We start from the raw sequence: 144,179 nt of genomic DNA, 5'->3' as shown, positions 1-144,179 counted from the left end.
TGGTGTTAAGTAGAAACCACCAAGCAGCAGCCAAAAAAAGTTCAAAACCAAGTTATGAAGTAAATGTAATTCATTACTGTCCACCACTGATTAATTTACACTTAGGGGAAAACTAAATCAGGTTTTTACATGAAAGAATATGAAATAAAAAAGTAAACAACTTATAAATATAAAAATATATACTACCGATTGAATACTTTTACAAACATGAGACAACTTTAACATCTTATATTTAAGTTACTTCAAGTCACACCTGGCATATTTGTCCTAGGTGATCTGAGTTGATAGCGCTTAAGTAGACAGAGTACTGTTTCAATGTGTCTCGGAGAAGCATTGCAATCCAATCACCCAAATCACCTTTGAAGGTGGTTAGGGATGCATAAGACCACAAATCATTTATAGTGTGAAAGCTTAAGTGCCCTGATGCATCACAGACAGTGACGAAGGACTGCCTAATTGACTGCATCATTGCCTAATCAGACTGATTAGAAATTATGCTGAACACTGGAGTTCTCTAGAGCTAGGCTTTTGCATGGCAAGGCAATGATACAACAGCAGACTCAAAAGAGGTGCTTTCCATACATTCTTTATTCATCTCACCCTATATACATTTATTTGATTCTTTAGCACATCATGTGATCAAAATGTTCGAAGGCCTGTATAGGTGTATGAGATTCAGAAATGTTTTGTTTCTGCCTGAACCAAATGCAAAAGTAAACACAGACAAAAAATATGTGACACTTTCACCAGTGGAAATTATATTTGAAATTGTGACCACAACTGGCCACTACATGATGGTCAAAATGTGAATGTTTACTCAATATAAATACTAATACCAGGTATGAACAGAGTCTCATAAAGGCCAAGATAATTTTTGTAATTATTTGAAATGTAAATAATTAGTAACTTTAAAATTCTATAATTTTTCTAATAATAAACCATAATAAAATAAAGTTTGACCTATTTGTTCAGAAGACAAAATAGGGCCATTTATAGTTCTTTTTAAATGAATTCAGTTTAAATCTTAATGCACTGAATTTTAGCATTACACACTAATAGCTACTTAGTTTTATAAAAGGACAGACACGTATGCCTTGTGTCAAGAGAGGAATTGCTTTACATAGCACAACCAACAAACATAACCAACCAAATACAACCCTGAAATTGTCTCTAGGTTATGTATGTAACCCCGGTTCCCCAAGGAAATGAGACGCTGCATCAACAATGCTTTGGGAACGCCTTTGTGTAACCATGCTCTGAACCATGTGTTCAAAGCATGTGACATCACCGGCGGGGTGACAGTGACCAGAAAGCTACAAAAGCCCATGCAGTGGAGACCAGGCTAGCTTCAGAGAGGGAAGCACTCGCAGGGATGCAGGAAGTGTGGCACCTAGATGCAGTGTCTTGTTTCCTTGTGTAACCAGGGTTACATACATAACCTATAGATGTTCCCTTTAAGGAACTCAAGCTGCATCAACAACACTTTGGGAACAAGAGTACAACACTGCCAGACTGACAAATCTCTGCTTAGTTTGGATGGGCACAGCTAGGTTGAAGGACTGAGGGGCCAGAAGTGGCACTAAGGCAAAGGCTGTAAGACCTGATGAATGTCAGAGGGGTGGACCAGCCCCGGTGCTGCAAATGTCCTGAAGAGAAACCCCAGAGGAAAAGGCCTTAAAGGCCACCACACTTCAGGTTGGAAAGTGCCTGTAGGTCCCTAACTATCTTTATAGAATAGAAGGCCAGAAAAACAGCAGTCTTGACTGTAAGAAACCTCAAGGGCACCTCATGCTCAAAAGGAGGCTTAGACAGGGCCTCCAGAACCACGGCCCACAAAAGCACTCTAGGTCGTACCAGAGGCCTCAGGCTCTGGGTATCGCAGCGGAAACATGGGTTATTCTCCCAGTAATCGCTCAGCAAGCGGAGCATGATAAACCTGTAGGGTGGAGAAAGACAACCCTTTGGCAAACTGTTCTTGAAGTAATTTTAGCACTTGACCAACCAGGCAGTTAACTGGATCTAACTGATGGTTCTGACACCATATAGTGAACAGGTGCCATTTTGCGGTATACGACCTACTCGTGGCAGGAGCTCTGGACTGGAGAATGGTCTCTACAACCTTTGCTGAGAGACCAGAGGCTAAAAGCTGTGCCCCCTCAGCAGCCACAGCCACAGCCTCCACAAATATGGGTGAAATAAAGTTCCCCCTGCCTGAGAAAGATGATCCCGCCTGAAAGGAATCCTCCAGAGAGGGTGTTAAAGAAGGCCCTTGCCTCAGTAGGAACAGCTTGCCTTGGATCCACAGGAGGATCTGTTGTGCCAGCTTGTAACGGAGGCGAGAGCGCAGACACCCCTGATGGTTGATGTAAGAGACCATGTTGTCTGAACGGATCAACACATGATGGCCCCTCAGGTCTGGGAGGAAATGCTTCAGCGCTAGAAGCACAGCCAGCATCTACAGGCAGGCCACTGATGACTGCCCCTGGCCCGGGCTGATGTTACGCAACGACAAGGTGCTCACAACACTGGGCCCTTTGACAGGACCCACTACTCACTACTTATGTGCAGGAGGCCAAGTGGTCTCACATTGGACACAGCTGCCATCAGACCCTGTAGTCTTTAAAACTGCCTCACAGTGAGTGACTGGCCTTCTCTCACTTTCTTGATGGCCGTGAGAATCCATCTCGAGGAGACAAATGCGCCTGCATTGTGGACGAATCCCACACTACGCCTAGATAGGTGGTCCTTTGTACTGAAAAAAAGTACACTTTTCTTGCTGTTTAGTCTTAAGCATAATTATTTTATGTGGGCGAGAACGACATTTTGATGCCGAATCACCAACTGCTCTGATTAATCTAAATAATTTCATATGTGGATGCCCTGGAGCCTCAGAGGAGCCAGAGCAGCATCCACACAATTCGTGAAAGTTCGAAGTGAGAGTGCACAGGCAAATGGAAGAACAAAACAATGATAAGCTTCGCCTCAACAGCAAACCGCAGATAGTCTACTAAGTAATCAATCTTTTGAGACCGACTTCTGGCGAGCCTAGAGCAGCTAGAACAGTGCTCTGAAGCTGTTCTAGAGGCCTCCTGGAAGGCAGTGGGCCCTCCAAAGCCACTACATTCTCCCTTGGTGGCCCGAAGAGACAGGTCTATGGCACGAAGGAACTCTAAGATGTTGTCGTTCCTAATCTCCTCTCCCTTGCCCAGCTCCTTAAGCAGGTCAGCCTGGTATGCCTGCAAGACACGGTGTGCAGAGATAGCTCGCAAGCATCTCTTAACCCGGGGAATCGTCTCATAACCGCACTTCTTCAGTCCCACTACATTAGAGTAGAAGGTGACATTGGAACTAAAGAAGCAGGCCAAATAAGGATTATTCCAAGAGCTGGACACCTCGGTGTGCAGATCGGGAAAGAAAGGCAGGCCTCAGCTTGGAGTCAGTGACTTAGGCCACAAGAATTTATAGTTTGTTTACCTAGTTTGTTTTATAGATGCAATTCCTGCTTTTTAGCCTCCAAGCATCCTCTCTGCAGGGGAAAGTAACCTCCAAAGAGCGGGCTTCCAAACCCTGAGAGAAGGTGCTGGATCTGTAGGTAAGGAAGGAGACAGAACACGCCTGTCTCAATTCCCTCTGCCAGATCCATTTGCAAACCCCACAACCTTAACCGCCACTTCGCCTTGGAATAAGCAGGGCCAGACCCGCGAGAAATGCTGGCGAGAACCAAACTACACAAACTGTGTGTATCCCCAGTTGATAAAACAGAGGCAAGGGGTAACACACAACCTGAAGGATTATTTACCTTTTCCCATTACCTTACACAACTGAACAACAGAAGCTAGTGGGGTCTTTACCACATATGCTTTTGTAGCTTCCTGACCACTACATCATGCGCTTCCATTGGACAGATTACACACGTGGATCAGAGCATGCGTTGTTGATGCAGCTTGAGTTCTTGAAGGCGAACAAAGCGATCTAGAAACATGGCTGCTAAAAACAACAAACAACCAAGCATTTTGTTTTACGTCTATGCCTTTTACCACAACCAGTGACCAAACCGCACATTTTAGAGTGGTTAAGACAGCAGAAAAGACCATCAGGATGTCTTTTTCCTGTCTTTTTATAAAATGTATAAATAAAAACCAAACATTTGATGCAGGACCAGGTTCCAGGACAATCATCAAATACCAATGGCACAGACTCTTTTCAGTGCCTCCATTAGGTAAGCACTACTGTATCCTGAGGACTAAGAAAAAGAGACTCAGGAGAAGTATCTACCTTCAGGCTACTGAACATAGGAATTTGAGAGAGCATATATATTCCTACCTTACACACAAAACACACAGACACATTTGCACTATTACGCCCTATTACAAATGTATCTTCTTCTTCTTCTTCTTCCGGCTTCTTCCATTAGGGGTCGCCACAGCGGATCATCCGTCTCCATACCCCCCTGTCCTCTACATCTGCCTCTGTCACACCAGCTACCTGCATGTCTTTCTTCACCACATCCATAAACCTACTTCTTGGTCTTCCTCTTTTCCTTGTTCCTGGTAGCTCCATCCTCAGCATTCTCCTACCGATATACCCCATGTTCCTCCTCTGCACATGTCCAAACCATCTCAATCTCGCCTCCCTCACCATGTCTTCAAAACGTCCTACATGCGCTGTCCCTCTAATAAACTCAATTCTAATTCTGTCCATCCTCGTCACCAGCGTTGGGCAGTAACGCGTTACTTTTGACAGTAACTAATACTGTAACGCGTTACTTTTAACTCGTTACTTTCAGTCTAACTTGCTTACAGCAGCGATGCATTGTAGGATTGGTGGATGAACCACTGTAAACACGAAGAAGACGCACTGTAGGATTGGTGGATGAACCACTGTAAACACAAAGAAGACGCACTGTGGGCGTGTCTCCGTTTATTCAGGTCTGTGCGGCAGTAATGGCGAGTCGAGGTGAGAGCAAGACGAGATTCTCAAAGTGGAAATAGGCTCAATATTTTACTTTAGTTGAGTATAAAGACAAAAACTTTTAATTAAAATGTAAGCTGTGTCTTTCTGGTTTAAAGCTCGTATCTACTGCGATAAACAGCAACTCCAATCTGTTGAAGCCTTCAGATACTCCATGCTAGAAGCTAGAAGCTAACCCAGTGTTCTGTTCTACATTGTTGATAGTTTTCATACTTCAGCTGTGAAAGGAACATTTTTAAGAGCTCAACACAACAGCAGAAGCCACTTTAGTTTTTGATTGTGAATATATTATTCAGCTTGTTTTGTTATTTATTTCAGAAATCCTTGTGATATATTCAGTTTGTGCTGGTCTGACTTAAATAAAATAGTGTTTAAAAATTACTTTGTGTTTAAGTCAGTTTTGTGTTTGTATAGACCATAACGTATAAAAGGGCATTAATGGGAACATTAAAGAAGGTTCTTTAAAAATGTAACTAAAAAGTTACTTTTAACAGTAACGCATTACTTTTTGGTGTAAGTAATCAACAAAGTAACTAAGTTACTTTTTGAATGAAGTAACGAGTAACTGTAACTAGTTACTATTTTTTAGTAACTAGCACAACACTGTTCGTCACTAACAACATAAACCTTAACATCTTCAACTCTGCTAACTCCAGCTCCACCTCCTGTCTTTTACTCAATACCACTGTCTCTAAACAATACAACATTGCAGGTTTCACCACAGTCCTATAAACTTTCCCTTTCACTCTCGCAGATACCCTTCTATCACAAATCACTCCTGCCACGCTTCTGCACCCACTCCACCCTGCATGCACACTTTTCTTCACTTCTCTAACACACTCTCCATTACTTTGCACTGTTGACCCTACGTACCTGAACTCCTCCACCTTCTCCACCTCTTCTCCCTGCAGCTGCACCACTCCACTGCCCTCCCTCTCATTCACACACATGTACTCTGTCTCTTCTCAACCTGCTCCATACTCTCACCACAAATCACAATATCATCCACAAACATCATAGTCAATGGAGACTCCTGTTGACCTCGTCTGTCACCCTGTCCATCACCACTGCAAACAGGAAAGGGCTAAGCGCCGATCCTTGATGCAGTCCAACCTTTACCTTGAACCAGTCTGTTGTTCGTATTGCACACTTTACTGCTGTCACACTGTCCTCATATATGCCCTGCACCACACTAACATACTTCTCTGACACACCTGACTTCCTCCGACTTTCCCTGTCGTACGCTTTCTCTAAATCCACAAACACACAATGCAACTCCTTCTGACCTTCTCTATACTTCTCCATCAACATTCTCAAAGCAAATAAGGTGTCTGTGGTGCTCTTTCTTGGCATAAAACCATACTGTTGCTCACAAATGGTCACCTTATCTCTCAGCCTTGCTTCCACTACTCTTTTCCATAACTTCATGGGGTGACTGATCAACTTATTTCCCCTGTAGTTACTGCAGGTCTGCACACCTCCCTTATTCTTAAAAACCGGTACCAGCACACTACTTCTCCATTCCTCAGGCATCCTCTCACCTTTGGGAATCTTGTTAAACAATCTGGTTAAAAACTCCACTGCCATCTCTCCTAAACATCTCCATGCTTCTACCGGTATGTCATCTGGTCCTACCGACATTCCACTCTTCATCCTCTTAATAGCTGCTCTCTCTTCCTCCTTACTGATCCTATTCACTTCCTGCTTCACCATCTCCACACCATCCAACCTTCTCTCTCTCTCATTTTCCTCATTCATCAGCTGCTCAAAATACTCTCTCCATCTTAACACACTCTCCTCACTAGTCAACACATTTCCATCTCCATCATTTATTGCTCTATCTTGCAGCACATCCCTCCCAGCTCGGTCTCTCTGCCTGGCCAATCTGTATAAATCCTTTTCTCCTTCCTTAGTGTCCAACTTCTCATACAGCTTCTCATATGCCTTTTCCTTGGCTTTCGCCACATCCCTTTTTACCTGCTGCTGCATCTCCTTGTACTCCTGCCTACTTTTCTCATCACTCTGTCAATCCCAATTCTGTTTTGCAAACCTCTTTTTCCTTATTCTGTCCTGCACTTCCTCATTCCACCAGCACATCTCTTTGTCTTCCTTTCTATTATATCCAGATGTCACACCAAGTACCTTTCTAGCTGTTTCCCTTATTGCCCAATCATCCAGCACCTCTTCACCACCACTGAGCCCCTGTCTGACCTCTTCCCTGAATCTCACACTACAGTCTTCCTCCTTTAGTTTCCACCATCTAATTCTTCTTTCAGTCCTCAATCTCCTCTTTTTCTTCCCCTCCAAAACCATTCTACAGATCACCATCCGATGCTGCCTAGCTACACTGTCCCCTGCCAACACCTTACAGTCTCCAATCTCCTTTAGGTTGCATCTCCTACATAGAACATATTCCACCTATGTGCACCTTCCTCCACTCTTATAGGTCACCTTATGCTCCTCCTCCCTCTTAAAATAAGTATTTACCACTGCCATTTCCATCCTTTTAGCAAAATCTACCACCATCTGCACTTCCACATTCCTTTCACTAAGGCCAGACCTACCTATCACCTCCTCATCACCTCTGTTCACTTCACCTACATGCCCACTAAAGTCTGCCCCAATTACTGATCGTTCATTCCTAGGTACACCTTCTCTAATTCACTCCAGAATTGTTCCTTCTCCTCCATCTCACAGCCGACTTGTGGAGCATAAGCACTGATAACATTTATCATCAACCCTTCAATTCCAGCTTCACGTTCATGACCCTATCAGAAACTCTCTTCACCTCCCCTACACTCATACTGTACTCTTCCTTCATAATCACCACTACACCATTTCTCTTTTCATCCACACCATGATAGAACAGTTTAAACCCACCTCCAATGTTCCTGGCCTTACTCCCTTTCCACTTGGTCTCCTGAACACACAACATGTCTACTTTTCTCCTCTCCATCATATCAGCTACCTCTCTCCCTTTACCAGTCATAGTACCAACATTTAAAGTACCCACCCTAACCTCTACTCTCCTACACTTCTTCATTCCCTGCCATCTCTGTAGACATCTTCCTCCTCTCCTTCTCCTCCTTCGGCCAACATCAGCCCAATTTCCACCGGTACCCTGTTGGCTAACGATACCTGTGCCAGTCGTTGGTAACCCGGGCCTCGACCTATCCGGTATGAAATTCTTATTCGTGATTCGCATGTTTGATTTGGCACGTTTTACGCTGGATGCCCTTCCTAACGCAACCCTCCCCATTTATCCAGGCTTGCAACCGGCACTAAGAGTGCACTGGCTTGTGCAGCCATAATGGCTGGGTTCCTATTACAAATGTATAGGGAAAAAAAAGTTCCACTGTATAAATGTAAGTGAGCTTCAAAGGTTTTACCTGCCTGTGTCAAATCTGTTAATTTTTAAACTTTTATTTTTATAATACAACCTTGCACACTTATTTTGCACATTCCTTTTTAAAACAATCAAAATACATCGCATACAGTATGTAAAGTGTAAGCAGAATATCTGCCATGCTGAATACAAGCCTGCTGTTTCTGTCAGATATTTGTACTCCTCTGTGCTCTGTCCTTGATCATCTTTTTTGTAAATTGGCTACGGAATTATCCATGGAGGTCAATATTAGCCACAGTAATCTGAATCTTATCTAAAAACTTTTATTTAATTAAATAAACTTTTTTGTTGAAAGCCTGTAAATATTACTAAATGCACATTTTGAAGGCCAATGCATGCAGCACACTATTTTCTTCTTAATATTTTACTATTACATAGTATTTCAGGAGATTTTATTATTAGGAAATCTAGCAGAAATGTTGCTGAGTACTTCTTTGGTATCTTAACTGTTACCCTGACAAACAAAGCAGACTTTGCAATTTATTGTCTAAGCAATTCCCTATCTCACCAAGGCTGTTAAACCAGTTGGCTATAACTGCACTCTTGCTCCTGAAATATTGCTTATAAATAGTTTGAACTAAAAAGGTACAGCATCTTTTGAAGCAGAGTGGCTTATGTCATTAGGCTTATGTAGTTGTTGGTGAGGCAAAGCGCTGATGAACATTAGGTTGTTTGAATCATTTGGTTTACCTTGAGAAGTGCGTAGTCAGTGTGACAATTTTTTAAATACAAAAAGAACCAAAATCTAGAAAAACAAAAAACACGACTATGATAAAACACAGTAAGCAAGGGGAGTTAAATTCCTCACAGTGCAACATCTTAATGCAAACTGTCAGGAATTGGCTGGAGCGACCCAAATGCAGGATGCAGACAGAGCTTAAGATAAGAGTCTTTAATTAACAAACTGGGGTGTAACCAGGTGAATTGACCCAGAACACAAGCCAAAAACGACTGTGAAAATACCAACAAACAAAAGTCAAGTCAAGTCAAGTCAAGTCAAGTGGTTTTTATTGTCATTTTTTACTATACACAGTGGTACACAGTAAACAGTAAAAACGAAACAACGTTCCTCCGAAACCCTGGTGCTACACTAAACAACAAAAACAACATAAAGTGCATCGAGTGCAGCCTGGTGCAAACAGTGCAAACAAAAGAACAGTACAGACAGACAGAGTGCAGACAGACAACACAAGACAAGACAAAAGACAAAAACCAAGTATAGCGCCGGCTAGTAAACCTACTGTATACTTAAATATACAGTACTGTGTGAGGAGAAATGTAAAAACTATACCCAGGAGAAAGTACAACAGAACAGAGCAATGTAGTGCAAAAAAACAGCAGCAAGAAGGTGCAAAGACAGCATGTAAACATTATACTGTAGTATAAAAGGTGCAAAAACAGCATGTAAACATTTACTGAATACAAGGTGCGAGTATAAATAATAATAAATATATAAATGGTGGTGGAGTGGATCGAGATGAGTGATGATTGTGTTTAGTCCAGGTTGTACAGTTCAGTAACAGTAACACACAGTGAGTGTGTGTGTGTGTGTGTGTGTGTGTGTGTGTGTGTGTGTGTGAGTTCTGTTCAGTTCTTTGTGTTGAGAAGCCTGATGGCTTGTGGAAAGAAACTGTTACACAGTCTTGTTGTGACGGCCCGAATGCTTCGGAACCGTTTTCCTGATGGTAGGAGGGTGAAGTATGTGTGAGGGTGTGTGTGATCGTCCACAATGCTGTGTGCTTTGCGGATGCAGCGTGTGGTGTAAATGTCCATGATAGAGGGAGAGAGACTCGATGATCTTCTCAGCTGTCCTCACTATCCTCTGTAGGGTCTTGCGATCCGAGACGGTGCAATTCCCAAACCAGGCAGTGATGCAGCTGCTCAGGATGCTCTCAATGGTCCCTCTGTAGAACATGGACAGGATGGGGGGAGGGAGATGGGCTTTCCTCAGCCTTCTCAGGAAGTAGAGACGCTGCTGGGCTTTCTTGGTGATGGAGCTGGTGTTAAGTGACCAGGTGAGGTTGTCCGCCAGATGAACACCAAGGAATTTGGTGCTCTTGACGATCTCCACAGAGGATCCATCGATAATCAGTGGAGATTGGTCGCTCTGTGCTCGCCTGAAGTCCACAACCATCTCTTTCGTTTTGTCCACGTTCAGAGACAGGTTGTTTGCTCCACACCAGGCAGTTAACCGTTGCACCTCTTCTCTATATGCTGACTCATCGCTCCTGCTGATTAGACCCACCACGGTCGTGTCATCAGCAAACTTGATGATATGATTCGAGCTGTGCGTTGGTGCACAGCCGTGAGTCAGCAGAGTGAACAGCAGTGGACTGAGCACACAGCCTGAGGGGCTCCAGTGCTCAGTGTGGTGGTGCTGGAGATGCTGTTCCCGATCCGGACTGCCTGAGGTCTCCCAGTCAGGAAATCCAGGATCCAGTTGCAGAGAGGTGTTCAGGCCCAGAAGGTTCAGCTTCTCGATCAGGTGCTGAGGAATGATTGTGTTGAATGCTGAGCTGAAATCAATGAACAGCATTCGTACATACGAGTCCTTGTTATCCAGGTGGGTGAGGGCCAGGTGGAGGGTTGTGGAGATGGCATCGTCCGTGGAACGGTTTGGACGATCGCAAACTGCATGGGGTCCAGGGAGGGTGGAAGCTGTGTCTTGATGTGCCTCATGACGAGCCTCTCAAGCACTTCATCACGATGGGAGTGAGCGCGACGGGACGATAGTCATTGAGGCAGGAGACAGTCGATTTCTTTGGCAGAGGAACGATGGTCGTTGTCTTGAGGCACGTGGGAACAACGTTACTGCTCAGGGAGATGTTGAAGATGTCAGTGAAGACATCTGCTAGTTGTTCTGCACATTCCTGAGCACTCTGCCAGGAATGTTGTCAGGTCCAGCAGACTTCCGTGGGTTAACTCTGCATAGAGTTTTCCTCACTTCAGCTGTGGTTAGACAGAGCACCTGGTCAGTGGGAGGAGGGATGGTCTTCCTCGCCACCACATTGTTCTGTACCTCAAACCGGGCGTAGAAGTCGTTCAGCGCATCTGGGAGGGAGGCGTCATGGTCACAAGCAGGTGATGTGGTCTTGTAATTCGTGATCGCCTGGATGCCCTGCCACATGCGCCGGGTGTCTCCACTGTCCTGGAAGTGGTCGTGGATTTTCTTTGCGTGCGCGCGCTTTGCCTCTCTGATAGCACGAGACAGTTTGGCCCTTGCTGTTTTTAAGGCCGCCTTGTCCCCTGTTCTGAAGGCAGAGTCTCTTTGTTTCAACAGCGCACGCACGTTTGCAGTCATCCACGGCTTCTGGTTGGAGCGTGTAGTGATGGTCTTGGAGATGGTCACATCGTCAACGCACTTGCTGATGTAGCAGGTCACTGATAACGTGTACTCCTCCAAGTTGATGGAATCGCCGTTGGTTGCAGCCTCTCTAAACATGTCCCAGTCAGTGCACTCAAAACAGTCCTGAAGAGCAGAAGTGGCTCCTTCAGGCCAGGTTTTCACCTGTTTCAGAACTGGTTTAGAGCGTCTGATGAGCGGTCTGTATGCTGGAATAAGCATAACAGAGCAGTGGTCTGAGTATCCGAGATGGGGGCGGGGCTCCGCACGATACGCGCCGGGGATGTTAAACCCCCCAAAAGTGCAAAAACACATCTAAACAGTCTGAACATGCAGGATAAAAATCCAGGCATAAACACAGACAAAAATAGTCCAAAACCAAAAAGGCAGAGCTGGGAAACAAACAAAGTAACAAGCCAAAGAACAGTCCTAAAAAAATCTAACAGGCAAACAGGGAAAAGACTGGATAACCTCAGAGAAACAGTCCATGATGGTGAGAAAGGTTGTGTGTCCAGCTGAGGGAGGAAGGCCAGAGACAAAATCAAGTGCAATATGAGACCAGGGGCGTCTGGGAATCGGAAGGGGGCAGAGCAGCCCAGCAGGGCGGCCTTTGGAGCACTTGTATTGGGCACAGCTGGGGCAGGCAGCAACAAAGTCACGGGCATCTCTTCGGGCAGTGGGCCACCAGAATCGCTGTTCAAGCAAGGCCAGGGTCCGAAAAAGGCCGGGGTGGCAGAATATGGAAGAGTTGTGGCACCACTGGAGCCTCTGCTGTGGATGGGCATACCTAAAGTGGCCTGCAGAACCGTTCTTTTAATGTCCAGGCGAAGAGACCGATGGTTACGGACGGTGGGAGTTTGCGCTTAAATGGGGGGTCCTCTTCACCGGGGGAGTGTAGTCGGGAGAGGGCATCTGGAAATCCACAGCATACTCGGCAACCAAGCGACTACCCTGAGTGGCTGAGAGAAGTGACCGTGCAACATCCTGCCAAGCAGTGGAAGTCTTGGAGGTCTTGCGGAACTCCTCCGAGAAGGCAGTAAATAAAAAGAACAAAAGCCGGACTGGCTCTCCCACTCGGCGGTCGCCCATCGCAGGGCCTTTCCGGTCAGCAAGGATATAACATACGCCACCTTGGCTTGCTGGATCGGAAATAAAGAAGGCTGGAGCTGGAAGATGACATTGCACTGTGTGAGGAAGGAGGGGCAAGATCCGGGTTTCCCAGAGAAACGTGCAGTCAGGGCTAGGTAAGGCTCTCGGGGGGTAACCATAGCTAGGAATGGTTGCGAATGTGGAATCACCTGTGGCTGTTGTGAGGTGATCTCCCAAAATGCTGAGGCCAGCTACTGTAGTTGTTGGCCGTGGGAAGCCAAAACCTGAGCCAAGGTGTTTAGCTTGGTTCTCATATCCTGAGCATTTGCAGGGTCCATTTTGGCCAGATTATTCTGTCAGGAACAATCCTACACGACTATGGTTTTATCATAGTCGTGTAAAGAATAAAACACGACTATGATAAAACACAGTAAGCAAGGGGAGTTAAATTCCTCACAGTGCAACATCTTAATGCTAACTGTCAGAAACTGGCTGGAGGGACCCAAATGCAGGACGCAGACAGAGAACTTAAGATAAGAGTCTTTAATTAACAAACTGGGGTGTAACTAGGTGAATTGACCCAGAACACAAGCCAAAAACAACTAAGCAAATACCAACAAACAATTAAAAAATAAAAACACCCCAAAATTCCAAAAAACACATCTAAACAATCTGAACATGCAGCATAAAAATCCAGGCAAAAACTAAGCACAAAAATAGTCCAAATCCAAAAAGGAAGAGCAGGGAAACAAACAGGGTAACAAGCCAAAGAACAGTCCTAAAAAAAAAATCAAGCAGGCATACAGGGAAAAGACTGGACAATCTCAGCGACAATCTGAGGAGACCAAAGAGATAATTCAGCAGAGAGGGAGAGTTCTTAGAGTCCTTAAATACCGGGCAGCGTGGTAAAACCCCAAAATGGCCGCCAAACCGGAAGTGCACGTAGCAAAAACGGAAGCGAGTGTCGCGAAACCGGAAGTGCGTGCCGCGAACCCGGAAGACCGTGACAATAACATGCAGAAGTGATTGGCAACTAAGAAAGAAAAACATAAAACTTACATTAAACAGTTTTGGAAAAAAAAAATCTGTATGATTGTCTTTTGTCAGCAACAAGCTAGCCATCTAACTGTGTTAAAGGTGCTTTATACTTGTGACATGTACATTACAGCATAGTGAAATTATTTCTTTGCAATTCCCGTTAATATTAAGAAGCTGGAGTCAGAGTGCAGGGTTAGCCATGATACAGCACCCCTAAAACACTGAGGGTTAAGGGCTTTCTCAAGGTCCAACAGTCGCAGCTTAGCAGAACCCCTGACCTTAAAAACAGTAACCCAAAGCTTTAACCACTGAGCCCACACTGCCCTGCCCTGCCCTGCCCCATAAGTGATGTATATATAAATGTGTAACAGTGTTATACATTTAACAAATGCCTGTATGCTTATTGATCCTAAGCAAATACTTGTACATACAATATGATTTATTTAATGGTAAGAAGTGCTTCTGTGTGTTGCCTTGATAAATTTTCAGTTAAAAGACCATTCAAAGATCTGAAGTATGAATTCTGTGTTTAAAGAGCGTTTCAAAAGCGTTTTTTGCAGTAATTTTCTTGATCAACTTACTTAAAACATTTTGACCTCAGGGCTTCTGCAGTTAAATGTTAATAGTAGCAGAGGTTAGGGCAAAGAATATCAAATTGTAAATAACCAAATTGGTTAAATTAAACAGGTATTTAAAAAAAAAAACAGGGATCAACATGTGATTGCAGGCTTTTTGTTAATATATACAGTGGAACCTCGGAGCTCGCGAGGGTTAGGGACCAAGACCGGTCGCGAGTTCCGAATTTTCGCGACCTTTTGATATGCCCCTTCCAACCCAGTAAAAACCCAAAGAACACTATACGAAATCGATTTAGATGAGTAAATAACACTATTTCACTCCATAACACTTAATTATTAGACTATTTTAACAATACTTTATGTAAATTAACAGCAATTACAATGCTTAATTAAAAAAAATAAAGTACAGGTACAGTAAAGTATGCAGTAGAGAAGTACAGTATAATAATACATAATAAAAATAGTTTTAAAGCATTTTTTAGACAATTTTAATGAGATAAACCTTGATTAGAAATGTTAAAACTAGCGTTTTGAGCAGCTCGCGGTTGCTCACGAGCCGATCTGAATGAGAGTCGCCGGTCGGAATGAAAGTCGCGAGCATGCGAGGTCGCGAGCGCCGAGGCCGCGAGCTCTGAGGTTCCACTGTATTGTATTTCTTTTCATGTTTAAATGTTGGACAGTTGTATAAAGCATTTCACTGCAAATCGTACTCTGTATGTATGTGTATGTAATAAATGACATTTTAATTTTAATTTAGAGTAGATTATTTGCCACTACAGGCACTATAAAGACTGACATTAATCTTGCACTTTGTCAGGGTGTATTTTGGGCTGAAAATAAGAAAATCTAAACCACAAATGTACCATGTGATAAGCTAATCCTTTATAAATGTAATTTCTGTTTGGTTTGTTCAGTTTCAGTTTTGCCTATTCAGAAGCAATCACAACAACAATCTTCACCTATTGAACTCACACATTACACTTATACATTTTACCAAAATACACTGTTTTATAATTACTTAAAATGTCACACAAACTAACAGGGAAATGGCTTAGCTTACAACACATCCACTCCTTTTCTCTTTCATATTTAATTCCTCTGCCCTTCCTGCAGCAAACAACAGGCCAACATGATGATGGCTCCCCCTAGGGAAAGGGAGTTGCAGGAGGTTAGAAATCACACAATGGCATCCTAGAGCACTAGTCAAATAAATTCCTCCCTTTCGCTTCATATTTTCCACTTAGCTGCCACAAAGTGTCACACATTTTGTGAAATTTCACACCGATATGTGCAGTCCACATTTAAAAAACAGCAAAAAAAATAATGCTTCGAATCTTTTTCTTCTGAAATTAGTTTAATACCTCTCTCTAGTTTTTCTAGGACATATAAAGGTTTGTTCCAAGGAAGTGTCAGAACCTTGGGATGTTTACAATACTTAAAATCTTTTCTTGAGTGAGAAATAATTTGTTTGACTATATAAATACTACATATTAAACACACACACACACACACACACACACACACACACACACACAAAAAAAAGAGCACTTGAGTAGAGAACTCTAGTCCTGTTTGAAGCTGATGGAAAAGATTAATAATGTCTGTTATTTGTTGCTAGGTAACCTTGCATTGTGGCTATATTTTGAGCTCCAAGCCCCTATTGAGACTAATCAGGTTCAGAGCTCTGCATGGCTTATTTTAATGTACGTCCTGAAGCAGACATGCTCTATGTGATATTTGCTTGGCACACAATTTTTTCTAGTGGTGAAAAAAATAAGGAGACCTGCAGATATTTTAAGAAATAAGCATGCACAAGATATTCATGTGAACCTACTCTGAGAGCTGCTATAAATATATACACTAGCTCACATTAACTAAAGGTACATTTTTAATTTCATGGTCATTTATATTCATTATCCATTTTCTAAAATGTTATGTTGTGTAGCAACAATTATTTAAGCAATTTGAAATGAATGAAAAGAAGGCAATTAAATACTAAAGAGATTCCAGTATTTCTGTCATTGAAATTATGCTAGTTAACACCTAACATGCATGAGATAATAACATTAGTATTAGAGGACAGAAGCACTGAGATATATGATTGACTGTATACTGATACTGCGTTACCAATGCCGACTGGATGTAAAAATTTAAATGAATTTGTGACTTGATTCATGTAGGCCATTTTCAAATATAGGCCTGCAAATCATTAGTGCCCTAATGTTATATTTTACTGACAGCAATAATGCAAGCTCAAAGCTGTAGAAGTTTAAAGCTCCTCTCAGTGAATGACTGGAAATATCTTGTTACTGCTCTAAGTAGCCACTTTTACATACTGTGTAATGTTAAGGGCAATAAAGCAACTTTAAAAGAAAACCCATTCCTGTGAATTGATATAGATTTCCATCTTGTTCTTTAGCTGAATTATATTCACGCTTGTAGATGTCTCAAATAATGAAAAATCCAGCACATAATCTAGTGTTCTGCTTGTATGATGGTCCGTTATTCAGAAAAGAAAAAAAAATTCTTATTGTTTTTATTTTTTTTATTTAATTGTATTTTTTTTTAACTGAAATTATCATACATTGTTTACTGAAGCACAACAAGCAATTTGGTTCCACAAATCTGAGGTAAAGGTTAATTACAGTCACAAACCAATCATTCAATCATTATAGTCAAATGCATCAATGTTGGAGCTCATTGAAACAATAACAAGACACAGGCTTTGCATCACCCCCTCCCATTTGCAACCATTAGCAGTAATTGCATAAGCATGGCTTGAATCTAACTATGCAGAAATAATGTTGATTAAAGATGTCAGGTCAGAAAAAAGCTGATAATATGCTCATTGCTTTAATTTTAAAAAGTGTCAATAATTTGTTTATATTCTGATGTTGTTTGCCATTAAGTTTGCAATAGCAATGGATTTAATGCTTATTTGTACACATAAGTTAGAGATTTAACATCTCATTTGACATCTTATTTAACATTTGAAAGGTCAGTAATAATAAGGGTTTAATTATATGCTTAATTTTTTTATTATGGTTTGAATGACGTTAATACATAAACATAAATCATAATTGTATTTTTCGGGTGGAGGCATTATTACAGCATAATTTTGTCTACTGAGATTATGTATTTTGCTGTCATGCATGATCTAAGGAGGATGACAGCTAGGGTCAATTGCAAATGTATGCACAAATAGTATATAAATGACTATAAACATCACAACATATTTCAAAGGTTACATACACAAATTAGTCTCAAGTAGAACTTTTAGGTATTTGGGTTAAAAAACTAAACTGCAGGTTCATATGACCTTGAATTTATTGTTGTAAAAATCTGCTTTGTTTGCACTTAAAAAATTAAACCCAAAATACTCCTGTTCCTGATCTTGAGGTTAGTCTATTGCTGACCTTAACCAATCTACCACCTTTACCTACTGTACAAAGAATTTGTAATAATCCATACTAAGAAATAAGCAGTACGTTTTATATTCTATATATTCTCTCTCTCTCTCTCTCTCTCTCTCTCTCTCTCTCTCTCTCTCTCTCTCTATATATATATATATATATATATATATATATATATATATATATATATATATATATATATATATATCATATATATCATATATGTACCATATAGTATATATTGTAAATATATTGAGTAATACAAATAAAAATATGTTCTTTGAAAAATTAATACTCAATCCTGATCCGTAGTGCCAGCAAGAGAAGAATCTCCCCACTCCTTTGTAGAAAACAATTATGTTCTGTATTCCACTTCAAGTGTCCTTTATCAGCTTTTATGTGGGCACACTCAACAACTGCCATCTCTCTTTTGTCCCTTATTTCCTCCAATTTGATGTAGAGAGAATATTTCTAAAGCTTTGCCCATAATGAAGACTGCCAATGATGTGACAGCGTGGTTCAAATCAGCTCATCCAAGCTTGCCTTTTGGTTTATGATGAATAGTTTGTTTTTCCGAAAGTGTTGCATAGAATCAAGCAAAACAAATCTGTCAGTATTACAACACTGTGGTTGGATTAACTGCTTACACACAAAAAAAAAATTACTAAATACTATTTATGGCTTTCCAGCAAATGCTTTAGTCATCTGAAATTATTTAGGACCTTTCAGCATTTGGCTGCTATAATAGATTTTTTATTTTGTTTATGCAATAAGGGTTATGAGAATTGACAACAATTCTGGAACATTTTAATATATTTTGGATAATGTCAAAGATAACTGTCTCCTCCCAAAAATGAAAACATTTCTGAATTGCTAAGTTCTTGAAGAAAATGACTACATGGATCATGTGCTTAAAAATCCTCTAATTCCACTATTCAAACTCAGGGTAGTTACATATTTATATTTGATTTTAGAGAATAAATAATGTCCGGCTTGCCAGGTGAACAGAATGAGCATTGGTAGATGGTGCCATGGAAACATCCAGCTTGCCAGTTTCTCTTCATGAGCTTGGTGAGATGGCCAGAACATTGACAAAGTCTGCTCTAATGGTTAGCAACCAAGTATTACACAGTACTACAGTTTCACTTCATTTCATTTCATGTAAAGGCTTGAGTATTAATTTGGTATTAAATGTTTGATCGAGGTGCGTCTAAAATTGGCAGAAGTAAAAACTCGCTGTGTAATATGTAAATAACAAAATGCAATGATTTGCAAACATCAAAAACACATATTTTAATCATAATAGAACATAGAAAACATATTGAATGTTTAATTGAGGAAATGTATAATTGTATTTATTTTACATTTTTTATGTTTGCAACACATCTAAAAAAAATATTGACCACTGTGTAGGATCTCCTCTTTTTTTAACAACAATTTTATATGTCTGTGACCAGTTGCTGGAGTTTTAAAAATGTTTTTCCATTTGTGTCTGATACAGGATTTTAGCTGCTCAACAGTTTTGGTCTTTTTTCTTTTTAGTGTTTAAAATTCTGGACTGCAGTTCAGTGCAGTTTAGCACCCAGACTCCTTCTAGGAATAATCGTGTAATAGATGCATTATGTGATTTAGCATTGTCTTGCTAAAATATGCAAGGCCTTCCCTGAAAAAAAGGCCCAGGGAAAATGACAATTTCTGGATCATGGTCACATATGGCTTTTTCTTTGCATAATATAGCTTTAACCTGCATTTGTGGATGACATGGCAAACTGTTATCACAAACAGTAACTTCTAGAGGATTTTTTGAGCCCATGCAGTAATTTCATTTACAGAATCATGACTGTTTTAAATACACTGTTGTCTGGGGGCTTGAAGATCATGGGCATTAAAAAGGTTTTTCAAAGATTTGTGAATCTTTGCCCAGACTCTGCCACTCTAATATACTATTTTTGTACCAAAAATTCTACTTATCTGTTGTCAATTAAATATTGTTGTAAGTTTTTCTCCAGCCGTTTCTTTTAGTAACACTTTTTCAGCCTTTTTTGATATTTGTTTTGTGGCCATCAAATTTAAATGTATTTTTTTTTCTTAAAATGATACATTTGATGCATTCTGTTTTTATTTATATTTCATATATTGCTCCAACTTTTTTTGTAATTGGGGTTAACCAGAAATATTTTATTCCTAATATTTAATATACTGTGTATTTTTGTATAAATTATATATAGATTTATGTAGACCGATGTTTACACTGTTGTTTTTTCTTAAACAGAATACTTACACAAAGCATTCTAATAAATGCTCTTAAATCCTTCTCACTCCCAAATGCATATTCAAAGGTTGCAGTAACACATTATGTATATTTTAATACTCCATTTCAAGACAAAATAGACAAGTAAACAAAACACTAAAGAAGAATTACTGGCAAATCTGCACTATTATAAATAATTAAAAAAAAAAGATTCAGGTTTTACTCCCCCCATTTTTATAGTCATCTTTTGTAAGAAAACATGGGATGTACTTGCACATGTAATATTTTTCCTCACTGCTTTAACATATAGTATTATACACTTTCATTACATTATAAATTCATTTACATTATTCCTATATAGCACAAATGCTTCTCATTGGAACATGTCAAAATACATTTGGGGTAAAGTGTCATTTTTGTTCAGCAATGGACCTTTCTGAAAAAAAGAAAAAAAACACTATCGAATAAAAGGGGATTTAGTGCCATTAAAAGATGGTGAAAATGTAAAAACCAGTCACTTGGCCTTCTGGTACAGCACTTTGTATCCTAATGAATATTGAAGCATAATTTTAGAGTCAAACCTTTTGTCTGGAAGCAGTGTCAGAGCTGCCGCCTGAGTCTCTTTGAATCGGCTTTGAATCGGCAAGCTGGCGGTTCTGGCACTGTGCGAAGGCCTGATGTTAGAAGGGTTTAAAATATAGCATCTGAGCATAGTCTTGGGTTTGAGACCAACTGTCTTCCTTGGCCCACAAGATGTCCATAATATTCAGCAGATTTTATACACGGCTAATTTCAACTGGACAATCATGGTGCCAAACAAAATACATTTGTTCTCTCTTGCCTGTGCCACTGGCAACACGCCAGGCTTCCTTTGCAATTTATGAAAAACAGAAAGATCCAAAAGAGAGATTTCATTTCTAAGTTTAACATTGATTTAAATACAGTGGAAAGTTCACCATAAAGCATTTTAGCCCAATAAATCATAGGATGATGAGAAGAGAAAATATGTGGTGAACTAAAGTCATAGCTGTAACACTGGCATACTTGGTGTCAGTACGTCTAATCGTGGAGTGGAAGCTCTTAAAAAGAAATATTGCTTTTGTGCAAAAGGATAATTACTAATGAGTGAAATAAAGTATTATTTGTTTAAATGCTTCAACAAGTAGTACAATTACAGTAAACTTAAATCCAGTTGTTACAAATTTTGATACAACTTTGTTTCAAGTCTTGAATTGATTCAGCTGACAGGTATTTTGCTAAATCCTTTTTAGATATTTTAATATTAAGATTTTTTTTATTAAAACTGAAGTAAACAATTCTGTTTTGTTGGTTCTGTACAGGAAAGCTCTGTGGATGTTTCTTGTGCAAGGTACGATAAGGTACGACATCTTTTATTTTGATTAATGATGGCAGACATTTTGGAAAAGTATTCAGTGTTATATTCCTGTTGGTTCACATCCAGTTTGCATACACATATGGTGTTGATTTATTTTATTTACTGTATCCAAATGAATCTTTTCCAAAGTAAGAGTTACTGGGATATCCGTCTGCTGTAAGTCAACACACAGCAAAGAATTTCCCAATTTCCAGATCCACACATTTCAGCAATGTTCCTTCGTTCTACTTGGTAAGCTATTATTTATACAAATTCCACATTTATTGGCCTCTATACAGTGATCATAATCAGAAAATTGTAGTTACAATTTATATTGTAGGTTTATATTTCAAAAGTGACTGAACACAGCTTGGGTTTCTATTATATTTTTATCTTAAGAAATGATAGATGATAGAGACATATTTTGGAACAGGAATATTCCAAATCCTGTTAATTTATATGGACTGTAGAACATGATTCTGATTGGATGACAGATATTCTAAGATTCACAATAAAAATAATTACAGTTCCAAATCACTGTAAATGAACTTGAATAGCAGAAATGGTAGCCCACTGTCCACCACAGAGAACTGATCTAACAAACTACATGACAGTTTCGATTACTTTGAACAATGATTTATAATTGCGGTAAACAAAATAAATACAAATCAGAAACCAGACCCACACTGCAGTGCGTGCTGTAAACATTCTGATACTTGTTAGGATCAGTGGCGGGTGGTCAGGTCCAGCAAAGCCTTCTCTGCTGGCCTAAACACTATCAGAAGCACTGACCTATATTTACAACCTAAATTCTAATATTTGTTCCATGAACTTGTAGGTGTATGTTAGATTTTTTTTGTCCAATCAGATTTCAGCCTCTATATGCTGCCATGTCAATCTAATCTGCCCAGGGCCTGCAGAGTCTATACTGCTGGCTCTTTGACCATTGAGAATATTACCAACTGGTCTGTTCCTTTAACCAATCAGATTTCATATTCGCCAGCTAGCTGGCCCAGAATAGCGTCAGCATTTTTTCGTCCTCTGATTGGTTGGTCAGAGGGAAACTATTACAGCCAAGTTTGACACATTTGGCCAGGTACCAAATACATGGCCCGCCACTGGTTAGCATTAAGCTTACGGATTGGTTTATTATTAGAGATAATAGAATAACAGCACAAACAAACAAATAATTGTTGTTACCTATAAGGCTTTTCATCTCCATTGCAATTACCTTAATTTCCGGACTATAAAGCGCACCCACTGAATTGGACAAAGATTTTTATTTTAAACATAAATAAGCCGCACCTGTCTATAAGCCGGTCTACATTGAAACTAATAAACTTCACACAGGATTTAACGACAGTGTCTGTTACACGGGTGAAATATGTTGTGGCTCTAAGAGCAGAGCGGCATTTTGGGAATAGGCTGCCGCCGTATTTTTCCGGTATTAGTGCATGTGTGCAAGACCGAGGAATATGTCCTTATTATTTTCTGATGCTCATTTCTGAGTTTCTTTGACTAACCCGTAACGCTGTTGCCAAGAAAAATAAAAAAGCACAAGTTTTGGAAACCTGTCTGTGCTTATATGATTTCTGTTGCAACTGGAGTTAGCGAGCTCTCCCATGACCCAGACTCAACGCGTTACAACGTCTTGTATCTAAACAGTAGCCTACCAAGAAAGTCTTTGTTTTTTGTCTTCCTCCTTCCTTTCACAACTATTTCTCTCGAGAGTTTATCTTTTGGCATCGTCGGATGCCGTGCAGCTCAGAACACAGGTGAGGTGCGTTTTTTTTCCGTTTCCGTTCGGAAATTTCATTGGTCTAATGTTATGGGGCTTGGTTTTTTGGCTTGAAGTTTGTGAAACCGGGAAAAACCCAGGGAAAATTCATAAATAAGCCGCTTCATTGTTTAAGCCATGGGGTTCAAAACGTGGGAAAAAAGTAGCGGCTTATAGTCCGAAAAATATGGTACATGCTTTCTCTCTCTCTCTCTCTCGCGCTCTCTCTCTCTCTCTCTCTCTCTCTCTCTCTCTCTCTCTCTCTCTCTCTCTCTCTCTGTCTCTCTCTAATAACTGCAAATCAGTGACCCAATCCTTTGTTAATAGTTCTAAAATTATGTTTTGGAATGGGAAACAGAGGTTTAAAATTGCATAATGAGAAATTTGTGCTGCAAACACAAGCATTTTCTAATCAATTTAAGTGCCTTTTGTTTGTCATTCCAGTCATATGAAGTTGGTGCAGTACACAGTAAACAAGCCTAACAAGCCTAGGACACAGTAGACCTACACACAGGTTTAAAACATTTGCAAACCACACAGTACAAATAAGAACAATATTAGATTGACAAAGAAGCGCCATCCAGGTTACAGAGGTGAATGTGAAATAAATTTGCAAAGGCATTGTCCATCTTATAATAAATAGTGAACGTGGAAACATTTGTTGATTTTGGTGCGATATTGCAAAGAAGTGTTCATTTGAGAGAGCGTGTGTGTATCAGTCCAGTCTCTATTTATTAAGGAGTTTTGGTTTGTTTAAGCACAAAAAGCTGACAAATGTATTGAAACAAAACATCTGAACATGTGGTGAGATTTTTTTATGATTTTGCCCTTGACAAAGTCACTTAAATCCTTACACACACTGAGATTCATAACTTCAATAAATTAATGTTTACTTGCTGCCTAAAATATACCATCCCATTTAATGTTATGGCTAATAGATATATGTATGTACAGTGAGGAAAATAAGTATTTGAACACCCTGCTATTTTGCAAGTTCTCCCACTTAGAAATCATGGAGGGGACCCCTCCATGATTTTTAAGTGGGAGAACTTGCAAAATAGCAGGGTGTTCAAATACTTATTTTCCTCACTGTATATAAGAAGTATATACCATCATATCAACCATATTATCAAAAGCCCTGGCAGGTAAAGTAACATGGTAAAGTAACATGGTATACAGTGAACAGGCATAACACTAAAAATCCCCAAGGGGCTCAGCAAGCCGAGCAAAAATCTTTAAGGTTATTTAATTAATGGGCATCTTTGCTGCAACCCAAATTTGAGTGTGATTGTTTCCGGCACTTCACACAGTGTTCACTTGATTCTGTCAAGTCTGGTACGAACAGTCATGGAGGAAAAGATGCATCTTACCTTATTTTTTTATTATTATTTTGCTATCATATTGTCAGAGAACCACCAGCCACGCCTCCCTCCTGCACTCAGCACACTTGCTCAGCCTCTTCTTCCTATTAATCACCCACCCTGTCTCCAATCTACACTCCCCTTTATAAGGCGCCCCGTTCCCATTTGCTCACTGTCCGATCTACAGTTTACACTACAGATCATCTCTGGACTACCTATGCTCTGTATCCCACCCATTTTCCGGTGTTTGCTTCCCTGGAAGCTCCAGCTTCGTGTACTAAGGCAAAAAAAGCTTGTTGACGTTATTCCGGTTTCCGACTCTTGATCCTTGTGTGAAACATATGTTATTAAAATATGCATAATAATCTTCTTCTTCTTCTGATTCTTTCGGTTTCTCCCATTAGGGGTCGCCACAGCGGATCATCCGTCTCCACACCCCCCTGTCCTCACATCTGCCCCTGTCACACCAACTACCTACATATCTTCCTTTACCACATCCATAAACCGCCTGCTTGGTCGTCTTCTTTTCCTCCTTCCTGGTAGCTCCATTCTCAGCATTCTCCTACCGATATACCCCATGTTCCTCCTCTGCACATCTCCAGACCATCTCAATCTCACCTTCCTCACCTTGTCTCCAAAACATTCCACACTATTGCCCTCCATCTCATTTACACACATGTACTCTGTCTTACTCCTACTAACTTTCATTCCCCTTCTCTCCAGCGCATACCTTCACCTCTCCAGGCTCTTCTGAACCTGCTCCCTACTCTCACCACAAATCACAATATCATCCGCAAACATCATAGTCCATGGTGACTCCTGTCTGACCTCGACTGTCAACCTGTCTATCACCACTGCAAACAGAAAAGGGCTCAGCACCGATCCTTGATGCAGTCCAACCGTCACCTTGAAAAGTCTGTTGTTCCTACTGCACACTTCACTGCTGTCACACTGTCCTCATACATGTCCTGCACCACCCTCACATACTTCTCTGACACACCTGACTTCCTCATACAGTACCTCCTCATATCTTCCTTTCTCGGCACCCTGTCGTACGCTTTCTCTAAATCCACAAACACATAATGCAACTCATTTTGACCTTCTCTATCCTTATCTATACTCCATCAACATTCTCAAAGCAAAGAAGGCATCTGTGGTGCTCTTCCTCGGCATAAAACCATACTGTTGCTCACAGATGGTCACCTCTTTTCTCAGCCTGTCTTCCACTACTCTTTCCCATAACTTTATGGTGTGACTGATTAACTTAATTCCCCTGTATTTACTGCAGGTCTGCACATCTCCCTTATTCTTAAAAACCGGTACCAGCACACTCCTTTTCCATTTCTCAGGCATCCTCTCACCTTTCAGAATCTTGTTAAACAATCTGGTTAAAAACTCCATTGCCATCTCTCCTAAACATTTCTATGCTTCTACCGGTATGTCATCTGGTCCAACCGACTTTCCACTCTTCATCCTCCTAATAGCTGCTCTCACTTCCTCCTTACCACGTCTCTTTGTCTTTCTTTGTATTTCCAGATGTCACACCAAGTACCTTTCTAGCTGTCTCCCTTATCACTTCTGCAGTAGTTGCCCAATCATCCAGCACCTCTTCACCACCACCGAGTCCTTCACCTACATGCCCACTGACATCTACCCCAATCACCAATCGTTCATTCATAGGTACACCTTCTACCACTTCATGTAATTCACTCCAGAATCTTTCCTTCTTCTCCATCTCACAGCCGATTTGTGGAACATAAGCACTGATGAGCACATTTATCACCACCCCTTCAACTTCCAGCTTCACGTTCATCACCCTATCAGAAACTCTCTTTACCTCCACTACACTCTTACTGTACTCTTCCTTCAGAATCACCCCTACCCCATTTCTCTTTCCATCCACACCATGATAGAACATTTTAAACTCACCTCCAATGTTCCTGGTCTTACCCCTTTTTCTACTTGGTCTCCTAAACACACAACATGTCTACCTTTCTCCTCTCCATCATATCAGCTACCTTTCTCCCTTTAACAGTCATAGTGCCAACATTTAAGGTACCAACCATAACCTCTACTCTCCTACACTTCTCCTTTCCTTGCTGTCTCTGTAGAAGTCTTCATCCTCTCCTTCTCCTCCTTTGGCCAACAGTAGCCCAATTTCCACCGGTACCCCTTTGGCTAACTATACCTGTGGCGGTCGTTGGTAACCTGGGCCTCGACCGATCCCGTATGAAATTCTTATTCGTGATCCGCATGTTCGATTTGGCACATGTTTTATACTGGATGCCTTTCCTAAAGCAACCCTCCCCATTAATCCGTGCTTGGGACCGGCACTGGCTTGTGCAACCATAATGGCTGGGTTAAAATATGCACAATAATGTAATAATTATATAATAAAATAGAACACATATGCAGGTTACTTTGCTTTTTGAATAAGTGACCACCCAAGTGTGAATTGCATTAACATTCACACGAACAATGCCAGAGTTCCAGTGCAACCAAACTTTGATCACCTTCAAACAGTTAGATATTATCAATTCTTTTACAAAAACTGTGCTCTGTTTTAGACTAAGCTGCCTGTGTAAAAGCCCCAATGTAGCACAAGACCATGACAGGGACTGTTCACAGCAGTATGTATAGAATGCATATCTTGATGAGAAAATGGATAATCTGAAAAGTGAATACAGGAGTACGTTTCTATTTGCAGTATACTTTGCCGATGCTATGGTCTAGTCCAGCAACTCAGTTTGAACATTTATGGAAATCAAACAAATGCAAACAACCGTTCCACTTGTTCATTTCATCCAAAAAACATTGTCATCAGAGATTTAGAACTAACTCCCAGAAGTCTCTGTTATCAAAGGCCTTAAAATTTTAATTCTACATGCTTATTTTAATAAGAATCCAGACTTTCTAAAACCAAAACCTTGTTGACTCCAAACTTAAACTTACTACTTAAAACTTTTTCAATGTGCTGGGGAATTCTAAGATTTCTAAAACCTATTTAAAAAAAAAGTTGGTATGCTGTGTTAATTGTAAATATAAACAGAATGTAATAAATTGTGAATGTCATAAACCCATATTTCATTCACAATAGATTACAGAAAACATATCAATGTTTAAATTGTGTTTCTGTACAATGAATTTGATGGTCGCAACACATCTTTAAAAAGTTGAAAGTGGGCCATGCTTACTGCTGTGTGATACCATCTTTTTTTTTTTTTAAACAACAGTTCATATAGGTCTGTAAGGTTCCGTGGTGCTCTCACTGCTGTGGCCCAGGTTTGATCCCTGGTCAGGAAACCAACCCCAGCCATTAGGATTGCACAAGCCAGTGCACTCTAAGTGCCGGTCCCAAGCCTGGATAAATGGGGAGGGTTGCGTTAGGAAGGGCATCCAGCGTAAAAACGTGCCAAATCGAACATGCGGATGATCCGCTGTGGCGACCTCTAACGGGAGAAGCCGAAAGAAATTTAGTTCATATAGGTCTGTGAACTGAGGAAACCAGTTGCTGGAGTTTTGGAAGAGTAATGTGGTCTTACTTGAGTTTGATAAAGGATTTCTAAAGGTCCTGGGACTTTTATGTCATTATTTCTTTAATTTCCTGATGTTTTCAAGTGGTATAAGTTCTGGACTGCAGGCAGGCTGGTTCAACACCTGGACTCTTCTACTGCAAAGGCATTATGTTGCACGAGCAGTTTAGGATAAGTTGCTGTAAAACCTGTATATATATTTTAGTATTTAAGGTTCCATACTCACTTATGCACTGCCATATCATGCAATCTACAAGATTTTGAAGCTGAGCACTAATAAAAAGCCAGATGGACATGCTCCTCTTTATTCTGGAGAATGTAGTGTCCATGGTTTTCAAAAATAATTTAACTTTTTAATTTGACCACAGAACAACTTTCCACTTTGCCTCAGTTCATTTAAAAAAAGCTAGGGTCCAGATAAGACTGCAGCGTTTCTGGATCATTTTAACATATGGCTTTATTTTTGCATAATAGAGCCTTAACTTGCATTCGTGGATGACATGGCAAACTGGGGTTATGAAGTGATTTTTATAGTGATTTTTGGATGTGTTTTTTGGATGAACTATACTGCTTGTTTTTGAAATGTCCCTCCAACTGTTTCTTTTTAGTAACACTTATTTTTTCAGCCTTTTGTTAACCTCGTCCCAATTTGTGAACATCTTGCAGTCATCAGATTCAGAAGTACTTATTTTTTCCTTAAATGAGTACACTTTCTTAATTAAAATATTTGTATTTTAATATTTAAAATATGTTTTCAATGTTCTTTTGTAAAAAAAGTATGAAATCATCTCATCAATTAACCTACATTTAACGTGCATGTATGTGATGATGGATCATGACATGGATAAATGCATTTGATCCGAAACCACTTTTTAATACCATAATGACAGTTTGATGAAAATGAATACCTTTAAATTTCCTAGTTTGTTGTATGTGAAAAAAAGAAACATGCATGTCTCTCAAAAATAAAAGAAGACTAAATGTTTCCAAACTTTTGACAGGTACTGCATATACACATTATACTGTATATAAAAATATCCATAAAATCCTCAATCTACCTAAGGAAGAACACACAGAGCTAAAGACATTTACGTCAAGGGAACCAAGACTTTTGAAAACAAGATTTTATGCAGTTTAACCCTATTTTTTTGTTAATCATCCCAAACTTGCCTATAACCCACTGGTGGATAATCCCTGAATTATTGGATATACTGTAATAAGTAAATAACACAAACAAAAACAAATAAAAGCAAAACACTTTTATAGATGTACAGTCTCAATTGAGAGAGAGAGAGAGAGAGAGAGAGAGAGAGAGAGAGAGAGAGAGAGAGAGAGAGAGAGAGAGAGAGAGAGAGAGAGAGAGAGAGAAAGAGAGATAGAAAGAGAAGAAGAAAATCAAAGAAATCTGCTTAACGAGACTGCTTTGTAGTACCATGAAATAAAATGAAAAGGCAGCTTCAGGGCTGCAGATGTTTGTTTTTACACATGCAATCAAGGTGAAATACTTTTATGGTTGCAGATATATTTTGTAACACTGCTGGAGGTCCTCAAAGAGTTTAGAAAGGCAAAACAGTGAAAGGCAATTGTTCGGTTTTTGAACTGGGGGAAACATCATATAGAAGAAGCGCATCAGCAGTATGTGTATTGTAAAATTCAAATCATGGCTGTTTTTACCACTAAGATATAATTAGAGAATGAAATTGGATTATTTGTCACATACACATTATAGCACTCTGAAATTCTTTTCTTCACATATTGCAGCTTGTTCAGAACCTGGGGTAAGAGTGCAGGGTCAGAACCTGCGGCCAGAGCCTGAGCCTCAAGAGTGGCAGCTCAGCAATACCGGGGGTTAAACCCCCCGACCTTATGATCAGTAACCCAGCAACTTAACCACTGAGCTACCACTCCCCTATATAGTACAAAGTAATTACAAAAAAATATATGAATGTTTGGGAATAGCAAAAATAAATTAAAAATAAATAAAAGTTTTACATTAAGTAGTTCTTAAAAGGAAAGGAAAATTCTATATAGCTGGTACCATAAAAAGATCCTACAATGCAGGCATTATTTACAAGCTTTTTGTTTGTAGCAAACTATAACATAATACTGTACGTTCATATAGAACAGAAAGTAAATATGAAAAAATCCTATTTAAGTTGTTAAAAAAAATAATTGTGAATAAATATAAAGAGAAAAACAAGCATACATGCACATGGGCAATACTCAGTGATCGATTTAGTTAACACCAGGTTCTCTATTTTCTAGCTATATTCATCTTCAGTAACCAGGTTGCAATGGTTTTAAAGCCTGAAACAATGGGCATGAGGGAGAAATACACCCTGCACGATCATGCCAGAGCAAAATATTCATACCCAATTTGACAGGATCCTGATTGTGTAGATATCACAGCAGCTCCCTTGAATCTCAAATAGCTTGTTATTGGACATACTGTACATGGCTGCATTCAGAGCTAGTAATTTTTTTTTCTTTGTCTGTCTGGTTTTTATTTACCTGTTTTCACACACATACATTATGCAGCAGCTTAAACTGATGCTTATGGCACCTCATTCAGATTAGACAAATGACCTGTGTGTTTACATCTACAAGATTCAACAATTATTCTTCAGTAGAAATGTACACCTTTAATCAAAAGCTTTTAAGCTTTTTTAAAGCTATTTTACAGATGGACATCACGAAAGATAAAAGCAACACGTAAAAAGAAAAACAAAAATTAATTAATTAATTAAAACTATATATGAATGAGATATTAGTCATAGAAGTAAACATCTACTGTAGTTCTAAATTTTATATTACATTTTGCTGACCACTTTGTCCTAAATGTGATTATTTTTACAAGTTCATTTCAAATATTAAATTGAATTTAATTTCACTTAATAACATTCTGAATTTATTTGTCAGCTTATTTGTTTGCCATGCTCATTTTAGAAACAACTTAAGATATTTATAAAGATATACCATGTTTATAATTATCCTTTATAAGTTGTCAAAGTAATAAAATAATAAAGTTTTGGTAATTTTATGTGAAGTCATGTAATTATATTTGATGTTTAGTTTACTGTCTATTACTAATTAATGACTTTTTTAAATTACTAATTTTATTGCTTAATGGGATGAGATATAAACAATATCTGATTAATATCCCAAATTTACTCAATTTCAAGAAGTGTCATCAACCATTTAACTTCTTTTATATAATTTATGTGATATGTTTTTGGCTTTAAGTTACTTAGCTACACTGCACAGCCTGATCTGGAAAGCATTACATGGGGTCAGTGGCAACAAATTCTTTTTTAAATAGTAAAAACCTTCAGAGACCAATATTAAACAAACATATTACATTCTATATTGTTTAAATGTTATGTTTATACACAGACCAGGCGTAACTTTATGGCTACTGATCAGGCATAACCTTATGACCACCTGCCTTATATTTTGTTGGTCCCCCTGTTGCTGCCAAAACAGTCCTGACCTGTCAAGCATTAACAGCATTAACTTCTTTAGCAATTTCTTCTAAAGCCAGAAAGCTTCTTCTACAGTATCTAGTCTGTTGGATTGGACCACATGGGCCAGCCTTTGATCTCAACGTGCATCAATAAACCTTGGCTGCCCATGACCCTGTTGCTGGTTCACCACTGTTTCTTCCCTGGACCACTTTTGATATATATACTGACCACTGCAGACCAGGAACAGCCCACAAGAGCTGCAGTTTTTTGAGAAGCTCTGACCCAGTCATTTAACCATCAGAATTTGGCTATAGTTCAATAAAACTGCTGCAGTGGCTATTCTAGAGTAAGCTTTTCAAGAGCACTGTCCTGAAGCATTTCCAAAAAAAAAAAAAAAAAAAGGATGTCGGGTAAAATCGCACATCAAGCCAATAATAATGATGTTTTTTGACAAGAATGGACTTGTTTATAGAGAGAGACTGTTTTCCCATGAGCAGACTGTTAATCAGCAATTTTATATTGCAGTGCTTAGGCATCTAAAGGAAAGCGTTAGTAACAGAAAACACATTGTGACACTGAACCTGCACACAAATAGATGTGAAACTTTAAAGGAGCAAAATCAATTTTATACACAGAGATGTTGAATAAAGAAAATAATGCATATATTTGTTGCATGTAAATGTAATCGAGCAACTTTTAACTACTCAAAACAGTATTCAGTGGCTGCATCAGTGCTGAAATGGGAAAAAAACCTGCTACGCCTATTGCCATTGTGTTAACAATTTTTTTTTTATTTAAAAATGTTAAGCATTTTCTTTTAAAATATATACAAAGGCAATTTACTGACAAATTCTGCTAACTAGGCCTTCCCACCCACAGCATGTTTCACAGCAATTGTTTAATTGCTGAAATATGGTGTTCATTAAGTGTAATAGTCCCCTCTGTAAAAAGAAAATGCCCTTACCTTGTGTTCCATTTGTTATTTGGATAAGGCCTGGGGTCAGACATAATGGAAATACGGTGTTGGATATAGGAAACATCTTAAGTGAACAGTTTAAAAATTTGAAACAGGAAACTGCAACAAATGCTTCAGAGGTGACCTAAGACAAGCTCTCCTGCTGTGTGTATGGATATTTAAGTGTGAAAAGTGGGTGAGCAGGGAATGAATCAAGATTTAGACAGACATGAATGTCAAGAAGGTTTCTTTCTTGAAAACGTACAATATTACATGTTCAGAAAAAACTGTTAAAATGTACATTACCTTGCAGCTGGGTTGAAATCCACAAGGATAAATTGCTTTAATGAATATATTATTATATATGATTAGATATGTAATTTGACCTTATGGATAATTGTTGTACCATTAATTATGCTTATAGTTTTTAGAATAAGGCTTTAAGAGTACAATAAAGGCACTTTCTCAACAATTAAGTCTCCCATAAAATATATTTTTCTTTGTCATTTTTACAGATTTGCAGATAATCACTTACAGTCAAGTATGAAGATCATTATACATGTATGTAATGTGATTTGCATACATTTGTTTATACTTCGTTGTCTCCACTAATATTTGATCATTTACCAATCATTAAGTCCCACTTTGTACACCTAACACTGCTTCTTTAAATGCAGTACAATATCTCCTGGGGAAGCTTTTTATAAATGAATGTAATAACACATCTGTGTGTAAAGGCTGTAAAGGTTAAGCCAAACCTTTGTGTGTGCTGTTTAATGTTTAATTGTTAGTTTATCATTTTATTCCTTGTTTAAAAGAAAAAAGTTTTGCTTTGCCTAAGCACCCCCCCCTCCAACCTCCTTTATTTACCATGTAGACATTGTAGTAAAGTATAATAAACCTATTTTGTTTCTTTTTTGCAGTTATGCGGGATATTAAGTAAAATATAATGGCACTGTCATTTCACCTGTCTGTAGGAATAACTAAGGTGTATTCTCCTACAAAAGCCCAATGTATAGTTTATAGCCTAAATCAATCTTTTTTTTTATTTTTTATTTGAATTATTTTATTATTTTTATCATGGTAATACTGTACCTGAAATCAACGAAACACTGTACCTAGACAAATTTCAAACTGTAAACCTTGGCATTGAAATGAATTATGTAAGAAGGGTGAGTTTCAAACGTAGTAGTTTTCAAACTCTTACACCCCCACTACCATTAGTCAAGCCCCACTTGACAAATGAGTAGCCCAGTCATTTCCAATTAAAGGGAAGGCAAAATAGTGTTCTCTAAATCAGGAAATGTGTTTTATACCAGTGGGTATAACTACTTTGGAGTTGCATGAATACAATGAGGGAAAAGTTTATTCTAGTATTTCATGTGCTTTCAAGATTAGATTCATATTAAGCTTGAGCAACCTAAAGCACTTTCTTTACTAATTTTAATTCAATATGTCAATTTAATTTCCGGTGTATGCAGGTCTGTTACAATGGTCTGGTAGATTGCTACAGAACAGAGTTTCATAGATTAGATTCTGTATTGGTGCTCTTATACATGTATTGGTGCTCTGATATGTTACAGCTTTCTCAGCTTTAGTGCCTTTTCTGCTTGTTGCACATAAATTACAATTACCATGATTACAAAACTGCATGTAAATAAAAAATATTTTCATTTACAGACTATTTGCCTAAATATATGTTATTCAACCACAACATATGCATTAGTAAATCTGTGGTAGTCAAAGTATCTAAAAATATCCTCTATAAAGGTTTTAGAGAAAAAACATAAAGGTCATCAATCGTAGCTGTCTTAACCAGGACTTTCTATTAATTTAGCTGTTTTTCTGTCAACACCTATTAGACTCACAGACAGAAAGACAAGACAACAAAATATGTTCGGAAACTTGCTTTGACTAAATTATCAAATAAGTAAAAAAGCTATTTTTTATATAGTTCGTGCTCGTGAGGATAGACTTGTCTAGACATTGAACTGAAAGGGTATTGGAATAAACACAAAATGATTGCATTTCTTTGCTATTGAATCCAAATATACTGTATATAAATCCTTGAAAATACCTATGTTGTAACACATGTAGGATTTTGTAGCCTACAAGGTATTGATTCTTCCTACAGCAAAATAAAATGTATGGTAATTAGGTATATTCTTGATGCAGATGAATAACCTGCTGTTAGTTATACTGCCATGCTGCAATGGGATGGGACCAGCGCATACTAAGGCAAGCATACTACAGCGACTTTACGGCAAAGTACAACATACATTTGCTTTAACATTTGAGCATTTTTGTAGAGCCTACATACCCTGTAGCTGCCAAATAAAGAGTTAAATGAACCCGCTTTTAATTCCTCTATAGTTTGAAAAAAAGTTTGACATGGTAGTAACATGCTACAGTTATTCTATTACATATAGTGCAATTTCTTTTTCCTTTACATCAATCCCATTGGGAATGTCAAATAAGCCTAAGTATCCAGTGCAACATTAATGAAAGAATCAACACTTATTATCAGTGACAAAGAAATGACTATATGCAAAAAAAAACAAAAAACAATAAAAGACATATTCAGACTGCTACCTTGTAATGTCCACACGACAATGTTTACCTTTGAGTTTAGGAAATACAAAAATATCTATTTCTGTTACTTGCAGTGTACAGACCAATACATATTTATACATATATTCTTATTTATAATAAAATATGACAGCAACGATATAATGTCGTTTGTTTTTACCATAGCTGCTTGCCCAGAAATGTAAATCTGATCCTTTATATCAAGTAATGTGTTATGTCTGTGTTATCAAGTAGTTATTTAAATGACTATGCTTGAATTTATGTGAGCTATTACATTTCTTTAGGTAACAATATTTTGACTATACTTAAATCAGATTTTTATATTTTGTAGGATTTTTACACTAAAGTATATATTAAGTAACTGCTGATCGGCAAATATTCTACCTGTACCCTGTAGCCACCTCTAAGTGGATGTAGGAGGCTAAATGTTTTCAATGCAGGTACATGCCATGAGGCACTCCAGAAATCATTAATGAAGCACTCAAGAACTCAGCAGAGACATGGTGCTTGAGTGCATCTTAAGTGCTTCACATGGCACAATAAAAAACAGTGAAAGGCAAGATTTGAAGAGACTTCAAAACAAGAAAAATCTGAATGTGTCTTTTTGACTATCGTTTGAATTTCATGTAGAAAGAAGAACATTCCATCCCATTAAGATTCTGTTTCCTATCGAAACAGGGTCTGCTATAATCAAGCACACACATTACTGCCATGACAACTGTAGAAGAAAAAAATAACAGAGAAAGGAAAAGCCTTTCAATGGCACTCAAGCGAGCAAAACAGAGGGAGATGGTCTGTCATAGACTTTTCATTATCTAATGGAGTCCTTGGTTGGAAATGGGAAAGTGGGCAAATTTTTTTAATTTCTTCTCCCCCATATTTGGTAAACTGAGCTACCCTTCTAGGGCAGGCAGAATTGCACTCTTTCTTCCTTTTTTAATTATAATAACTGCCTTATGGCAAATCAAACCAAGTTGATAATTGAATAAAAAACTAAGTGGTCAAACTATTGATCTGGACAATAATATCAAAAATAAATTTAAAGTATCTCCTACTTTCTAAAGAAAAAGATAATTATTTAATATAAAAGATATAAACTAGGGCTGTCAAAATTAACACATTAATAATGCATTAATGCAAATTAATTTTAACCACACTAATTTTATTAACGTGCGAGTAATGCTGCTAGCATTTCTGTTAGACCATTTTTATTTTATATATAAAAAAAATAAAACCCAACCAAAAAAAAATGTTTAATCACTAAACATTTGTTTTACTGATGTGCCAAGTGTCAAATCAAGCACCAGAATTCGGCAATTAAAACCATCTGTGTGGAAACATCAAAAGTTTTGTTTGGTATCCTGATGATTTATGTAATTTAAAACGCCATCATTTAAAACATTTTTATGAGTATTTTTATGAGCTGCCCTATTATCTGAAAATGTAAACAGTAAATTGCTCAGTGCAAAGAAAGAGAAGTAATGGGAATCTGGTATTTCTACGTTCTTTTTTTTTTTTCATTAACAAGTTCTTTGAAAAACATCTACAGTATGACCATCGAAACATGTCTAGTTTTCATGCTCTATTTAGAGTTTGGTTTCACTAAGAATAAACATACATTTGCATAAAGCATCCATAGTTCCCCTTCAGGAACTCGAGCTGCGTCAAAAGCGCTTTGGGAATGCTTTCTTTCTGAATCACATGTATAATCAGAACAACTGAAAGCTTCATATATGCTTCCTCTTCCTATGGGATATGCTCACAACGAGGAAGCATATAAGCGCATTGAGTGAAACCAGTGCTAGCTTCTGTTGTTTGCTGGTAAGGTAGGAATAAATGAAAGCGATGAAAGTGACCAAAAAGATGAAGCACTGCTTTCATACCTGCATTCCACCTTGCCCTCTCTATATCACGCGGGGGGATACGCACAAGCTATGTGTCACTTGTCTGAGAGCTGAGCATGTTACCCCTCAGGCAGTCCTATTTGAAGAGCTCCTAGAGGTAGTGACTTGAGTCGTTCACAAGCTTGAGTTTAACTGGCCGGCCGATCAGCAGAGGGCTCGTCCTCAAAGTAAGCTTTACTTTACTTGAGGACCATCATTTTCAGTCAAAGCACTTAGGACCACCTGGAAACCATGCTAGGAAGAGGCGTTGTGCACCTCAGTATATGGTGCCTGCCCTGGTCCCGGCGCCCTCAGGGAGCTGGTTCATTAACCCTGCCACTCTCGGTGCTTCAGGGCATGACTAGCTCCAGCAGCACCCTCCTCGCTCTCCGCCTGGCACTGTAGCGGATATGGGAGGTTTGCTGCCTCTCAGGAGGCCTCTAGACGTGCACCAGGGCATTGCTCCAGCTCTAGGCTTACCAGAGGTCAGTCTCGAGAGACTAATTCCCATAAGAGACGATCTAGCAGCCTGGCAGGCTCTGCCAGACGTGTCTTGGTGAGTCCTGCACACTGTAGAAAGAGGCAACACGATTCAGTTCGGTTCTTGCCCGCCCCAGTTCGATGGGGTCCCCCCCACCCTGGTGGGGCCCAAGCAGGCTCTGGTCATGGAACAGGAAGTGGACTCTCTCTTGAAGGTGGCCATCAAGGTGGTCCCTTCATCAGACAGAGAGTCTGGGTTATACATCTGGTACTTCATAGTTCCCAAAAAGGACGGAGGGTTGCGCCCTATACTGGATCTGCGTCAGCTGAACCGCTCGCTTTTGAGACTCAAGATGCTGATCTTGAAGCAGGTTGTTTCCCAAATCAGGTCAGAGGACTGGTTTGTGACCATAGATCTGAAGGATGCATACTTTTATGTATCCATCCTTCCAGCTCACAGGAAGGTCCTGAGGTTTGCTTTCGGGGTCGAAGCTCACTAATTTTGGATCCTAACATTTGGTCTTGCCCTCTCACCCCACACCTTCATGTGGATGTGGCACTGGCCTGGCTGAGGCTTCGGGGTGTCTGCATTCTAAATTATATCGACGATTGTTTTATATTGGCTCAATCAGAGCAGCTTGCGGTCCGGCATGGAGATTCTTGCTTGCATGAAGGATCTGGGGTTAAGGCTGAATGCCAAAAAGAGTGTGCTTTTTCCATCACAGATGGAATTAATTACATTTGTCACCTACTCGTGTCAAAACCATCCTCGAGTCCATCAAGAGAGTATGGAAAGTCACTCACTATAAAGCAGTTTCAAAAACTGCTGGGTCTGATGGCAGCAGCATCCAATGTGGTTCCACTTGGCCTCCTGCACATGAAACCACACTCCATATGATCAAGGTTATGCTGCGAGCCCTACATGCCTTACATGTGTGGAGAGCTTCACCGCGCTGGAAGTTCCTGGGCATTGCATAACGCTTATGACAGATGCCTCCCTCAAGGGGTGGGGAGCAGTCATGAGTGGCCACTCTGCTCAAGGTCTTTGGGAAAGGCCCCATCGGACGTGGCACATCAATTACCTGGAGATGCTGGCCATGCTTCAAGCTTTGAGGCATTTCCTCCCAGACCTCAGAGGCCACCATATGTTGGTCTGTACGGACAACACTTCAGTGGTTTCCTATATTAACCACCAGTGGGGTCTGCGATCTCGCCACCTGTACAAGCTGGCATGTCAGATCCTCCTGTGGACCCAAGGGAAGCTGCTCTCCTTGAAGGCAGCATATCCCAGGTCACTTAAATGAGGGAGCAGATGCCCTCTGAAGGCAAGGTCCGAGGCTCGGGGAATAGAGACTCCACCAGGATGTGGTGAAGCAAATCTGAACAACACCACTTAGATCCAGTTAACTGCCCAGTTAGATCATTGCTGAAATTCATTCAAGAATAGTTCAGCAAAGGGTTGGCTCCCTCCACTGTGAAGGTTTTCAGATCACGTATGTAACTATGGTTCCCAGAGGCAACAAAACGCTGCATCTCTATGCCACACTGCTTGCATCCCTGCAGCGTTTCCCCTCCTTTTCAGAAGCTGGTAATGCCATGCTTTCCATTGGACTGATTATACACGTGATTCAGAGCGGGGACAATGTGGAAGTGTTCCCAAAGCTTTTTTGACGCGCCGTCTTGTTACCTCTGTGAACCATGGTTCCATACGTAACATGGAGATGTTATCCATGCCCATGTTGATTGGAGTATTAAACACTTGAAAAGTATTAATTTAAGGTACTTTTAGAACAGATAAAAATGTGTGATTAAGTTGCGATTAGTCACAAGTTAACTCATGATAATCATGCGATTAATCGTGATTAAACATTTAAATCAATTGACAGCCCTAATATAAATGCATATGCCACAGCGATTTTCACATTTGAAAGTATGTTATCTGATCTTTGAACCCAAACTATGGATCTGAGATGGAGCTTAATAACTGGATTCAGAAACAAAGATGGGAACTAGCATAACTAAATTAGCCTAGAAACTTAGAGCTCTAAAAAAAACTTAGACTGAAATGATCATAGTTGCTTCCTTTGTTTGTGTTTCTCATTTGAATTGTTTTATCGGTAGAAAATTCTTAAACATTATATATTAAGTACATTTCAGGTATGAACTTTGCCTTGGCCATTCAATTTTTTCTTCTTTAACCAGTCAGATATTGATTTGCTGGAGACCTTGAGCTCACTGTCCTGTTGCATGACCCAGTTTTGGCCAAGTATATATATGCGTAGGAAACTAGTTATTCATGCAGGGTCATGCATGATGCAGTCAGTTTTTTTTATTTTTTTTTTATTTTACTGGATAAAATTACAATAAATTAAATGTAAAAACTTTACTTTTCACTTCCATATGTACTTTTAACTGAACTGGATTTCGGCACTTAGAGATAAGTGCCAAAAGAGTTTGAGATAATTACCATCAGAGATCATGTGGTGATGCTAACAAAATATAATAATAATAATACATTTTATTTATAGGTGCCTTTCTCAAGACTCAAGGACACTGCACAATAAGTTACAAGAGAAAGCATAATAAACAACATATAGAAACAATGTATACAGCTTATGACGTACAAAAAAGGAAGGAACATGAATATGGAGAACATCAGACAAAAAAGAAGGGGCAAGGTTGTGAATAGCCTTTAAAGTGAAAAAAAGGATTTTTTACGGACAATGCGAAGCTTGAAATATGTGAGATCTCCAAATGTAGTTTATAAAGTAAATATAAAGATTTCTGATACTGGATATTATAGTTGATATGTAAAAATAGTATAACTGTTATGCGATTTTGTATTTATTTTTTTTATACGTGTTTTGTGAAGTAAATGTATGTTATTATTAGGATTTCTATTCGATATTAAAACATTTCATGCCAGATTAAACCAAAAGGATATGAAATCCTTGTTATGCAACAGATCTAATTGAAGCCAAGAAAGTGCACACCGTCACTTTAAACAAAGTCCATTGTAATGTTTCTTCCTAGTTGTAGGCAGTTTGTAATGGTACTCATAAACTGTGTGTAATCATTTGTGGATTAGAACATGGTGCTGTTTCTTATTAGACCCCACACAGCTCATTCATCCTCTTCCACTTAGAAACAGATGCTAAAACACTCAACTCACTCAAATGAAATTTCCTATCATTAACCAAATAGCTATTGTATGGTAGCTTAAAGTGCTAATGAACCGCAATATAAAGTCACAACATATCATTTCTTGCTTGACAAAGTTTTGACTTGAAGATAATATATATGATAATATGCAAATAATATAGGGATGAAAATATATGTATATTTAGATATATAAAGTGTTTAAGGTACCCACAATCAATAAAGATTGATATTTTTAAATAATAAGATATTTTAAATAAACCAATATTTGTACTTACTTGACTATTTAATACTTTTTCAAAGCCTTGTTTTTACATTGTGCTTTACTGAGTGTCTCCATCACCCCCCCACATGCACACACACACACACACACGCACGCACGCACGCACGCACGCACGCACACACACACACACACACACACACACACACACACACACACACACACACACAAACAGATAATCCATTTATTTCTGCCACATGACTTTTCTGTTGCATTTGTCCTATTTCAAAAATAATTTCTGGTTTTGCTGCACAGCACAAACATACATAAATACTTTGTACTGTGAAAAACATAAACATGAAAAAACATACTAAATACCACAACTTAGCTAGTATAGCTAACTTCACTATAGATCGGTATGTAGAGCGGTATGTGGTGAATTGTATTAGGGCAATAGACTACCAACATTTTTCAAGCTTCGCTACATGTTCTGGACCCCAAAATGTAAGAATACATACAATTTATGTCAGCTGTATTATACTGTGTTTATACTGTGTTCTGTTTATTATTGTGTCATTCCGTTATCAATTGCCCTTGCTATTTACCACTGCCATTAGCACACCAGTCCAATGGTTGTTGGCCAGTTACTTCATTATTATAAAAATTAATTGTTATTTAATTATATATCCAGATAGAATTGGGTACTAGGGTCTACAAAAAAACCTTTTAGTCATTAAAAGACAGAAAGGCTTAATTTTTGGCATCCAGAATTTTTTTTATAAAAACAGTGGATTTTCAAAGAACAGCCGTTATATTAAAAGAGGCCATCAAGGTCAAGGTGGTGTGGTTAACATTGATCATATTGCTACAGTGCCACTTGTCAAGGGGTGAGCTGGTCTGTTGGAAGCAGAAAGAAAATGCAAAAGAGCGAGCATCTGAGCCGATTGTAAAGGCCTCTTTAAAACAAAAAGTGTTGTGAGGTGTTCTCTGTATGCAGTTTTAAAATCTTCCAAAAGTTGTCTAAGGCATGACAACTGGTGACCGGTGACAGGGCTCTAGGTACCCAAGGCGGATCGATATGTGTGGGGAGCAAAGACTAGTCTGTCTGGTTTAAGGCAAATTGCTGAAAGTTAATGCTGGCCCTAATAGTAAGGAGACACAGTGCATCAAACATTACTTGTTATGGGGTTGTGTAGCTGTAGGCTGGTCAGCGTGGCCATGCTTCGACTGAAATAGGCCCAATGGGAACTGGACCTTGGAGCATGGGAAGAAGTTAGCCTGGTCTGATAAATAATGTTTTCTTTGACATTATTTGAATGGATAGGTGCATACATGTCTCACCAGGGAAAATTTGGCACCAGGATGTACTATGGGTGAAGGGCATGTTGACAGTAGGAGTATGATGATCTGGATAATGTTCTGCTTGGAATCTTTGATTCCTGACATTTATGTGTTACTTTAACATGTACCACCTTCCTAAACATTGTTGCACCTCTTTATGACAACACCTTTCTCTTAAGACAGTGGCAGCTTTCAGCAGAATAATGTGCCCTGACATACTGCAAAAATTGTTCAGGATGGTTTGAAGAAGATGACAAGGTGTTCACTTGGCTTCCAGATTCCACAGATCTCAATCTGATCAAGCATCTGTTGAATGTGTTGAACATAAAAGTAGGATCTGTGAAGGTCATATATATTTACCGACCAGGCATAATATTATGACATTATAATTCTTCAATCTGGCACCTGTTAGTGTGTGGGATATATTAGGCAGCAAGTGAACATATTGTCCTTAAAGTTGCGTGTTAGAAGCAGGAAAAATGGGCAAGCGTAAGGATGTGAGCGAGATTGACAAGGGCCAAATTTTGATGTCTAGACGACTGGGTCAGAGCTTCTCCACAACTGCAGCTCTTGTGGGCTGTTTCCAGTCTAAATGCTCAGTATCTATCAAAAGTGGTTCCAAGGAAGGAACCGTGGTGAACCGGCAACAGGGTCATGGGCGGCCAAGGCTCATTGGTGGACGTGGGGAGGAAAGGCTGGCCCGTGTGGTCCAATCCAACAGATGAGCTCCTGTAGCTCAAATTGCTGAAGAATATAATGCTGTTAATGCTCGATAGGTCAGGACTATTTTGGCATTAAAAGGGGGACAACACGCCTGATCGGTGTGTGTGTTTTCAGCAATTTCAGCAGACAATTTAATTTTCTCAAGGGACAATACTACAGAAATAAAACTTGAATATATTTTAGAGAAGTCAATGTGCAGCTTGCATAGCAATACAGATTTACTGTTCTCTGAAAATAACTCAACATACAGCCATTGTACATAACTGTCAACAAAATTGAGTGAATTAAGTGAAAACTGTGTTTAAAGTGTCAATATTTTGTGAGAGCACCATTGTTATGTAGCACTGCCTCAATGAAATTGACCAGAGCTGCACAGGTTGTTGCTGGGATCCTCTTCCACTCTTCCATAATGACATCACAGAGCTGCTGTATGTTAGACATATGGCACTTCTCCACCTTCTGCTTAAGGATGCCCCACAGGGGCTCAATAGGGTTCAGGTCTGGAGACATACTTGGACACTTTATCACCTTTAGCTTCAGCAAGGCATTTGTTCATCTTGGCGTTGTGTTTGTGGTCGTTATTATGTTTGAAAACTGCTATTCGGCTCAGTTTCTGAAGGGAAGGCATCATGTTCTGCTTCAGAATGTCATAGTACATTTTGGAATCCAAGTTTCCTTCAACAAACTGCAACTCCCCAGAAACAGCAGCACTCTTGCAGCCCAAGACCATGATGCTACCACCACAATGCTTTACAGTAGACAAGACACCACACCAAACCACACATGCTGGACACCATCTGACCCATACAAGTTCATTTTAGTCTCCAAAACCAAAACTTCAACTTCTTTGATTGACCCTTGCCTGTTCAGAGTGGAAGCCGTCTTGTGAAACCTCTGTAGGATCCTGGCCACTGTACTGTAACTCAGCTTCAGCGTGTTACTGATATTCTTATAGCCTCGGCCATCTTTGTGGAGAGTAACAATTCTAATTCTCAAATCCAGTGAGTCTTTACTATTAGGTGTCATGTAGAACATACAGTGGTCGGTATGAGAGAATTTTAACTGCTCTAATAAAAGATTTAGGACATGTGGCTTTGCATGGTTACATGACACACAGCTGTTATTATTCAGGGTGTACTCACTTTTGTTTCCAACTATTTTGACAATAATGGCTGTATGTTGAGTTATTTTTAGAGGACAATAAATCTGCACATTGACTATTCTAGAATATATTTAAGCTTAATTTCTATAGTTTTGTCCCTTGAGAAGATACACTAAAATGGTTGCTAAAATGTGAGGGGTGTACTGAATTTTGTGAGGACAGGGTCATATGGAGATGGATGATCTGCTGTGGCGACCCCTAAAAGGAGCAGCCAAAAGAAGATGATATACACACACAAAGATATGTATGTATGCACACACAAATGAATAGACTTTAGTTGTATCCTAATAACACAATATTGCACGATTTACTAGTTTTTGGCCTGCTATTCTTTGTAACATGTTTAAAGGAACATGAATCAAATTACAAGCTATCTAAAACGAAGACTTTTTTAAAATATTTTTTATCTAATTCGTCATTAAAAGCATAAACAAGCATGCAACAGAACAACAAAGCGATGTGTTTTTCCTTTAATCATTATTCATAGTTGCTCAGACACATGTACTGTATATACAAATACAGACCTTTTTTATTATTATTATCTGTTTCAAAATTCTGTTCCTGTTTGTACAGTGTTGAAAGCTGATCAAACACAGCACCAAGAGATGCAAAGAAAAAATAAGAATCACAAACAAACAGAACAAAACAAACAAAACAAAAAAAAAAACAGGAGCACATGGGCGTTCTGATATACAGTATATGTACAAATTTCCCCAGAATCGGAGGAAAAGGGTAAGGGTTGAGTAAACAACAAACAAACAAAAAAAACCTAGAAAATCAGAAAAAAAGGTGCCAGTAACTGGATGGTACAAACACTGGTTTTGGCATTTTAAAGGATTTAAGGACTACGGCAGGAAAGGCCACCTTATTGACAACCAAATGTGGCTGCATCTCGCAAAGAGGAAAAAAGGGTGTCGCAAGTGTTGAGTTGTTGTGTAATAACATGATTTCCTTGGTTTAAATAAATTATTTAAGGGATGGCAAATTCTCCTTATTAAATGAAAACAGAAAGCAAACACAACCTTGCTCTATCCCTATATTCTTGCTGCCAGTCCATAACAGTGCTCTATACAGTAATCCTCCATCCTGCTGGGTGGATAGTGTGGGTAAAACATCTCATCTACTCATCTGTGCAATGCTTCCGTTTTAATGGACAAAGCTTTGAGAGAAGCACGTAATTTATGTAATTAACATACAGAACAACCAGAGGTGAAAAAACAAGCAAAAACAACACTTTATCTAACGTTTATCATTGTTAAGTTCATGCGCATGCCACATAATGAAACTGACAAGTCCTTTATGGGGGGAAAAAAATAAACAGGCTGAACAAGAAATGCTTTCAGACAGTGAAACCCTCAAAAACACTGAATTCAGTTACATACAATCCACCACTGCTCTCTGGCTGAAGCTTCCAATTGATGGTGATGGCAGGAGGAGATCTGAAATACATGCATGTGAAAGATGAAACGCTCTGGATGCCGGTTGGCTTCCCTCCACAGATCTAAGTTTGTTATGTACTGGCTCCATTGGCTTCTGAAGATTATGTTCATGTATGCTCACATCAGTTCTTCAGAAGTCTTTTTTCACTTTATTAGTTTCCTTTTTTTTTTTTTGTAGAAAAGATTTAATCAAATGAATACCTCCATATCAAACACTATATACAAGAGCTTTCGCATATCAGTAATAATAATAATAATAATAATAATAATAATAATAATAATAATAATAATTATAATAATGGTAGGTGATGTTTTCTGTAGTTGTTTAATGACATCTTGACTACATTAGGATACACAGTATCCATGTAATTGCGCCTTATTTCCTGGTTTAAAGTGTGTATAAAGTATGATAAGCATTATAATCAAGAGTATAAATGGTAGGTATACAAATACTATTGAATTAGAGTTCTAAAGGCTTCCATACTTTTAGATTTGGACCATGAAATTAAGCACATGTGGTGGCATTTTTCCTTCTCTAAATGAAACACCCCAAGTGGTCTTTCTGCACAATCGGTTGCCATTATAACAGGAATGCACCTCCTCTCCAGGATCCCAGAATGGAAAAGTAAAGGGGGGAAAACAGGCCTACTGAGAATCGATAAAGCAGAAACAATTACACAATATCAGACCTTTTAAAAAGTTCCCACTATTGTTTATTGTGCCTACTACCTAATTGCCCATGCCTTCACCAAAACAGCTTCGCAGTATGAGCTGTTGCTTGTGTACTCACACTCACACAGAACACTCAAGGTTAAAAAGTCCCGGCGAAATTCAAGTCACCTCAGCATTGTCCATGCAATTAACCTTCTAGTTTCAATACCACAAATACAGACAGCATAGGCTCTGCATGCCAGCCAAATTAAAACCTCATTACAGAGTCACTGAGGTATAACTGGGCATGCTCTGGTCTTCCTTGAGCCTACTTGTTACAGGCCTGACAAAGCACATTTCATATCTAAGGCTGCCATGCAAAGGCAAAGAGCAGGCTCACAAAAAATTTGGTGTCATAGTTAATGTTAATGTTATACAGTATAAGAATATGTGGGCACTTCACATGGGTTTATGGCCATTTCAGTGCAGTTGAAAATAAAAGGCATTTTTTTTCCCTAGCCCTGGATCTTATTTGCAAAGCTGACTCCAAGAGACACTACTATTTCCATTCAGAAAATTAGGGGGGGAATAATGTTAACCATGTGCAGTCTCTCGTGGTGCTGTATATACAGAGCTGCACACTCACAGTCATTATGACCAGGAGTTTTCTATGAATTGTTAATGTTGCTGTTTTTTAACAATAGATAAAAGCCAACAGGAAAAAAATAGAGTTATTTATGCTGCAGTAGGTTTATCCTACAAAATACAAAAAGCACTGTTTTAATGCTGTGGTCTACTAAGATAAGTCTCTTTGTTTGCAGAGAATAAATGTTTTACCTCACGCTCATTTCCAATCCAACATTATGTCAATTAACAAACACACAGCCATTTTCCCCTTTGAGTGCAATCCAGACCTCCAGCCATCTGCACATACAGTTTTAGTCAAATTTAGATTTTGACAATCTGTTGATCTTTGCCAATTTGTATGGGGTAGGAAAAAAAGCCAACAGGAACAAGCAGACAAAAAGACTTTCAATGTTTCATAAATCTGTACCAGGGAAAACCCTTTATGTATACATTTATACATGTTTATTTTAATTAAAAAAACACTTAAATCCAATGTTTGGCTACACAGCATGGATCCTATGCGATGTTACAACTGGATTGAGTTCTTCACTGATTTACTAAAGGCTAGATTAGCTTTTCTCCCTCATATTACTAATCATTTATCTTCTTGATAAAGGGCCACTTAAATATTTGGGAAAGGGGCCAAATGTAGCGCTCCTGGAGAGTCTCAGAGGAATCCTGTGGCCTAGAGCCCTTGTCTGTACAAGCCTGGTGGCTGCTTGGGCAAGGAGCAGAGGGGGCTGCTGGGACTTGTCTGAAGGAAGGACATACGAGGCTATAAGGTAAGAAGTGCAGAAATGCAGAACAGCAAGAAAGCCATCAGCAGACGTGCCATTAGGGGTCGATGCCCTGAATTAGCTGTATCGCTCCGAGATGGTTCGGCTGATTCATGACTAGTGTCATCTGGAAAGGAGAAAGAAAAAAATGTGTTTAGGTCCACATAAGAATAATATCATAATAGTAAAATATATAAAAAAAAATCTCAACTCATGTACTTTATCCAAATAGCAATGGGGAAAGGTTTTAATGCTTTGGATTATGTATTACAAATATAAGAAATTATTTAAAATCATATAACTGAGTGAAGTAATTAGCAATTTGTTCTTCACTAATGTAAGAGTGATGACGAAGCTCATGTTTAAATAATGGAAGAAAATTTTACACTACCCTAGGAAAAATATTTAGTCTGTTAATAATTCTGCAATTCTTGGTCGTTTTTCAATAAATAGGTTAGATTAAAAATGGCAGGGCATTTCTAGTTTAATGCATAAAGTAGGATTTAGATAACTGAGGATTTATGATGTAAATATAATGCATCATAATATAATGCTGTATGAACTATTTATACAGCAAATCAAAATAAATGAAAATACAATTTCAGGTGCTTGACTTGTATCTTGACTGATGATTGCTCAGTATATATGGTATTTGAATAAAATAAATAGATGGTACTGTGACCTATTATGCAGCAGTGACTGTGCATTGCTGATACTGCAATGCACTGTAATTTTTCATTCTGCAATATCATATTCATTGATCTATTTTGACCTAGTCATGTAATGTTACAATGCTAGCAAACAAGAGGAAAGGGTTACACATTTGCAGAATCGCCCTTAAAACATTATTACACATTGTTTTGTCAAATTTAAACATGCAATCTAAACATGATTATTCAATAATCATGTAAAAAATAGTAAAAGTAAGTAATAAGTAAAAAAGAACTCATGATTGAGGATTACAATTTGGTCAAAATATTTAACCATTTGATGTTCTACAACCCATTGAAATAAGTAAAAAAAAATACAATTAAAGCTTTCTTTGAAAAAAGCAGACAGACTGAGGGAATGTGAGAAAGCAGTAGCAACAGGTGTAGAACACAAAGATGCAAATATGCTAGTGCAGATGGAGAAGTTTGCTGGCTGGTTCACTAGGGAGAACATAAGACAGGCAGGCATGCATGCATGCAACCAGCTCTTCCACATACTCCCTAGGTACCAAGACTAATAAATCAATGGCTCCATGCTGACAAACTAAAAAAGAAATGTGTGTATGGTTTGGGCAAATGTGCACTGCAATAAAATCCTGGTCAGAATGCAAGTTCCACCACTGTCATCAATCACAATTGATTTTTATTTTTCTGTTTATATTTACAAATACAGAGTGCTTAGATTGAGTCTCTAAAATACGTATGTTTCACTAACTGCAAAGAAAAAATGATAGAAAATGTCAACAGATGTATATTCATGGGCATGGTTAAAGGCACCACATGCTCCTAAAAAATGTAAAATATTAAAATACATGTATGTATGTATGTATGTATGTATGTATGAGAGAGAGAGAGAGAGAGAGAGAGAGAGAGAAAAAAGAAAAAGAAAAAAAAAAGAAAAAGGGACAGAACACATACAGTATACATGGACAAAGGACAGAAAAAAATCCAGTGAAGAGAAACAGAACAGAATCCAATACATACTAACCTCTTGGTTCTAATGAATTGTCTACTTTGTCATTAACGTCAAACACTCGATCATGAACACCTATGATTTTCACACAGCTGTCTAGAAAACAGAAGAAGGAAGAAAAATATAATAAGCCAAACATGCTAGCATCACCAAGATGTCTTTTCCAGCCCACCAGAGAAAGATTAATGAAAATAAAAACAATAAAACACAGAAAGCAGAAAGAGCAGCTTTAATAAATACATTAGTAAATACTGTTGCACATAACTGATGGCACTTACTTGCTGGTCTGACAAAAACTTTCAGCTTAAGACAGCCTTTTCTTCCACTCTCTGTAACCATGGATGCTGCAACACAGAAAAAAAATAAGTTCAGCTGAATTCTGATCAGTTCAATTTTGTAGTATCACAACAAATATATTTCATTTCAGTTTAGATGAATTTAGTAAAAATATTGTTACACAAAATTGTAAATGTAATTATATGACCAGAAATATGACTTTCCCAGCATCATAAACAATTTGGGAAGTTTTGCCAGTGTAGCTCAGCAAGGTCAGGTTAACCATACAGAAACTATTTTCACTGTGCCTATACAGGCATGTAAGCAATATTCTTTAAATAATAGTACTTAAATAAGCCTGATTATTTTCAGTACTAGATGCAGATCATAATTATCTTAATCACAGTGAACTTATTCTTTAAATTGCCATCCCATTTTTTGTATTTGTTTTTATTGTTAAATTTTATGTAATATTAACAATTACCGCATAAACTACTACATTAAACTAAAATATAGAAAATGCCCACTTTAGTTTCTAATAAATTCTCAGGAACTATGGCTAATTATAAAAATGAGTGAAAAGAGGGGCTTTAAACAGCAATACCAATTAAAGAACATTTCATCAATGCCAATTCTAACTATAATATGAAAGTGTGCAGCTTTTTTTTTCCTGGTGCATTTAACGTTGGTTCAAGTCTAGGGGGTCTGTGACATCAAGTGAAAAAGAAAGTGTAAATGGGATCTCCATTTCCCCTCTCTTAATCTTAAGCAACAACCGCACCATCCCACAGGCCATTCCTCATTTCTTTTAGGCATAGTTTGTGGTCTCATTCAGGAAATTACCCCTTTCCATTGGAATCTGAAAGGCTTGTAGTTGGGGCGCCTGCTGGCGAAAAAAATAGAATATCAGCCTGTCATTTGTGATTTGCAACTGGTATTGATGTTTTGTTTTATCTCCAGAATGCACGTGGGTGGGTGGGTGGCTGGGGGGGAGACTTAACTGAAGATCTAATCATAGTGTATGAAATGTTAAAAAAGAATCCAGATTTTTAGCAAAGCTTAAATAACATAAAATCATCTGGAAAGAAAATTCATATAACCAAATAACATTTGAATAAATGAGTAAATAAATCACTAAACAAACAGAAAAGTAATTACATTTAACGTATTTATAATATATAAGTAAATTATATTCATATATTTCATTATTCGACAAGTACTACTGCTACTACTACTAATAATAATAATAATAATTATAATTACAATTTTAACATATCCCTGATTGCATTTTCAATTTGAGTGGAATAGTTGGTAATTACAGTATACTTTAATACTTTCTGTAACTTCACAATGCATAATGTCAGTTTCTTGTACTTATATAAAAACATATTCATATTTAAAATGTTTAATTGTCTCTTCTGACTGACACCAAGGCACAAACATGTAGAGTGTTCCACCAATCTTAAACAGTTCAACCATCAATCCACACTAGAATGTGTCAAAAACAGTGTAAGAACAACAAAAGAATATGTATTTTCAATAAAAAGAAAACAAAGAATCAAATTCCCAGAGCACAACCCCATTTACATCTAGTCTACGAAGATCACAATAACAAGCATCCATTGGGAGGTTTGGGATGTGAGAGGTAAAAGCATGCTAATTACCGTGACCTTTATTTAGTATTATGAATAGAGCAGGCAAAAGCAGACCCATAAAAAATGCAGCCAGAAGCTACAAGAGTCCAGTCAGATAACATCTTGAAAAATTGGGATTATTTTCTCTTCTTGTGTATCTGTTTAACCCCTTCTGTTTTTTTATTTTTATTCATTCTGTGGCTACAAATGAGAAAAGGAGTAGAGCATTCAGAAACACAGAATGACAGGCCAATAGGTTAGGGGTATCATTGTATTTTAGACTCCAGGGAATGCCAGAAAATGCTCATATGATAATATTAAGCTTAAGTTGTATGTGGGAGAGTAAGAGACTGTAAGCAAGAGAGAGGCAAAATCACAGCTAGACTAAAATAAATAGTTAGAAAGAGGCATCAATGACCTTTGCTTATTTTTTTCTTGCTGTCTTTCTTTTTTACCTCTCTGACTCTCAGTCATATTAAAGCAGTGGTGAAGCTATAGGGGAGGTCTGGGCCCACCCAAAATAAAGTGTCCTTGTTGCTATGGGTTACACAACAGCCTTGTAAAACGTATTTACAAAAAATAAAAGGAAGAAAAAAAGTTTTTTGCTCAATTGGAGCCACTTTAAAAAAGCTGCATTGAGTGATGTTGCTCAGCAACTGGTGTAAACATTTTTGCGTGATGTGCATCCGTATAGAAGGCTAGTTCATTAAATCAAACGGTAAAACAGATGGATGCCATGGATGCCTTTTAACCTTGTATTTCAGTTACATTTAGCTTTTAAATGTGTGGACTGGACATCAGACTAAGCTGAAGAACTAATTTGCAATTTGTTGCAGAATGCAAAATTTATTTGTGAAAATCTCGAAGTTGTACTTAGTTGTGTGAAAAAGTTTATTAAATAAAAATGTAATGAGACAATTACCACTAACTGTTTATATAACAGGACACTTTATAGGGTGATTTTCTCAATTCCTGCCCTTTTTAAGTTTCTTTAATTGCACAACTAGTTTTAGTAGTTTTTTGTCTAAAATTAAGACCATGTTGACTCGCAGAGTATCTGATTGTAAGGTTTATTTTTTTTTATTTTAAAAGTCCATTTTGATTTTGAAAGCTGTTCAAAATGCACAGGCTAGCAGTTTCCTGTAGCATTTTGGGCAACTGTAAGTGATATTTCAACTATTTTAACGGGGAACTGATATTCGCTGAAATGTCAAAAGCACCTGACTAACCTAGTAGCAGAAACATCTCAAATTTAACCAGCTGATGTTCTGCAAATAGTTTAGTTTTCTATCGTGTGTTGTGTTCTGCTGCTGGATTTAAATATGTAATATTGTACAGGCAGTCATCGACTTACGACCTATGCAACTTAAAACCATTACGACCACAATCGCTAGTACAACAGTAAGAAACAAAATGGTGTAGAGATGATACAAATGGCATAAAATGAACAAAGAAAATGATGATATATACAGTATAACAATAATGAAAGAAAATTATGATAAAATACTACTTAAAGATTTTTATAACATCATTTCACAATACTGTACATATAGCCTACTCTACTTACGACCAAATCATGTTACGACCGGTCTGTCGGAACCAATGGTCGTACTTCAACGACTACCTGTAAATGCCATTATTCACTGCATTCGTTGACAGCTCTTCCGTTGTGTTCATGTTAGGCCAACTTGCAAACTTCCTGAAAGCGGTGCTTTTTTATCCTCTTTAGTTGTGAAAACTGATTTGATTCAGTTGTGAAAAAAATATTGTTCTGGATTATTATTGTGTATGTCAGATGCCATATAGGTATACACTAATCCTCCGTTTATTGCAGTGGTTATGTTCCAAAACCGCCTGCGATAAACGGAAAACACGATAAACGGACGCCACCCCAAAAAGCTATTTTATGTATACAGTACTGTACTAACATTTTACTTCATTTTATAATTAATAATTATATTTTTATTAATAAATTTCATTATTTCAACATAAAACCAATTCCCTATAAGTTTTTTTGGTCTATCGTGCTATTCACGAGAGATCAGGAAATTCAGTGAAACAAATTATTTATGTGGCAAATGCAATTCCGCGATAAACCGGGGGTGCAAGTTTCGAACCGCGATAAAGCGGGATTATTGTATTTGTTAAGACAATACTATATGTTGTGAGGTGAAGTAGGATTGCTTAGCAGCAAAAAAACAAACTTCTTAAGTGATAGCCATTAAACTGGTTGCCCACCATTTAAGTTCTTTTAAGTGACTTTCGAGTATTTGAGTCTGCAGTAGTTTGCTGGATGCTTTAATATACCTTTTATATAGTAATGTAACAGTTGTATGCAATCATTAAATAGTTGCAGTCAATTGCTATATGTATGCAAATGAACAATAACCTTGCAGTCGCAAACATACAATGCATGGAATTTAAATAAAATGTACAGCGGAAAAATATTATTTACCAGACCACACAAGGTGTCACAGGATAGACTTCAATAAATCCAAATATTTGTAGAACCTACTAACTGGTCTCTCTGAAATTTTGAAGGCAAACTAAACTTCTTGAGCCTGCAAATCAAGATACATACACAGTGCTTGTATAACTCATTAGTCTTAGTTCAATAACTGCTTTATCCATGTCATGCAATAGAGGTTTTAGAGCTTATCATAAGGGCATCATACACACCCTTGCACACACCCATTCACACCTTGGGACAGTTTAGCACAACCAGTTCTGTGAGAAGATGCAAAACAGACACTATTAGGACCTAGAAAACCATAAAGTTCAAAGTCACAAGTTAGCGTTTTAAGAACTGTTTGCTTTTTGGGATTACATATAGATTGTTCCAAAAATATGAAGTGCGTTTCACAATTCATTAAAAAATTCATAATAAACACTTCTCTACTGAATGATATATGTTCCTTATTTATGAGTATCGCATGTAGTATAGAGTGCAAATTTTATACTTTAAAAAAAAATATATTATTTATAATGTATAATTTACTCTGCAGGTGTATAAAGGTGTCCAAGTGTGTGTAAGATAGTCTAAATGAATATAACTACTTTAAGCAGGAGATACAGTTTTGTTCTTTCAACATGGAGATCTACGGATGGATATCAACTCTGCTTTTCTGCTTTTAACATTTACAGTCAAAGTGACTTATAATTTTAAACCAAGTGTACAGCTGAGAATTTGAGAGTTAAGAGACTTGCTTAAATATCTAATAGTGGTTTTCTGGCAGTGCTGGGATTTGAACTCACAGTCATCCTGTCACTTGCACTAAATCTCATTCTTGGAACTTGGAACTTGGCACATCTGACCAAAGCTCAATATTAAACTCAGCAGTTCAGAAGTTTCTCCACAATGCTCCAATACCACTTACCCTTTCTTAAGTATGTGAAATGAAAATAAATGCAAAAGCAATGGGGAAAAACATTCTGCTTAGATTTTTGGGTTAGATAAACAGTAAAGAAACCAGTGGATAAAAAAAAATAAATAAATAAAATAAAAAAATACATTGCACACATTTTTGTGGGATAAGAGTGTATTCAATGCAGGAATGAATTCTCCTTTAAATATTATTTCCAGGAATTGTGAAGATATACTAACAAAGCAAAATTGGCCTTTTATGCCCTTTTGTTTCTTATATTTATATATATAAAAAAAAAAACGCACAGCATCTTAAATATATGAAATACATTGTGCTCTGTCTTCAGAAAAATACCTGTTTCTAATGGAGCAGCACTGTGTCTTAAGCTGTTATAAAACATGAACACATCACTAATCAAAATTGTGTATATATTTAAAATAATGCCATGCTGTATATTAGCTACAGAACAAATCTAAGAGCTTTTGTTTTGCACATGGACAATATTTGGTGTGCAGACAAGCATTTGATTGTTGACATCTGCAGTAAAGTTTTGTCTGGCAAGAGCTGTCTTAAAGTCTCTGCTAATTATTAACATGTTCATTAAGTAATTACAAAAAAAAAAGGAATGGTGTGTATTTACATGAGTCAGAAATATTATATTTGGACCCACTGCCATGTCCTAGCAGTTTAGGACCATCATTTTAGTCAGGTTAAAATATGAGACATTTGAAAAGTCCATGTGAAAGTCTTTTTAGGAACTTCTGCACCTTTTCAAAACAAATTCACACATACAGTAATCCCTGTTTATCGCGGTGGTTACGTTCCAAAACCGCCTGGATAAATGAAAAATGTGATAAACGGACGCCACCCCAAAAATGCTATTTAATGTATACAGTACTGTACTGTAGTAACACTTGACTTCATTTTATTATTAATAATTAATAATAATATTAATAATTCAATTTTATTAAATTTTCTATCTGCGAGAGACCAGGAAACTCAGCTTACCAAATTAGTTATGTGGCAAATGCAGTTCAGCGATAAACAGGGGGTGCGAGATTAGAACCGCGGTAAAGCAGGGGATTACTGTATAGTCTTTTTCACATCAGGTCCGATAAAAAAACTATAGAACGAGCACTTCATTTTTGTAGATCATCTCTACAATATATTAAATGCACTGCTGCAATCTTGCTGCTGACTGTGTTATATTACTGTGTTTTCGCTGTCTCTTTTAATACTTAATCTTATTTGTACTTTACCACGCTCGTATAGCTGCACTGTCTACACATGCTGAAGTAGCACACCACGCATTTGTACACCTGTACAACAAAAAAAATGCCTGAGGCAATGTGAACTTTTTATGCCTCTCAATGTGACATACTATAGATGAAAAAAAAGATCAAAGAAGCTTGTGTAACCAAAAGTAAGGGTACAATTGGAAGAAAAGAGTGGAAAGAAAGATTCCATTCATAAAAGCGATGTCTGCTTGACGTTTGTACTGTTGAAATAGTCTGAGGTACTGAGTGAAGAGGAGCAGAAGGTTCAATCCCCCATTTATATCTGTGAAAAAGTAAAATACCTAAATGTCTGTGGTCATGTTTAACAGATGAAGGCACATGCTCTTTTTAACTGAAGTTCAGTGATGCCATGCCAACTCTCCCACAAATATTGCCAATCAAACATAAAGACTTTCAACAACACAGAGGACAGTATACACATTTCCCATTCTATTCACACCACAAAAATGTGAGTCACTATTTTTTTTTCTAACTCTTCCCTAGGAGCTCTTTTAATATTGGATTTACAGACCTTCTGAGATTAAAATCTATCTTCAGATTCACAATATTAGAAAAAGATGCTGCCTCAAGCTTTTCAAAGTGGGGGGTTCACATGAGCCGTCAACATGCCCCGCCCTTTGACCCCATAGGCTTACGCCCAGACTTCTCATCCTACACACATGCATGCACACACACACACACACACACACACACACACACACACACACACACACAGACGCACGTAGTACTCAAACACAAACACACACCCAGCTAATACTGAATTCTCTTAAATTGCTTGCAGATGTGTTCAGCATTAAATAGCTTCCTGTGTTGTCCTGCAGGCTGTAAAGTCAGAATCTGTACCCTCACTTTTCAAGCTTATACAGAGTACAGGGGTGGGAGTTTTTTTTAAGCTAGAAAGAAAAGTAAATTTTGTTCTTCCCAGACAAAAAAAAATCACTTTGTCTACTCCAGCTCAGCATTCTGATAGACAATTTACCTTCTTCAGACCCAGAGTCATGGCCAACACACACAAAAAAGAAGAATTATTGCCTCAATTTGATTCCAGCCCTGGCTCTGCTTTCCTTGATCAACCTGCTTGTGCTTCTCAAGGAGACGACAGCGGAACTCTGTCTCCTCTCCCTAAACTCTATCAAAAAGACTACAAATCAAGCTCACTCCTAGTGAACCTGGAGAGAATTGCCATTTCTTCATCTGGAAAGTTACAATTTGACACTCTAATTCAGTCTTTAATATCTGTGGCAGTTTGTTATCAGACTAAACCCAAAAAATTCACAAGCATCAAAGGAACAATAATTCTTGCCTGATAATAAGTTAACACACATCCAAGTCAAAAATAATTCATAGATGCAGATGAATTTAATTGTCTTAGCTTTCTATCCAGAACCCATGAAGCAACATTTCTTCTTATAAAGGAACTCCCCATATTTAAGCAGTTCACTGGCTGTCTGCATTGGTATTTTTCTAATGTCTGCTTGGCTTGCAAATAGCATGTACACAACCACAATAAACATTTACAGTAAATCAGGATCTCATCCTGCGACCACTGGATACAAGGCAAGGACCATTGGAGGGTACCATAAATGCACACTGACACATATTCTCACATTTATTCACACACTCATACTTACCTGCTGCAATTTAATATAACATTCCAGCATGTTTAGAGGTGTGAGGAAGCCCAGAATAAAGCCATTTTGCTTAATTTAAAGATATTCAGTCCCATGAATGAGACTTTGATTAAATCTGTATTTATGGATTGCGCTTGGTATGGTTAGGTCTCTGATCTCACTGCAGATTTAGATGCCTAATCAAATCCACTGTGAATAGCAGCATAATCAATCATCTGCAAAAATCTGATTATGAAATTACAAGGCAGTGAAGACAATCACAACCAGCAATCTTCATTCATCTTCACTTGGTCAGAGTGGTGGATATGGAGCCAATCACAAAAACAATGGATTTAAGGGAGGAATAGGCCCTGCATGAAACAGCAGACAGATGCACCACTGACGTTTCCTTCAACACACTCACTCACAGGTCGGGGTAATTCCTGGCATGTGTAATATGGAGAACACTGTGGAAACCCATGTGGACATAGAAAGAATGCGCAAAGTGTAAAGACTGACAGATGAATTTGGATAAAAAACTTTAATATACTAAGAGAACCATTTTCATTCAAATTAACACTATTTAGCCTGAAAAAGTGAGCAATCCACACCACATTATAGGTAACTGTTACAGATGTTCTAAAGAAACATATTTAATGTCTGTTAAGAAATTAAAATATTATAGTAATAAACAACAGCTATCATTATTACTACAACTACTACTAATAATAATAATGTTCAAGTTGTACAGCACCTCTTTCAATGTCAAAGTCACTTTACAAACTACACCAGCAAATAAGTCATTTTTATGCATTTAGGTTAAAGGCAACTTGCTGCATGTAGGCAACAAGAACAATACTAAAAAGCAAAAAGTCCTCAGGCAAAAGTAGCAGACACAGAAACAGACAGGTGAATCAATCAGAGCAAAAGCAAACATCTTTCACAGATGTTTAGTCTGTAAAAAAGGGGTTTGTAGAAGAAGGATGAGCTTGACAGGTTTTATGTCTTCATCAGTCAACTATGTAATATATACAGAGTGTAATGATGTCTCAGGACACAGGAGCAGAAGCGTAGTCCTAAAGCAGATCCTTAGTGGAAAACTAATTAGGCTTAGCATGATTATTGCTTATCTCACCACTAAAGGACATGTGTTCTTCAGCTAACAGATGAAATGTTCTTTTCTTTTTTGCAAGTACTGATTCATATCCAGTTTTCCTGTGCTGATGTTCATTGTTCAGACTGACACAACAGCTCTTTGCTTAAATTTTGTGGTAATACAGTGTGGAAAAATGTGGAAGACATGGCTGTTGATAACTTATTATAAAAAGCATCAAAACGGGCTAAAAGGTTTTAGCTCAAATGGAACTTGAAAATCTTGGGACCGTGGCACTTGGCTGAATCTACAGAGCTAGACTTGTTTTATATATATATATATATATATATATATATATATATATATATATATATATATATATATATCTATACACACACACACACACACACACACACACACACACACACACACACACACACACACACGTGTCTCCCTATACTATGTATGTTTTTCTTATGGTCTCTGGTAGGTAAAAAAAAAAAAAATTAAGATAATCATTTTGAACCTCAAAAAAAGACAATAAAAGAGCCCAAAAAAGAAAAAAATACAATATATAGATTTTTTTCTGGACCCTGCAATTCAAATGGTATGAGATGCTCCCTTATAATTGCTAATAATCGCCAACCCCAGAATTGTATTTAAAATTCAATACATTCAATAATGGACATGAATGAGAGTATCTGATTGCCAGAGTTATGGCATCTTCATATTCAGTTTTTATTTAATGTGTGATGTGTTGTTTTAAATAATTGACCACGCTAGTCTTTGCAAGATGCAAATTATCTGACTATGATTATATTTCATACAAGAAAATAGGAAGCTTATACACCAATTTACTTACATATATAATAATACTCTCTGCCCGGCCGGAACTCAAAACCCAAAGAGAAGGGTGTGAAGAGCTGGAACTTCTCAGAGAATTTGAGTGGCCCATTGGGTGAGTGTGGCCTGTTGCACTCCCAACGCTTGAAGCCTTTGGCTGTGTCATCACAGGTGCTGTAGCCATCATAGTTCACCATGTAGAGGACATAGCGCTCTGTCCTCTCCTCAGGAACCGAATCCTCATAATGTGGGCAGTAGACATCCAGGTAGTCGTTTATGCAAACATCGATGTGGTAGTCTCCACGGTGAAACCTGCATAATGGAGAAAAAACAGCTGTTAAATATGACTTGTACTATTGTCAGAGGCGTGCTTTATAGCTGTTGTTTAACAAGAGAATACCAAGTTCCTCCAGACAAGCAATCGGCTTGCCTGTGAGTTCTTTTTTCTTTCACAGTGAGAGAGGCCACAAGGAACCTGAGAGACATAAATGTTCTATGGTTGTATATTCTATGACTTTTAAATATAGTCAGTGAAATTATTTATGAGTGCCAAAGTTGAAATAAACTTCTAATAAACAGCATATTGGATCTATAAAGCTCTTCAAGCAAACTAAGCAAAAGATGCAGATTCAGAGAAATATGTGCCTCAGATGCAAAATTAACAACAACAACAACAACAAGAAAACTCCCACTTCATAACATGTAACACCTCTAAGTATGTACAGACAATAAATTAAGCGAATTTTGGAATAATGCACTATAGCACTGTCGTTTGACACACACAGCATGTAATTTTATTCACATTTTCTCAACCAAATGAAAAATTATGATGCAACATGTTGCCTCATTAACATTATCAAAGCTACAAAACCGTTATAAAAGTCCATCATTTTGCTTTTTTTTTTTTATAAATCTTCTGGACAAACACAGCAGGTTTTTCACTCTTTGGTTTGTTCTCTTTTTTAACAACCTTGACCTCAAAATATCAGCTATTATCTGGACAGTTTTTAAAGCAGGGAACAGCAGGTCAAAGCATTAGCTGAAGATCAGCTTTGTCTCGTTAGATTGATCACCTGACAGAAACTTACTGGAACTTTTAATTGAAGACTTATGCCCTTGTATATGACCTGGTGGTGCATGTAACTTTTGGTCTTCCTCACACTAAACATTGGACAGATGAAAAGAATGTATTTGTATTGGGAAAAGAAACCGGTAGCACTATGGACCTTTACAAAGGCTATTCACATTGCCCTTTCGGTAAAATAACCACCACCAGCACCATCATCACCATCATCACCACCATCACCACCACCACCAACAACAACAATAATAATAAAACACTGTTAGAAAGGACTAATTTGGAGAAAATGACTTAGCACAATGTCAAAGCTGTACAGAAATGTATGTCATTAGGGACATATAAATGCATGCTGTAAACATGATGTGTTATAAAGTTGATACACTACCATTAAAGTAGCTTCCTCTCAATTACAGCAATATAGTATCAGGTTTAAGGGTTAGGTTGAATTTTAAATGACTTCAGTTCATCACTTAATTGAATACAAACATTGTGCATGACATTATGGTTTGCCTTTACTTACTTTGTGCTAAAGATATGAGGATGTTTCATACAATACAATATAAGCATTAAAAAAGTGATAAAAAAAAAAAATCTCCAGCAATCATTCCTCAGTGCATCTCTGATAACCAGTAAGAAGACTCACACCATGTTGCTAATATACTCTCTTTATTTTTTAAATGTGTCTACAGTGTATGCTATTACTATATTAAACTGTTATTTTCAAGCAATCACAAAGACACCAACATGGAAGACTCCATGCCTCAGTAATATAATACAATGACAAGGGCTTTTCTTTTCAGTTTTAGACATGCATAGTACTTAGACATGCACTTTACATCCTCAACCTGTCATAAGTGACCTTGCAGTAATGAGTAATGTTATATGCTATTACATTTCGCTTTTTACCTTTTTACTTGTGTTGAACTTACAATATGATATACAGTATATATATATATATATATATATATATATATATATATATATATATATATATATATATATGATAATGATATAAATAATTACAAAATAAATTTTGTATTCTGCTGTCAGAGAAACAACACAGGAAACCTTTCTGTTCTGTTTTCCTATAGTATTTTTTAACATTGTAATGCATTGATAATGTCGGTTGATTGATTATTTCTTAAAAACCTTTTGCTTGCTGTTAATATCTGGTATGCTAATAAAAAAAATTGCACATCAAGCTACAGAGCTTGCAACAGTCACAGCCAATTGTACCGCTCACTGAATGCTAATAGCAGTCTGGATTTCATCAAGAAATATAGCATGGTATGTCTTATTAAGATTATGCTTAATCAAACTTTTATATTCAGAATTTTAACTAAGGCTATAAATCAGCCACAGATTGTCAGGACAGTTACTGCTACGTCTGAACACTTGTTTGTTGGCTGCTTTACTTCTAAAAAAAAAAACAAGCTGCAGGAAAAGTTCCTGATGATCAGTAATAGGAAGTATGTAATTAAAAACTGAGAAAGGATAGAAGGCTAATTGTCAAATAATGCTATTAACATGTCTTTGTTGTGCTACAGCTGTTTGGGGTAAATCTTAGAGTCAAAACACTGTGTAGTCTTTAATCAGAGAGAGAGGCTTGCCCAAGTTTAGAACATTTATTACGAGCTTATTATAACCCCTGAAGAGCTAAAGATCCAGGGAACCTGTTATTTTCATTTCTTGCTATATCCCTTTTCTCTCTCCTTCTGTTATTTTTTCTTTCTGTCTCTGTCGCAGCACTGTTGGTCTGTTGGATTGGTGAGAGGGGCGGCCAACCACACTGGGACTTGATTGACCCATTTCCATTACAATTACACAGCCCAGTGAGATAGCTGCTCTCTCTAAATGAAGTCCCATCAGCCACCAAAATGACACTTGGCCCTGGCCAGCCTGTAGTAACGAGTGCGAGAACAAGGACATGAAGGGAAAGAGTAAAGCAGAGAGGAGGAGAGAGATTCTTTATGATGAAAGATAAAGGTGTGATTGCCTATAATCTTTTACCCTGCCAAAGTGGACTCCCTTCTGCTGGCAAAATGAGACTAAAACACTAACACACAGGCCATATTGAGACATGTTTGTATCCTTAAGTGATTTCAGTATTTGCTGTTAAAAACACACTTAAATACCTTGTAACTATTTGTAACAAAGATAGCTGATACAAATTCTTACTACAGCAGCTTGATTGTATTTTGACCTGGCAACTGTGTAGGTTATTATTTCCTCCTCCACTCAAGCCGCTTGTAGATGTGTTTGAAGTTACTGAAAATCGATTTCAAAAAGCAACATGCCTCCAACCTTTTAACAGAAAGTATATATCCATTCTGAATGGGATTTGAAAACCACAACAAGAATGTATGAATTAGTTATTAAATAAAACAGAATTATTGTGTAGCACATGTATTTACTGCATGGTATGGGACACAGTCTTGTAGTATTAGAAGCAGCACAATACACTGAATGAAACTTTCTACTGCAAATACCCAACAATAACTTTTTTCCTACCAGACTGGGGGGAATTCCAAAATAGTAGCTCCTATAACTTTATTAAATACCAATCTGGCTTGATTATGTGAATACATAGTAAACTAAGTATCACATAAGAGCAGACAAGTTACAACATAGTGTTAACAACATTTCTACTAAAATCTCCTACTGTACTCTTCGAAACAGAATGTCATTCTGGATGGTTTATGCTGACTCATTCTCCGCAATGAAAGATTTTGGCTGCTGGCTACATTGTTTTTGTTGGGGGTTTTGTGACAATATTTTTCCCTCTAAGGCAACAGAGCATGACCATCACATAGCCCATTATGGCAATACAGATACTGCATTGTGCCTTTGTTTGTAGACTGCTTAAATAGGTACAGGATTCGCACCCATTAGACTATAAACGGGATCCAGATTGGTTCTTTATTAAACAAAATTGCTTTGGACTAGCTTTACATCTTAGCTCATTGTTTCGTAGGTTTGTCTCTTCTTTCAGCAATTCCACTGACTTTCCCAGCAGTTTAGTCATATTCCTTATCAAATGTTCTTCTGAAAAGTTAGAGTCTGTCAATAGTGAAGATTAGCAATGACGGTGGAGAATAGAGCCCATCAAACATTGATCCATTAGCCCAAACGCTCACTGTTGGGCTGAATGTGGATTGTCCTGAGCTGTGATTCTTTTGCCTAGGATTATACTTCTCTTTCTCTGGGTATATCCTTGAGATTACACTCCCATTTCATTTTTGCTCAGCCAAGATATTAGAAGATCAATACTAGAATGGAGCTCTAATACCTTAAGCTATAATGCTCTCACAAGCAAAGAAGGCCTACATCAGATTAAACAAGCCTGATCCTTAGTCACATCTGAGCATTTACTGCCCAAATAGCTAACCTCTTTCAGAGGCCCCAACTCTCAATGTGTCTCTTCACTCTATCTGAGTGACCTGAGTGCGCCTCTTTCTCTCTGCCCTTTTCTACACTTTTCCAGCTCTTTAGAAGAATGTCACCTCCCTCGTCTCTCTTGTGAGCCAAATTTAGAAGGATAGCATTTTCAACCAATGGTGCATTGACTGGTATTTAATTTTTGTATCCTTTACATTGCAAAAACACGATTTTTTTCCTTTTTCCAAGTCTTTTCCTTTACCATCTTTGAATTCTATGGTTTTATGTATCAGCACATAAAATTCAGCTGGTCCTTATCAAGTCTTAAAATCAGGTGAATACAACCTCAGATGAACAACAGCATATGACATACTACACACCATTATTTATTTTTACAAAAATCACACCAAAATGTAAAATCCATGTGTGAACATTTAAGTACACCTTATGACAACTTCAGCAGCAAAACCTTGAAGTAATCCTTCAAGCCAAAATTACTGATATACTAAGACTGATAGTCATACAGAAAAAAAAAATGTAATGTAAATTTGAATTGGATTTTTTTTTCTTTATGAATTTATCAGTCTCTCATGTCATTGTGGAGTGATTTTGGACAATTTTTTCCACCCTGGTTTGCAGGCATTTGTTTATTCACAGCTTTCTTAAGGTCCCACCACAGCATTTCAGTCGAGTTGAAGTCTGGACTTTTTGAATGGGCCACTGCAACACTTGATTCTGTTATTTTTTAGCCAATATGGTATAGATTTGCTGGTGTGCTTGGGATTATTGTTCAGTTGCATGACCCAATTTCAGCCAAGCTTGAGCTGTCGGACAGATGGCCTTACATTTGTCTCAATGATTGCTACGTGCCTTGGTCCTGTAGCTGCAAAACCAGCCCAAATCACCCCTCCACCACCATGCTTGATAGTTGTTAAGATGTGTTTGTGCTGCCATACTCTGGTTTTTGCAAAGTGTGGTGCAGCTCATTATGGCCAGACATTTTCCCTTTGGTCTCTTCTGTACAAAGGACATTGAGGACATTTTCAAAAGGTTTGTTTTATGCAACTTTGCCAACCTTTTTTTTTTTTTGCAACCATGCTGCCATGATCTTTTTCGAGAGAAAAGGCTTTTTCCTGGCAACCCTTCCAAACAAACATAATCGTTTAGTCTTTGTCTAATTGTACTGTCATAAAATTAAAGATTTAACATGCTAACTGAGGCCTGTTAGACCAAACTCTTTTTTTTTTTAGTTTTTCTGAACATTGCATAATCTGTCAATTTGCTGAGATTTGTTGCCTTTAAATTGTTTGGAAATGGCTTTATAACCCTTCTGAGATTGATCAGCACCAATATTTGCTTCTCTAAGATCATTACTGATGTCTTTCCTCTCTGACATTGTGTTAACACACACCTTAGGCTTTTATAGAGGTGGTCACACTTGCTGATAGTCAATTAATAAAGGACATTTAATTAGTAACACCTGGCTATTACTTAGCCTCTTGAATCCCATGGACGCCTATGTGTCACATAGTGTAAAATGGCACAGTGTAATTTATCAGAGGTTGTATTTGTATTTTTGATTGTATATGAAGGGCTGCGAAAACTGATATTTTAATATATTTTTCATAACTAGCTTAAACATTGCTTGTAAATAAGAACAGCATTAACAAATATCATTTGATATTTTTAGTGTTTTTTTTCTCAATAATATAATTTTAAACAAAACTTTAAGGAACAACTTCAGCACCATAACTCCTTATATGTTCTTCTATAAAGCCTAAATAATCTAAAGCCTATTTCTTGTTCCCAATAACATTACACAATTCAAATACAAAACATTTTAATTCTATCCAAACTGATTTGGACTTTCAATAAGGCTATAAGGCCAATTTTTCACAAACTGGTGGCAGGAGAAACAGAGGTCCATGCACTATTGCATTATAACCTACTTCTGTCGTTGGTTAAGTAAATGATGCTTCAAGTATAAAATTCAACTTTCTTGACCAATTATGCTGACTAATCATTGCAGCCACAATTTGCAAAGTAGAAAACAATTTTGTTCCATGTATTCAAGGAAAAGTATAAACAAGCAATACATTTGCATAGTTAGAGAAAAATAAATCTAACAGGTGATTGTTCAAACTCAAAAAAAGACATAGTGCTGGTGAGGAAGTAATATGGCGTGTCATGATCTTTGTTTTGTCAATCAGTCCTTCTTATTCCCTCATGGACCTTCTGAATTCTCAACAATTCAGAAGTCCAGGAAAGATGGAAAACATGCTGGACTGTGAAATAAAATATCAGCAGCATGCCCCATATCATCGACTATATATTATACAAGCCTCTCCACCTGCTGCTATGCTCTGGCCCTGATTTGATATGACAAGCAGCTGCATGCAATAAAATTTAATCCTGTCTCAGTACAGGTAATATTTGTAATTGTAGAGTCTTGATGTCACACTATTTTACAGTAAATCATGGCAGCAATTTAGCCAGTTTAGCATTTGCATGTCATAAATCAAACATAGCATTTTCACATGACCCGACATGTAAAATAGTGCCTAGTTGTCTGCCCAACCACTGCTAGAGTGGCATAGTTCTGGCAGACTGTTGTATCAGGACAGTTATAGTACAGTCATATGACAAATAAAGTGCACCCCCTTCAATTCTGCTTTATTCATCAGCAACTAAATTTCCAATAGTGTGATCCTTATTATAACTTAGATTAACAAATAATTAACCCCAGGGTGACTACAAAAACAAACAAACAAACAAACAAACAAGCAAACAAAACAGATTCAGTATCTAGTCATTTGGTCCCAATATGTAAATCAACATTCAGAAATCTGGTAGGAAAAAATGTGTTTACCCTAACATTCAGTAACACGTAGTAGTAACAGAAACCTAGTAACTTTAAATGAACCTTTTCTTTAGGAGTTTATCAGTCTTCAGCCTAATCATTTTTGTCCCACTCTTTTTTTTAACATTGTTTCAGTTCATTGATATTTTAAGGGCATTCATGTGCACAATTCCTGCTACAGCATCTCAACGGGGTTAAGGTCTAGACTTTGCGTTGCCATTCCAACACCTTCATTAGTCTTCTTTAGCCATTCAGATGTCGATTTGCCGGTGTGCTTTGGATCATTGTCTTGTTGAGTGACCCGATTTCAGCTTAGCTTTCTTTTCCCTGTGACTGTATCCCCTCGTTTTCTGTCTATCTGTTTTGCTTTTTTGTTTTGTTTAAATTTGTCCAGTGTGAAACTATTTATCTGTGATCAATTGCACTCTAATTAGGGTTTGGATAAAAGACTAAAAGGTATCTAAGCACCCTAAGACTCCATAATCTATTATCAAGTCCCATAGGATGGTTGAAAATACACCTGGACCCAGCGTACTAAACAGGAGCAGCAAAACGTTGGCTTACAGACATAAGCTCTGTGTGTGTGTGTGTGTGTGTGTGTGTGTGTGTGTGTGTGTGTGTGTGTGTGCGTGTGTGTGTATATATGTGTATAAATTAGGTGGGTGGCCTTGGAGAAGATTTAAGGGAGGTCAGGTGGAAATGGACCTGAGTGAGACAAACAGATCAGACATCTGCCTAACTACTTATCATTATGATGGAGAAAGGTTAATGAGGTTCATTCATCAAACCTTGCCGGGACAAATCAATGTATCAGAGAGATTCTGCAGCTCAGATGGAACACTTGTTCTCACCTTTTGTCTCTTTATTGCTCCCATTCCTTCCTATTTGCCCTTCCTCTCTGTTTCTCCTTTTCCCAACACTTTTTGCACAAGGCATTTTATTCTAGTCACAAACAAAAAAACGTAGGTCATTATAACATTATGAGCTGATAATGGTAACACTTGTGGGTGGTGGTGGGGGTCTAGTTTAAACAGGCTACTAATGGCCCGTTTGAAGTGTAATTTCACCGAGGTCAGTGAGGAGGCAAAATATCATAGAACAACATATTTACTATAGATTAAAATCAACAAGTCATCCGTCAGACTCAGAATGAGGAGACATACTGATGTCTTTGACTTTCATTTCTTCTACCTGTCTCCTCCTTTCGTGTCTTCACGTCGAGTCAATACGTTTATTTCTCTATGACGGCAAATGGTTGCCGCAGCATAAATGTCTTTATACTGTTATTAAACTGTTTACACTACATATTTATCATATCATAATAGTTTAGACTGGCTAAACAGAGAAGCATAAGCAAAATGCTGGGCTGAGATTAAGCATCATAGATTTACTGTCACGATTACTTTTTTCTTTATACAAGCAGCCGCAAGAATTTATGTGTGTGGAATAAGCAAAACAGATCAGTTGATCTCTTACAGCCAGGCCAAGCAAATTGTTTTTGAAGTATTTACTTAACAAGATCAATAAACCTAAATATTAACTTGTAATATGTTCCCATGGAAGAGAGTTCAGCCAGCAGTTAAGTGGAATGAGAGTGATTTAACATATTCTCCACAAGCCCCCTGAAGGACATGAACTAGACATGGACTAAAATCAGTCATAAATATCAAAAACGGACAAAATAACCATGAAACGGAAAGGTTGTAAATATCTTGTTGCGTGTCTCTTAATTAAAATCCTCTTTCTGGGGCTGTAAACCTACCAGCTAAGTTCTACCTTGATTCTGTCTGTTTCCTCTTTAAAATAAAAGAGCGTTATTGAAAGCAGCATGGCTCATCTGCATGATCATGTATTTTAGGTAGTGTATTTGCATATGAACAGTTATTTATTTAGTTAATTCCTGCTGATAATACAGAAACACTAATTTCTTGACAGGGAAGCAGATTTTCAGTAATAAATTCTGAACTTATTTATGAAGTGCCTACCTATCACAGGCAACAATCTCGCACACTCTATGGACATTTAAAAATGCCAGTGGGCATACAATGCATGTTTTGGGGAGAATGCATGTCTTGGGGAGAAAACTGCCATACCAACACAGGGAGAACATGCAAAGGGCAGAGATTGGATTGAAATCCCTAACCCCTCCACATGTTTGATGCAAGCCAAACATTTTTACCACAAAGCCACTGTATAGATTTTTATAACCACAATTGCAAAATCATGGTTTGTGTTTATACAGTAGATATTGCATGCATAAGAGGACATTACATTTTTAAGGTCTTTTGCCTGAGGCACATCTCATATCTCACATGGTCCTCATACTAAATAATTGTGTATCTGAATTTATCAAGTGACAGGAGAGATGGCATCTTCATTCTGTGTCTGGACTGTATGATAAATAGTTCGTAGGAGACTGCATGGATTCTAGAAAGCAATTGAGCATGCCTTGCAATCAGAGCTGGCATGTGTACTGAACCACGTTTACTCTATTATTTTTAGTCTTACAAAAATTATGGTTAATAAATAATAATAATAATAATACAATTATTTTTTTTTATTATTATTATTATTATTATTATTATTATTATTATTATTATTATCAGAAATAAATTTTTTAAATGTACAAAGTCCCACAGCTTAACCTTTACATTTAGCCACACATGTTTTATGCTTTAGAATACTTTTACAAGCCACACAGTCTGTATAAGCCTTATAAATAATGTTAAACACACTCCAAGTCTGTCATCCATCTCCCGACACCTTCTCTCAATTTGCTCCATGTGTGTGTGTATGTGTGTATTTGTGTCCTAATGAACCGAGAGTGTGTTTTCGAGCGAAGGGCTGCCCATGCCCAGAATGTTAAACAGCCTCTGTCTGCAGTCTGGCCCAAGAGCTCCTTAATGACATCATGCAAGTCTGGTGGCAAAAAGGAGAAGACAGAAAGAGAAAGAGAGAGAGAGAAAGAGAAATAGAGAGAGAGAGAGAGAGAGAGAGAGAGAGAGAGAGAGAGAGACAGAGGTGCTCTAAATGGTCCAAATGTGTACCTGCTGAGGGAAAGAAGCCAATAGAGATAAATAAAATAGATAAAAGGAGAGTCTAGCAATAAGAGAGTTAAAAGTGGAGAAATGTTGAAATAGAGAGGTAGAAAGTGAGTGAGACAGGAAGATAGATGGAAAACAAAAAGAGAGAAAGCAAGATAGATACAGAGAAAAATGGTGGCAGACAAAGGACGAAGAGAGATTAATAGATACCCACGTTTCTGAAATTGTAAGGAAAGAAAGTCAGCACAGAAGAAGAAGGCTGTTCACTGTCTGCTATCTAGCTATAAGTACGACTAATGTTAAAAAATAGTGAGAAAGTCACCATTTCATTTTATCATTTTATAAGTAGGCTATTGCTCAGTTCACACCTTTCATGCCACAATACATGGAGGACATATGTATGTGTTAATGTGTCTATGAGTAAGTTGCAGCTAAGTGGACAAAGACATCGTAAAATATTTTTTAAAATGTTAACTATCAATTTTCCTGAGAGTATGAAAGTCTATTTTACATCTAGGAGAATTCAGCACATTGTGTGTATGATTTAGGATATTTGTTACTTCTCGTTTGACAGTACACATCAATTCAGACCTAGTTAGGCTGGCTCAGACTGTTCCCAGGGCTTGATGGAAGGCCTGTTTCTGGAAATCATTGGAAGTAGGCCACAGTATGGTCTAATGATGCTTCAGGGTTTGGGTCTGGGGCCAATATGCCTGGGGATGAGCTGTGTGATCTATGTAAAAGGAATGCCACAAAGAAGTCTCACAGAGACTTCATTTCTTTGTGGTAAGGTTAAACTTGAGCATCCAGCTTCACCCAAATGTGCACAAGCAAACACAACCAGCAAGAGATGCCATCTGGTTTGTTCTGCTAAGCATAAAAATAAAGCTTGGACCAAAATTTGATACTAAGGCTGATAAATGTATGAAAAGAGTTTGGGAAACCTACTTTTAAAACGTGAGTGTTAAAATGCCAATGGTTATATTTCAATTGATGGATTCATTGTAGCTTTGAAACTGCATGAGAAAAAAGCATCAAAGTAATAGAGGACATAAGTGAATTGTGTATTATTATGGATAGAAAAATATTTAAATTCATGGCACAATATCATACCACTGTCTCTGGATATCACAATAAAAGCACTTCATGCAAAATCCATAAACAGAATACATACAATATTATATATTGAGTAGTGCTTTTTTTTTTTTTTTTTTTTACTGTCTATTTTTAATAGAATTGTATTGCCTTAAATGTACTTTGGGACTTCTGCACTATTGGGTCATAAAATATAAAAAAAAAAAAAATGTATCATAGAAAAAAAAACTAAATAATGCAGTGCATGAGTGATTGGTTGCAAAAGCAGAAGTACGGTAAGTATTTACAAAAAACAGCAACTCAAGAACATGCTATAAACAATACTTTCTGAAATATATATACATATTTTCAAAATGTATACAATCCACTCAATTATTTCTGAAACAAATTGTCACATCACATACTAAATTTGTGTATTTTAAAATGCATTTCATATATCTTGCAAATACCTAGCTATACAAATGTAGCATGTTAATGTTGTAAGAGTGCTGTAGAACCCTAATGTGAATGTGTATGTGTACTCTAAAGTTTAATGTAATGTGTTTTTCATATATGTGAGCAGCATTTACCGCATTTGGAATGCCTTTTTTCAACCCTAATTAAATGTAAAATCTGTATAAAGGCAAATGAAATCAGATATCAAATGACTGGATAAGATAGCAGCATGCATAGTTTGAATATACAGGTGTGAATATATGGTATAATTCTTCATGTCTAAAAGTGTGATACTCCGGGGTACTGAATTCTAAATTGAATACACACTTTATGTACAATAAATTCATATTTTGTATATAAAATATACAAATTCTATGCAGAAATTGACCATTAGACCATGAGTGACATCTCATAGCTTGCTGGGAAAAATCTCCATGCAGGAAATGTAAATCTGAAAAAGCGTACAACTTTAGTAGCAAAAGTTTTAGATTAAATACTTTGAAATGAGTCAAACCTTTTTTTAATCACACTTGGTAAAAGGATTGTGTAAAAGGGTATTTAGGTAAAGTAGAAATAGTATTCTCTGAAAGAAAAAATGCTTTGCACATTTTATTATACCTACAGTAGAAATAAACCTGGAACATGATTCTCCATATATGTAATGCCGTATGCCATTATTTTTTGATACACAAGTACATCTTCACAGCCCAATTTGGGACATTCCATCTGTATTGCTGCAGGTAAAAAGACTTTATAATGTTGCTATTGTTTTCTGACTGGATGCAAGTCACATTTCAATGCAATTGAAGAACTCTTCTAAATGAAACAGATGGTCTCAGGAAAATGAATTTCACTCATCATGCATAGCAATTGTTGCTTCACCTCTGGGTTCCCTGATAATACATTTAAGGTGTGCGTGTTGTGCAAAGATGTCCCTTTTGAAGACGGAAAATCAGTAAGGTTTAAGTAAATCTAACAATTTTGATTATATTTTGTTGGAGATTAAATTAAATGGCACAAACAGTTCAGCATTTTCTTCTTTCTTATATACAGGTATCTCCGAAGTATTATTTTAATCTCTGACTTAACCAGTATCATAAAGGTTTCATTGGTTGAGGACAGCGAAAAGGTCCTTAGATTTACCAGACTTTACCAAACCCAACACATCAGAGTGTATTTGAGTTACAGCACTAAAGAATGACAGCCTTTTCATTATGATCTATGGGTGATGTAATTAGAGTTAAGAACAAGAGGAGCAGCTGCAGTGCTGTGGTATAAATCCTGCCCTTGTCATTTAGGATCTGCCATCTGGTATAGTCTGTGACTCCTTCAGCCATCCCTCCTCCTGAAACCACCAAGCTAAATGAGGAGTTTGCTGCGGTCAAGGGTCATGCAAGAGCTGCCAAGGTCATGGGTGGGGGTTAAGTAATGCCTTACAGACACAGTGGTGTTAACTCACAAACTAGAAAAAAGGCGATTAAAATTTCTTTTGGAAAAAAAAAATATGTAAAAGAATTATTGCATGCAGCATTGTTTGTTCTGTTCAGAATGCCCAGGGAAGGTCATAATCAACATGGGTGCTTCATAAACTGTGTCTCTTATTTATGAGGCTTGTTTTTGTGTGTGTGAGTGTGTGCATTTGTTTAAATATGTAGAATAGATAGAATATAATAGGTGAAATATATAAGGAGTAATATTTGAACTGTATAAACATGTACAATCAAAAATAGCCATGTAAAATAAAAATGACTGACAGATAAATGACAGACAAAGCGAGAGAGAAAGAGAGAGAGAGAGAGAGAGAGAGAGAGAGAGAGAGAGAGACAGGAAGGAGGTCTCTAGCCAGCGGCAATGAGAAAATGACTGAAAAACAAGAAACAAGAAGAGCGAGAGAGACTCTGAGTGTGTGTGTGTGTGTGTGTGTGTGTGTGTGTGTGTGTGTGTGTGTGTGTGTGTGTGTGTGTGTCCATCTATATCTTGGGGGACCAAATGTCCCCACAAGGATAGAAATATGTGACAGTTTGAAAAACATTGCTGGTCCCCATGAGGAAACTGCCTTTGTTTTCTTTTTATTATTATTTATTTATTTAAATAGCTAACAACTCAAACAGTTTTATGGTTTCTTTTGTTTTCTGAGATTAATGGTTAGGTTTTTGGTTTAGGCATAGTATTAATTGTTGCCATTAATAATTATGTCGGTGGGGGTCCTACAAGCATAACTAGAAAAATAACTTTTTTTTTTTTTTTTTTTAATGTTTGAGAGGATAACAAATCCCACAAGCCAAAAGTCTGCCTATAGCCTGTCCTGAGTCGTTTTGTTTCATACAGCAGATAATCTGCTTAATATGGAAATTGTGTCAATACTCTAAATGTCTAATAAATGTTACTGCTACCATTGTAATTGGAAAGGCCAACTGATCTGACCAAGTCTTACATCCCGTGACCATTTTTGGTTATATTTGGTTTTACAAATATTTTGTTTTTAGATATACACAGGAAAAAATACACAGGAGTTGAAAAACAAGTGCCTCTAAGTACATTGACGGAATGCCTGTTCTCTTCTTGATCACGGATGCTATTGCTTTTAAGGCCTGGCAGGGGCTGTCAGAGCCTGCAGCCCAACCTAAGCCTGCACAGCAGGCCTAGAGAAACACTCCCACAAGCTCTGATCTAAACACACACATGCACACACATATAACAGCAGCATGGCGAATGACCCAGTGGGGTTCCATCGTCACGCAGATATTGGTCCCGACGTCTGTGTCAAACGACCAATCTCTAGGTTTGCAGAGGTTTAAATGAGGAACCGTTGCTGGACTGGAGAGGCAAAAATAGCTTGCAGAAGGGCAATAGATCAACTCAACACTGATGAGTTATGGGGTCTGGACATACCTGCAGTTGTTGCAGCTGCAGTGTGACACAAATCAAAAGCCTGAGCCTATAATCAGCATCTGATTTATTCGATCGGGGGGTGTGGATTCAGCAGGCAGTGGGCAGACGATTCTTGAAATTCAGTTTCTCGTGAAAGTCAATCGTAAATCACTCATGAGGAAAAAATAATATGCTGAAACATTTGCTATCTCTAACGCCTCTGCAGCTGAAAAGGAGATGGAGATAGTGATAAAGAAAAGAAAGGAAAGATGGACTCTGTTGATCCTTGCACCTTAATCACTGGAAGGCAATCTCAAAGAAAAGAATGACTGGGATAATTTGACAGGCATTTGCTAGATGGAAATATCCAAAGCCACAATTATTGAGAGAGAGAGTTGTCCATGGACCAATTTTAAAAACATTGATATGAAAGCAGCCACAAAATTGTCATTAATGTGTAATAAAAAAAGAATAGAATAACAATAAAAAACATTGTAAGATATGAAAAGGAAACAATCCTAAAAATGTGCCCTCTATTTACATTACTATACAATGAATAATAAAGCAAGGGGCAAACTCATTGGATGGAAAATGCTGTTTATCGGGCCATGGATTCTTTTGATTTAGTGGCAGAGATTATGAGCAATATCCCTCCATATCTTTTTCAAGTCATGGATGGCCAAGTGCAAATTGAACCAGGTATTCCATTTCATTTTGCCAGCCTCCTCTTCACCCCCCCCACCCCCCTCTTCTCCTCCTCCTCCTCCTCCTCTCCTGTGTTCTTCTCACTGGCTTCACCACATGAACAGTCTTGGAAGATAAATGTGAGAGATAGTAAAGCTAGAGGCCTTGTGACTTTTTCATACTACATCTTAGAGCGTTTCTCGCCCGCTGACTGCCCCCAGTTGGTTCTTGACCATTGCTTATATGGTCTCAGGAAGAAATGATGCCAAATTCAAATGTGTTTCACATGGCCAGGCGGAGATGGTGGGGGCATCATATATGACTAATACTGTTAATGTTAAAGTTTAATAATCAGCCAACATAAACACATTTCTGGACATTTCAAGAGTGTGTGTGAAATGTGGCACTTTGGAAGGGCTGTTCAGAATGCACCGAATCTGTCACCAATCTTGTTATGTTACACTATAATTAAACCATAATAAAGTGATGAAATTTATTGTCCACATGGTGGCAGCAGATGATGACAGCCCTTAAGTTATTCTACTACATTATTAATAAGGAAGGCAAGAATAATGTGCAACTTTTGAAGATACAAGGCAGAGAATCTTCTTCTTCTTTCGGCTTCTCCCATTAGGGGTCGCCACAGCGGATCATCCGTCTCCATACCCCTCTGTCCTCTACATCTGCCTCTTTCAACCTGACTACCTGCATGTCTTCCATACAAGGCACAGAATAAACTTAGAAATTCAGCTGGGTACAGCAATATATTTTTGTAGCTATTACAAAAGTCTAATATGCTAATGATTCCTGTATATTCGGTCATGATGAAGCTGTAGCTTATGGCAGAAAAACTGAAACACAGTATATGCCATCAGTCTAATCCACACACACTCACACAAAGACAAAACGAATCCATCTGCCAGCATGTTCTTGCAAGGTTGGGGGAAACCAGGCAAACCAGATGAAGCCAACAGTATATGGGGGAGACATGCACAACACTACATACACATACACCCAAATTCAGGGCTGAAATAGAGACCCCGGAACTACTTTTTGCACATCATGAAATCCAGGAGTAACCAGTAACCACCTTTTTATTTGCCCCAATGCAAGAACATGCTGCATTTCATTAAGAAGTCGATTTACAAGAGACATTGCAAAGTATTTCACCTGAATGTTTGGAGAAACTTACTGTCTGGATCGCAATAGTGTATAAAGCTGTTATTCATGTCGGGGAGGTTTTTTAATGAAAAAAGTATAACATATACATATTACACACATATATATATATATATATATATATATATATATATATATATATATATATATAGAGAGAGAGAGAGAGAGAGAGAGAGAGAGAGAGAGAGAGAGAGAGAGAGATAGAGAGAGAGAGAGAGAGAGAGAGAGATAGTTTCCAAAAATCAGACACCTGGTAATACTAATATGTACAGCCTATGTTTTTTATTTTTGTATGTGCATGCCAGCAGAAAACTAATATATTCCCAGGAGAACGTTTACACTATCTATAAAAAAAAAAAATCTGTTCATTTACAGCTCTTTTTTATTAGATGTGTGAAAGCAAATCTCTGTTAAGCCAAAACAGCAGGGTTAAAAGAAAATTATATAAGGAAAGAAAAAAATGTGACATACTGTAAAAGGTGTAAGAAAAAAATTTACACACCTTTTCTGTTATGCACAGATGTTAATGACAGTATATACTTTGTATATACTGTCATTTTCGTCTGTGCATAACAGAAAAGGTGTGCTACATCTAGCTTGCACATACAAACTAGATAGAAAACTGTTTGAGTGCTGGGACACAAACATTGCAGTTCTGCGTGCCTAGATTTTTCAGTCTCCAGGTGCTTCATGGAAATGGGCCATCTTTTAACGGAATTGTTGCACAATCTTTCTTATGAACATCTTGAGTAAACAAGCAATTAACCAGTGGTAAAGAGTTAAATGAGAAAGAGAAGAGAGAGAGAAAGAGAGAGAGAGAATGATACATCCTATTCTTAAAACAAAATACTGAAAGTCACTGTCCTTAAGGCCACCATAGACCACTGAGACATCTACCCCATAATCTCAAACACATCAAATGCAAATGAGCTGCAAACACAGTGACAGAGCACACATGGCCTCTTATTAAAAACCCATGAATCTGAATTAGGCTGTATAAAATTCTCCTTCACTTCTATAAACAATCAAATTTTCCTTTTGCTGTTTTGTATATGCAGCATTTTTCTGTTTATACAATGTTGGCTGAGCTGTTACTCAAAACTGCTCAAGTCCTCTAAACATCAGTGTAACAAATGTTCAAATCTTCAGATTTTTGTTGTGTTTTTAAACTTGCACTCAAATGAATTAAGTTGTGAATCCACCAGCTCTACGCTAATAAAACAGACAGTAACGTTATCTTCATTATCAAAATCAAAAGGGCTCAACTTTATTTAAACTGGCACAACAGAGGCGTGAACATGACAAGCCTTGCATCAAGACTTTTTATTGGTCTGCATGCCAAAAATTCAAAATGAATAATGATGTTTGTAGATTAGCAGCTGAGCGTTCACTACTAAGCATTGGAGACACTATTTATTGTGCGAAATCAATAAGCTGACGTTAATTTCTTTACTTCTTTTGATGATTGTTTTTAAGTCTTTCCATGGGCACTTGAAGCCTGGTGCTGTATTTGCTTTTAGATGGATTCCCCCACCCCCAACCACACACACACACACACACACACACACACACACACACACACACACACACACATTTTCAAATTGAATTTCCAAATTGCAATGCTAATAGAGAGAGAGAGAGAGAGAGAGAGAGAGAGAGAGAGAGAGAGAGAGAGAGAGAGAGAGAGGGGAATTGGAAGTTTTAATTTTGTATAATTATTCTGTTGTAAATAGATGTGCTTGGCTAAACAGAAAAAAAAATATGATAAAGAGAAGACAGAAGAGAAGGTGTTTTAATTTAATTAATAGATTTAAGAAAGAATGAAAAATGTCATGGTAAATGTTTATTCTAGTCTCTCCACCACTCATTCGGGAACACTTATCAGAATATCCAAGTTGATGCTGGGAACATGCAGTAACTCCCTACGTGATACCTTCGGATCTCTTTCACAATTTCTTTGATCTTTCAAAATTGCACCACATTTGGAAGAAGCACAACTACATAAAGACAGCAAGATGAGTGGTGATAAAAAAGATGGGTGGTGCTGAGTCACACTCCCCTATATCACTGACTCCCTTCAATCCTAATAGCTCTTGCTCTCATCCCATCCACACAGTTTCAGAGTAATCTATGAACTGCCCCGTTACAGAGCAGCCAATTACAATCACTTGAACATTCGAGACAGAAGCAAGAGAGAGAAACCTCTTGAGGTGGGCTCTGTCCGTGGGTGTGGAGTCTCGCTCATGATGGTAATGTGGGATTTGTATCTTACTTGTAAATAAACAGATAATATGCTATTAAATTTGCATACAGAGTGAGACAGTTGACACAACACAGACGCTGAAAATTTACACACAACCTCTCTCTCTCTCTCTCTCTCTCTCTCTCTCTCTCTCTCTCACTCAGTTTTTCACTCTAATAACAATTTATTATAATTTATTCAAATAAATATTATCTTATTGCACTGTTTTATCTCTGGGTATTAATTTATATTTATTTATTATATATTTAGAGCAGCAAAAGTTCATATTTAATTACCTGTATATACAATAACTAATGCAATATATGGGTAATTTTTAGATTTTGCACTACAAACTTCAATGAAAGCATTACCATGACATTAAAGGAATAATCCACAGCTGAGTGTGCTTTTATTCTGCATTCAAATGCACACTCAACCAAGAATTATCCCTTACGTTATACCTTGACCTGTCTTAATATTAAATTCTGACTGTTTTTTTCTTAAACAACTAAATGTACAGGTAGTTTAATCAGTTTAGTCTCTACAGTATATATATATATATATATATATATATATATATATATATATATATATATATATATATATATATTTGTAAATATCTCTTTATATGGTTTTTTAATAATAATAATTATACATATTCATGTTTACTCCGTTATTTGAACGCCACTATTTGTGTTACATAAATGTATTCTCGTCTTGCTGGAATTTTCCTGTAAGTCAATGTGTACTGGTTTGTAAGTAAGAGTGGCTCAACATAACAATGTTTATAGTTCTTCAGGTTTGCTGATTAGAAGATTATAAGTTTAAGGAAGACATATTACCTCTGTCTGCTTAAATATAAGCTTTTGATTTTTTGTCATTTCAATCCTGTCAAATGAATAAATATGATACTTAAAGTGAGACTCTACAGGTCACATCAATCATTTTTCAGCTGTTAAACAAATTGCGTCCATAATAAATGTAAAGTACATGTATAGTAATAATAATATTACAATGTAATAGAAACATATTTACTGGGTTTTTTTCACATTATGTTCAAATTCTCACCTTATTTGCTCTTTGCTATGTTCTTTCTTATAAATTAATTTAAAAGCTAAAAATATTTGAAAGAAAAAAGAATAATTATAATAAAAAGAAAAAAAATTATAGCTATGCAGTTCTTTCTTCTTTTTTTTGCTTAAATAATAAATAATAAAAAAAAACTGTTCTTATTATATCCTCACCTTGAGAATTTTGCAGTGAAAAACTAGATTTTCATTTTTATTAAATATGCAAAACTGTAGGTATTTCATTATATCCAGCCTCATCTGCATAACTTAATGTACAATATGAAAAACGTTAAAGAAAAAAAATCCTTCTGAAAACATCAGCAGTCATTAAAAAAACTACTGATATCTACTGGCCCACTTTACTATAGACATAGGTTTTTGTGTGTTTAAATTTCTTATGAAGGATAAGATAAAAGAATGTTAACAGACATTAATACAAGAATGATGTCACAGATACATGCACACTGATCAGGTCATTGCAGTCTGCGCTCTCCAAAAGTAATCTTGTTATGCAGGAGGAGGTTAAAGGTTGACAGTTATGACGTGATGTATAGTTGACTTTATTAAATAAGGATGCCCCTATTGAGACAGGCATATAGGATGCTGCCCTCTTTATTACTTCTTATGACCTTCATCATTAAAGACACCACATGGCATGAGGTCTCGGCTTCGTAGGAGATGATGTCACAGCAAAGGCCACAGCTGCGAATATATATATATATATATATATATAGATATATATAGATATAGATAGATAGATAGATAGATAGATAGATAGATAGATAGATAGATAGATAGATAGATAGATAGATAGATAGATAGATAGATAGAAGCCCTCTCTTCTCTTCCATCTTTAAATTCAGCTGTAGGTGTGCATGAATATTTACAATGTGCCCTGCAATGAACTGGCATTCTGCAGTATTCCTGTGTTTCAGTAAAAGTACAAATTCCCTGGTTTAGTATGAGTTGAGTAAAAGTAAAATGCTTTTAAAAAAAATTCCTTTTATATTTCTATGTGACTAAAAGTATAAAAGTATTTAAGTACTTTATTACCAAAAGTAAAATTACTCATCTAGGATTATGCACACTATACCATTTTAATAAGAGAGTTTTTATTGTTATGGACACAGTGAGAAATCCTTCACCCACGCAAACTCTTGTGAGAGTCGTGATGTTATGCTTGTGGTCTCACCACAGGTTCCCATTTAATGCTGTTTCGGTATTCACTTTAAAGTCACAAGGAATTCAAATTAAATAAACTTGTGTAAAACTTAAACTTAAACTTAAATATCTTAAATGAAAAAAAAATTCCTAAAACCAAAAATACTCAGTTAAAGTACTGATATTTAAAGTACAAATATTTTGTTACTGTCCACCACCAGCATTCAGGATATATTCCCACCTTATGCTCAGTGTTTCCAGGACTGGTTCCAGATCCACTGCAACACTAACTGGGATTAAGTGGTTACTGAAGATAAATGAATAATCAGGGTAGAATTCTACAAACAAATGATTATATGTATAAGGTAGGTTTCGGCTGAAACCATATTTCATTATATACCTTACCTTCACTTAAAAGGAACATATGTATTATGCACACATGTTTTACATACATTCTCTCATTTAGATTTGAGTGATGACCCGAGTGGAAACTACTATGTGGAGCACTGTGGGTCTGAAATAGGTGCACTTGAAATCTATTACAGCATAACATTCTTTTTATGGTAATCCCAATAAAGCTCGTCTCAGCTGTCTAACTTCCCTCTTTACCAATAAAACATTGATTTCTGTCTCACAGAGAAGCATGTGTGTGTGTGTGTGTGTGTGTGTGTTGGGCTACAACAGCCACTGTTCTCAACAGTAAAGGCCTGGAATTCCATGGAGGACACACACACACACACACACACACACACACAAACATATGGAACAGGACTGCACCAAACAGATGTCCCAGTAAACCTTGTTAGAGCACAGACAGTCTAAATGTCTGTACTATTAATGTCACATAGTAACTAAAATCAGATACTGTAACCTAAAGTCCTCATTTAAGCCTCTTAACCTGGCCTTATAGTCATTAAGTTTTTAGCTACAGCAAGATTAAAAAGGTGACAAAACAAATTCAATATTTAGAAGACATTTAACACTGAACGCACATAGAACTCCAGAAGAGGGTACATTAATCATAAAACAGATTCCAAATCCCCATCTGCAACCCCTTCAAGAAAACTGTGCTATTGAGCTCAAATTATAAGCATGATCTGGCCATCTGTTATGCTACAGTGCAGTGATTCTAGTGGCCTGTAATATGGATACTTTAACTCCCTTGACAAAATATCTATAAGACCTTCACAACCTCATCTGCAAAAAAGGGCCTGTCCGAGGTAGAGCCGAGCAGAGTGCCACCCATCTACAATACAAACATATTCCCTTATGTTCAGCATGACACACAGATCAGTTGGGAAGCAAAGGAGGTCTCTGTGTGTGTTTGCCAATCTATTGTTTGAGAGCTGCGCATTCCTTTACGCTTGCTTCCTCTTGTCAATCGACACTTGCCGTATTAAAGCACTGCCACTTGAAAACTTTGAAAGTCATTAGAAGGGCCTCGAACAAGTTCGGTTAGCATGAGGAATGTGTGAGGTGACAGTATGGACCACCCACTGTCTAAGAGGCGAGGAGGTGAAGGACTAGATTGACGTTTGTGCTGCCAGTGTCCTGCTGTCTTTGTCAACCAACTTGACAAAAGTGGCGGAATGCAAGATGGTAAGATCTAGGGTCTTATCGCTGATTATCTCTTCCATGGGCTTTGTGATCAGCTGAGCTAGAGGTCAGTGTATGATCACTTGGTGGCCACTGCTAAGCATGCAATAAGCATACACTCTGCAGAGAGGATTGCCAATCACAGAGCATCCTACTGTGCCACACAGAGGGTGCCAGAATACTTGCTTTAGGTTTATCAATAAAATAATAAAAGGGAGATGCTTTGTGCATACAGGTCTCAAGCCCAACACCATCTCTCACATCTTGGTGCACTTGTCAGCCCTCCTGCCAGGGTCGTAGTAATCTCTTTCAATTGGACATGCTCGAACAAAAATAACAGTCTGACTTTCTGCTTAAAGGCCATAATAACACACATTTTACTGTCTATAACTCCTACGAGAAAGGGTGTATTTTTCCTTCTTTATATACCTATATAAAACACACTATAGATAAATGATAAAAGTCTGAGTACATGATGAGGCATTTTTAGGTATACAAAAGGTAAATACTGGTCTATTATGCTTTGTCCATGGCTTTGTATCTGCCTTGCCATTTCTGCTTGGAGAAGAGGGGGTGAGAAGATGTGTGAGGACTGCTAATGGAATTAGGGATGGGGCTCCACCTGGCCATTTACCGAGCTGCCCCTTGTTTTGCCTGATGGCACACAAGTGCTAGACGTGAGCTGCATGAAACTGGGGACTATAGATGTAGGAATACTAGCGCATGCACACACTGGCACTGACAGAGCTGCACAGAAAATTCCGGAGACATGGAATCAATTGGAATGGCTCAGTGCTGGAGCTGAGACCCTTCACTGACATAAAAAGATTAACAGATAATTATTTTCCCAACATGCTACATGCTGTACAGTGTAATGAAGTCAATGATTAGGATAATCCATGTAAAAGGGACTCGAGTGGTGCACCTAGCGTAATTACGACACATTGTGGGTTCATATGTGCCGTTCCTGAAATAAAAATAAATAAATAAATAAATAAATAAATAAATAAATAAATAAATAAATAAATAAATAAATAAATGGCAAATGAAAGTTTTTTCTCTCTCACTGAGGGGACGATGACGAAGGTCCCAGGTCGCTAAGTGATGTACCAACCAATCAAGCATCTAGTTATGTGGCAGAGTTGAGTGCCTAACGCTTTCCTCTGAGTGTATTGAAGCCACACAGTGCTGTAGGGCATACACACACACACACACACACACACACACACACACACACACACACACACACACACACACACACTCTCTCTCTCTCCAGTTCTTTATCCTATTTACAGAATCTACAAAAGCACTTGTGACAACCCAGAGCCCTTATTATACAGGAATTCATTTGTTCTTTCAACTAATTTGAAGCCTGAACACAAATCCCACAGGTTAACCAACTTGGCAATTAAAGTGGAGAGAATCTTTGCTTGCATTACAAAAGCCATGCCATTCAGTTTGGTGGACATTTGCGAGGAAAAGGCCCCACAAATCTCCAAAGAGTCTCTACGAATGTTTAGTGAATCTTTCTGAGAAAAAACTTTGAGTGGAGGAGACTAATTTGGGGAAATGTACGCTGCAGTGCAGCGATGGAACCTCCAAGGTTTGGCTTCTCTTCTTAATGGCACCAACTTCATAAAATTAAAGGTTTGCTATGCCAGGGGAGCCATTAATATTTATAATGCCAGGCACACAGAAAAGAAAATAATTCAATCTAAACACCAGTAAAAGGGCAAAGTCACAAGAAAAGAGGTGGAGGAGGTGGAGGAGAAAAAAAGCACCAGGGAAAGGGAAAAAATGATCATAAAGAAAATTGCCAGGGTCCTAATTTGTTCATCACTCCTAATAACTGGGAGACGCTTGTGTGCACTTCTATTACACTGCCTTCCGCTATTCTCCTGAGAGCCAATTACCACTGAGAGTAAGGGGTAGCATTACATAGGCTAAATGTGTCTCACCCATCAGCCTCCATGGGCTTTGATTCACCATAAACATTTAAAAGCCTATAAACATCATCAATTGATCTCTGACCTTTGCGTGAAAAAGTTTTCTCATTGGATACTCATACTAACGATCAATCTATTATACATTTTTAGGAACAGGTATGGAAAAAAGCATATAACCAATACTTGTATTTGTAAGGTGAAGTGGGGAAAAAAAGAAGGATGTAATTGGCAATTGGATGCCAGTAGTAAACTTTGTCTGCCTCTTGCAAAGTCTGCTACAGTTCCTTATAACTTTTGGCACCGTGTTACAGATCAGTAGAAGCATGGTGCACACTCGGTGCTCCTTTTTGCTCCTCACAACTCTCGGCTGCCCTGGAGGAATATTGCTGGTCCAACAGCATAACAGCATACACACCTATATGCACACACTGTTTTAAACCAAAGACAACTAGCAGGTTTTTGCATGTCATCTTATGAGTTATGATTCAGCCACAGGCTTGTGAAATGAAAAACAAAAACAAATAGAAAGGACAAACTGTGAATCACAGCTGTGTTAGCAGGTCTTCTTGTTGCCACATAGATTTGACACCTCTTTCAGCTGCTGTCCAGACAAATATAACTGATTTAATTATATTACCACATTTAATATATACCCAGCAGATGAAGTCAGAGTTCTAATAGCACCAAGACAATTTAGCATGTACGCTTTCTAACAATTTAGCATAGACATGGAGGGTTGTCACCTGAACACAGACCTGAGAGGTGTAGTAATTGCCTGTGAACTTCTATTATGAACATAAATGAAAAGGGCAAATTATACTGGCAGCCAACCAAGTTATTTGAAGTTGGCATGCATGTGTGAAAGGAGTCTCTTAAAAAGAGAACTTCGGCTAGCATTAATTCATTCCTTCATACAATTCATATCACATTCTGAAAAGGTTAAGTTAAAAAAAGTGCAAGACATCTTTTTACTACTGGGACGTACATAACGATGCATTTTCTGTTTATTTCATTTCCTTTCATCACCACATTTTTCTCCCAAACTTTACAATTAGAGGAGCAAGCTTCTGTTTTGCATGTGCATATGGCGCAGTGTGCTAGCACTAGCAAGAACAGCTTGGCCTGTGCCTCCAGGCTTCTGAAAACGTTTCAGAAAGGCGGTTAAAGCGTAATTAGCAGTGGCCCTCTCTCACACTGGGGGACAGTGAGAAAGCATATGAACTGTAATGGGCTACAATAAGCAGCCCCCTTCGTCCGATCCAGGCCGCTGAATGACAGGGCCACTAATTGGACTCTGATTTGCCCATTTAATGAGAGGGGAAAAGGAGGGGCAGAAAATAGATAGTGGCCAGGCAACATTCCCTTCCAGCCTGGTTTTAATTATATTTATGTATAATGTGTCTGACCTAAGGACAGTGTGGGGAAATTGAATGCCCAGTCGCGCCTTTTTTCTCCTCACCAGGTCCAAATGTGATTAGTGTTCATTAGTAAGACACACATCTGGCTCTGCTTATAGGCACACATACTCGTTCACATGAGGTGCAGTTCGAATCTGAACATTTATACACCTGTTTAACAGAAAATAAGATGGTTTCAGTAATTCTCATCCGTGGATTGTAAGAAACTGAAATGGCTGCCTAATTATGTTCCTAATGTTTAATGAGTTTCTTTAATTGCTACCTGGCTTAAACACACATATTTGTTATCTACAAATTGCCCCAAGTATGTAAAGCATATTTACTTCAGACCATGATTCATTCTTTTTTTCATGGAATTTATCATAATCAACAGCACTAATAAAGGTTAGAGGCAAAAACATCTTCATTCCATAGACCTAGAGATTAGGTTTAAGCAGCACATTGAATCATCCATTCATTCTTTTGTTAAAAAAAACCCTGTGTAAACTTTATCCTGTTCACAATTACATCATTGCTGGTGCATTAGGAACACAAGGGAGTAATACACCCTGGATAGGGATGCCAGTCCATCATATTCACATTTATTTAGATTTCAGGGCAATTTAGACTTGCCAGACCACCTATCAGCCAGAAACTAGAGCGCAGGACTGCACCTAGATCAGTGCTACCTGCTGTGCCACTGTACCATGAACATTATTTTCAGCAGCAGATTTATCATTATCTGTCTGCTTCCATCAAATATTCCAATTTATCTTCCTATACTAGAGCTATACTCTTTTTTATTTCATAAAAGGTAGCATCACCTCAGTCAGAATTCCAGACCCACTGATCCTCAGTAAGGCATTAAATATATTACTGTTAGCTTTGTAGTAGCGCCGACTCTCTTGGGGCTTGCAACTACAAGCCGTCTGACAAAAAGCCCTAAGCGGACTTTTGATCAGGGATTTTTACTGCCGTTAGACAATGCAGAAATCCTATTATTACTGCATTCACAAATGACTATCTGTCAGCGTCTCACCCTCTTTATCAGTTTTTCTTCTTCTGGCTTATACAGTCCTACACAACCAATTAAACAACCACCTCTCTCATTCTTTTATCCTGCTAAACCCTACAACCAAAGATAAAACTGCACAAGGTCTTTCTTTTTTACTGTGTATGTCTAGAAGGAGCTAAGATTTTGTTTTATTTTTTATTTTTGTTGAGGAACATGGAGGAGGAACATTTTTAATCACTGCTGCACAGCTCTTAGGCAATGACCTTGCCTTTGTCTGAAGGCAGCGTGAGAACACCTGTAACCAGACATAAGGACGGATGCACAGACACTGGAAACCACATCTGGAGGCACCGCTCACAATGACACATCCATTGATGTTGTAACTACCCAGTGTGTGCATACACACCACTACACACACACACTTTTTTATTATTGTAATTTGAGTAATACAATTTCTTTTGCAATAGCAGATAAAAAAAAAGGTGTCCGATTAAAAAAAGGTTTGCCTTTAGTTTTTTTTAGAAAAATGCAATGGCAGAAAAAAATCTGTCAACAGCAGTGATTGGCTTAGAGCATAGGCCTTATGGAATCTATGGACACATAGAGTGATGCTTTACCCCACTGTTTCTTTGTTTTGGCCTATATGCCACATATAAGCTTTGTAATAGGAACAGTCACTGTTTATCATAAACAGTTCCATACCAGTCATTCCACTTTGTAATTCTATCTTTCTGCTTCAGGACATTTGCGGAAAACCGACTGTTAGGGCGTCACCGATGGGCAGTGCTCATTAAGAGAAGCTAGTGGTATTGGTGTTGTTTGCTCTTGGCCCAGGCGCAATGACAGGTGAATCACCTGTTCGCCCCAGGCTGATCCACCAAGTCTTGTGCTAATGTTAGATTTAAGGGACCAGGTGCTTCATAGCCATCAAAAGACCCTTAAGAGAAGCAAAGTGGCAGTTTCGGGACCAGGTGCGAAAAGGGAAATGTGTCGAGAGACACCTGGGGATGTGAAGGGGACTTTCGGAGAGGCTGGCTGTGTTTTCGCAGCTTGAGCTGGTGCCAGTACAAAGCCTCTGGCTATTGGAAGCAAGTTCTCAAGAGCGATATGACAGCCAATGCTTTAGTTAGGGAAGACAGAACAGTATCACAGATTTTCAAGACAAACACAGACTTCTTGTTTTGTTTCTTTTTTCATACCAATCCAGAAAGTAATCAAATGTAAGTAGGCTGTGAATATCACTTTATTATATAGACAGCATGCAGGATGCACTTGCACCTCTGTCTGCAATGGCCTATAAGTGACGTTGGGCACACAGAGTGCATGTGAGTTGACAAGAGCCTGCATTAGTGTATGGATGGGTAAGGCTGGCAAGATGAGGTATATGTAGTCCTCCTTTAATGCTCTAGTTCCATGACTTTCCTTTGTTTTGTAAGCATATCTTTTATTTATTTATACAGCCACAGGTCGTTAACCCTAGCATCATACTGTATCTCTGGTTTACATCAAAATGCTTCGCCAACAATGTGGTGGTATTGGTTAAATGCCATTGCTTGTGTTCTGAGGGACAACTATCTACATGTGCAATCACAGAGTGCGCTAACAGGAAAAAGGTAAGAAAGAGGACAGTGTTCAGTATACGTGGAGCAGAACGGTTTCGCCTTAGCCTTATCACAACTGCAGAAATACAATCATGCCATGCAACAGCAATAAGAGAACATTAAAGAAGTCATCTGTGGGTGATCTCAGCCACGTCGCTCACTTTAACAACCTTGAAGGAGAGTTAAAGGTCGATGAGCTGAAAATGCAAGAGGTCAAAATAAAAATTCAAGCTTTTGGCATTTTTTTTTTCCTATGCACTCCTAAATGTAACCAGAGACAGATTGTATGTATGACAGACAGCTGTCTAAAAAAGCCTCTGATCTTAGTGGTCACGGCTGCATTCATCCTCTCATCCTCATCAAACCCACACCATCAGCACATTCATCTCCATTTACCCTGATCAAAAGAACACAGTTTGTAAAGTTGCACAAAAAAAAACAACCTTAAAGAAAGCTTTTGCAAGTACAGTGTCAACATGTCAGCCCCTGGCTAATGTTTGTAGAATAAAAATGAAAAAAAAAGAGTAGTAGTGTCTTAACTTGGCCTAGTTCTTGGTTATTTTTTTTGCGCCAGGTTTCGATGGACCAGGCAACCTTTGAGAACAGCCTAAGGACTGTAATAACTCAAACCCACTCAGTGACACACAGATACATGCATATGCACAAAGCACACACTGTCAGTTTTTCAGTGCATGTAAATTCATAGATATAAACAGTGCACTTGGATATTCTGATGATCATTATCTTAGCAAAATGACCCATACCAGGCAGCTCAATAAGCAGCTAAATGGATAAAAGTGTGAATCGAACAGATACATGTCATTCATTTATTTTCCATCTACTGTATTCTGGTCAAAAGTGTATCCAAGAAACACTGAACTCAAGTCGGGAATACACTAAGTTTGGAAACTGAAAAGTCCAACCTGAGTTCTAACTCATTTTAGAGTGCAAAAAATCATCATAAACAAAATCTATGGCAAATGTATCAAGTATTCTACTATATTGGAATTTATAAATATAAAGATTTTATACTAATTTTAAGTGCAAAATATTGTACAAATTTCCAAACTTTAATATTTTGTTAGAAATTTAAGTGCTTAAAATGTGTAAAAAAGAAAAAATGGGCTGAAGTATTTTTATTTGACTTGCAATCATTACATCACATAAGATAAATTTACCCATAGTGAAAAGATTTTCACCAAGACAAAATTTCTGCAGAGTGATTTTCACATCGCAAATCGGCACATTTTTTTCAAAGGTATTCAATATCTTTTTTTTTGACAGGTTGCCAGATTCACAGAGGTAGTGTTACCTTTCTAGACCAATTAAATTACATGAAGGAATCTTTTAACTATTCTGTTCTTCATTTTAAATTGAAAATTAAAATATATTCCAATGCATTTTAGGTGGCAAATTCTAAATAAATATACTCTTAATCTCTTAATACCAAAATTAGTCAAATGCAGAATAGTTTGGCATTAAGCTTATTCACAGACAAAACTTAATTCCAAAGATATTGTGTGCTGACAGGTTAATTGAACTGATTTCACCCTGATGCCACTGCTCAAACAGCTCTGTCCTGACTCTGACAGATCGTTTTAAATGTTTCATTAGCTGTGAATGGAAACCTTGACAGTCTCCTATCAGGACAGTGCCTGAGCTTGCACGTTTGCACACAGTAAGACAGTCTACTTAGTAATCGTGTAGAAAAGACAATGCTAGTATGGTTTGAGCATGCAAAAGGATTACATTCTTTAACCCTCAGGCCTGCAAACTGAGGGATTCTGTTGGGGGTTCATTTAGCCTTTTACAACTCTTTCTATTCTGAAAGTGGAGAAAAAGACTTTCCTTGTCCATGCACTTTAACAAACAAATTAAGAAGGAAAGCGAAGGTGAACAAAAAAAAGGTTGCTTTGGGGGAGCATGAGCTGCCTCGCTGCTGAGACACAGTGACCTTGATAGTAATCCATTATTTACATATCTTTTCCGTAATCTGACCCATTAATTGTGAAAAAAGAAGGATGAATTATACTGTATTTGTTGATGAATATCATTCCAAGTGTAATTTCTCCTCTTGCTTCTTCTTTTTGCCTTTTGCCTCTTGCTGATTGCAAGGCCTGGCAACTTCTCATTAAAACCATGCAAATAGAAATAAAGTGCTAAAGTCCCATTTAATGCTAACATGCCAGAGATAAGACACTCCTTCCTGTGCTCATCAAAAGGAAAGCTAGCTTTATTATCAAGCCAAACAAAGCGGCTTGGCTGAAGTGGCAGGCACACTTAGAGCCAGGATACTGGCAACATTCTGATTGAGTAAAGCAGTAGGGAAAAGCTCAGTCTCAAACGTTGATTCTGATCAGAGAGCATTTTTGCTTTTCATCATTCTGGTTCAAGGCAGCATTACAGTCGAGGAAACTGATCTTGCACCAGCCTTCAAGGGGTGTATCACAAAAAAGACAGAAACAGGAGGGAGGAAAGGGAAACAGAAAGCTGGGGTTTTGTTGGCATTATTTTCTGAATGTGACTTTAATCTGACCACCCATAACTGTTCCCTTCATGAACATGATCCAGAGTCAGATTTGTTGTTACAGATCTTCTCTATTTTGATCTGTCAGCGCTGGCATAACGGGAAAATTCTTGCAGAGTAGCAGCTCACTCTTTTAAAGAATGATGAAACGAAAAGATTGCATGGATTTTACAGTTATTTGTGTGGAATATTTTTTGGGGGGAACTATTTATTTTATTCCATGACTTCTAATGGCTTCTTAATGACTCATGACTGTAGCTTCCAGGCATGGCAGAGCAGGCAATCTGTAAAAGCCACTCCTGCAGCTTCAGACACAACAAAGGGCAACTGAACCACCAATAGGCATCTATCTTATTTTATTTTTATTTTTTATTTTTTTTTATTTTATGAAATTGCATTGCCAACACCAACCAGTGTTACCGCTATTGGTGGGTTCCAGAAAGACATCTATTTACAAGCTCATCAGCAGATGCACATTGCCAGAGGAGTCTCTACAATATGGTAATAAAACCCAGTCAGCGCCAGACCTGAAATATCATTTTTCTGTTTTGCCAAATACATTTACCATTCACCACACACACACATGCCCACTAGCAGGCAAAGAAAGAGGGCAAAATTTCCTCCTGATATACTGCGCTTACTTATCAAATGCGTGCAAGCTAACCCTCTGGACCAACATCCATCATGGCTAGATCAAAAGGTCTAAAAAATATTTCTTCTGCAACTCTAGCACTGTTTTTCTTAGATGCAATTGGTTGGCTTTTTATTTTTTTATTTTACAGGGTTTAACAAATAGTAAAAAAAAAATATTTTGCAAGTACACGATTCTAAAACACATAATAGCTACACAGAATGCTCACTAAAGGCAATATGAGCGGTAAAACCAAATGCCACAGTTGTCAGAATGAGAAGTGATCTTGAGCATTGAGCTCTGTTCAGAGACAGAGATAAGCTGGGAGGCAGCAGCATCAATCTTTGATTGGTGTCTTGGGCCACGAATGAGTGAGGTTTGTCATGGAAAGCGGATAAGAGAGACATTGGGTTTGGGTTGCACTGTAAGCAGAGAGGGACAAGAGGGCCATGCAAGCGTGGTACAAGCACATACAGAACATGGTACAAGCACATACAGAAAAGGACACCTGTTCCTCTAACACAATGCAGCCCTGTGTGGGCCTCCTCACTGCTGGCAGTACAAAGAACGCCTCTGTGACAATCTGCTCTCTGATAAAAGCTAAAGAGAGAAATCATCACATGGAAGCCCATACCTGTTTCATTAGAGTGCTGCTGTGCATATGCTTCTATCAATCAGCCTTAAAGCCATTGCTGCACTCTTTCTCCCTCTCACTCACTTCATCTCCCTCTCTAACCTTTACCTTTATGTGATGCAAGCACATGCTCACACTAGCCGCGTAAGTGAGAAAATGAACGCTGTGGTTCATGCTTTCACACGATTCGGAATACCAGATTTACACCCAGCAGACATCTGACATGTGACACAGTGTGAACATGCATATAGCACTCTCTGGAAAACAATTAATGTGAGCATACATGATAATTAGCTAGGAACACAGTCTGTTAATTTGACAAAATAGGAGTCTCGGAATTCATTAATAGCGAACTTTTGGTACAAAAGCAATAATGAAACCAGTCATTATATATAGATACTAAAAGCACCAGATTTTTCAGTGTTCCTACAAAGTTGCCTGTGCAATAGTGCAATTTGTTATTTTCAACTAAATATTTCACTGCCACAAAATCTATTATTATATGACCACCAATTGGTCCATAAAGTTCCCTAATTTAACATCACAGTATAGGATACTGGATACAAAATACAGCAAAAGATCAGGCTTTTTCTTCCTTTAGAACTGAAAATAAGTTAATCAACATATTTCTCTGCAAAGATTTGTTCATAGGATTTTAAAGACCTGAGGGGAAAAATGATCTGAATGTAAATGCAATCTCAACGATTATGCATTGCACTGCTGCCACATGATTGGCTGGTTGGATAATTGCATGAATGTGCAGGTGCTCCTAAAAGTGGCTGGTAATTGTGTCATTAAAACGAGCTAAAATCTCAACATGTGCTACACAATAAAATAATACATGTCTAGCTATTCTTCTCATATCAACAAGACATTGTGCTCATGAAATGTTTCTTGTTTTGCATGCCATTCTGTGATAAAGTTTAGAGACTTGTGCATGAAAATCTTAAAAGTCCAGCAGTTCCTTTTACTTTCTGAAATACTCAGCCTCTCTGGCAAAAATCATACTATGTTCAAAGTCACTAAGATTGCATTTTCCCTCTACTCATATAATTGATGTGAACATTAACTGAAACTCTTCTCCTGTATCTGCATGATTTCATGTGTTGCACTTCTGCCTCATGATTGGCTGATTGGATAATTGAATAAATGTGCAAGTGCACGTGTTTCTCAAAAAGTGGCCAGTGACAGTCTTGTACATGTAAAACCAGGATCAGGTTTATTGGTCAAGTGTGTTGATGCACACAAGGAATTTGGATCCAGTTTTTGACTCAACAGCAAATACATAAATAATAACACTATACATTTAGCTTATAGACAGATCTAATCGGCCCAGGGGCTTCAAAGTCATTACTGCTGGCATTTTTTCCATAATTTTTCCATATTCCTTAAGAATTAGCTCTGTTTCTTTAACTAATCAAATTTCATATTCGCCTCACAGGGTCAGCTAGCTGGCTAAGAATAGCGTCAGCATTTATCCGTCCTCTGATTGGTTGGTCAGAGGAAAACTGTTACAGCCAAGTTCGACTGGTAAAACACGTCTGTTGCGATTAATACATCAGAGTTACACTTTTTTATGCCTATAAAGAGAAATTGATTTGGTCTCAGACATACTTAAAAATCCATATTCAAAAAAAGCTAGACATCGTGAGGAGAGGTCGGCCAACCCCGTAGCTAGCTAGCTTGTCTCAGCCCGGGAAAGGGGTTGTTCGCCACTTCCAGACCAGTGAATACAAGCGGTACCACTGGCTTATAGCCTCTGAGAAGCGGTGCAAATTATTAGTATGCAGCTCTGCAGTAGGTTGTATTTTATTTACATTTTTAATGTTTTTGTCATGTTATTAGACAAATATTGGTTCTGAGCTGCTCCAGATGATGTAGGTGGCACAGTTGATGTTGTATACAGGTTTGGAGTTGTCTTAACTGGGTTTCTTTAGTAAAATGGTATTGACTCCCATATGTGAAATGCCCCTCTTTCTCTCTGTAATGCCACACGTTGCTATATTGCCTTTTTGTATAGTATTGATGGTTTCTATAATTGCAACGTGATAGTGGTGGTATTAAGAAGTGGATTAAGTCGGGTAAATCCCCACTGAAGGAACAGGTACCAAATGCACGGCATGCCACTGGATTGTATAGAATAGTACTCGTTAATAGGATGGCTGAATGCAAATAGAATAAATAATTTAGTACGGTAATCCTAATAATAATAATAAAAAAATCTTTTATAAGGTTAAGCAACTGTTTTATAGCTTTTCATCTACCTTATTAATTATACACTTGTTGTATAGGGTTGTAACTTTTTGAAAAATATATTGCTCAAAAGTCTATCTACTATATTTTTATTTGTATGGCATATACTCGGTATGTGTGTGTGTGTGTGTGTGTGTGTGTGTCTGTTTGTGTGTGTTCCATATTGAATTCATTTCAGCTTTTAAAAAAACTACCCATGCTAACGAAAATCTCTACTACACCAACAAGATGTGAAATCCACCCACATACGCCCACCACTTACACATTTCCTTGTGTTGATCGAATGCTGTTGCAGTGGTCAGGAAGAGGGAACCCACTTCTCAGGGAATTCTGCTGATAGACTTAAAAGAAAAAAGGGGAGGATGAGAGTATGAAGAGAAGATGGCTGACAGGCCGTATCTTATAAGAACCAGTATAAAGTCTTATCATACGCTGTAACAGAGCACAAAAGCGAAACTGACATACTGCCACTTGCCTTTAACTCCATTGTGCTCCACTTCATTGTGTGCCATTTCAGTGATAACGACAAGTGGAGAAATTCATGTCACCAAACTAGACATCAAGTTGCAGCACAGTATACACATAGCTCTCTCTCTCTCTCTCTCTCTCTCTCTCACACACACACACACACACACACACACACATATACACACACACACACACACACACACACACACACACACACACACACACACACACACACACACACACACACTTCCTGAAAAATACTGCAGCTACATTCATTTATTGTCTGTGGCAGTAGAACCACTGGGAATTCCTATGTATCCTAGTTGATTCTAAAAGCAGGAATATGTAATGTTCCATTTTATCATTTGAAAAATGCAACAATTAAAGTCACATAAAACCGGGGAAAGCTTTTTACACAAAGCACAAAGAAAATCAGCTAGATCAGAACAAGATGAATTTTGATTTGACTAGTGTTCACATATAAGCAAACAGAGACAGAGGAGAACACCCACCTGCCAGGCTACAATGAAAATTTAGAGGTATCAAAAAATGTTAATTAGAAATGCATTTGCTCATTTTATCTTTAACCCTTAAATATAGTGTAACCGAATCCCTTAGTAAAGGTCAGTTGTATTATTTTTTGCATTATTTTAACTTTTACATTTCAAATGGAGGAACGATTCGAGTTTTGTTATTATTAAAAATATTTTCTGGTGACAAACTTTCACTGACAGGCACTGTCTTACATGATAACACAACCCTTGCAATGTCAAAGACACAAACTAAATGTCCTTTTCCTTTTTACCAGTATTGTAATTCACTTAACACTGGAATAAAGCTTCGAATGGATTAGATAATGAAGCTGACTTTGACCCCGTCCACTTAGCTCCACAACAGCAGTTATGATTCCAACGGCCATTATCCAAATGGACAGCAAGCACTCTGCCATATTGATCCTCTGCTCCTTTTTAGTCATCTCATTTTTCATCTCGTTACCCCTTGCCACTCATCCACATTTGCTGTAGTGCTAGTAGACCAAGAAAGAGGTATCTCTATCAATCAGGTCCCCTAGAGCTGTATAGTCCTCAGGAGAGACAAATAGAAGACTGGACAATAGTAACGTGAGTTTAACGAGCCCACAGGCACCCATGGGACATGCTGGTCACTTCAGCTAGACCGGCTGTCGTGTGTAAGTCAGGCAACTTGTGCATTCGAGTGTTTTACAGCAACTTCGTTGCTCATGAACGTGTGACATTCACTGAGCAAGTGTGGACATGCTCAGACATGACACTCCTGCTTGCCAGGCACTGCTTTAGGCTTTTGGTGGATTTTATTAAAGGACTGAGACACACTATGGATCATTATATCCACTGAAATTATTATTCAAGTTGATCGTTCTTCTTAAGGTGAGTTTTGCTCACATTGCTAACACTTCAGCAAATTAAAAGAAATATCAATGACTTCTTGCCTACATGCTGTTACACCATATGGCTGCAGTGCAGACTTCCTAGTCACTTTAAAAGGAAAAGAGCGAGCCTTACATTAAAATGTAAAAAAAATAAATTAAGACGTAATAAGCAGCACTCACTTTTTTATCTGCTTAGTTGCCAATATTGTGATAGATTATGTTATGATTTAAAGTCTGCTGGACCATTTTACCTCATTTATCACCTCACTTACATCCCACCTCATTTTATCATCAGATAGCCTCGTTCGTTTAGTACAGACATCAAGGAAAAGGCCATGCCATCTCAGAACTACTTAATTCAAAGGCTAATAATGGATGAACAATCTGCTCTTTAGACCTCTTGATTTGATTCTTCCAAAGACTCAAGCCTTCATTATCCTGAGATGACTGTGACTGTGCATCTGCAAGTGAAGACAGGTGGGCAGGTCAAATTGAACTAAATCCTAATTAGATTCATGCTGTTAAGGGTCACATTCCTTTCATCCCAGAGATGAAAAGGTTAACACTAACCAAGTAAGAAAAATGACAAAAATATCTGTAGACATTTTAACACTACATGATATACTGTATGAACGATGGTATAGACATCTGCCATTAAATTGGGGATTTAAAAAAATAAACCTTAAATTATTGTTTTACTTATATTTTTTTATTTAATATGAAAACATTTTTTATAATCTTAAACATATAAAAGAAGAAAATTTTCCAATAAAAAAAAAATCAAAGCAAATTTCAGCAAATTTCTTCCCTGCAGTGTGACTTATACGACAAACATCAAACCAAGAACCAATAGAAGTGCCAAACCTGTTGACTAAAATAGTGCAACAACTTCAAACCACCTCATGGACAATGTGGAAATGAGTCAGGTGGTACAGTACAGCAAGAAAATAAACTTATTGAGTTATGGAGTTATGGATTGTTTTTGTTTGCTGCTAGCTGCTTTCTTGTGAGCGATTTTGACTGTCGTACAGTCTGACAATATGACAACTCAGATCCTATAGTGTGACATTGGGGATCATGTTCATACAGTCTGACAAGCAACAATTGCAAAGGACTATAAAGATTGCACAGTGTACGTCTGGCATTAGAGAAATTGTGCATGCAATGAAAAATCTGGACAGTGAAAAGTGCACAATTTAGAGAATGCAGAGTAGAAAAAGAGAGAGAGAGAGAGAGAGAGAGAGAGAGAGAGAGAGAGAGAGAGAGAGACAGAGAGAGAGAGAGAGAGAGAGCAATCCAGATGTGGCTGATTTTAGAGCCGATGACTTTATAAGCTGCAAAACTCAAACAGGCACTAGTAGTAGACCAGGCCCACACATACATCTGAGCTTTGACTAATGTAAAATATAAAAATATAAACACCACTTTATTGGATTTACTGTTCATAAAAACAGGCTTGGGCTACTTGGGGAAAAAAACTCAGTGTTTTAATTTGATCACTTCAAAATTAAACTCATGAATTATTATTTTGAAGTCATAAAAGGTCTAATTCACTACTGCCAATATATGATGTACTCTAAACGTGAGGTGAAAGTGAAATGGAAAAGCTGTAGTATTCATATTCTGATATGTAGAACTTTCATTTCTCACTGTGGAATGAAAAAATCTCACACAGAACTATGTTTTCACTGCAATGTCTCTCTGGGAAAGAAAACTCATTATTACACCAACGTCACACCATAAATATGGAGCCCAATGAGAAGCACACATCCCACCATCCTCTATACAATATTTAGTACACATGGCATCACCATGACAAACACTCTCCTTGATCAGATTCATGGATGTATCCTGTGATAGGAAGAAAATAATCTCCTGAAAGTAAAGATCAACGATTTCCCCCTGCGTATGCCCTAGATCTCACTGAATCAGCATGTTTCCCTGCTGAGAGCCTGCACAATCACACAGCTCATAAAATAATCTGCTTCCACAGTACAGCTTGGGAAAAAAATGTTTTATATTCCCATTCCCAATTTTGACATTTACGCCAATCTTGCCGTCTCTCTTCCCGAGACTGTAATATTTACCCATCACAAGATACCTGCATGGGGGAAAAACCAGTAATACTGGAATTGAAGTCCTGAAACACCAAGTAAAAATGAATCATAATGTGCTTAGGCAAGAGGAGAGGAATGAAATCATTAGATTTTTTTTCTTTCACCTTCTTTAACCTCCGGGGCTGAGCGTCCCCTTGGCAGGCGGTGTGAGAAACAGTCAGAATTTCTTTATCTGAGCAGTAAAACAAATTCCCATTCCTATTCTTTTCCTCCCATTTTCTTTTTTGTACTCTCCTAAGACTACTTTCAAACAAGCTGTGGATCTACTCAGCTTGTTTAAATTAAATTTCTTTTTTAACACCACAAGGCTGCAGCTGCCATACTAACAAAAGTACAGTCATGCCTGTACATTTATCATATAACTAGAAAACAAATGTGTGTATGTTGGTCTGAAGTCAAAGTATTAAATTGCATTACCATAACCAAAGATTTCTGACTGCTTTAAGGCCCTTGGACTCCACAGTCCATACTAGCATATGTTAAGGCCAATGAAATCTTGTCACGCTCAATATCATGAGTTAAGTGTCCATAAGATAAAGTGTATACGATGTGAAATTTCAGTACTGCAGGGGATAAACAGGAAATCTCTTGAAGACAGCTCTTCGGTAAGAGAGTCAGCAGATATCTATTTATGGTCTTATTTATGCCATGGCATAAAAGCATGATTAGCTTCTTAATGCTATACGTTGCATGTGAGCAGGTGGAAGGATATGTAATCCAAGCTAAGTGGTTTTCAAAGAAGACATGGTTAGAAATATAATACTAAGCGTTTTAACCACAGTTGCATTGCAAAATTTTCTTTTTTTTCCCGCTCAGCAGGTATCTAAACCATATGGTTTGCCGAGTCTGTGAGGTTAGAAGGATTATGTGTTTCTCGCACTGGGAAATATTTTTCTCATTTCCTATGGGCTCGCAGCAATTAAATTACAAACTCAGAAAGGTGTTATGTGTCAACATTAAAAAAGTAGCAACTAACGAACTGAAAGTATATTGTAATCAGTGAAATAATGGCTGTTACTAGTCCAGCCCCAATTAAAAAAAATATATGCCGAAATCTTTAACTATATCTGTTCTGGTCGTGCACCTGAGGTAACTGAATTCTTAGGAAACTGGATACAGAGACAACAAGTCTCACTGAGCTCTGACATGTAACACAAGACAAACAGGATAAACACAGAACAGCACTAATGAATAGGGAACTGTTTTCCTTGCACAGTCCAAGAGAACTAAATAAATGTAATTATGGAATTATGTGAAATATAATGTTTATGCTGAGGGTTTTTTTTTATGTGAAAACATCAACAATCAAAGGCAGTCATGTTAAATAAAAAGAGTGTGACAGGTGAGAGACAAAGAGAGAGAAAAAAAAGAAACAGAAAGGGGTGGGGGAGGGTCTTAATAGCCAGAGGCAGCGAGAAAAATTACTGAAAAAACAAGACAGATTTTGTGTGTGTGTGTGTGTGTGTGTGTGTGTGTGTGTGTAATGTTTGGTGACATCAGGCAGCACAGAGGCTTCACCTTCAAGCCAACAACATTAACTGTCAAAAAACATTGTTTTATACTTTCATCATCTGTATATTTCACTGTCCAAAAAAGCTAAAAACAAAATCAATATGGAAATTTTTTTTGCTGAAGATGGAACTTATACTGTTTATCACTGACTGTTACCATATGAGGAGGTTTATGGCTGGTTTCCTGTCTGATATAATATGTGAGGCTTATCAATTCAACATGTGGGGAAAAAGAGAGGAGTGAATGTGCATGAAATGTGAGAAGTGGAAAAGCAAAGAGGGAGGGTGTGATAGTTCCATTTTATTCTTGCTTCAAGTTTTTCATTTCACTGTCATTCTTACCAGTGACCTTTACACTAATGCTAATATAAAAGGCTGACAAGCACAGATATAACCACACACAAGCACATATACCGAGTGCATGCTACAAAACACACAGATTCATACCTAGTCACTTGTAGTCATTTTGCATTGAATCAAGTAATTGATTATTCAATTAAATTAATTTCTATTTTATTTGTATAACGCTTTTTACAATGGACATTGTCTAAAAGCAGCTTTACACAGATGAAGCGAGAATAAGGCTATATAAAACAATGTGTACATTTATTGCCTATAAGTTAGTTCCTTTTAATTGTTTATCCCTGATGAGCAAGCCAGTGGCGAATGTGGCAAGGAAAAACTCCCTGAGATTTTATGAAAAAGAAACCTTGAAAGGAGCCAGACTCAAAAGAGAACACATCATCATCTGGGTGGCACTGAATCTGAACCAGTTCCACTGTTGAGGTGTGCAGTAATACGTGCATACATGCAGAACTGTGCATGCAACCTATGGTCCTACCATGGGTGCACTTTGTAAGTTACTGACAACTGATTGTTGTACAAAATAGCCAATAAGTCGGTGTACAAATGAATAAACTGGCATCTGAGTAAATAAGATATATTGTGCCACAAAATAAAATAAAGCACACCTTAAATTGTTTATTGCCTTTTTATGACTATCCATTTATCACAGACAATCTGTGTTGCCACGTAAAACAAATGGTTTTTTTCATGCAATAATAGAAAAGGACTGTTTGGTCTGAAATGCTAAATTTTTTAAAGGTTATTTGCAGGAAAGATACAGTCTGGTCTCTTATTATTTTACAAGAAGAGCACTGATTGATAGTTTTCATGAAAGCAGATAAGACAAGACAAATACCTTTCAAATGTGTTCACAAAGGCTAAATCCAAACTGGAGGAGTTGGGGATCAGGGGGGATCTGCAGTACAATAACCACACGGCCAAATTACATGGCCTCATTTAGCTTTACCCTGTCATCTGAGGCAGTCAAATCCAAAACTTTTTTCTTGGACTTCTATGGAATTTCACAGAGGCCACAGCTCAACAGGAACTCCTACTGAGAACTGTAACCGCCATGTTAATCTCTCTCTCTCTCCCTCTCTCTCTCTCTCTCTCTCTTTTTTAACATGTGTCTTATAAAGTCAAACTCATAACACTTGAGGCATCTTAACCTTGACCCCTTTACTCTCAGGCAGTAAAGAAAAGAGGTGCTGAAATGCAGTCAAGATATTTGTTTAACAGGTTCGACCACCAAGAAGCTCTACTTTTACAATCCTCTTCATATCTCCTGACACCGACAAAGCTGCCACCCATCCGCATGCACGCACTTACTTTTACAACCTAACCATAGTGCTCAGTGTGAGGGATGTGACCTTGTCACTTTTTTGAGGCGCTGAGGGCACTTTTACAGCAGGAGGGTCATGCAAAGGATTCATAGAGACAATACCTTCTCTTGTCTCAGGCCAGCAGAGACATGCTAGCTGCTAAACACAGTTACTAACTGTCTTTGTACAGGAAGCCAGAGGCACAATGAGCTTTTTCTACCCACAATTAGCTACGTCCAAGAGCTGAATACTAATAGGAGAGAAAATACAGACTTGTAGAGCCTAATGGAGGCATTAGAGCACGTTCTCTCCTTCGATCCTCCAGCGTGAGACAAATGACCAAGGGAAAGGACTGAACCCAACCACAGCGAGTAGAAAGAGGAGAAGATATTTCGGGGCTTGTCCTGTGTACGCATTTTTTCCTTCCGCACATGCCATGAGTAGACCGTGCAGCTGGCACTACAAGCCGACCCTTGACCCTGGCCTTGGCTAGAAGTTCCATTCACAATTTTGGTGACAGCTTACCCTACAATGATACTAAATAAGTAAAAATTAATCAATGAATGAATGAAAGAGAGAGAGAAAGCTTTTGATTATCCTGTTAGAGTTAAGGTATATACTACTATTTGTTAAACAGCCCTGTCCATTTAACAAAACAAGTTCCTTGCTATTCATTCGGTGCATTTGATAAATTTTGCAGAATGCTTTGGATGGCTCCTCTTCTACACAATGAATAATTCTTTTGATGAAGTTCACAAACCACCCATAAGACCTAACCTCAAAAGAGTGGGAGGTTTCTGAAGGTCAAAAGTATGCCATCAATCTAAGAAACAGTCTGATGGTAATTGTATTGTAAAACACAAGCAAGCTGCTGAACTAAAGGGTAAAGAAATGAAGAAGAAAATGGAGTGTTTAATTGCATTTCTCTTCATTGCCAGCAAAGGAAGCTTTAATATTTGCCACGGCTTGTGTATGAGGTGTCAGTAAACTCTGAGCCGAGTGTTGTCTGCTTTATGGTTATTTATTAGCCTTTGCCATTCTCCACACTTGGTTGCACAGTTTTGCCTAACTCAATTAACTCTCAGCAAACAACAAAAAATAACTGAAAGCAAATGGGCAATTACCAGAGAGAAAAAATATGAGAAAGAGTGAAAATAAGAGACTGAGAGGCATAAAAAGATTGTGGGAAGGGATGGTTTTTACCATTCTGAAAGAAATGCTGAGTAAAAATATCACTTAGGATAAATTCAGAAGGAATCAAATAAACAGTGATGTATTGGTTCAGTCTGTGTCTGAAACAATACTTCTTATTTTGGCTGCTCCCATTAGGGGTCACCACAGCGGATCATCCGTCTACATAGTACCCTGTCCTCTACATCTGCCTCTTTCAAACCAACTACCTGCATGTCTTCCCTCACCACATTTATAAACCTCCTCATAGCTTTCCTCTTTTCCTCCTTTCTGGTGGCTCCATCCTCAGCATTCTCCTACCGATATACCCCATGTCCCTCCTCTGCACATGTCCAAACCATCTCAATCGAGCCTTCCTCACCTTGTCTCTAACACGTCCTACATGCTCAGTGCCTCTATTAAAAATTGTGCCTATGTCATAATTATCCTAATAGATGATGCATATTTAATATCAAACATTTAGTGTTTATAGTGTCAATAGAGTGATGAATATGTGTTGATGCTGTGTATGCCAACCCCATGTACAATTATTTGGGCTGCAAATTTGTGTCTAAACTTCTAGCATTCAGTTGTGGTTAAACTAATTAATATATTAATAGAGTAGGTTTTAAGTGTAAACATTTATTGTAATGGATTTCTGTAAATAATTCCACAAGTCATATCTAAATGCTAATCCAAATATAGCTGGGACAACTTTCAATTATCGTGTGTATGTATGTATGTATGTATGTATGTATAACTGTATATTGTATAAACTGTAAATCTTTGCCCATGATTTTGAATTTGCTGTCTCTTTTCATATTTTTGAGAATATCAGCCATTTTGTTCCAGGTAGCTAAAGAAAAAAATAGTAGCTATCTATCTAATTTTAAAAACAACAAATTAAACACGATCAGAATACGGGCATGTATAAGTTTAATAGGTCATCGATGTTCATTCCCAAATTCCTTAGTGGTAGCTAGTTACGAGGATCCATACTTTTAAGCCGTCGACCATTTACATGAACTACATGAACTACTACATCCTAACTAATGAACAATTTTCATTAACTGTCAATCAGTGCTGAGTCATGGGCTTCAAGGAAGATTTCCATTTCTGCCAAAAAAGGTTTGAGATTAATAAATCAACAGTGCAGTTCTGCTGTTGATCATTTGATTAGCTCAATACTGAACTCAACAAAGATTGCTAAATAAATATAGACACTTTTGTAAACATTTCAATGCTGAATTTGACTGACATTTTAAAAGAAACCTAAGTACATTAAGACAGTGAGAGATTTCAGCTGCATGGTTTCTTTGTGAAAACATGTTCATCATGCTGTTCCGTGATCTAAGGATCACACTGCACTACATCATTCTCAGAGGAGAATCCCTAAATTCCTCAATTTAGCATATCAAAATTTTAAATTCAGCTGGTCAGTAGTCGTGTAATTCATCTTACATTAAATCTCATGCAACCAACTTCTCAGGAAAAATGTTTAATTGCTGTTTAACTAAGCTTTGTTGAGGCTCTTTTTTTTTTTTTTTTACCACAAAAAGACTCGTGAAAAAAAAATCTGGTAGCAGGGTATACAATACTGTATGTATTATAACAAGGAAGCAAGTAAAAATGAGCTAGGAGCTTCCAGCTGTCAGTCAGTAAAGATACCTTTTTGAGCCTGGTATCAGCCCATTGGGGGTTTAATTATCTTGCTTTTGTTATTCACACAACGGATCTGCTTTATCCTCTTAAAACAAGATTTCACTAAGAGCTCAAATTCAGCCTCCCCCCTTAAACAGACGACTGGCCACTTTGAAGCCCTCTTTTGGCTGCCAGCTCACTGAGTGTCTTTTGGCAACACTTGGAGGTCCTGATGGAACTTTGGATGCTAGGCTGGGTTTCCTGGAGGCTGCAAGACAGACTAACTCACAAGGAGGAAAAGACAATGGGAAGCCTTTGAAATGTAGTGTGGGTCAAGGAAGAGAGTAGCAGTGGTGAGCTGGAAACCCTGCAGGGAGCTGAACTGCTCAAACTCTTAATTCTACAGGGGTACTTTGTGTCACTCTGCTTTCTTTCTTTCTTTCTTTCTTTCTTTCTTTCTTTCTTTCTTTCTTTCTTTCTTTCTTTCCATTTTTATAAATACAATCAACCTATGACTGTAGGACCTTTTGCCCATCCCTTTGCATTTGTTGTTTGCAGTATTGTTGTTGAGATGCAGCTAGTTTCTGATAAAAAGTCTCTATTGAGCCGTGTTTTATGGCTGCAGAAAATTATTTCTAATATGTCTTCTAACAAGGGAAAAAAAAGAAAGAATCACAAGAAAAAAAAAATCATAAAAGACAGGGAAATGAAACATAATCAGGATTATTTGCAGTATATCCCTTTTAATCCCTTCTAACTGAGTCAGATATTCAATGCCATGAGTGGCTTAGTTTTTCTTTTTTTAAACATATGTTTGTAGTTGGTGTTGATGGAGGTAGGAGGGGAATACACCAAATGAAAATCTTAGCCAACTGAAGCTTTCTTTGGTGCTCTCTGAATGCCTTTTTTAGTTTAAATGAGGCTCTGAAAAACATCAAACTGTCCCACTAGTTCATAAATCATAAAGCAATATTTAAAAGATATATTTGTTGAATTCACCACATTCCTCAGCGGTATTTTGACAAGATCCGCAGCTCCCTTGAGCTTTGACCAATGCTATAGTCCTCTGGTGATCATAGAAACACAGTGAGCTTGTAGGAGATGTACTTTTTTTCCCACCATCTTATTACTGTTTCAGCAAACCAATGAATTACCACAGTGACAGCTTCATTGGCGGGATAGCAGGAAGCGGAGACTTTTCATCAGTGTAGGTCAAACTCTTAAAACCATGCTTGAGACCAGTAGTCTTCCACGCTGTTGCAGCACACCAACCATTTTATATGCTACACCTTGACTTTCCATCCACAAACCTTCTAATATAATGAGCTCTGAAAGGGAGCTGCTGTGGCCCTCTAGGCAGACACAAACATTTTACAACTAGCTTCCACATAATTGCATTTATTCTTGTGACCTGTGGGATATGAGAGAAGCTGAGGGTTCTATTGACCACTTGCCCCAATCTTTGTAACCAAAACTGTATATGCACTAATGTGATATGCCTTTGGTTAAAAAAAAAATGCTCTGCTTACATAAAGGACACAAACTCTCTATCAGAAAATTCCAGTCCCAATGGAGTTTTGGGTTTTTTTTTTCCAGATGGCATCAGATTAGGCCTGGACCTTTATTCCATCAACCTCCAAATGAGGCCAAAATAATGAAACTAGAGCTGTTCCATACTTGCCATCGTGAGAGAGTTTTACAAGTGTTGACTGGACTATGAACCTTTACTAAAGAATTTAGATAAGGAATAAAACAAAAATGGAGTCCAGGGAATTACTGGGGTTTAACAGAAGCCGGGCATTTTACAGTCTTTTTCTTTTTTGGTAGACCCATTAAAGTTTCCACTGTGTTAAGCTGCGTTTATTTGACAATTTCCCACATTTTATCCATACTATTGAGTTAGGACATACGATTTCCATTTGACTCACAATAATCGCAAGGCCAGGTTGTAGTGAAAAAGGCTTTATTGAGCATGCCGCAACATTAGCAGCACTCTAGCTGCTCTTTCAAGTTCATAATATAGTCTGCATGCTTGTACTGGTGGCCAAAGTCAGTATGTTCATTCTCTGAAGCCTGTTATTTGTGCTTCATTGTGAGTAATTAATTGCATCAGTTAATTGACTGTACCATGCACTGCTTTCAGAGAAATATTAAAGAGCCACAGGCAATTAAACAGCCTACATTTACATAAATGCTGAAAAAAATGGTTGAGTTTTTAGAAAAAAATAATTACAATGCTATATGTACAGAGGAAAATATAAATGTTGGTCAAATGAAGCAAATTTGAGCAAATAAATTAATGCATAGCAGAAAGGAGAACTTAATTAAATCTATACCTTATCAATAAATGCAAAATCCATCCACCCTGCTACCTTTAGCCAAGCACACTAATCCTTCCCTAAATCCTGCATGTTAGTCAAAATAAATTCCAGCTCAGTGCAGAAGGTGATATCTTGCTTTCTAACTAAAACACCAGTTCTCCTCAGGAATGATAGATTGCCCTTAACCCTGTGCCATGAAAATAAGTGCACCAAATTCCAGATTAGCGTTTCCCATTGAAGTGCAATAAAATGCATATTACTGGTCAGAAAGAGGATCACACAGATGGATTTTTTGGGGTTTTGGCTCATGTTGTGCTTATCACCACCTTTGTGAGGTGATGATGATTAACACTTTGTGATTAATTATAGGATCTTTTAGGGGAATTGCAACAAGATAGAAAATAGAAAAGGATTGCTGCTTGGAAAACTTCAAATTCAAAGAAATATTATGTCCATGACATAAAAAAGAGTTCATAATAAAAATGTCTTGTATTGTTAAAAGCAGACATGTGTAAGAATGTTGAAACTGTGCATAAGAATAATTGCATTCTTATTGTATTTTTACATATAGCATTCTTTTAACATCTACAATTACAATAAATAAACTAGTACTGATATTTGAGCAAATAATCCCAATAAGTCATCTATACAAATAAAGTATCTTAGCAAAGGCAATTCTCCTAAATACCTGTTACCAAGATTTAGTATGTCGCCTTCTGTTTTGTGTGACAAGAATTTCTCTCTGTCTCACTCTCAATGCGTATTTGAGACTGCTCTTAATAAAAGAAATGTATTGAGTACTGCAGTTGCTCAGAGGTTCTTTGGGAAGGTTGTAATCTAAATATTCTTTCTAGCTTCATTAAAAAAAATGTAGTCAGCCTGCTGTCTGCATTCACTGCATTCTTTGCTGAAATGGACTAACAAATTCTAACTTCAGCACAATTAGTGAATATATTGCCATACTTTTCTTTCTTGTTTTTTTCTTTCTTTTTTTACAAAAGATTAAGCAAAACTTTCTGTGGCCATTTTAATATATCACATGATTTTGTCTTGTCTACTGAGATTTGCCCGCCAGTAACTCACAAGTGTTTTTTTATTTCAACCATTCAGCAGTGGGCCAAATGTAAGTGCTACAGGATACCATTTCTTCAGGGCTGGCAATATGATTACTTTGTTACCAAAGTTGACAGCAAGCTACAGTTCTTTGGAATTTCCTGGATTTCCTCCTGTGGTCACTGAATCCATCAGCTTTGACAGTGCCAGGTCTTTTATAGTGTACCATCTCACTTATACAAAAAATGATATGAGCATCCTTGAAAGAAGTAGAATGTGTCATCCTTCTTCTATCCACCAAAAGGTATAGGTAGGAGTAGTAAAAATGACAACATGCAGCAAATTTGAAAAAAAAAACAACTCAAAAATATAAGAAAAAGCAGCAAACCATTGTGTATTTCAATGTGCATAGTCTGCCTTAATAGAAACATTAATCCATTAGCTATGGTATATGCATTAGTCCTCCTTCAGCATCTTAACTGTCAATTAAACTGTCAATTGTCAAACAATCTATGTTTGCTTTTAACATGCTTTTTAATATACCATAATTTGTCACAATCTCTATAGTCTGTACTGTGGCAGAAAGTGTATTCTCGCCTGTCACACTTCCTCTGAGCTCCTTGCATTGCAGTACAAACTTTTTTTGATGCACTGAGCAGATGAGCCTCCTGGGTGGCCAATTCCATGGACACAGCTATTTCAGTGGCCTTACTGTTGAATGTTTAGTGCATTTTCTGTAAGTCAGTATCTCTAAATAGCTTCACTCCTCAGCCCACACGAGTCTGCAGTGCTGCGCAAACATTGGTACAGACTCCTTTTACTCTCGATTTCCTTTATATGTGGTTGGCAATAACTTGGTCCTGGCAAAAGAACAATGTATATTATGTTTTAAGTGTCATACATTTCTCCACTTTAATAGAATTTGTAATTAAATTGTAAAGACACACTCTTTCTAACCCTTGCATCATCAACATATTTAATCCCACTAATCATTATGTTATTTAACATTTTACTTGTTTCACTGGCAGTCAAATGCTAGTGTCATTTAGTTATTTTCATTTAGTCAAGTTAAATCTTGATTACAGGTTTGCAGCATTACAAGTCTAAACTGTATTATTGTGTTGATCCACCAGAATAGCCTCAATATGTTTTGACAGAGCCTGCACAAGTCTCTAGAACTGCACTACAGGGACAGAAGGTTTTCCCTCGGGTTGGTGTATAAGATCGTTAAAATATATTTCATATTATTTTCATTCCCATCAGGCCATTCAATAACCCCTCGTGCTATGAGAATAGGGCAAGGTCATCTTAGATAAGACCACACCCACATTCAAATAAATGTTACATAGCGGCATAAACGTGATCAGGGAGAACAACTTTGAATTTATTAACTTTTAACAAATGTATGTAATTAATTTTTATTTATTTTTGGGAACACCTGATCCCAAACCATTGCAGCAAAACTGCCACAAATTTTCTTTTTATTTGCCATGAGTCTACATGTTTGACACAATGTTAGATGTCACTGCAGTGCAAAAAAATAAATCAATGGCAAAATTATGTTCACAGGTTATCATCATTTTTGATGATATGGATATCATGCACTTATATAAATGACCCCGTTACCAAACATCTCCATCAAGCCTAACTGTTTCCTGACCCCATGACACATGGTGATTATGACTCATATCTATAGTGGCCAACCATTAATTTGTACCGGCCTGCTTTTACATTGCATTTCATGAGGTCATACATAAATGGAGGGTGAGAGAGGTGGGATAAAGAGACAATTTGTCAGGACAGATGACAAAAATAGAAATAAGAGCTTCATTAGGTTAAAAGCCCTGTCATGGCCCTGCTACATGGCTGTGCTCCCAGCAGCATTCAGCCCCACATAAAAAGGCAATAAAAAATCTTGGTTAGAAACAGTATAATACATTATACTAATATATACTGATTAAATTGTAAATTACTTGTCATAAATGTTTTATTTACTATTTGAAATAAATAATACAATAATAAAATAGTTTTTCAAACTATATATATATATATATATATATATATATATATATATATATATATATATGGAACCTCGATACTTGCAACCTTGACACTCGATAGTTCCCGACTTTTCATTTGAAGCCGTGAGTGGCTCAAAAGTTCGAGTAACTTTCGAGCCACTCGCGGCTTCCAAAAGAAAAGTCGGGAACTATCGAGTGTCAAGGTTGCAAGTATCGAGGTTCCATATATAAATATTTATTTATTTATTTATTAAAAAATAGATATATTCATTGTATGCATATAAGAACTAAGAACTCAGAAAACATAACCTTGTTTTGAGAAGTAACAAAGTACAAAAACCTTATTACTGTACTTAAGTAGATTTTTCTCTCATCAGTACTTTACTTCGCTATTTATTTTTAAATTTAATTTACTTTTTACTTTCACTAATGACAATTCTTACACAAATATCTGTACTTTCTACTTCTCAAATTTTTAAAGCAGGCTCGTTACTTTAGTTTTAATCTATTCGGTCACATGATTAATATTTTTCCTTTTCGTTGTGCACCGTTTTCAGCCCATCAACCTATTTCTCGTCATTGCGTCGCTTTTTCAACCTGCCACTGGTGTATCATTTCCTGGCTATCATGCACAAGAGACGTAGGCTAGTTTATAAAGCTAACAACAAATAAGGCAACAAGAAGTATCATCTTTACTCTGCTTGTGCTTTATATGGTGGTTGTTCATCCTTGATACATATATTATTATGATGTGAGGTCCAGATACCAGCGTGACACTAAAACAGGTAGTAGTTATGGCTACTTTTTATTTAAGTACATGTCAGAGCCCATAATTCTCTACTTTAACTTGAGTGAAAAAATGTATATAGTACTTAAAATTTTGCCAGAGCCTTTTAAAACCTAAAGATCTAAACTTCTACTTGAGTGAAGTATGTGTGTACTTTTGCCATCTCTGATTTAAACTTACATGCTCACCAATGCTGATTTTACTAGTTATAGTAAGCATAAAAATTCAGCCAGAACACTCTCTAATTGGAAACTGTCTGAACAGAATCTCATTCATCAACTTTTCCTTACAAAGGATAAGCAGGCAGTAGAAGTATACTGTCATATAGTCCCTAATTAGGTTTAGTCTAATCTAGTTAAACTGTAGACGCTATAAAATTAAGTTTAGGTTGGAACAAAAATAAAAGAGTTTACATTCTTTCTTCCCATGCTCAGAAAATATCTTACATACAGAGGTTATTTAGACAGTGTGCATGGTAATCTTACTGTTAACTAAAACAGACAAGGTATTTCTTCCCCAAGAGTCTGGTGGTTCCTGTTCAACCCTGTAAATGTGAACACTTCAGATTCTGCGGTGATGGGCTAGTCCATGGTGTTTGAGCGTATCCCTGCTGACCAGTGCAGGACAGCAAAATTCACTAAAACAACTAAAATCACTTTTTTGATTTGAGCATAATTTAAATCTTCTTTTTTGTTATTTACTCTGAATGAAACCATTTGAATTTAACCACCTGAATTTGAAATGGCTCATAATGAATACAGATTAAATTGATAGATTGATAATAAACAGAACTGAATCACATTAATAAACTTTATACATCCTCCAGTCTTTGTGGGAAAATAAAGACATTATAATGAAGTGGATGGAAGAATCCAGGGGTGTTAGTTGATATCATAGAGAGAAACACCTATGCATCTATCAATCACTCCACATTTATGCGTTGACTGGCTCATTGATCGACATTTAAATGACTGCTCTTTTGCCATATTTTTAGTAGTTTGCTGCATCCTAACATATTTTTGTTTAGCATCAACAGTAGCAATTTTCCTCCTAACATGCTCATCAGAACAGCAATTTGCAGTAAAGAAGTTAATCTTCCTGTCCAGCAATAATGAGAGATTGGCAAGGCAAAGGGAAAGCCCACAGCCTAATGCTAAACACTGGCTGGGTTTTAAAGTGTAATTAGGGAGTAACGAACAATCATCCTAAGTGTGTGTGTGTGTGTGTGTGTGTGTGTGCAGCCAATGCCATCTACACATTTGCTCAGCTTAAAGACAGAGGAGCTGTCCAGTGGGTGTGCGCTTGTGTAGTGTAATTGCTTAATTCCTATTGATTAAAAAAAAAAAACTGCTAAGTTTTCAAAGTAAGTTTTCTGTGTGAGTTACAGTCATTTTACTCTTCTGAAAATTGTTCAGTAAAAATATCAACCCTTTTTATCGGTCCTCCTCTCATAGTCTACACAAACACATATTCTGATTTAAGGGGTTACTCTGAGGCTGTGGCAGTGCAGCATAGCAGCACATTGTCGTTCTGTCTTTTCATTCGGTGAAGTGAGTGACAGCAGCTCTGTGACATGTAAAAGAGCAGCGACAAACATAAGTTTGAGAGGCAATTTGCTTGTCTTTGGCCATGGAGAGGATCTAATAAAAAGCCAAGCTTAAAGGACAAAAAAGTAAGAGGTGAAACCCCTCAAAAGCCAGACGGGAAGGGACGAGCCACCATATTAAAATACAACAGCGTAGGTCTAAAAAGCATTCTGAACTAGTAAGTATAAAGCATGCTTTGTATTATCTGAGAAAAAAATACAGAAGAAACCTAGAACACATACAACCATATCAATTGTATCATGAAATTCAAAATTTCCCTAACCGTACATTGACATTAACATTAAAGTTTATTTATGATTGCAGAAAAATGGTTCCAACAGACAAGACATGTGAGCACCCCTAACCAGCACCCCACCCTCCAGATTTGCCAAGCAACTAATATATCCCTCTTTCATAGATAATTACTCACAGCAGGAAAAAAGTGCATTTCCTTAATGATGAGCCTTTGGAACACACTAAAGGACATGGACGGCAGGAGACGGGCATGGCTCCATGCCTCCCACCAGATGGTGTGTAATCTGGATAGAGACTGGGGTCACAAAGCAAATGTTGCCATCAGACTCTGAACACACCCATAAAAAAACCAGACAAGAATTCATTTACTTGCCTTTCAAAAGGAATTCTGAAAGGAATCAAGGCCAATGTGTAGCAATGACATGGAGCAATGGAATATAGGTTTGATAGCTTTTTTTCATTTAAATTCCACCCAAATATGTTCTACATTTCACACAAGACTGCCTACAGTATGTAGGTGTTCTATTTGCGTGACTCATTTACCAACTCATTAGCAGATCCCTTCAACAGATGTTTATGTAAGACAAGGAACAACTGAGCTCCATTTGAACTGAGCCGCAGCCTCTGGCAGGACGATCCAGGCTCCCTGGTTAACATAGCAAATCGCTAAAATAACAATGATTTGATGCGAGCACATCCCTCTGGTTTTGCACTTGATCTCTTCATTCATTCTACAAACTTTTAATGTAGATATTTGCCATGCTATTTCCTGAACCAGGAACAAAGAGAGGTTACATGTAAAATGCTCTTAGAGATAAACGGAAAAAACATCATCTACTATATTTGAAGCAACAACTAATATTCCTATCTTCCATTTTGGCCTCCAGAAAATGCACTTTGCTTGTGTGTACTGCCAATTCTAACCTCTTCTGCCAGTTTTCTGACAAGATCACATTCGTTATGTTTGCTGTTTTTTTAATGGAAGGGAAGTTCACTCTTCTCTGCTCCTTTCACTCTCATTTCATGCTGTTTCATATCATCGTTCATGATCATCTCAGGGTCGCAGGGATGCTCAGGTGCTGCAAAGTCTTTTCTCACTTTTGTGAAGAAGAAGAAGTGATGCTTATATATCTTTAAAGATTCCTTGCTGTAGTGCGTTTAATAATAGTGTTCGATTTGATCATGAAATAGCTTTTAAAAAGATGCTATTATCTTGGGGTTTTTTTTTATTTGCTTTGCTTATTATATCTTATCTATTTTTTTTGGACTGTTGTGCTATTAACACAAATTAATTTTAACGGCACTAATTTTATAACGCACAATTAATGCAGCACGCATCTCTGTTTGACTTTTTTTTATTAAAAATTGAAATAAATAAATAAATAAATAACACATACAAAAGAGGCGAAATTAAAACCTTCAAGCAACACACATTTATTCATGATGTCCTTTGTTTATTTAGATATTAAAAATAAAATAAGCTCCACCAAAAAATTATATTTAATCACTAAACATTTGTTTTACTAATGCGCCAAGTCTCAAATCAAGCACTAAAATCAGTCAAGGTGCACACGTCTGGCAATTAAAGTCATCCGTGTGGAAACAGCAAAAGTTCCGTTTGGTGTCCTGATGAGTTACATCATTTAAAACACCATAATAACTTTAAAACATTTACAAGAATATTTGTTGAGTTTGGTTTCACAAAAAATAAACATACGTTTGCATAAAGCATCCATAGTTGTACATGCCCCTGTTGGTTAGAGTATTAAAAACTTTAGAATAATCAAATGAATGTAAAATTGTGCGATTAAGATGCGATTAATCACAAGCTAACTCATAACAATCATGGGATTAATAGCGATTGAATATTTCAATCGATTGATTGTTGTAGTATTTCAATTTGCATTGAATTACTGAATCACCCACACTGATATTAATAGACTTTGATACACATTTCAATTTTTTTTTTTTACATCACTTTCTCTTTTGCTCTGACACACAGTACACATTCTTCATTCCTTCTCCCCTTTCTTTAATGTCTAAAAACTAAAAATAAACTAAAACTGCAACAAAGCAAATGGTTAAAACAATCAAAGATAACAGTCCCAAAGGTAACACTTTATTTTTATAAAATCCACATGAACCACCAGTTAAGGAGATGTAAAATTGGGGTGACTGTGAGATCAGCTTTTACTTACAGTATTATTGCCTTAACTGGGTGCAGTTCAAAGACAGCTGAAAAAAAATCACAAAGGTTATGCTGGCCTGCTTCTGTAATGTCTCTCAATCTTATACGGCCAGCATCAAACAGCATGTGAGGGCCTTTAATTAAACCTAAACAGTAGCATCAGTCTAGCTTAACTGTAAACACATTTTGTGTGATTTTGCTTCTCAAACCCTATAAAATGTACATTTTTAGGAAGTATTGCAAGAGCCACACTCTTTGTCTATTCATTTATATTACATTGTGGATGCTATATTGATTGACCATTCAGAGAAGCAGGTAATGACACAGGAGTGTTTAAACAAGGAAGAACAAAGGAAATCAATTTGTCCTTCCTTAATGGTGCACCTTTTTCATGCAAAAGAAGGGACTGTGATTCAGTGCATCTGTCAGCACCTAAAACCTTTGATGCCAAGTGATCATTAAAGGCAGCTTCTTTTTTTAGCTCACTAGTCATTGCACATTAAAAAGTTATCAGTGAATATAGCTTGATTTCTACTATGTGGCTGGTGTTAAAAATGTGTGGATGAAGTCACGTAAAGCTAACCACACCACCAAAGCCTAAAATAAAATACAGAACTTCTAATAGTAGGTCAAAATCTGCACTGTGCCCAAGCGATATTCTGAAAACTCACAATCATAGACAAAGGAGGTGTTCCATTTCCCGCCATGGCAACACAAAGTGGCAGAAGCAGCATGTTTCTCATTGGATTCTGTTTGCTATATGGATGGGCGAATCATTTAGAAGGCGGTGCTTTTTGGTTAGTGAAGGGCTTCAGCATTGCGTGCCAAGAGCTATCAGGGGAAAACTCAATGGGGAAAAAACTCGACACCATGTGATCACATTAACCCCCTCCTTCCCTGGACGACAGGCACTTATCAGCGAGCTGTGGCCCTCCACCATCCCCCAAAAGTCAGCCATCATTGTACTGTAAACTCAAGCAAGCATGAGAGAAGGTCTGGTGACGGCCATGAAATGTGGCGTGAAATTCAGGAAGGGAGAAACGAAAAAATCCGCAGCCGCAAAAACTGTTTCTCTTTTACCTTCTGCAAAAGTTTTTTTATAGTATATAAATATTCATATATATATATATATATATATATATATATATATATATATATATATATATATATATATATATATATACACCGTTTGTTACATACATGTATGTTTTTATATGATAGTATAATAATAAAGCCTTTAGTTTATTTCCATAAATGAGCCATAATTAATCTAGTATGACAATATTTGGATTTGTAATTAAAACTATAATATAAAAAGTTCAACATTTACTTATATACTAGGTAAGATAAATTGCCATATTACATATTACATTGTATACAATAAAAACAAATGAATTACATTTATAGGCCAAAAGAAATTATAATTCAAAACACTTTCAGCCTGTACAATGTAAATAAATACACTTGGGGAAGCACAGGGAGGAGAATTTCTTCAATTACCATCACAGCAAGCGCTGGAAAAATAATCCATAACTACTCGAGGCTTTTTAATTTCCAGTGCTGCACACTGGACTTAAGATAGACAGGCGTACAGACGGGTGGCCATGCAAGACGAGGTCTCAGGTTTTACATAGTCTGAATTAGGCTGAGAAATTTGACTAGGTTCCATATACTGACTTGCTAATGTGTTAGATATACTGTAGGGATGAATGATATTTAATAGCCATCTAATAAATTGCAAAAATTATAGTCTGCAATATATATTTCATCATGTAAACTAAAAGAATAGAGTTACAAATTCATAAGTAACTACAACATATGTAATAATTTATACTCTAACCAACATGGGCAATAATTTAAAAAAAAATTGTGATTTTTAAAAACATAAAATATAAACCAAAAGGAAATCTACTATAATCACTATTATTATTTTTTATTATTTATTATTATTATATAAAGTAATGGATTAGTAACAATTAGTAATTAGTAACAAATTAGTAAAAATACTGAACATAGCTGTGACAAGAGTCACTTAAAGCACTTGGTGATTTGACTGACTCATGAAGGCGCTCAGAGTGCACTTATAAATCCTTTTTATACGTGTCCTGGACAGGCAGAGGCTAATGCTTCCATCAAATGGCTTTATGACTATATCGAAGGGACTCAACATACCATAAAAGCATCATAAAAAGTCCGTTTGACCATAGTGCTTTCCCTGGATGGCCTAATTGCACAGTCAGACTACCTCAGATGTACCTTAGTGCTCCATAAAAAAATCACATTATTTTATTTAATTGGTTGTGCTTTTAGCTTTTTTTTTTTTGTTAAAATAAATAAAAAAAAAATGTTTGTCTTATTTTGGCTATAATTATATTGCATATGAGCCCAATCATACTACAAACATACAGTAAAAAGTTTAAAACTTTTAAGTTATAAAGCTTATGAAATCTAAATATATCTCTTGTATAAAAATAAAGATATAAATGTACTGATTAATGCATGTGTGGTAAATTATTTTAGTTAAAAATATAAATAAAAATGATATGTCATTATGACTATCTTATATTTTTCCATAGCTGCATAATTTCACATAGCATAGGTTTGTATTTGTTAAACTTGGAAATTAAGATTAAAAAAATTTGGTTTAACCGTGCTACTTCCGCACACAGAGGGGTAACCAAATATTAATGGCCTTAGTTGGAAGTGATAAAGAAGAAGTTGGGGTTTTTTTTTCTGCTGCTGATTTAGGCAACTGAAACTCAGCATTGTGTTCAACTATTTTTCATGTTTATGCCTTAATATGAGATGCTAGGATGAATTCACCCAGAAAATCTCTGGTCTGGAAAAGCACCGGCTTTTATAAAATGAGTGTTCGTCAAAGGAAGGTGAAAAAACTTAACTAAAGGGAAATAGAATAATCACAGGGTTTAAGATTTCATTCCAAAACTAGACAAAAAGAAAATAAGACAAAGGACCTCACTTTTCAGTCAGCAAATTGTTGTTTTTAGTTAGTCAATTACAGTTTGTTATTTGTTAATTTGATAAATAGCTGATTTCATACAAAATAATATAGTGTATATATATATATATATATATATATATATATATATATATATATATATATATATATATATATATATATAAATAATAATTAATATTATTTTTTCCCCCTCAAATAGCTGACATTTTTTAAACAATATATGTAACAATGTAATATTTATATATAATCTAGAAAAATCTAGAAGAAAGTAATCTTATAATAGAATAGCAAAAACATACACATAACATAAAAAACAGGACATTTATGCTACGGAAAATATAAAGAAAAATCCCTTCACTGTGACCATGTGGGCTTAGAGGAAGCTTTAAAATAATAAAATAAAGAAGAGAGAATTCTCTAATTAATAACAGCTATTTGGAGGCATTGAACTCATAGTCCTCTCCAGTTGCGTCTTTCTAAATCATCAGGGAGAGAACATTCTGGCTCAGCTCAGTGTCAGCCCTTGTTAGGGTCAGTGCTGTGTATGATCCACTGCACGCTATCCTAGCCAGTGTTCTCCTCTCACCATTGGCCCCTACTGAGACCGCTCTACGCCTACCTGCACTTTCGCTTCCCATTACTTCTGCTATTCTAAGTTTTCCACTTCTGAGCACCATCAATTATGCGCTAAAATAACACTGAGGCGCTGACCAGCTGATTTGACATAAAGGCCGATTATGGCCGTGAATAATTTAGACACCTTCGTGCCATGTAGCTCTCACTCGCAATACTGTAGAAAGGCTTTTTACTACCATTGTACTTCTAAGGCCATAATGTGCGAATGTACAGCACCGCCATTAGTCCCTCACCAAAATCCAGCCAGGAGGCTGAGGCTTAGTGTTGGATGAGTCCAAGTTTCTCTACTGTTATTGAGAAACTATGGAAAAACTGACACCGGCCAAAGAATGTTACACAACACCAAGGTTTCCTAACTCATAAATGCAAAAAACAGGCATTTAAAGTGGTTCTATATGTTTAAAAATATTTTAAGACTTTAGAAAAACGTTCCACAAAACAATTCAATTCTCCGTGAGAATGCAGCATTTTCAAAATGGTGGCAGTGCAGGATATAAAAATATTAACCATGGCACATTAACCACACAACAAATAACTTAAGCCCCAAGGGTTTCACGTGGCCACTCTATGCCAACATGGCGGCCATGACCTCCTTCCTTCTGTGTTGCGTGAGAAGGTTTGCCAGCACAGCCTGTGTGTTAGATCACAAACAGGTTTTAATATTTCATCTGCACCACCCTTACCTCTTCTAACTATCCAACCCCATCCATCTCTCTAAAATCTAATCTGATCTGAGCAGTCTTAAACAAGAAAATGCTTTCTCCCTTCTTATTATTAAAATATATATGTATATAAAGTATATATAAAGATGCACCACCACAGTGTGCCACGTTTAAAGTGTATATTGTTCTCTGGACATCAAACAAAGTTCTTGCTGTTTATTGCAATTTAAATGTAAGTCAACTGATTAGATATTGCTATAGGTGCAAGATCCAGACCTGATTTATGTGACAAACAGGAGTCTTTGTATGACATACAGCTTTTGGGAAATGGGTGAATTCTTCTGGATGTTCGCCGAAAGACAGCACATGTCTCATGAAGATAAAATGCTGTCATACAGTATGTAGCAGGTGAGCAGAAAGCTGTTACAACTTTTTCGCCAAACACTATTCAGTACATTTATTGCTCTTTGCTTCTGACGTATGAAAGATCAGTTCATCTTAAAAAAAAGAAATGTGTAAAAAGGAACAGCAGCTGCAATTTACAGCTGTGGCTTTCATTTTGATACCAAATAGCTTATTTTTCACAGGTTTTCCTATTCCTTTTGGCAACATCCTTAAAACATTAAAAAAAAAAAAGACTGGAAAGTTACTGATGGTACACAGCAGATTATAATATTATTTTAGTATGACTCACCATACATTTGCTTTGATTTGCTGCCAGTTCTAAGCTCAGTACATTTTAGACTTTAATTTAAGCTTGAAAAATCACCACAACCCATCAGATGTGGAATAAAACTCGACCTGCCACGTTGCCATTTTCGCACTCGAAAAAAATGTATCCATATTTTTTTTTCCATATTGGGTCAGTCTTAAAGCTCAGGAGAATGTAAAACTGACTGTCATCAACTTGATCTATCTCTCTCTCTCTCTCTCTCTCTCTCTCTCTCTTTATCTATCTCTCTCTCTTCAGCTTTAAACCACTGTCCCTCCAGCAGTGTAGCCAAATTAAGCACCTCACTAATAAGACACTCTAAAATACCCCCATAGAGTATATTACAAAAATGTGAAGGGACAGCCATCAATGATTATAATAGAGAGACAGACAGAGGCTGGCCTCTTTTTTTCTCAACTTAACTCTTAATAAGGTGCGAGGAAAGAAGCCAAAAAGAAAAAAGCTCCATTTTAAAGGCAAGTTTTAAAAAAGATTTTATATGAAGAGACATCGTCTCTACTTTGAAAGAAATAAGGATCAAAATAATAAAACAAACTACAATGTAAATAGAAAGAGCATTTAAGGATGCCCAAAACATGTATTTATAATATAAAAAACAAACGTTCCAGACTTTCTTATTTATCAAAGCATTATGCACACTGCAGCACAGTATCCTGGCCAAAGCTTATCACCTATATTTAACCCAGGAGCTTAAAGCACTTCAGGGTTCTTCCTCAGAGTTAGTCTCATTAGGTATCTAAACTAATGAATGTGAATACTAAAAGTCAGCAGACGGGTTACTGAAGTGGGAAGGGGGTAAGACAGGAGAGAGGAGATTTTCTTACAGGACAAATAGCTGAAGGGTTTTTAAGCTTATTAGTGACTTCACAGCATTACCTTTTAAATGTGGGGGTAAAGAGGAAACATGGGGGGTTAGGAGGAAACTTGGGGGTCTGAATCTCAAGATTTCAGGGACCCTACTGTCAAAGAGACTAAATAAACAAGCTGCAGTCAGTCCCAGTTAGAAAAAAAACAAAGATGAATACTAGTATTTGAATGCAGTGCTGGTGCTACAAAATCTACTGATTGTCCAGTCAACCTAGTAAAACAACAACTTTAGTCATATCACTTACAGTTAAATATTCACTTCAGAAAGAGGTGCATGTCTTTAAAAAATGGCAGCCAGCAAGTAATTCTGTAAGACATGTATCCTCTTTCCTCTTCCATGGGAAACAGCAGACTTAAACAATATAAGGCAATATATCCAAAAAGATATCATCTTAATTCCTCTGTACTACTGTACATTCAACATGCCCATGCATGCTTTCATTTAGTCGGGTTATTCGTGAGCCTTTAGCTGTAGAACTTGTTTTATAATAATAAAAAAATTCAACAATAATGAAACATTGTAATTAAAAGGTATGTAATTAAAAGAGGGGGGAATAGTGGAAAAATAAAAAAAAACAAGCATTGATCCATCAACTTCCTACCTGCTGTCACTCTTAAAAAGCGGAAAAATTGCTGAATCCATTAAAAATGCCCTTCCATGATAACCTGGGCTTACACTGTGTGATTCTATTAGTTGTACATTGTATATGTTTCCATACCTCACCTGAATGCCACACCTTCCTTTAAAAACCTGGCCATCTTCCCACAACTTCTATATCCACTGCAGGCAAAAGCCTTTACCTTTCACTGTGCCCTCTTTTGCAACATTACAAGCAATTGTGGGAGTCCTTCTCTATTCAGTAATTTCCCCATCCAAGCACAAACCCCCACCCCTGCCCCTACACCTCCCTTCTATTTCTTTAAATACATGCATACTTTCGACCCGGGCAGCGGAGAGGAGACGGAGAGAGGGAACAATGCTGGTCTTTCAGGCCGACAGAAGGATAGAGTGAGGAAGAGAGGAACCGGGCGCTGGTGTGTGGGAGCCCAGTCAATATTTACAGCACGTTTGGAAGTGAGCCGCTTTGGAGCAAGCTACACTTTACATCCAGCAATGTGAGTTTATTTAGCGACTTCCCACTCTGTCCATCACAGAAAAAAATTAGTGAGATAACGGGCTTAATATGAATGAAAAATAAACCAGTGCACTTGGTTCATTGGATCTCTGAGAGAGGTTGAATTGAGATTTTGCAGCAAATATTGTAACAGCAACATCCTAAACCAATCATTCTGCTCAAATGTGGGTCTAAAAAAGTTGAATTATAAAATGGTTTCTGAGTATATAATGGAAGTTTTAACAGAATTTGTTATTTAAGTGTAAAAGCATAAATGTAAAATGTCATGGCTGCAGCATATGTGTCTAATAAAATTTCTTTATGGCTGGACTTTGCCGATTCAATTATGGTGTGAACTATTGGTCTGAAGTGTTTGTAGCTGAGAAATATTGTTAATAAACTTACAAAATGTGTTTTTCTTTACACATGGAGGTGTTTTTTTTTTTTTTTTTTGCATTTGTCCCTTTCATTTTACTGAATAACTTTAAAGTCATATCAAGTTCCATTTAACAAAAATGGGAAATTATATTTCTGTGTTCACGTTATTGTCAATAAAACTCATCGAGGGTTTTAATTAATTAAATAATATTCATAATCATAATGGGGACATTGTATAGATATTTTAACAGCAGCCCCCAATTCTAAACCAGAAAGTAAGAAATAAGAAATATATATTTATTCTGAAGAACAATAAGGACCAATAAACCAATTAACACCAGAAAACTGTATAAATAAGTATGACTGAGCTTTTAAGGTGTCTTTTTCACAATATGATCATCTACTGCATTTCTAAGCAAAACTAAATAGTTAAAAGTCTAATTCTGTTAGTTCTCATATGTATAATAAGAAAATTACATATGAACGTACAAATACAGATTAGAAATATTTTTTTTTACTGTTGACCTAATTTATGAACTATTTACCATGACAATAAATTTTCAGCTGCGAACAGTGCAATAATCTTCAACATCAAACACATAAACGGTGCAAAGTTACCACAAAAAAAATTTAAACAAAAAAGAAATCCATTCTCTCTATAGTTTGAAGCAAATCAGACATGATAAAAGGAAAAGCAGCTGCAGTCCTCCAACGGTTGTTCATGTGAAACTAATCCTGAGCAGGCGAAAAGTCGACTCCCGTCCCAACTACCACACGGCGATGGATACACATCAGCCAACTATACACTGATTAACCGACTTTACCATCAAACAAATCATTAAACTTGCATTCTATTTCCTAAAAATTAATTTTTCATATCTTGCTAATTTTTCCTTTGCATTTTAGGTACGTAAACTATTTTTTTAATATATTTTATTTTCCTATAATGTCTCCAGCCTTATACCATTGTATTAGATATTTTACATGTAAAAGCTTAAAAACTTAAAAAAAAAAATTTTATTCATAGTGTTGTATTATTTCAGCTGCAAAAGAATCAGTTGCAGTTTATTTTTGTTCCCATTATTAATGAAAACTAAAAATAGCACAACTGGAATATCATATAAAATATGGCAAAGAACAGAGATGGACCAAACCTCAAAATAGAAGTAGTGCAAGATCTTATAATTAGAAAGCCAGTATCAGTATCGGGCTGATAGCACCAAAATAAAAAATAAAAAGACAGACTTAATATCAGCGAAAATATATTGAATATTGGATCTGTTAACAAACAGCAATTATTGAAATTGGAATAGAAATAGTATTTTGATTTGGAAATTAAATGCATATAAAAGTTTAAATATAAAGATTTATCTTTTGTTATGATTGATTTTAATATATTTACACTTTACAATAAAAAAAAAACTAAACTTTAGGATTTATAAAATTTTAGAGTGAAAATGACTTGTGCGCGAGAGTTGAACTGTGAAATGCTACAGTAAAAAAAATAAAAAGAGTTTTCAAGAAAAAAGATGGGTATCAACTATTAATACAGGCTTCATTAATAACAGAAACAAAAGTTGTGTCCTGCTATTTCTGATGCAGGCTGATTATGTTACCAGGAAAAAAATTATAATAATAAGGTTTTTATTATTACACACACTTGGTCGTTTACTGTTAAATTTTTTCGTTTGTAGAACTTTTTATATGTCAGTTATTTAAAGAGTAATTTTGCAGTAAACTAGCTGCATGGCTAAATGCATAATTATTCAGATTCTTTTATTTTGTGCTAAGCAACTACGCTATTTAAATTAAGTTATTAATTTGGATTTGGTTTAGGTTCTTTCGCTCTCACATAAGCTATGAAAGATATGGTGGGAAAAAGCCATTGTTTGGGAAAAGGACAGCATTGTGTCAGATAGCAGATCACCTTGACACAAAGAAAAAAAAACACTGAGACAAACAGAATATTATTTGTACTTAAAAAGTGCTGCTCTTTCTGTGTGCATTTTAATAAAAGGGATTTTTTCAATATATTTTGAGGGCCATAAACACATTGAAAATATTTTCTTCATACATAAAATGAACTAATTGGTCACTGGACCTTCACAGACCATTCTCACAAGCAACCACATAAACACAAATATGGCTGAATGCATGTTGCTGCCGTGTGAACATATGACCCCTGTGTTCAGTTCCTTGGTGGTTGTGAAACGCAGCCAAAAGGCTGAGACAGAGGTAAAGTAAAATCATATTCATTAATTTTCTCAGCCCAGCATGGTGTTGGGAACCAGAGAGAGTCACAGCGAATAGGGAGGAAAAAAGAGAGGATGAGAGGGGGGGAGGGGAGTAAGGAGGGCGAGTGTGATTGCTTCTAACCCTCTTCATCGGGCACTTCTTAAGCATGGGAAAAGTCCAAAAATGCGTCCCTTCTCTACAGCCATTAAGAATAGCAGTGGGAATCAGCTGAGTAATTAAAGTGGTTAGCAGTTCAGCTCTGCAGCAGAGGTGTGAGAATACAAAGCCAGCACCTGAAGAGCGGCAACAAGGTGAAGGCCAAAAAACGGCTTGACTAATAATAGATTTCAGAGTATTTGAATTCACAAGAGCTGTTAAAAACATTGTTATAATTAGAATAAACCACCAAGATGGTGGATTCAATACTTTTGGTTCTACATATTAAGGACACCAGAGACATACAGACACAATAAGACTCATACAAAGGCACGTATTCTTTTAGTCCGCTCCTTAGACTGTACAGTCACGCTCATGAGTCACTTGTGTGTATAAGCTTGTATCCCTCCCAAACCAAAAACTAAAACTTGTTGCTGTAGTGTATGTAAATATGACCGCACATAATCATTGTTCAGACTTCTTCCTATGTGTTACTGAACTAGTGAACAGTAGGAAAACCTAATATCTGAAGTGTTTAAAAGAGTCAAAAGTATTTGCCAGACAAATAGTTCTGTATAAATCGCACAGTAATGCATGTTTTTTATTATTATTATTATTATTATTATTATTACTATCATTCAGCTTTCTCAATAAGCTACTGTACTTGCCAGCACATCTGGAGTAAATTGGGTTTTTTTCTCAATAGGGCCGCCAGTCAAATGGGCTGAAAAATGTAGACTCTAATGAAAGTGTGTCTATCAGCATAATGTATCAGATTAAACTTGACTTTGCGTTGCTGTGTTTGAACAAAGTGGGGCATAAATAAACACTGCTCAAGAACGGGAGACTTGCTGACCACTACACTCAAGCAAGGGCACACACACACAAACACACAGGGGCAATATAAGAAAATTATATGCATTTGATTATCTAAGCAAATTTAAAGGTTTTTTTAATATTACAGCCACTTAAAAAATATCAGTAGTAGATTTAAAGTTAAATGTTTTAAACACTAAAAAAAGCAAAACTTTTTCATTCTCTTTGGCATTGAAAGTTATGTCAAAAAACTTCTTTCAACTTACAGGCTGACAGTTTACATGATGGGAATAATTCCTAACATGTCTAAACTGACTTGAAATAAACAAGATTTCATATTTAATAATGAGACATTAATTAGCAGGAGGCTTTACCTGGGATTAAGGCACTGTAACAGCATTAATGCGATATTATTATAGTTTGAAGTAGTTTGTTTTATCACAACAGGTATATGAGAAATGAAGCTTTAATGATTATTTTTTTAAATACTAGTTTAGTGTTTACACTGGATATGGATTAGACTGTAGGGTGTACCGTTGCAGTCTCCTGACACTCCCCAAGTTGTTCAGTCTAAAACAACCCATAGATATAAAAGCGCAATGATGAATATCAAAATCAAAAAAATTATTTTACTTTTGGGAGATATTGATTTTCTGTGCAAAAAAAAGCTGTATTTTTGTTTCCTGTGCTTACTGTAGTCATGTAAACTAACTCATTTCTAGTATATTTAAAATAATACAAAGATTAAGACATTGTTAAAAAAATGACAAAATTAAAACAATACTACACTAATTAATGAACGCTCCGCACCTAATTTCGTGTCCGATCCTAAAGAGGAAATAGAGCAGTTTAGAAAACTGTTTACAAAAAGTAAACCTAAACTCGGCAGTTATTTATATTGTTTATCCTTCAGAGATCAGAGTTGCCAAACAAAGTTTACAATGAGGATTCCTGCTAAAGATTTCAAATCATACTTTTTCTGCCCTTTTTTCAGATCTGCTTCCTATTTTATTAACACTTTATTAGAGAGATACCATTCATACTAAATAAATACCCCGTGCTAAACATAACTGGGGTGAACTCAATGCAGGGTGTTTGAACATTAGTGAATTACATAAAAGTCATGAGTAGGAGTTTCAAATCCTCCTGGAATATCACAGTTTGATGTTCAGATGAATAAATGAGTGAATGAATGTTTTTTTATACATCTAGGTGTATCTACTGTGCTTCTCTATTCTACATTGCTTAGAAAGCCACACACGCACACCGAGCAGGGACATCAGGATTAAGAGAAATGAGCGTGGTGTGAGAATGTGCATCTCGGCGCATGTTGAACACTGATAACAGAATGGTGCATCTTGTGTTGATATTGTTGTTATTGAAGGAGAAGTCAAAGCACATGAGGCGCACAGGATTCAGCGCGCTCGGGCTTAAATGAATGAACAACACCTACGCGCATTCGGTGAACTGCTTCGGGGTTTGAACAGGCGCTAGTGCGAAAATAACTGCGCAAATGTCCACGAATTGCATCAAAGCTCAGACCTCACACATCTGTTTCTAGTTTCTCGGCAAATACCGGATACATTTTCATTTCCTCTAGTCGATCACGATTTCTTTTTATACCGAAAGTAAAAGTTTTGTTGCACGCCTTCAGTCCATCTTGTGCCTCCTGGACAGAAGAGAGAGGAAAGGCTTCTCACCTGGGGTTCGTGCGGTTCCAGTAGACAGCATAGCGGTCGGCCATCACCTTCGAGCTCGGCTCTTGGCTCATCACACACATCCACAGCAGCACACACACCAACAGCACCATTTCCACATGCAGCATCACTACAGCCAGATATCTGTCTCGTATTCCTCTTCTCTAAAATCCAGCTGCGCTATCAGGTCTGTGGTTTTCGTTATTCAGCAGCTGGATTTTATTTTTACATCGGTGGCCTTGGTGTCTTTAGAGCACAGTGGGATTCGTAGAAACAAAGACAAACATAGAGTAGAAAAAAAATGTCCAGGACCTTCTGTTTAAAAAATTGAAAAGAAAGAAAGAAACCCTGCACTGTGCACACAGAAGAAAAGAAATGAGTGCTATAAAATGCACGGTAGCTTATTTATAAAAGTCGGTCACAGTCCATATGGGATGTCAGGCTTTGACTAAGTTCATCGGAGCGACCATCTCTCTCTCTCTCTCTCTCTCTCTCTCTCTCTCAGCAGCAGAGCACATGCACTTCCAAAGGCAGTGACAGCTCTTAAGAGCAACAAAAAAACCCGCACCTTGTGTAACACTATAGCAACCCTAAAAGCATGATTCGGTTTAAGCCAATGCGAGCGCGTCCCCTTTGTGCCGCTTGTTAGACACCGTGTCCTCACTAAAGCCTCAACTCGTGGTCGCTTCGCAGGAGGAGGAAAGAAAAAATCACAGGGCTGCGCGTCTTCCAGGAGGACGAGAAAGAGAAAAGCGGCGCCGCGCAGTAATCAGCGCTCTGGGATAACTTTTCAAATCGCTCCCGTGTCCTGTGGGCTGGAAAGTCAAGCTCGTTCTGGTGTCCCCAAAACACGCACTCCAAAAAAAAAAAACAAAAAAAAAGAGCCAACAACCGAAAAGTGGTGTCACGGAGGAGATGGGGAGGAGCCGCATGAGCCGCCTGAGAATCTATCAGCTCCGATCACACCCGAGGTCCGAATGCCATTCCTGCGCGTCATGCTAATCATCAGCCACGCAGCAGCTCGTTATTCAGCACCGTGCTTCTGCTCTCTCTCTCTCTCTCTCTCTCTCTCTTTCTCTCTCCCTCCGAGCGTGCGCGCGTGTGTGTGTGTGTATGGGGAAGGAGGAGGAGGAGGAGGAGGCAAAGCGACGGTCAGCTGGAAAGACTGATGAGAGATTCGGTTTCGGGAGAAGGAATAGCAGCAGCATTGGTCCAAATGAGGATGAGGAATTACAACAGGGAGAGGGAAATCTCTTCTCTAACCTTGACATAATTCAATTAATAAAAGGTGTACCAAGGAATAAAAGCCCTCTCTCTCTCTTTTTCTCTCTTTGTTGTTATGTACAATCTAAAGTCCAGTGGTTTCTGTGTTAGAGTTGCAAGGCCGATCATTATTTTAATGAGGCAAATTTATAATTATTTTCCATCCAGCATACTAAGTGAGCGGATATGCTGTCTTTAAATTTAATTAGCCTTAAAAGATCGGTGAGATTTTTTTCCCCCGATGCTTTGCTCTGTGTTTTTTTAGCCTCACAGTGGAATTTCCATGCATATTCAGTGCACTAAATGTTGAATTACACAAGAGGCTCTTAACCCCAATCTCTGGACTCCGTCTGCTGTACATTTTTTGTTGTTTTCCTCGCTCTGAAAAATACGCTTGATTGTGCCAAGCAAGTGATCTAAGCAACAGGAAGTAGAGAATGCATGCCCACCTACGTACGCACAATTTCTCTGAAATATTTCACCATTATCTAACATAGTATACTGTTCCTGGTGCTGCTGTTGCACTTGTTGCTTCAGAAAGACGTCGATCTGCAGCGCGCATGCGCGCTCGTGCGCCTCCTTGCGGAAGTGTAAAGAGGTGACACGTGAGCACAGCAGAACTCCAACGTTATTGCGATACAACTTTTATTAAACATAAAATAACCAAATGCCTATGATTGTGTAGGTCCTCTATGTGCTTCCATTCAGTCATGGACTCCACGTGACTTCTGTGGAATCTGGCACCAAGTCTTTTCCAGCACATCTCTCATCCTGTAAATTATCATATGTGGCCTCCATGAATCCGACTTGTTTGTTTATCACATCCCACAGATGTTTGATTGGTTTGGGATATGGAAAATTTGGAGGCCAAGTCAACAGTTCAGTGTGCTTCAAGTAGACACTGTCTTTAGGGAGCACTGCTGTTTTGAAAGGGTGTACTTGCAACAATGTTTGATTCCCAGCAGAACATTGCCCAAAGCATCACACTACATCCATCAGCTTTCCTAGGTAACTAGCACATACACACACCCAGCTGTTCACGTGATGCAAAAAAAAAAACATGACCACTAACTTCCATTGCTCCATTGTCCAGTTCTGATGCTCAGGTGGCTACTGTAGGTGCTTTAGGTGGTGGACAGGGGTCAGCATGGCCACTCTGCTCTGTAGCTTCACAGACACCATCTGAATTCTCTGCAGCTACTGGCTCATATGAATCAAGCAGTGATGCGCTGACACCATTTCTAGCCTTTTTGGCACCCTAGGTGAGATTCATATTGCCCCCCATGACCCATGCCCCCCAACATCATATTGCCCCCATCATTGCTAGTATGTAAACATATACTGTATACTAAACTTAAGCAGAAAAACAGGTAAATAATTTAAAGGCGGTGGTGGGGCAGAGGGCGCTCACTGGCGCCTCTACAGCTGGTTGCACCCTAGTTGATCACCTATTTTGCCTATGCCTAGAAATGGTGCTGTAGATACTTATGAGTTGGTGCTTTATCCATGGACCACTTTTTATAGGTACTAGCTACTGCATACCTGGAACATCTCAAAATGCATGCTGTTTTGGACGTGCTCTGACCCAGACTTATCTAGTCATCACAATTTGGCCCTTGTCAATGTCACTCACATGCTAATTTGAAAAACTAAAAACGAACTGTTCAATTGCCACCCAATATTTACCAGTCTTTTTACAGTGCCACTGTAATGAGATAATCAATGTTATTCACTTCATCTGTCAGTGGTTTCAATTTGATGGCTGTTCAATAAATAAACTTCTATAATGTCTATGCAAGACAAAACAGACCAAGCTCTGAAATGTTTTTCAACACCTTTAACACTTTGAATTATTGTTGAATTGTTTTGTTGCAAGGCTGCCTGGGTGTTTAAATGGGAGTGAATTCAGTGGATATAAAATGTCAGAGGTTAAAGATATTTAGAAGAGTTACTTACTTTCCACTGCATTGCATTGGATATAGCCACAAGTAATAATTAAACCTTTTTTTTTTTTACTTAAGCTTGCAAGGTAAAGTTTAAGAAATCTTAAACATAGTATATGCTTTGTGTTTTGGACCTCAGGATGTTGGTGTACATTAATGTCCCTTAATTATAGCCTGCACCATGCCTCCTCCTCCACTCCACTCCAGCCAACAGAAGCAGGGGGATGTATGAGATCATCACACCGACGCTTTCATTGCAGTTTTTTTCGAAGGCCAGAATTTTGTATTGTATTTTTTTTTTTACCTTTTTTTGCCAAAAATTAGGTTTTATTAAAACATTTGGAAGTAATATTTCCCTTCGAAACTTATGCTTGGGCCATGAAACCCTACAGGAGACAGGCAGTGAAATTTGTAATATTAACCTGGGCCAAATGTCTTACAATGAAAATTGAATTGCTTGAAGATGAAAACATTGTGACATTCATATTTTATGTTTTATGATATTTTATTATTGAATTTTTAAATCAATGTGCATTTGCATTTGAACACTGGTTCTCAGCACCATATTTATATGCATAACCATTGATCTGCAGTCAAATCTTTTCTCACACATTTCTCATAGATCAGTTTGTATCTGTTTTAAATTAAATAAGTATGGAACTGCGAATTTTATTTGATTAGAAAAGCTGGAATTCACAACCATGCACAACCTGTAAGAAAGCAGCATTCCCTCATTTTTTTCTGATATATTGAAAATAAGGGAAAACTGTAAAATGTAGGCATTCTTGCTTTAAAAATTATGTAACACACTTAAAGGAATGTGCAGTGATATTGTGGAGTAGGGATATTGGACACTGTCCAACTGACATTGAAATCCCTGTCTGATCTAGTCCCTACTGCCACATTCAGGACTCCCTGTGCCAGCTATAGAGGATCACTTATCGTTGCAATGCCCCAAGTCAGATCTGCTGGTGATCATTTGTATACAAATCACAGGCTATGCTATAGTCCTGCCTTTGCCAAGACAATGGAGTCATTGTGAAAGAGGATCTGGGTGGCACTTCTGCACATGGCCCTGCAGTGCACTGAGACATAGGCAAACACAAACATACGCGTGCACCATGTACCCAAGCCAAATAGCTCAACACAACCCAAGACAACACAATGCCGGAATGTCGGAAGCCTCACTCTGAATTTTCTGCTGTGCTTTCCATTGATTGTTTCATGTAAATGATTAATGGACAGGATGGCAGAAAAAACAATGGAGGGTTTACAGCCCATAAAGTGACCCTCTGGATATTGCTTCATACAAGTCAGGCTGCAGAGACAAATATACTAGTACTACCCCAATGCTGTTAAAAAGCAAGCAAATTATACAATGACAGTCATGTTCTTATATCTGTTTAAAGAATGTTGTTCAGCACATTGAATTTTAAACAAGTACATAACTATTACAAACACTAAAACTGAAAGTGTAATTATTTTAAAAAGACCGCACAAGCAATTATCAATGTGAGTTTCCTAAAATATAAATATTATAGTATCTAATTATTCTTATATTCCACAGTGTACAGACAGTTGGAATCTTTCCAATCACTTCACCACATCAGATATTCTTTCTCAGAAAGTGTCTGCTTGTGCTCATTTCAGCTAAAGGCAGGGCTCCAATGTTTTAAATCCTCTGCTTCCACTTTACCTTTATTGGATACACACACACACACACACACACACACACACACACATATATATATATATATATATATATATATATATATATATATATATATATATATATATATATATATATATATATATATATATATATATATATATATATATATATATATATATATATATATATATATATATATATATATATATATATATATACACAATACAAATGCACCATAGGTACATTTGGAATGTATTCAGACCCTTCTCACTTTAAAAGATTTTATGTTGCAGCCTGATATTACAATCATTCAAATTGATTTATTTTTCTCATTAATCTACACTCTGTACCCCATAATGATGAAATGAAAACAGAATTCTAGAAATATCTGTAATTTCTTTAAAAAAAAAAAAAAAAGAAATATCACATGTGCATAAGTATATCCTCCCCTTCACTCAGTTCTTAGTTGAAGCACCTTTGGCAGCAATTACAGCCTCAAGTCTTTTTGTGTATGATGCAGCATGCTTTGCACACTTGAATTTTGGGATTTTTAACCATACTTCAAAGAAAATCCTCTCAAGCTGACTCAGGTTGGATGGGGACCATCAGTGGATAGACACTTTCAGGTCAGGTCTCTCCAAAGGGCTCTGGCCACTCTAGGACATTCACAGAGTCATCCCTAAGCTAATCCTCTGCTGTCTTGGTTGTGTGCTTAGGGTTGTTTTCATGTAAGAAGTTGAATCTTCGGCCCAGTGTGAGGTCCTGAACGCTATGGAACATGTTTTAATTGAGGATATCTCTGTTCATTGCTCCATTCAGCTTTCCCTTAACCCAGGTTAGTTGCCCATTCTCTGCTGCATGAACAAACACCTCAAAACAATGTGCTGCCACCATCATGCTTCACTGTTGTGCCGCAGATGATGAGCGGTGTCTGGTTTTCTTGCCCTTCTCTCCTGATTGCTCAGTTTGGCCAAGCAACCAGCTCTTGGAATAGTTCTAGTTGTGCCAAACTTCTTCCATTTGAAAATTATGGAGGCTACTGTGCCTTTGGAAATCTTCAGTGCAGCAGAATTATTTTGTAGCCTTTCCCAGATCTGTGACTTCTAACAATCCTATCTCCGAGCTCTTCAGGCAGTTCCTTTGACCTTGTGGCTTGGTTTTTGCTTTGATATGATATTTATAGAAAGGTTTTTACCTTTCCAAATAATGTCTACACAATCCAGTCGACTCAGTCAAGGTGTAGAAACATCCCAGAAATGAGATGCACCTGAGTTAATTTTCAAGTGCTGATGCAAAGGCTCTAAATACTTATTAACCTGTAATATTTCAGTTTGTTAGATTTTTTTATTTTAAAAAAATGCACAGACTTTTCTAGAATTAAGTTTTTCACTTTGTTATTATGGGGTACTAAGTGTAGATTAATATATATATATGTATATATACATACAGAAATTCAAGAAGCAACTAAGACTTACATGCTACACCAGAAGAAGTTGTATGGTTAGTCTATAGTTGTGAATGTGGCAGAAAATCGAAAACATGTTCTAATTGGATATGTTTGCTCAGACACTCCTTTCTGCTGAATGTTGAAATTGAAGAGGCATGCGCAGCAGCTGTTAGTCCTCATTTTGTGCTGTGCAAGAAAGAAAAAGGACTAGTTGTTTGGCATATATGACAAAGTGTTTTAACAGAACCAATACAACTTTTAAAGTGCATATATATATATATATATATATATATATATATATATATATATATATATATATATATATATATATATATATATTACTTGTTTCCCCTAAGGGCATGGGCTCTATAAAAAAAAAAGGGGGTTTTGATGTCATAAAGTTTATTACATATTGCTAATTACAATTTGTCCTCTGACTTTATTTCTGATGTTCATACCAGTCAGCAACAGTAGCTATACACATCTTGAGATTATGCAGTCTTTATTAGGACCTCAGTGAGTGTGAATGAAACTGCATGGCTGATCCTGCTGAGCACATGTATTAACTCATGTCAGTGTTTACAGCTGCTCCATGTCAGCACTACACATTGGCCCTTAGAGGCACAGATATCATTTCTCTCCATTTAATACAATCTCACTGGACTCATCTGCTACTTTCACAAGCAAGTCTTGCTTTATGCCCACAGTGCAGTCCCTTTGCAGTCTAAATGCTTACTTGGCCTGGAATAATGGAGTTTGATTCTGTATGTCAGCTCATGATGCATGGAAAGGGATTACCATTGTACTCATTATGCAACTGAGCTTCTCCAGCTGCTTACACTCCTTACTGCTGACCCCTGGGTGTGTACACGGGAGAAAGCCAGAGAGAGAGACAGCAAGATTGTTATATGTAATATGAAGTGGACAAAGTGTAAATGGATTACATACTACTGAATTATGTATACTTGTTGGACACTGCTGAGAAAATAGTAAATTAATTTTTAATTTAAAAAGGAATGTATTAAGTCAGATAGATTCACATAAAGTATGTATAGGTGTAAGACTACTAAAGTTTATTATTATTATTATTATTTACAAAGGTACACTTCATTATCATGGCCATTTGGTTGAGGCCCCAATTGTGGTACAGGTACAAACAAGTCTTCAGATATAAATGACACGAGACAAACAAAGAGAACATTCTTCAACACGAATTTGATATATATTTACAGCATTTATTCATTCCTTTTTAATGATTGCCTGGTCAAAGTCCTGATGGTTTAAATTAAGCTACTAGCTTGATACAATTTGGAAAATAGAACCAACTAAATGGGTTTGTTTTGGAAAATATAATGGCAAAAATAACTGTTTTAACAGCAATTATTAAAGTGATGTAGCTGTAGCTGTGAAATTAATTTTAGGAACTTTTTTAGCCAGAATTCACAAATGAAGCGGACAGTGCTGGCATTTTTGGCCACTTTTTAGTGTCTTTCACGTTTCGAACTGTAGCATGAAGATAGGGTGAAAGAAGGTAAAAAAAAAAAAAAAAAAAACCATTCAATTTTTAATCACATATCATCTTGGGTTTGCAAAACTGCATTTTGCAATTGTATTCATTAGTTTGTAATTTCATAATCAGCTTTTCAGCCGATTATACTACCCTTTATGGTGGATTTAATTAGACATCTTGACTAGTAAGATCTGCAGTATCAAAGGAAGAGAGGTTATCTTGACTGGTCTTGCTATTATCACAAAGTCCTCTTAAAAAATGTGCAAACAGAAGCTGCTATATTACCATTCTATCTTCTTTAAATAAATGATCCAGCCAACTGGACTAGATTTATAAGTGACCCCATTCAAAGTAGGCGAGCAAAAGAATATTAGCTTTTATTGCAGTTCTTCTCAAAGAAAAATTACCTTTAATTAATACAAATTTAGACTTCTCACAGTGACTACGACTCAGTGATAAACTATCTAATGCCTTGCCTTGGTTAGAACATGGAATTAAAACAATACATCATTGATCAAAAGCAAATAACATACAAATGTAATTATAGTGGAATATTGTTATAATTTTATTCTATAGTATTTCATAATACTGTCAGCATAATACTGATAACCTTCATTAGTTTTTACATTATGACTATTTGAAGGCAGCACAGTGTGATGTCTAGGGCCAAGCTTCAAGCACTTCAAGCACATTTTGGTCTGATAGGATCAGTGCTCCTTCATACATTCTTCATACATACTTCATCTCCTGCATATCTGTAACTCCACACCCCTTTAAAGTGAGAGCATTAAAATGCTTTTAATTGGCCAAGACAAACACCTTACAGATATCAAGGTAGACTTTGAAAATACCATTCCCTGAAATAAAATCTCGTTTATTTTTCTATACTCTTGCTCTTTGCATAGGCTTGTGCAGGAAGGTATGTCATTATTTAACCCTAGTTTGTGCATTTTTTTTACACACCTAAGTGTTCCTGGGTCACGTAGACCTGCTGCATTCTTTGAATTTTAAAACAATGTAATCATATTAAGTTATGCACAAATGCTCGTCAAATGTTTACGCCATCTCATTTACAAGCAGTTCAAACACAATATGTGTTAAAAATTTAAATGATAGTTACTTTATTGTGATTGGATAGCATGGCAACTCAAATAAATAAATAAAAACAAGGTCATTAAATACACGCAAGAATTGCACATGATTATATTGCTCTTTAATATTGAGAAATAAATATTGCATATTGATATTGAACCACAAGGGATATATTAGACATTTATAAGTGCAAGTAACACAATGTACAGTAGTGCTTTAATGCTTTCTATTATTCTATATTGCTCCTGCCCTTTCTTAATTAATTTCTTCTAATCCATTTAAGCAAAGAAAGTAATATTAGAAATCATTATATGGAACAAATGCAGATAAAACAATGTATTTTTCAACAATGTAAATGTAATAAAATATAAGAAATTGGCAGAATAACTGACAAATAGTCAGTCACACATCCAAAACACACCACATGAAGAGCATATTTTCACTTTGTTGTGTTACACATGTACTGTATTCTCACAGTAGCAATCCATCTTTCTTTTAACAGCCATGTTGGTCCAAGTTTCATCCTCATCACATCAGCAACCACTCTTGGTGGCTCATCTCTAAAATAAAAAAAATATTCAGTGTACAAGTTTTCACTACATCACTAGGCTGCAGATGAGCTGATGCTGGAAAGGTTTGATGGTCAGTGGTCATCCTCTCTTCTAATTCACTCCCAATAATTGAATTAATCGAGAAGGGATCCTTATGTTCAGAAAGTCCTTTATATTAAAGAGGGGAAACCCCTTCTACATTTGATTCTTTCTTTTTTAAAATGATTTCTAAAGCTCAGTGAAATTATATTCTATTTAACATATTGACTGGCTATGGTAATACACTGAAACACAGAGCTATTTATAGCGCTTGGCTTTGCACAATTTACAGATGAGAGAATGTCATTAAATTATATGATGCAGATTCATCTGAAAATATTTGTAGACAAACATGCAGCAGATTATCTTTGCTTTAAGAACTTATTTTTTCTATATGCTATTTCTATTGGTCTAGTAGACCTAAACACCATTTATGTGATATAAATGTGTGAGGGTGCACAGGAGCACTTCAGCACTAATAGACACATTTTCAGTGAAACAAAGACAATCATTTGATATATGAGTATGTCACAAGGGCAAGTCTCATAACTTTAGAATTGTCATTGTTAGTTGGACACACCCATGCCACACTCACAACAAATCATAGTGTCATTTTAGCAAAATACATTCACAGAATGTGTCAGACAAACCACAAGTTCTAAGTTCACAGCTCAAGTTCACTGTGGAGGAGTTGCAGTTTTCTGTGGGAAACCTTTTTGCTTTCTGGCTGCAGCATTACTCAGAATGTAAAATATCTAAAATATACTTCTTTGCATAGACACTCATGACATTTCCAGACTGGTGCAGCACACACTTCTGAAACTGAAAAAATTGTAATATGCTTTTGTGCAATGAGTTACTTAGAAAAAAAGTGAACAAATGCACACTTTTGCTTCTCATTATGTGCTGGCAGACTGTAATAATCTTTCAGTATAACCATATGGAAATACTGAGAAATGTCTAGGGTGAAAAACTCTTACCGAGGCCTCTTATGTTTAGACAAGACTGAAAGCTCAATTAAAAAGTGGAGAAAAAAATGAGCAAGGAATACTTGTGATATATAGAAAAGGAAATGAAGAATTAAAAATCATGCTTTGTGAAGCAACCAAGAATGTATGCTAGACACAATGAGCATGTTTCATCATCAGTTAACATTACAAATATAAATCAGACAGCCATAAAAAAATACACTACTACTACTTAAATAAATTAAATTAGGAAATTATGTAATATGTTCTTTATTATTATTATTATTATTATTATTATTATTATTATTATTATTATTATTAATATTACCAGGACTAGGAAGAGGAAAAAACAGCATTTCTTAGTTGCTTTTTATCAGTAAAAAAAAGACCCTATGCATTTTTCCTGACACTACATTATGACTTGTTATAACATTTGTCTCCTGCAGCTTTAACACTGCCACACATACCTTTTGCTTAACTGGAGGATTTGGTGACATAACAGATACTTTCAGAGTCACTGGCATTGAACCATCACCTACATAGCAGTCATTTCAATGAGAGTTGCCCCACCTGTGTATCATGGCTAATGACTGAATAAGGTTCTTAAGGCCTCATTGTCTTGCTCGATCAAAGAGAACCAACACCACAGGTAATGTGTAACAAGTCAGATTAAGGGAAGAAGAGTGTTCAGCTTTAATTCCTGATGACTGGGGAGAGGAATATTGCTCAGTGATGGCAGTGCTGATTAGCTGGCTGATATGATTGGGGGAGGTTATGTTGTGTTGAATTCCACGTTCTGACAGCTACATGCAGCTTAACCACAGGAGAGAATTTGAAAGACAGTGCACTGCTCTTTCCTGTGTCAGTTCAGTCAGTTATCTCACACACACACACACACACACACACACACACACACACACACACACACACACACACACACACACACACACACAATAAGTAAACCTCTACAAAGTACCTTTAATTAGCTTATTGTTATTGATTATTACTTATACTGTTTGCTTGACTGTTTTAGCGCACGTATAAATTACATTGTTGTTAGCAGCATGGAGTTTTCTATAGCCTCATATAAAACTATTCTCTACTTTTAGATAAATATTTCGACTTTTCAATAATGCATGAGCATTGATGATGCCTCAGAGGAGCCACTAAAACCTCTTTTGTGTAAAACTGCCTTGTCTAAACAAAGTCAAGTGCTTTTGATGATGATATATTTGGAAAAACAGACGGTATTTAGAAATGTACACCACTCTCTCTGTGTCCATCAGCCCCAAGCCAGTCAGCCTAGCCGATGCACCACCTGCTATTGGTAATGTACCAACCCTGCAAGTGATGAAAGATTTCCAATAGATATAACAGCAACAAGCCTGAAGGCACTGGAGGATGTGAGAAACTTGCAGAAACAGTTTTTTATTTAAACAGAGTGATGAAATAGAGTATCCTGGTGCAGATATTATAAAATGAATGGATGAAGCATAAACTAAAACGTATTGTTAAATCTCAAAGTCAATAAAAAAGTTTTTTTTTTAATCACATATTGAATATACAATCCACTTTCATTCTGCATGTTTGTTGCAGACATCATCTGCAGAGAAGCAGTAAAATTAGCTATAAATATTAAAAATAGATAAGGGGAAAATGCCAATGTTATTAGAAATCATTAAAATAAGCAAACCAAGCAATTGTATTTTAAATGTAATTAACACGCTTGCTTTATTCTGTAATTGGTTTAGCTTCACATTTTTTTGTCATTATTTAGATTTAAATGGCAGGAAAAAAGACCAGATTGAGAATGCTGAGGCTATGCTACATATTTGTCTACCGTTGTTCTGCGATGTCTTATATCAGTGTGCCTGTAGAAAACATTGAAAAAGCCACTCCTTTTCATCTAGTATTTTAGTTTCACAGTTTAATTTACCTCTGCATGGCTAATGACTTAAAATTCTTCTTTCCATACAGACACCTCATCTTGGCAGACATCTCAACTTGCCTTAAAGACATCACATTCTGAATGAAGTGGCGATTTCTTTAACTTACGCATTGACGTAGGCTATTGCCACCATAACAAGTCCTTCAATTTTTGCCCACCTCCACTGTCCAGCTAAGCTCATTGTCATTATTACCATCAAGGTCCACCAGGAGCCTTGAGGTATTGATTGATGACCAGCTAAGCTCTCAGCCTTGAAGACTGGCTCTGTAGGAAAACAGGAAGCTCATGTCTCTTCCAGACTCTCACAACTGGATGACTGCAACCCTGTACTGATTGGATAAATAGCTTGCAGTGATGATCATATAAATTATAGATACTTGTCTATATATATATATATATATATATATATATATATATATATATATATATATATATATATATATATATATATATATATATATATACATATATATATATATATATATATATATATATATATATATATATATATATATATATATATATATGTTAAAATCTATAAAATATACAACAATATAAGACAGAGAAGAGTCTGTTGAAAATTTATAGTGCATTTCTCAAACCCATGGTAAATGTACTATTACAAAGGAACAAACTAAAAACTAAAAAAATAAAAGCACAGAGTCCTCCAAAAGCTGCCCAGATCAAATGTCAGCGATAAATCTGCCCATAGTCCCACACAGCCTGTAAAGCCCTACCAGGCAACACTGTTATTGGAACTCACTGCCAGTGACAACAGCAACAGGCTCAATGTAGTGATTAGTGATCAGGAGGACACGCATCACTCATCAGTGCTCTCTCTTTAATTAATATACCCTATCAGAGATGTGCCGAGTTTGGGATGATTGATTACCTGGTTTCCTGATAATTATGTCCGGTTATTATGTTTTATTATTATATTCGCCTGAGTGTAAGCATTAAATACCAATCTACAATATATAGGTAAATTCTAAAACAAGGTGCGTTGAGGTCAGAAATATCCAATTACTGTCAAGCTCTGACTATTTATAGCAGCTATCTGTGACAGCTTAATATCATTATTTATATCAGTAGACGTTTTACACTACATACCTAATGATATAATCATCAACATTGTAATGACTTATGACACAAAACATGGGTGAATTAAAGATCAATCCTTTATTTAGTAATATAGGATTACCTTCAAATTTAAATGTTGCTTAATAATTTCAGTTTCCTTTCGGTCTTGTACGATTTGATTATATCTTGACTCATCTTTCCTACTTTGGACTTTGTCTATCAAGTAAAAAGAATTGCATATACAGTTCTAATTCTAACACCTGAGTGCTATTTAACATTCAGTAAGAAAGATACATTTGCTGGGCAGATTTAGTGTTAATGAGAAATGTAATGAGGGAGTTATTATCATAAATATCCAATAGTGGTAACATTGAAGCAAGCATTAAAAGTTTTGATGCTGAGCTATAGCTTAATTATTAAAACACGTGGCCTGGGGATGGAAGACATTAGAAGTGATGTTTGCTTTTGAAATGGTTGTGAATTGATTTAAACTTCCTAATACCTGCAATCAGGAGTGATGTAGTCACCATTCTACTGCCAACTTGATAGTCTTAGAAATAATAATGACCATATTTTTTTAGAAGAATGGAAGGAGCCTTGTCAAAAGACACAGAGACGTGAATAAACAGCCAGAAAGATAAGAAAATACTTGCATGCACATGCAAGTCCTAACACATAGCTTTGGCACTTCAGACTATGACTTTTTGTTGCCAAGAAAAGGAATAAGACACCATAGCCCTGAAACTACAAGCTTGTCAGTTTGTCACTGATTTTGAATTTGGATCTCAAAAAAAATTAAAATAACTAGAATATTATTATAAAAAAAATAATAAATTTCTTTAATGAACACAATGTGTTCATTAACATTAACACAATAATGTTACTAACATTATCCACAACTAAAAGCATGTTCCCTTTGATCCAAAGCCACCTGGAAACTGGTTTTGCATCTTCCTTATCATATCTCAGCAACATTTTTCATGTCAGGAATAGAGACTTGGTGTCCCACACATAAAAAATCCTTAAGTTAAATCAGTTGTTTAGATTGGCTGTCTCTAAGAAAATCCCAGTTTGGACCTGGTAGGATGAGGTCAGTGAGGAGCGGTCAATACGGATTAAGTCAAATTGCTCTCCTGTCTGTAGAAGCACAGCAGGAATTGCCTGAGTAGCAAGGAGGAAAACATGCAATTTGAAGCGCCATTTTGTTCTCACAATGAGGCTCTAATTGAGGATAAAGTCTCATTCCAAATGTCCACAGATTAGACCTCGTTCCAGCTGTCCACAGATTAGAACTGTAATTAGACCTTTTGATTTGAATGTTATACCTTGTTCAACTAAGACACACAAGTTCTAGTACAAACACAAAACTGCACTCACCACCAACTCTGGATTGCATTATCTGTTTTTCCCCTGTCATTTTTCAGGATGGCAGTGCCAAACATCTGTCACGCTCACCCCTTCATGCTCCACCAGGAAGGAATCATGGGAATACAAAAATCAATGACCTTTTAGCATGTCACTCTTTCACACATTTTTGAGAAAACATGCCTCATAATAACTTACTGAGCACCACATGTGAGGAAATACCTCTATAGTCTTGGGAATTGATCATTCAATCAAAGCAAATTGGGCTTGTGTCAGAGCTGGAATGTTTTGAAAAGTTTTGACTAATAAAGTAAACAAAGTTTCTGGGTTTGTAGGTCTGTGGATTGGTACTTCACAGTGCTAGGTAATAGGCTAGTAATTATGACTTTCCAAGTGTGTGGGTAAAAAATGTGTATCACCCTCCCTGTTGCCATAATCAACAACCAAACACTGTGTTTTCTATAAGGCTATAAAATGAAGAATTTGAATGTGTTTCTTCACTATTCTCCCACAGATTCCTTATCCTGTTTACTGTGTCACTTTCCTAGTAATTCTTCAGTGCGTGTGTATGCTCTCATCTGAATATAAGTATATTGCGGTTAATGCCGACAGCTATGGATGGGAAATTATTTTTACACTGGTGATAATTCTACTATTTTTTTTATCGAGTCTTTTCTGGGGGAAAAGAGTGCATCGATTATCATCAGCAGAGCAGCAACCCTCTGCTTGCCATCCATCGAAATCAGAAATGAAACCATCTGCTTTTGCCATCTGCATTCTATTTGTTAATTATTCCTGGGCCAACCCTGTTTCTGTCTCCCCAACCCCTGCTCTACACTTGATATACCTCCTGCCTCATTGAAATACCTCTAGGCTTTATTTTTGTGATAAGGTTGAAAAGGACTGTGCGGTCATCCAGGCTGTCTGAGCCACAAAGCTTTCAACATCTTAATAAAGATGAAGATTGCATCACGTCTGGGGTTTATAATCAGCTTGCTGCATTTTTTTTGCATGTGTGTGTGTGTGTGTGATGGGGAGGGGGACTTCCATCATTAATTCACTTTATAAAGGAAGGCCTTCATCAGAACACCCTGGATCCAATGAAACCAACTGGCAACCATTTAGGGATACGCAATTTAGAAATAATGTATGGAAATCCCAGATAAAAGCAGAATTAAATTGGTAATCGGATTTCTCCAAACCATACTTCATATTCCTGTATGCAAATTGAATGATTAAAGAGATGGCCAAGGTGTGTTAATTGTTTTTTGCCTCAATTAATGACTGCATGTGGCACTACAGGTCTGATAATCATTTAGTTTGTTAAACAAAAGCACACATCTGCTTTACAGAGGTAAGCTAGTTTGTTCATTTTAAGGATTAAGTTAGAAATTTGGTTTAAGGTAAATAAATAATGAAATTGTTGCCCAGGTATTTTCAATAGTAATTGTAACTTAACTGAAAGGTTACGGTGTTTATAAGTAGAAATAGTATAAAAGATGAAAATAAAAACAAGTTTAGAGCTTGCATCTGATATGCTCAAAAAAATTTCAGACTGTTTTTTTTTTTAAGATTATATATTGCTTATATATAAGCTATATATATATATATATATATATATATATATATATATATATATATATATATATATATAAATGTTGGTAATAAGAAATGTCTATAAAATATAATAATAATGGCTCAAGAATTGTGCAGGCAAATTTCTAGTCTAAATTTAGTTGTAGTCATAACATTTGCACACATGCTCATAAGAGGTTTTTATACTCTCTATGTTGTAGTATTTATAGATAATAATGAAGGCATTTACAATATAAATAAAATACATTTCTGACTTTTCACAATTTTCCTTTTTTAATATAAAGAAATGAAAAAAATTTATTTTAAGAGAAAAAATGTAAAATAAAAAAAAATTATATATATATATATATATATATATATATATATATATATATATATATATATATATATATATATATATACATATAAAATATTTAACTGGTAGTGTACATGTAAAATAGTTTTATTTTTATTTGTAATTGAGCTCTGTAAGTATATATATAATAATATATAGAGATTGTCCTAGGATTTGCTTTTTCACTTAGTCCTGTTCAGATTACAAATTATGATGGGGTTTTGGTAAGGGATTAAAATCTTGTGTTGCCAATTTTCCAGTACCAGCACCCCATGATAAACTGGAGCAGGTGGAAAGAAGCTTATTGCAGAACTATGCACTCCAGGAAACACCGCCATGAGCCTTTCCTCATTAATACCATCTTAAAGTGGCCGATTAGGCTGGCCTCGGCAATCTCAAATCCTTAACCACACCACCTTGAACACAAGAAACTAACCTCATGGCTGTCAGTCTTATTTACTGGCATGAAAAGACTAAAAAAGTAGCAGTAGAAAAATTTACATTATTGTTAAAGCAATGCAAAGCTTTTATTCATTACACATTTCTTACATTCATATTGATTGACTCAATCGTATTGATCTTTGCTATTGCACGTGTTACTCCATGCAATATTTCATAGTTGGCACTGTTACTCACAGAGTAGCTAAATCCCACTCTCACACCCTGAATTGACTCACTAAAACCCATTATGTCTTCAGGCACAGTAATGAAAGTTTTTCAGGAGAGCACACAGGATAGATAGAGACACCACTGTTCCATCAATGCCTGACCAACATCTTAGGTGATGCAGAACTCTG

At 37.1% G+C, this 144,179-nt stretch overlaps 1 protein-coding gene across 2 annotated transcripts; it reads right to left on the bottom strand.

The window, feature by feature from the left end:
• Positions 1–44,566: 44,566 nt before the first annotated feature.
• On the bottom strand, positions 44,567–127,652 carry efna5b (ephrin-A5b). Of its 2 annotated transcripts, XM_046871978.1 has the most exons (5): positions 126,578–127,649; positions 59,426–59,718; positions 49,566–49,631; positions 49,303–49,383; positions 44,567–47,731 (listed from the first exon to the last, which is right to left on the bottom strand). In XM_046871978.1, exons 1-5 carry the CDS (start codon positions 126,700–126,702, stop codon positions 47,604–47,606), a joined length of 693 nt encoding a protein of 230 aa, XP_046727934.1. In that variant the 5' UTR covers positions 126,703–127,649; the 3' UTR covers positions 44,567–47,603. The 2 variants fall into 2 exon arrangements, with proteins under 2 accessions (XP_046727934.1, XP_046727935.1); XM_046871979.1 differs by lacking the exon at positions 49,303–49,383 and having other exon boundaries at positions 126,578–127,652.
• Between the last annotated feature and the right edge of the window lie 16,527 nt (positions 127,653–144,179).

This window comes from Silurus meridionalis, chromosome 17 (genome assembly GCF_014805685.1).
Source record: "Silurus meridionalis isolate SWU-2019-XX chromosome 17, ASM1480568v1, whole genome shotgun sequence".
NCBI lineage: Eukaryota > Metazoa > Chordata > Actinopteri > Siluriformes > Siluridae > Silurus > Silurus meridionalis.
The sequence above is the reverse complement of the archived record's forward strand: the minus strand, read 5'-3'. Positions and strand labels throughout refer to the sequence as shown.

Excerpts from the sequence above, each read along its gene's own strand:
- efna5b (XM_046871978.1), bottom strand. The coding sequence starts at position 126,702 with ATGCTGCATGTGGAAATGGTGCTGTTGGTGTGTGTGCTGCTGTGGATG. Across the intron at positions 49,632-59,425 it reads CAGAGAGTATTATTATATAT|CATCCATGGTTACAGAGAGT; the intron begins GTAAGTAAATTG and ends TCTGTGTTGCAG. Across the intron at positions 49,384-49,565 it reads AGTTTTTGTCAGACCAGCAA|ACAGCTGTGTGAAAATCATA; the intron begins GTAAGTGCCATC and ends TCTGTTTTCTAG.